General features: G+C 42.9%; 1 protein-coding gene across 1 annotated transcript; it reads left to right on the plus strand.

The window, feature by feature from the left end:
• Nucleotides 1-58,749: 58,749 nt before the first annotated feature.
• Nucleotides 58,750-120,513, plus strand: LOC126458627 (cytochrome P450 9e2-like). The gene is made up of 8 exons (XM_050095795.1): nt 58,750-58,937; nt 63,495-63,876; nt 69,202-69,339; nt 75,049-75,257; nt 75,344-75,536; nt 102,757-102,978; nt 112,116-112,379; nt 117,949-120,513. The coding sequence occupies exons 1-8, from the start codon at nt 58,800-58,802 to the stop codon at nt 118,119-118,121; spliced, it is 1,719 nt and encodes a 572-aa protein (XP_049951752.1). The 5' UTR covers nt 58,750-58,799; the 3' UTR covers nt 118,122-120,513.
• The last annotated feature ends 23,666 nt before the right edge of the window (nt 120,514-144,179 follow it).

The following is a 144,179-nucleotide window of genomic DNA, read 5'->3' on the forward strand; positions in this document are numbered from 1 at the left end:
GGCTCTTACTTTGTTTATCAGGCGACAGTGCGGAACTGTATCGAACGCCTTCCGAAAGTCAAAACAAATAGCATCTACCTGGGAGCCTGTATCTAATATTTTCTGGGTCTCATGAACAAATAAAGCGAGTTGGGTCTCACACGATCGCTGTTTCCGGAATCCATGTTGATTCCTACATAGTAGATTCTGGGTTTCCAAAAACGACATGATACTCGAGCAAAAAGCATGTTCTAAAATTCTACAACAGATCGGAACGTGGAATGTCAGATCCCCTAATCTGGCACGTAGATTCGGAAATTTAAAAACGGAAATGGATAGCTTAAAGTTACATATAGTGGGAATTAGTGCAGTTTGGTGCCGAGAGGAACAGGACTTATGGTGAATACAGGGTTTTGAATACAAAATCAAATAGGGGTAATGCAGGAGTAGGTTTAATAACGAATAAGAAAATAAGAACGCGGATAAGGTGCTATGAACAGCATAGTGAACGTGTTATTGTAGCCAAGATAGACACAAAGCCCACACGCACCACAGTAGTAGAAGTTTATATGCCAACTAGCTCCGCAAATCAGGAGGAGACTGACGAAATGTATGATGTGATAAATAAAATTATTTATTTAATTAAGGAAGAAGAAAATCTAATAGTCATGGGGGCTGGGATAGCAGGAAAAGGAAGAGAAGGAAAAGTAGTATTCTAATATGGAATGGGGAAAGAACTGAAAGAGGAAGTCGCCTGGTAGAATTTTGCACAAAGCAAAATTTAATCATAGCTAACGGTTTAAGAATCATGAGAGAAGGCTGTATACGTGGAGGAGACCTGGAGATACCAGAAGGTTTCAGACTGAATATATAATCGTAAGAAAGAGATTTCGGGACCAATTGTTTAATTGCAAGACATTTCCTGGGGCAGATGTGGACCCTGACCACAATGTATTGGTTATGAACTACAGAGTAAAACTGAAGAAATTGCAAAAAGGCAGGACTTTAAGGAGATGGGACGTGGATAAACTGAAAGAACCAGCGGTTGTAGACAGTTTCAGAGGGAGCATTAGGGAACGATTGACAATAACAGGGGAAAAGAAGAAAGGGAATGGGTAGCTTTGAGAGATGAAATAGTGAAGGCAGCAGTTGATCAAGTAGGTAAAAAGCCGAGGACTAGTAGAAATCCTTGGATACCACAAGAGATATTGAATTTAATCTACGAAAGAAGAAAACATAAAAATGAAATAAATGAAGCAGGTGAAAGGGAATACAAACGTCTCAAAAATGAAATCGACAGGAAGTGCAAAATTACTAAGCTGGAAAGTAACCATGTGGAAGCATGTATCACTAAGGGTAAGACAGACATTGCCTACGGGTCCTTTGGAGAAAAGAGAACCGCCTGTATGAATATAAAGAGTTCAGATGGAAAACTAGTCCTAAGCAAAGAAGGGAAAGCAGAAAGGTGGAAGGAGTATATAGAGGGTTTAACAAGGGAGGTGTACTTAAGGGCACTATTATGGAAGTGGAAGAGGATGTAGATGAGGATGAGAAGGGAGATTCGATACTGCGTGAAGAATTTGACAGAGCACTGAAAGACTGAAGTCCAAACAAGGCCCCGGTGCTAGACAACATTCTGTTTGAGCTACTGACAGCCTTGGGGGAGCCAGCCCTGACGAAACTCCTCCATCTGGTGAGCAAGATGTATGAGACCAGTGAAATATTTACAGACATTAAGAAGAATATAATAATTCCTATTCCAAAGAAAGCAGGTGTTGACAGGTGTGAAAATTACCGAACTCTCAGTTTAATAAATAACAGTTGCAAAATAATAACACGAATTCCTTACAGATGAATGGAAAAAACTGGTAGAAGTTGACCTCGGGGAAGAACAGTTCGGATCCCGGAGAAATGTAGCAACACGCGAGGCAATACTGACCCTACGATTTCTCATAGAAGATGGGTTAAGGAAAGGCAAACGTTGCATGGGGGCTTTATTATATAGATATGAATGCAATGCAAATACTTTTAATTTTTCGTAGCTGTAAGTCCGACTACGAAGCCTCGTAAACGGTTGGCCCTGACTAGTATTTGTATGCAATCTGACTGCATAGAACAACAACAAAGAATGAAACGAAATTTCCGTTAACACAATTAACTAATTAAGTCCCCAGCAGCTATAAAACCAACGCAACAACAAAACACAAGTGTAGCTGTTCTGTGTGTGGAAGTGTGATTCAACGTGCACATCTGGCACGGTTCTTCTTCAATAAGACAAGAAATTTTAAATATCATTTATACTGAAGTAATTAAAAAAAAGACATACTACAATTGCGTAAGGAAACCAGAATCACTCTAATACAAGAACACAAGCCAGGTGCTTTGTTGACTGAACCTGTAATGACGCATTATTTAAGACACTGAAATAATGAAAAAAACAGGGAATATTTTGCCTTCATATATATTGACGAAAAGCACTCTGATCATTACAATATCTCCATTCGAACAACATCTGCTGTCTATCCCATCAAACAACTGCATAAAACATGGAACAAGCACTCTCCACTACGACTTCCCGACAAGAACTTTTCACTACGACATCTGAGCAAGCACTCACTACCACGAGTTCTCGACAAGCACTGCCAGTGGAGGCGGCGGAATAATGCTCTCTGGCGCGGTCTCTGGCGCTGTGGCTCAGTGTAGCCACCTTTCAACGTACGTGTAGAGCATTTGTAGGGTTAGAGGAGGCTTTCGACGATGTTGACTAGAATACTCTCTTTCAAATTATGAAGGTGACAGGGGTGAAACACAGGGAACGAAAGGCTATTTACCAGATGGCAGTAATAAGAGTCGAGGGACATGAAAGAGAAGCAGTGGTTGACAAGGGAGTGAGACAGGGCTATAGCCTATCTACGATGTTATTCAATCTGTGCACCGAGCAAGCAATAAGGGAAGCAAAAGAAAAATTTGGAATAGGAATTAAAATTAATGAGAAGAAATAAAAACATTAGTAACGCCAGTTCACATTCAACCAGAATGATACTTCCTATTTACATATGCAACTCTACGATCCTAACAATTTGAGTGCCGGACCGATACTCGAACTCGGGACCTTTGCCTTTCACGGGAAAGTGCTCTTGGTAGAGCACTTGCCCGCGAAAGGCAAAGGACCCGAGTTCGAGTCCCAGTCTGGCACACAGTTTTAATCTGCCAGGAAGTTTCATATCAGCGCACACACCGCTGCAGAGTGAAAATTTCATTGTGAAAAACTTTGAGGTTTGCCGATGACATTGTAATTCTGTCAGAGACAGCAAAGGACTTTTAAGAGCAGATGAACGGAATGGACAGCGTCTTGGAAGGAGGATATAAGATGAACATAAATTCCAAAACGAGGATAATTAAATGCAATCGATTTAGATTAGGTAATGCTGAAGGAAATAGATCAGGAAAAGAGACACTTATAGTAGTAGATGAGTTTCGCTATTTGGGGAGCATAATAACTGATGATGGTTGATGTAGAGTGGATATAAAATGTAGACTGGCAATGGCAAGGAAAGAGTTTCTGAAGAAGAGAAATTCATCAACATCGAGTATACATTTAAGTGTCACGAAATCGTTTCTGAAAGAATTCGCATGGATTGTAGCGACGTATGGACGTGAAAAATGGACCATAGTTTAGAGGAGAAGAGACTAGAAGCTTTTGAAATGTGGTGCTACAGCAGAAAAGATTAGATGGGTAGATTACGTAACTAATGAGATTTGGTGAATAGAATCGGGGACAAGAGAAATTTGTGGTACAACCTGACTAGAAGAAGGGATCGGTTGGTAGGACGTTCTGTGGGATCACATACTTAGTGTTGGAGGGAAGTGGGGAGCAAAAATCATAGAGGGAGACCAAAAGATGAGTACAGTAAGCAGATTCAGAAGGATGTAGGTTGTAGCAAGTACTGGGAGATGAAGAGCCTTGCACAGGATAGAGTAGCATGGAGAGCTGCATGAAACCAGTGTTTGTACTGAAAAACACAACAACAACATCCTCCTGCGTGCACGACTCAGCAGGACCAGCCATACCTCTGAAGATGTCCAACGTAGCATTGGACGAAACGTTAGGAATAGAAGAATTCCATGGACCACGGCCATATAACCCGGAAGAATCATCAACGACGTCGGCAATCCGCTGGGCGCCTTCGATCTGGGGCCAGCGCGCCTACCCGAGTCCAGAAAGCAACCCATTAGCGCTCTAGGAAACGACAGGAATACACCGAAATATATCACTTAGAAATTATAGAAATAGGATGTGTTCAAAACCAGAGGTAAATCGGCTGCAGGAAAAATGTGAAGGAATCGAGGAGAAACGATCGTTGGAAGGACTGATAAAGTATATAGAAAAGTCAAAACAACCATAGTTGGAATTACAAGTAGGGATGGTAACATTAAGAATGCAGTGGGAACTCCACTGCTAAACGCAAAACAAAGAGCAGATAAGAGGTAAGGCTTCATTAAAGGCCTCTGTGAGGGGAAGGACTTGTCTAAGGATGTGATAGAGCAAGAAACTTGAGTCGATAAGATAGACCTAGGGCATCCAGAATTAGAGGCAGAATGTGAAAGAGTACTGGAAGACTTGAGAACAAATAAAGCAGAATGGATGGATACTATTTCATCGGAATTGTTAAAATCGTTGCGATGTTGTTGTTGTGGTCTTCAGTCCTGAGACTGGTTTGATGCAGCTCTCCATGCTACCCTATCCTGTGCAAGCTTCTTCATCTCCCAGTACTTACTGCAACCTACATCCTTCTGAATCTGCTTAGTGTAATCATCTCTTGGTCTCCCTCTACGATTTTTACCCTCCACGCTGCCCTCCAATGCTAAACTTGTGATCCCTTGATGCCTCAGAACATGTTCTACTAACCGGTATCTTCTTTTTGTCAAGATGTGCCACAAACGCCTCTTCTCCCCAATTCTGTTCAATCCTTCATGATTAGTTATGTGATCTACCCATCTAATCTTCAGCATTCTTCTGTAGCACCACATTTCGAAAGCTTCTATTCTCTTCTTGTCCAAACTATTTATCGTCCATGTTTCACTTCCATACATCGTTGCGATAAGTGGCAACAAAACGACTGTTCACGTTGGTGTGTACATGCTATGTACCATCGGACTTTCGGAAAAATATCATCCACATAATCCCAGAGACAGCAAGCAGAGACCGGTGCGAAAAATTCATGGGACTTGAGAGAACTGTAGAGAGTAAAATGTATAGCTGAAGCAAGATAATGGAATATATCCAGAACATATTTGAGGACGTAGGATGCAAATGCTACTTTGAGATCAAGAGGTTTGCACAAGGGAGGAAATGGTGGCGGGCCAAATCAACCAGTCGGAAGACTGATAACTCAAAATAAAGAAAAAATAAAAATAAAAAAATCAAAGAAAAATTATAGAGCACTAAGAAACCAAAATCTCTTTAATGCAAGTGACCACGTTATTGTTCAGTATTTTATCCATCTTCAGCAACTGTACTTGCGTTTATTGAGATAATCATCAACGAGCTGCAGAAAAAAATTATTTCCCTAATCGGTTTCAGGCATTTAGTGCCCTTCTTCAGAATGTTATTAGCGTCGTATTATATTCAGGTGTCAAAAATAGGATGCATACAGTACATTGCTGTGGTTATGTGGGCCATATTTCCTGTAAAAAATGGTACAGGCATTTTTGTACAGGCACTACGAACCATATGACCACAGCAATGTGCTGTGCGCATCCTATTTTTGACACTTGCAAATTATGCGATGCTTATAACATTCTGAAAAAGGGCACTCAATGCCTGAAACCGATTAAGGAAATAAAATTTCTTTTGTGCAACTGGTTGATGCATGTTTCAATAAAACGATCATGGTAGCAATTTCAGACATCCACTGCTCGGTAGCACTGTTTGAGATTCATCGCATACACAGTATGTCATTGTGGTACTAAGGACAGAAAATAAAAAATAGAAAGAAAAAAAAACATGGTTGAAGGGATTCCGCAAAAGTAGCACATGCAGAGCTTTTGTATTCCGGTTTCATTAAAAATCTTAGTGTTATGGGCTAAACTTACGGAAATGTCTCTGTTGTTATGTATGGCACTTAAAACATGGGTAATTAAACGAATCATGGTGCATTAAATGCTAATCTCTTTTCTGATCATAAAAGAGTAACATGAAGACAAGATAAAATCGAGAGGGGATTAGTTGATGTTAATAGTTATCAGTCTGAAATGCCAAAGGTAACGATGCCCGATATAAGATTATCTTCTTCTAAAGTACTTTACGGATGTCATTAGGTTGATATTGGAGGGGTCGTGTACCAGGGTCTTTCTTATCACGGGATCAATCTGACACTTTTCCTGAATTGAGGTTAGTTGAACAACATTTCTGCCTGTTTTCAAACTTCAGACGTTACATCGGAGCAAAAACTTAAGAACTGATTAACTGCATCCTAGCGAATCATTTACTCTACCATTTTCTGCTGTTATTGACTGTACCACTTTCGAAGAATTCTTGATGAAATGTCAAGGAAAATGTGTTGTTTTGAATATTAGCAAACACTTTCATGGAGTGTTTTGAATTACCCTTTGTTTCAAAGAGTGAATTAATCCACCATTTTTAAGACAAACGAGCATACAAAGCTATACCTGTTTGCTCCTGAATGTCTTCATACTTAGTTCTTTTGTATGGATAGAAAACTAAACTTATTTTTAATTTTATTGCACCTAAGAGGAAGACAGAAAGGCACTAAGAAGTAGGCGCGAAGTGTCATCAGTCAGTTGTGAGACGCGTTTTTGTGTTCTTCACGGCTGTAAAGAAGTAGTTATAAGTTCAAACGCACTGTCCATAACGTGCGATCAGTTTATAGCTGAAGTTTTGTGCAGTTTTACCGTTACACTGACGTGACAAACGTTATGGCATACCTCCGAATATCATACACTACTGGCCATTAAAATCGGTACACCACGAAGATGACGTGCTACAGACGCGAAATTTAACCGACGGGAAGAAGATGCTGTGATATGCAAATGATTAGCTTTTCAGAGCATTCACACAAGGTTGGCGCCGGTGGCGACACCTCAACGTGCTGACATGAGGAAAGTTTATAGCCGATTTCTTATACACAAACAGCAGTTGACCGGCGTTGCCTGGTGAAACGTTGTTGTGATGCCTCGTGTAAGGAGGAGAAATACGTACCATCACGTTTCCGACTTCGATAAAGGTCGGATTGTAGCCTATCGCGATTGCGGTTTAACGTATCCCGACATTGCTGCTCGCGTTGGTCGAGATCCCATGACTGTTAGCAGAATATGGGATCGGTGGGTTCAGGAGGGTAATACGGAACGCCGTGCTGGATCCCAACGGCCTCGTATCACTAGCAGTCGAGATGACAGCCATCTTATCCGCATGGCTGTCACGGATCGTGCAGCCACGTCTCGATCCCAGAGTCAACAGATGGGGACGTTTGCAAGACAACAACCATCTGCACGAACAGTTCGTCTACGTTTGCAGCAGCATGGACTATTAGTTTGGAGACCATGGCTGCGGTTACCCTTGACGCTGCATCACAGACAGGAGCGCCTGCGATAGTGTACTCAACGACGAACCTGGGTGCACGAATGGCAAAACGTCATTTTTTCGGATGAATCCAGGTTCTGTTTACAGCATCATGATGGTCGCATCCGTGTTTGGTGACATCGCGGTGAATGCACATTGGAAACGTGTATTCGTCATCGTCATACTGGTGTATTACCCGGCGTAATGGTATGGGGTGCCATTGGTTACACGTCCCGGTCACCTCTTGTTCGCAGTGACGTCACTTTGAACAGTGGACGTTACATTTCAGATGTGTTACGACCCGTGGCTCTACCCTTCATTCGATCCCTGCAGAACCCTACATTTCAGCAGGATAATGCACGACCGCATGTTGCAGGTCCCGTACGGGCCTTTCTGGATACAGAAAATGTTCGACTGCTGCCTTCGACTGCTGCCCTGGCCAGCACATTCTCCAGATCTCTCACCAATTGAAAACGTCCGGTCAATGGTGGCCGAGTAACTGGCTCGTCACAATACGCCAGTCACTACTCTTGATGAACTGTGGTATCGTGTTGAAGCTGCATGGGCAACTGTACCTGTACACGCGTTCCAAGCTCTGTGTGACTCAATGCCCAGGCGTAACAAGGCCGTAATTACGGCCAGAGGTGGTTGTTTTGGGTACTGATTTCGCAGGATCTATGCACCCAAATTGCGTGAAAATGTAATCACATGTCAGTTCTAGTATAATATATTTGTCCAATGAATACCCGTTCATTTCTTCTTGGTGTAGAAATTTTAATGGTCAGTAGTGTATTTGGGAACATGAAGTCCATGAATGGCTGTAAGTGGTCTCCAAGTAGCCTAACATAACCATTTCCAGTCGACGATCGGTTCGACTGGAGTAGAGAATCCAGTCCATTCCATACAAACACAGGCCACACCAATCTGGAGCCACCACCTGCTGGCGCATTTCCCTGCTGGACAAGCTGGATCCGTGGCTTCGTGGAATCCGCACCACACTCTAAGCCTTATTATCAGCTGCTACCAACTGAAAACGGGACTCATCTGACCAGGCGACGGCTTTCCAGTCGTCTAGGATCCAACCAACGTTCTCAGGTGCCCAGGGGAAAAGTTGCAGGCGATGTCTTGCTGTTACAAAAGCACCCGAGTCGGTCGTCTGCTGCCATAGCCATTTAACGCGTAAATTTCGCCGCACTGTCGTAACGGATACGTCCGTTCTACGCCTACATTACTGCGGTTGTTTGACGCAGTGTTGCTTGTCCGTTAGCACTGACGACTCTACGGAAACGCCGCTGCACTCGGTCGTTAAGTGAATGCCGTCGGCCACAGAGGTGACTGTGGTGAGAGGTACTGGTAACCGACACTGTGCGTCACGGAGTATTGAATTCCCTAACGATTTCCGAAATGGAATGTCCCATGTGTTCAGCTCCAACCTCCATTCCGCGTCCAGAGTCTTTCACTTCCCGTCGCTGACCACAATCACACCAGCAGCTTTTTCACGTGGATCTCCAGACGACACCCGAGAGCGCCGCCAACGCACTTCCCTTTTGTACGCTGTACTACCGCCATCTGTACATGTGCGTATCGCTGTCAAATGGTTCAAATGGCTCTGAGCACTATGGGACTTAACATCTGTGGTCATCAGTCCCTTAGAACTTGGAACTAATTAAACCTAACTAACCTAAGGACATCACACACATCCATGCCCGAGGCAGGATTCGAACCTGCGACCGCAGCAGTCGCGCAGTTCCGGACTGAACGCCTAGAACCGCAAGACCTCCGCGGCCGGCTCGGCGACAAACATCACCATCATCAGTGAGGTTTTTTTAAAATCTTATTTTATTGTATGCTACAGCATGTTTTAAGCCATTATTGTCGCTGTCTGCGACATATTTTCTGTGTATAAAAGCAGCCACATACCATCCAACGAACATGACATGATGTTCGCTAAGCATAAAACGACAACAGAAAAAAAGCGCACAGAAAATACACTCCTGGAAATTGAAATAAGAACACCGTGAATTCATTGTCCCAGGAAGGGGAAACTTTATTGACACATTCCTGGGGTCAGATACATCACATGATCACACTGGCAGAACCACAGGCACATAGACACAGGCAACAGAGCATGCATAATGTCGGCACTAGTACAGTGTATATCCACCTTTCGCAGCAATGCAGGCTGCTATTCTCCCATGGAGACGATCGTAGAGATGCTGGATGTAGTCCTGTGGAACGGCTTGCCATGCCATTTCCACCTGGCGCCTCAGTTGGACCAGCGTTCGTGCTGGACGTGCAGACCGCGTGAGACGACGCTTCATCCAGTCCCAAACATCCTCAATGGGGGACAGATCCGGAGATCTTGCTGGCCAGGGTAGTTGACTTACACCTTCTAGAGCACGTTGGGTGGCACGGGATACATGCGGACGTGCATTGTCCTGTTGGAACAGCAAGTTCCCTTGCCGGTCTAGGAATGGTAGAACGATGGGTTCGATGACGGTTTGGATGTACCGTGCACTATTCAGTGTCCCCTCGACGATCACCAGTGGTGTACGGCCAGTGTAGGAGATCGCTCCCCACACCATGATGCCGGGTGTTGGCCCTGTGTGCCTCGGTCGTATGCAGTCCTGATTGTGGCGCTCACCTGCACGGCGCCAAACACGCATACGACCATCATTGGCACCAAGGCAGAAGCGACTCTCATCGCTGAAGACGACACGTCTCCATTCGTCCCTCCATTCACGCCTGTCGCGACACCACTGGAGGCGGGCTGCACGATGTTGGGGCGTGAGCGGAAGACGGCCTAACGGTGTGCGGGACCGTAGCCCAGCTTCATGGAGACGGTTGCGAATGGTCCTCGCCGATACCCCAGGAGCAACAGTGTCCCTAATTTGCTGGGAAGTGGCGGTGCGGCCCCCTACGGCACTGCGTAGGATCCCACGGTCTTGGCGTGCATCCGTGCGTCGCTGCAGTCCGGTCCCAGGTCGACGGGCACGTGCACCTTCCGCCGACCACTGGCGACAACATCGATGTACTGTGGAGACCTCACGCCCCACGTGTTGAGCAATTCGGCGGTACGTCCACCCGGCCTCCCGCATGCCCACTATACGCCCTCGCTCAAAGTCCGTCAACTGCACGTACGGTTCACGTCCACGCTGTCGCGGCATGCTACCAGTGTTAAAGACTGCGATGGAGCTCCGTATGCCACGGCAAACTGGCTGACACTGACGGCGGCGGTGCACAAGTGCTGCGCAGCTAGCGCCATTCGACGGCCAACACCGCGGTTCCTGGTGTGTCCGCTGTGCCGTGCGTGTGATCATTGCTTGTACAGCCCTCTCGCAGTGTCCGGAGCAAGTATGGTGGGTCTGACACACCGGTGTCAATGTGTTCTTTTTTCCATATCCAGGAGTGTATGTCGTAGACAGTGACAATAATTGCTTGAAACATGCTGTAACATACAATAAAATAAAATTAAAAAAAACCACTGATGATGGTGATATTTGTCGCCGAAGCTAAGTTTGAGAAAATAAAGAAATAAACGAATAACAAGGTGTTTTGCATCAAGGAGGACTCAATTTTCTGATAGTGCAGTTTTTCTGTGCAAACACGGACCAAATGGAAGAGTTCCAAGATAAAATCATTATTCCTTGAGGTTTCATGGCCTTTTTTCTCGGCTCTGTATTGATAACGACAGCGTATACCATCGGGTGAGCCAGTGTGTCGACGCTGTCTGTTCGGCGTTGTGGATTTTTGTGTATCTCGTTGCATGCGCAGCAAGTGCTGGGTTCTTTCGACTACTATCCAGGAAGGATCTGGTTGTCAGCCAGAAAACCTATGGTGTGGCTGCCCAAAGACAAGTTGATTCTCCTAAGGATTTATGAGTGCAAGTGCTTCCAATCCTGCTAATTTGCTGCATTTAAACCTTTGTCGTACTTTCATGAACCACACTTGTGGAAACAAAAGCGGACCAAACGCAATCGTTACGAGTCACACTTGTGGGAACGGAAGTCTGGCCAAACTCCAATCAACACGAACATTATCCAAAAAGCATTACAGGGTCAGAAAAAGATAAGAAGTGTTGATTACCGACTAAATGTAGCAGAGGTAATGTTAAAGAATGTCCAACAGCCGGACTAGGAAAGCGTGAAAAACCACCACTACGCTAAGCACCTCTTCGACTCAAAGTGCAACACTGGGCCCATTTTCTAAAAGATATAGGACCGAAGCAAAAAAGCCGTTTGTTTTTTACATCTAACACAAAACCACGAAGCCGTTTAGGAATCGTAATTTTGAGAGTTGTTGGTATTTTAGATACTTTCCTATTAGAAATTCGTCTAAGGGAAGTATTTCTTCCTGTAATTAAATTTTTTGGTGACAATATCTACATATGTGTGACGTGTTATTACATTCTTTCCCAAGAAGTCACATTCGACGACGCCCACTAAGATTGTAATTTCCATTAATGTATTATTTGTCTAAAAATTTATATTTATATGGAATAACAATAAAATTACTGTTAACTTCTACGAGAGCAGTGTCACTTAAAACAAGTAACCGTGTAAATAAGTAACATTATCGACATGTCGGCTTGTATTGCGAGGTCTCGTTCTTCACGCTGGCCCGTTTTGCACGCGCAATGGCTTCGGCATGGGTTTCGCCGGACTAAATGGTAGGGGAAAGGGTTAGTTGGAGCTCAGTTGTGGGAGAAGTCATGAGCAATATTGTAAAACTTTCATTAACTCTCTTGATAAATGTGGACAGTTACTTGCCCATGTAAAAAATTTGTTATATTTAGATATAATGGAGTTCACTGGACTGTTGTATTTTCCTTGCATGATGTATGACTGGCTAGAAGACTTCTTAGGTAACACAACCGAAAACGGTGTCCTCGAAGGCCAGGGTTAATCGGAGTGAAGAGTAACATCAGGAGTGCCCCAGGTAACAGCGTAGGACCGTTGCCATTTTCTATATAAATAGCTGTAATGGCAGATAGAGTGGACAGCAGTCTGCGGTCGTTCGTTGATGTTGCTGAGGTGTGCAGCAAGGTGTCGAAGATAAGTGACTGTAGGTTGCTGCAAGGTGACGTAGACAAAATTTATACTTGATGTGATGAATGACAACTGGCTATTAATGTGGAAAAATGTTAGTTAATGTGAGTGAGGAGGAACAGCAAACCCGTAGTATTTGGATACAGCACTTCCTTCGTTTAAATCTCTGGGCGTAACGTAGCGAAGTGATGTCAAGTGGGACGAGCATGTGGGTGCAGTAGTAGGGAAGGCGAATGGTCTATTTCGGTTTATCGGGAGAATTTTAGGAGAGTGTGGTTCATCACTAAAGGAGACCGCGCGTAGGCGACCTATTCGTGAGTACTGCTCGGGTGTTTGGGATCCGCAAGAGGTCAGATTGAAAGAAGACATCGAAGCAATTCAGACGCGAGCTGCTAGATTTGTTACCGGTAGGTGCGATCAGCATGCAAGTGTTGCGGGTGTGCTTCTGGAGCTCAGGTTGGAGTCCCTGGATGGTAGAAGACATTCATTTCGAGGAACACTTCCGATAAAATTTAGAGATCCGGCATTTGAAACTGACTGCAGAACGATCTCGCTGCCGCCAACATATATTCCGCGTAGGGACAACGAAGAGAAATTAGGTCTCGTATGGAGGTATACAGGCAGTCTTTTCTCCTTCTCTCTGCCTGTGAGTGAACAGGGAAGGGAAACGACCAGTTGCGGTGCAGGGTACCCTCCGCCACACACCGTATGGTGGCTCATGGGGTATGGCTGTAGATGTAATGAAATGTTTCTCTGGTAAGAAGAGAGATGTTCTGCCTGCTATCCGAATCACTTCAACAAACGACTCAAACCTCCAGACTTCCTGTACTTCGTTCCCTCGACAGCCGACCACACACAGCCTTTTCTGCACGCTCTGTTCAACTAGCAATCCCCGCACCAGTAGTAACAGGACTTAAGATATATAAGCTGAGTAAAATCGGTTTTACAGAATGAACGCTCTGCGCGACCAACATCTAGTTTGCGGTTACACCATCTGCCCTTCCTCTCACGATTTTAACACAGTAATGTACACATATCAAAAAAAGTTTTGCATCACCTCGCTTCCGAGAGTTCCGGAACCTGTACAGCAAACTGCAATAGAGATCATCATAAACATCATTTCCGCCCTTTGTATTGCTCATGAAAACCACACATTGCACGTTGTACCACCATACAGCGAGACCTTCAGAGGTGGTGATCCAGATTGCTGTACACACCGGTACCTCTATTACCCAGTAGCACGTCCTCTTGCATTGATGCATGCCTGTATTCGTCGTGGCATACTATCCACAAGTTTATCAAGGCACTGTTAGTCCAGATTGTCCCACTCCTCAACTGCGATTCGGCGTAGATCGCTCAGAGTGGTTGGTGGGTCAAGTCGTCCATAAACAGCCCTTTTCAATCTATCCTAAGCATGTTCGATAGGATTAATGTCTGGACCACATGCTCGCCACTCTAATCGAGGGATGTCGTTATCCTGAAGGAAGTCATTGACAAGAGGTGCACGATGGGTGCGCGAATTGTCGTCCATGAAGACGAGTGCCTCGGCAATGTGCTATTGATATGGTTACATTATCGGTCGGAGGATGGCATTCACGTATCGTACAGCCGTTACGGCGCCTTCCATGACCACCAGCGGCGTACGTCGGCCCCACATAATGCCGCCCCAATACAGCAGGGAACCTCCAACTTGCTGCACTTGCTGGACAGGGTGTCTAAGGTGTTGAGGGTGACCGGGTTGCCTCCAAACATGTCTCCGAAGATTGTCTGGCGGAAGGGATTTCCGACACTCATCGGTGAAGAGAATGTGACGTCAATCCTGAGCGTCATGTTGTTGGGCCCATCTGTACCGCGCTGCATGATGTGGTTGCGAAGGTGGACCTCGCCATGGACATCGGGAGTGAAGTTGCGCATCATGCAGCCTACTGCGGACAGTTTCAGAGGTAACACGATGTCCTGTGGCTGCACGAAAAGCATTATTAAAGATAGTGCCAATGCTATCATGATTCCTCCGAGCCATAATCCGCATTTAGCGGTCATCTACTGTAGTAGCAGCCCTTGGGCGGCCTGAGCGAGGCGTGTCATAGACAGTTCCTGTCTCTCTGTGTCTCCTCCATGTACGAACGACAACGCTTTGGTTCACTCCGAGACGCCTGGATACTTACCTTGTCTAGAGCCCTTCCTGGCACAAAGTAACAATGCGGACGCGATCGAACCGCGGTATTGACCGTCTAGGCATGGTTGAACTACAGACAACACGAGCCGTGTACCTCCTTCCTGGAGGAATGACTGGAACTGATCGGCTGTCGGACCCCCTCCGTCTAATAGGCACTGCTCATCCATGGTTGTTTACGTCTTTAGGCGGGTTTAGTGACAGCTCTGAACAGTCAAAGGGGCTGTGCCTGTGAAACAATATCCACAGTCAACGTCTGTCTTCACGCCCTCTGGGAACCAGGGTGGTGCAAAACTTTTTTTGATGTGTGTACGAAGAAGAAAACCTCTAATTTTTTTGTGTCATCAGTCTTCTGACTGGTATGATGCGGCCCGTGACGAATTCCCTCTCGTGTGCCAACCTCTTCATATCAGAGTTGCATTTTCAATCAAGTTTCTCAGTTATTTGCTGCTTATATCCCAATTTCTGTCTTCCTCTACAGTTTTTACACTCTACAGCTCTCTCTAGTACCATCGAAGTTATTCTCTGATGTGTCAACAGATGTCCTACCATCTTGACCCTTCTTCTTCTCAGTGTTTCCCAAATATTCCTTTCGCCGCCAGTTCTCCGGAGAACCTCCTCGTTCCTTACCTTATCATTTCACCTAATTTTCCTTCTGAATCACCACACATCAACTGCTTCGATACTCTTCTGTTACGATTTAATTACTGTGCAATGCTGTGCTCCAAACGTACATTCTCAAGAATTTCTTCTTCAATTTAAGGCCTATGTTCGATACTATTGGACTTCTCCTGGCCAGGAACGCCCTTTTTGCCAGTGTTAGTCTGCTTCCTATGTCCTTCTTGCTCCATCCATTATCGGTTATTGCGCTACCACGGTAACTTAATTCCTTCATCTACTTCATGATCACCAATGCTGATGTAAAGTATCTACTACGTGTCGTTACTTTTGCCTTTCTTAGATTTACTCACAGTCCGTATTCTGTACTCATTACGTTGTTGATTCCATTCGGCAGATCTTGTAATTCTTGTTTCAAATGGCTCTGAGCACTTTAGGACTTAACTTCTGAGGTCATCAGTCCCCTAGAACTTAGAACTACTTAAACCTAACTAACCTAAGGACATCAGACACATCCATTCCCGAGGCAGGATTCGAACCTGCGACCATAGCGGTCACGCGGTTCCAGACTGAAGCGTCTAGAACCGCTCGGCCACACCGCTGGGGATGTGTAACGTGTTACCCATTGTGGCAAGCAGGTAGATAAGCACATACGAAAAATAGAGGGGTGTGATGGATTGATTGAATAAACGGTACATCTATTACTAGTTTATTGATAACGGAACAATTTAATTTGATCTCAGCAGCAAGCTACACTTACTGATCTCACGAATACAATAACCCAAAACATAATAGCAACGAAGAGCCAATATTAAGTTTTGAAATTTAGCACTGTGTACAATATTATAGAATAAACCAACCAACCGGTGTAGCGAGCAATTAATTCCATGAATAGCATTACTCGAAATCGAAAGATAACAAGACACTCAAATAATGTTTAGTTAAATTTTAGCACCGTGTTCAGTATGGTAACATAGGACACATACCAGCGTGGCAAGCCATAGAGCCGGCCGGAGTGGCCGTGCGGTTCTAGGCGCTGCAGTCTGGAGCTGAGCGACCGCTACAGTCCCAGGTTCGAATCCTGCCTCGGGCATGGACTATTACAGTCATAATTTAACGCATTAGTAAGTTACGTCACATCTTCCTCTGAAAGCCACTGGCGCATGTACCCCACTGCCAATATCGGTCAGGCAGTCGCATTCCATATGGCGTCATATCAATAGTGTACTGCTAGCACTTTGGTTCAGATAAAGCCGTCACCTCAGTCTTATTTTTCACAGAATGATGACAGAAATAATAACTGGACACGACAAGGCTATTCTCACAGCACAAATCGTGACCAAAACAGACACCATCCGTATGAAAACCATTGGCAGAATAATAGTTACAGAAAAAGATCGCTTTTCCATAGTAATGAATGTGACAGAGACAACCATAGAAACAGACAATATGGGATCCAAAATAATTATTATCAAGGGAGACAGAATAACTTCAAACGCAACGGTCCACCACGCAGTTACTATTCCGGGAGAAATTCTCCACCACATGACCGACAAACAAGAAACTATGTAAACCACCGACAAAACGACAGACCTGAATTCCATCAGAACTGGCGAGCTTCAAACAGGGCAGGGCCCTCTCGTCAAGGTGAATTTGTAGAAGTTAGGTCTCCTAATCCCAATAACGACGCGCGCCAACAAAGGAACAGACAATGACTCGCACCGCAGGCAGCCGCGTGCGCCGGCTGGCTCAGAGAAAAATAACATAGACGCTAACCTTGAGAAAAATTTTAGCATTCCTCACCGACGTATACCGCATGATAATTCCGTTCAAGTTGAACCTCTGCGTACTAGGAAGAGTAAAGGTTTACACCACATTTCACATGTAAAATCGTTTATTGAAAGATAATCTGCTTTTTAACTTTGTCTTTGACATAAAACTTTTCACTTCACATTTCCAGTATGCTTTGTCAGACTTAAGAAATTGTTAACATGCAACAATGTTTGAAATTAAATATACAGTCAAGAACCAAGAAAACTTATTTCAACAGAAATTATGAATGCATTGTTATAGTGAACAGACGACACAATGTTGTTATTTGTACATTCTTGCTTGTTAGTTGCACGATTACGTAACGACTATAAGGCTCACATACTTAGAACATTTACCAGTACTGCTAATGAGATTTTAATGCAACATTTTGGTTTACTTGAAATTTGGTGTATCATGAAGTAAGTACATTGGCTTCTGCAGAACTTAGCTTTCGGAGGACGATAACTACGACACTTCCACAGAGATTATCTTACAGCAAGACGCACATTTAGCGCTACAGGACACGTATTTGAGTGATTAATTTTGTACTTAAATCATTTATTTTTAAAGATATTTGAAGTACAATGATACAAAGGTTTTCCGTGATACATTTCATTCCATTGCTGTAATCTGTAACACCTGAGGGTATAATTACATTAATCCTCTATTTCTCCAACACAGAATTACACAGCTATCTGATTATTTAACAGAGAAATAAAAAAAATTTTTTTATGTCAGTGACACATGTTTACGTAATTACAGTTGCATAACTTCACACTTATGAAATTGTATTTTGTCAGTACTTTGTGAACTCTTCATATTTTTTCAGAACCATTGTGATACTATGAGAGCTTTGAATGATGTATTTGGTATGGGATCATGATTTTTAAAGTACGTTTGAGGCAGATGACACTTTTGACATGAGCAGAGAATTTTTTTTAAGTTTTGAAATTATTGGAGGAAGCTACGACGATTTTGAGAGTTGACTGAGGTGTTATGATGTTATTATTACGATGACTATGTGTATTATGCTCTTGTGGTATGTTTATGATCAGTAAGCTGATGCTATATGAGTTATTTGATTATGCTACATATCTGTTATGATGAAATATTGAAGAAGTGTCGACGAATAAGGTAACGAATAATGACTAGTGGTTAGGGACTCTGGTTTGTGAAAAAGGTTGTTGGAAACCAAGAATCGTACTTTAAGAGTTATGAAATGCATGTAAATGCGTGAATGTATTACAATGCCAACGAAAATTTTTTGGACACTTATATCAATAGGATTTCGTTCCTATGGATTTGTAACACAAATTCTTGCCCTGTGAAATATTTTTATATGAGACTGTCACTGTAGCGGAAACTGCTGTTGTAAATATTTCAGGAAGAAAGGTAGGTCTCTGTAAGCACCCAGCTGCGCGACAGATGCCTGAAAAAAAAAAAAAAAACCATTAGGGTGTGCGCTTCAGAGGCGCAGGTGGAGGAAAAAAAAAGGGAGGCAATTATCCTCGCTACTGACATTCCTTTGTAGAAAGCATCATAAATACGACACGCTCAAACTTGAAAACATGATTACACTGTGGAGTTCTTAATTTATGATATTTACTGAAATGAAATGATGAGAAACATTTCACATCTATTGTCTTGCTAGTTGAAAGATTGTTTACTGCATTATGAAATGCCATATGGCTAGTGAATGATGTTTCACGCCTTACTTCACCTATTTTTTTTAATATCTAGTTTCTAGCTGCATTGCAGCAGTGGTTAAAATAAAATTTTATAGATGTACTAATATAAATATTTTCTGTCTACAGATCGAGTAAATAATAAATTTTTTCAAACAAATGAGGGAGCACAAAAAGACATTTACCTTCACAGGAACTGCATACATAATTTTCTTTTCAAGTACTTGCTAATTTATTTTGTAGAATAAGTAGTGGTGCACCACTTTAATGATATAGATATTAAGATGTGAATAGACATTTCCCTTATCTGCATTGTTGTCTTTAGTGTAATATTTTTTCTTCTTGATCTTTGCCATGCTTAGGTATTAGTTATAGCATTTGCTGCTGCTGTTTGCCATGCATAGTGCTACTGAATATCACTTTGTATTACTCTGTTAAGCTAGTTTTACTACTGATTTATTTTTCTTGTTGCTGCACATTGGCTCATATTAGTGGTAAAGTTGCATTGCTTGGTAATTTAGATTTACTGTAGCTTGCTTTGCCATTTGAATATTTTGTCATTGCTGTTTGTGTTAATTGTTTTGTGCTGCTGCATTGCCTCGTCCCTTAGTTTAGCATCTGAGCTCAGTAGATTTAAGTTAGCTTAAGAGGGGGTAGACTATAAGAAACTAGCTATGATGGATTGGAAGAAATGCATTGAGAAGCTATAAGAAAATGGTTTGGCCAAAAAAAAAAAAAAGGTGGTGTACAGTGGAGAAAAACTATTTTTGAAAGAGGATGTGAATAGAATACAGAAAGCAGGCTTAGATAGGACTTTTTGGGAATAATGATGAACGAAGGGAGATCTCCATGCAAAATACTGCAGTAAAACAAATCCTGTCCTTTCCTTTTGTGTCATCCCTCTATGTGTTATTCCGCTATGTGAATTTGTGTTTTTCCTGTCTTAATGTGTTTAGCTAATAAGAGTTATGTTGTAGAATTTTTCTGATAATAAGTTATTTTCTTTGTAAAGATGTTTAGACATTATTTATTCTGTTCTGTTTTAGTGCTCATGCGTGAAGTTGATGTTTCGAAAGTTATTCTGATCTTTTATGTACGTACTCATGTCATAATTCCTGTAACACTGATGTATATGTTATTTCGATTCTTTTGTAAAGCCTGTACTACAAATGTTATCTGTATTGGTATGTTCTTTAATGATGTATTTTGTACCTTTGTAATTATATTCTTATGTTATAAAACTGTAATTGACACCAGTTCATCATGTTATTAACTTGTAAGTTCCATTTCACTGCACACGTTTCTGTTGGTCATAGTATATGGACAATATGTGTGAAGTAGGGACTGTTAGTGTTTGCACGTGTGTTAATAATTCAGCAAGGGGCTGGATAACAGCATTGCTGGTTCTAAGGACAATTCCAAAAACTTTATGAGTGCACAAGTGGTGGTTATGGACTTGCTATATTGTCCGCAAGACTCTTCGATGGTGATTGTGCACCTGCACAGTCGCAGCAGATGGCTGCTGACCATCTCTACAAGGACTACAGTGGGTCTACACCTTTGATGATCCACCAATACCATTATTTCTACAAGGACTACAGTGGGTCTGCACGTTTGATGGCCCACCAATACCATTATCTCTACAAGGACTATTGCATCTTTGATGGCCCACCAATACCGTAATCTGTCAGGACTACAGTGGGTCTACTCTGTGATGACCTGCCTACCAATATTCTTCAAAACTTTGAATGACTCTGCTGTGGGTTTGCTCTGTTGTGGCCCATTACCTGTCTGCATGTCAAGAGTCAGCACTGTCTTTCCGTTGGAAGGACAACACTACTTCTTCAAGACAGCATGGAAATCCACTACTACTGTGTGCATTTTCTTTTACTGCTCAGACTTTGAGAAAAACACTGCTATTTTACTGTGATGAACAACCAGGACTGTCTTTATGGACTGTGAAAAATTTTTAGCATTTGACCAACATTGTATCAATAAGTGTGTGCATTTGATTTCTCTGTTACTGTAATTGTTGTCTGCCATTGTAGTGTTGGGCAGCTAGATGTTAACAGCGCGTAGCGTTGCGCAGTTGGAGGCGAGCCGCCAGCAGTGGTGGATGTGGGGAAGTGAGATGGCGAATTTTTGACAATGGATAATCTGGAGGGGTGTCCATCAGAAACAGTACATTTGTAAGAATGGATGTCATGAACTGCTATATATATATATATTATGACTACTAAGGTAAGTACATTGTTTGTTCTCTATTAAAATCTTTCATTTGCTAACTATGCCTATCAGTAGTTAGTGCCTTCCGTAGTTTGAATCTTTTATTTAGATGGCAGTAGTGGCGCTCGCTGTATTGCAGTAGTTCGAGTAACGAAGATTTTTGTGAGGTAAGTGATTTGTGAAAGGTATAGGTTAATATTAGTCAGGGCCATTCTTTTGTAGGGATTATTGAAAGTCAGATTGCGTTGCGCTAAAAAATATTGTGTGTCAGTTTAAGCACAGTCACGTGTATAATTGTTCAAAGGGGACGTTTCACTGTGTTCAGTTTTTCAAGGCCTATCCATTGTGCCAACTTATAACTAAATCTGAGGGGGGTGCGATGGGGAGGTTCCCATGTAAGATAAATCGTAGGGTCAGTATTGCCTCACGTGTTCCAGCATTTCTATGGAATCCAAACTGATCTTTCCCGAGGTCGGGTGCTACTAGTTTTTCCATTCGTCTGTAAAGAATTATGAGGAATAAATTCACATGATTTTTTTGTCGTTCCACGCGGAAATTGCAGCTAATCTCGCTTTACACATAGCGATTTATCTGTCCTAGATACCACTGCGGCAATAAGCAAAAGACAAACACTCCACCTCTTCGCTACCCCTGAGGTAACGTGGTCGCCTGTAAAGTAAACGCTCCTTTGACTCCTAGTTCCAGTTTGTCTGAACGACAGATTTTTAGCTGTTCCATTGTAGAGATACAAGTAGGCACATTGAAAATGAACAAGGACATCTTAAGAAAACTTCTCCATGAAAAGAAGTTTCGCTATTTCGTGTATGTAATAGTGTAAGGGAGAAAATCTTACAATACTATATCTTTCCGCTTCTGTCGACAAAATTTGCGGCATTTGTGAAAACACAATTTTGTTTATGAAATGCTGTATTTCCATACTGGTAGAGAATGACACAGGACAGCAAGTAAACACAGACAGTTTGGAAGCCGAAAGTAACTTCTTACTAGTTCATACCAATGTAGGCACACTTGTGTTACAGATACTTTGTTTCATTAGGATAGACTTTCGTCGTAGCGTCACCGTGGTGAGTTGTACGGCCGGACGAGGTGGCCGATCGGTTCTAGGCGCTACAGTCTGGAACCGCGCGACCGCTACGGTCGCAGGTTCGAATCCTGCCTCGGGCATGGATGTGTGTGATGTCCTTAGGTTAGTTAGGTTTAAGTAGTTCTAAGTTCTAGGGGACTGATGACCTCAGAAGTTAAGTCCCATAGTGCTCAGAACCATCTGAACCATTTGAGTTGTATTAGTACAGTGCATATTTTAACAGCTTCCTTCATTACTTTTTTAAACATAACAGTTAACATCAGAGAGAAATTAATCATCAACAACCTATTTTCTTACGTTATATAAAAGTCTGACAATGGCCTGCCTGTTTACAGATTCCACAGATGTGGAAACCTATGGTCCTGAATTAAAGATGTTGTCGAATTAGATTTGAAGTAGATTTTCGTCTAGAAACGAATTTTCTTGACAATTGTTGGATAAGGAGGAGGAAAGGTAAACATCTGAGAGCATAAGATCAGAAGGGTAAGTGCGTGAGGGATGACTTCCCAGTCTCCTGCATGGTTTTGCTTGTGAAAGCTGAATGTGTTATCGTCTAGTAGCAACAAAACAACACGTGATGCGGCTTTGTCGGTCATTTTTGTTACATTGCGACTGAAAGCTGTTGACAACAAATACCAGCTGTGATGGACCCACGCCTGGGGAGGAGTTCCTAGTGCATTACGGCCTTCTTTAGTCAGCAAACGTGAAATATTTTGTACCCATTGACCACTGCTCGAGTATATGCCTTTTTTTAGGGTCCGTCGCTAACTCCTTCGCGAGGTGTTAGCACAATGGCATCATAGCTTATCACCAGTCACAATATTGCATAGGAATGCTCAATGGGTTAACTGACGATGTTCAAGCAAAAATGCAGTAATAGTCACCCTTTTAATTTTTTTGTTTAATTTAATTTTAATAGCATTTCTGTAACCTAACATCTGAACTCTGCCTATTGCATCTAAATGAAACAAAATGTTGAAGCCAAATCGACAATATGTAAAAAATTGTAGACCTTTTTCCACTTGTGACTCTATTTCTTAATGCTTAAGGGGAGCCGGATCGATGAAAATGACAAAATTAACGTTTTTTGGTTTTTTCATTATAAAATTATTTGGGGTTTTCTGAATAAAACAAATCAAATTTCACCTTTCTAAGTGAATTCTAACTGTGTTTTTTATCGCTGCAAAGTTGACGCGCCGCGTAAACGGTTGTGGTGACCCGGCGTGTCACCCCTGTCGGCGCCGCTCGCTGGCTGCAAGCAGGGTGTCTGTGCGGAGTTAGACAGTGTTTTGTTTTCCAAAGTTGTATGGCTTTATCTCCGTGACAAGTGACTGTTCACATCGGTAAACATAAACGCTATATCGTGTGTGTTGACTTGTGGAGTCTGCTTTGGGTTGTTTAGCTGTTCAGTTTTGCGTATTTGACGAATTTTGCTCGTACCTGTTTTACGTATTAGGTTTGTGGATATCAATATGTCCCGTTTCAGCAATCGAGTGTTTAAGAAAAGGCGTAATGAGTGGAAGAACAAATATTTTGTTGTTTTGACGGGAGATGCTGGTCAGACTGCTTCACTGATTACTCCAAATGAATGTGATAGAACTTCTTCCAGCAAGAAACTTTGTGACAGCAAAGAAAAATTTGAAAACTATCAAAGTGACAGTAATGATGTGAATCAAATAATTAAAATTTCCTTGCTCTCTAATCTGTTTGAAACATAATGTATTATGCCAAGTTTGCAAAGAAAGAGAACTGGAATTGAAAATTACATCACACATTGGTTTCGCATGGAAAATGATATTGAAGTGTAACAAATGTGTTGCAGAAGTCTCGTTTTCTAATTCTAACAGTATTCCTCCTAGTGGTAATAGTGGAAAGAAGGTGTATGATATAAATGTTAGGCTAGTGTATGGCTTGCGTTGCATTGGCAAGGGCAGTGCTGCAGAGACAATGTTATGTGGAATTATGAACTTGTCAAAACCACCAACCAAATTTGGATTTTATAATGAATTGGTGGGGTCTTCTGCTGAAGATATCGATTAAGCAACAATGAAGAAAGCAGTTGAAGAAGCTGTGACAGATAATGGGAACTGTAGAGATTTAACTGTTGCTTTAGATGGATCATGGCAACGTAGAGGTCATAAATTTCTAAATGGAGTTGTGACAGCTACCATTGGAGACAGCTGCAAGGTAATTGATATTGCTATCCTCTCAAAACATTGTAGATGTAAGGCAATACCAAAGACAAACATAGTGAAAGCTGTGAAGCAAATTTTCACGGCATGAGTGGAGCGATGAAAGTAGAGGGAGTGAAAGCAATTTTTTCCAGATCACAGGACTGCTATAATGTACGAAACACTATCTAGGAGATGGCGATTCTAAGGGCTACAAAACTGTAAAGGAACTCAAATCTTACGGCAATGAAATTCACATTAAAAAACAGGAGTGCATTGGACATGTGCAGAAGCGCATGGGGGCTCGCTTGCGCAAACTAAAGCAGAAATTAGGATCCCAGAAGCTTAGTGATGGTAAAATCCTTGGAGGAAGAGGAAGACTGACAGACGAAGCAACTGATAGATTGCAGAGGTCTTATGGGTGTGCAGTTAGGCAAAATACAAGAAGCACTGAGCATATGAGGAGAGCTGTATGGCGTTATTTTTTCATACTGCATCAACAAATTAGCACCCACAACATGAACTGTGCCCCACAGGTGAATACTCACGGTGTAAGTACCAATGAGGAAAGGAATATGCCCATAAAAACAGTTTGCCAAATGCTGTAATTGATGTAATTAAGCCCATATTCAGAGATTTATCACAGCCAAGTTTATTGGAAAAATGTTTACACGGGAAAACAAAAACTCTAAATGAAAGTGTAAATAAGTTGATTTGGATTAGGATCCCCAAAACAGTGTTCGTACAGATAACGACATTGCATTTTGGAGTGTATGATGCAGTGGCAACATACAATGAAGGAAACATTATCAAATGCGATGTGCTGAAATGTTTAGGTTTCCAACCAGGACACAACACCATTTCCACAATGCGCCTAATTGATGAAGAGAGACTAAGAGGTGCAGGAAGAAGAGACAAAAGCCTACAACATGCAGCAAAAGGGAAGAAAAGACCAGTGGAAAGGGAACAAACACTGGAAAAAGAAGAGGATGCTGATAATCCATCATATGCGGCAGGAATGTATTAAAAAACTTTGGAAGCCCTTTCCTGTAACTTTAAATTTTCCATCTTTGAGTAATATTTTCTCAAAAACTGCTAATAGTATATCTATGAAATTCATAAACAATATTGTTTACTTCTTTTATTTCATTTTATAACAAATTGTAAAAGATATTGTATACTTCAAGAGTTATAGATGAAAAAGTACAAAATTTTAGAGAAGAAAATAAGCATCTGTTAAAAAAAATTATATAAAAAAGCTATAAATATTTCTTGTATGGCATTGTAGCTTTGTAGATAAATATTCACTGAACATGTAGTCCAATTTTCAGAGCAATATGTTTAATGGGTTTAGAAAAAATGTTCCTTCTATTTGCTAAAATTAACATGGAGGAGATGGATCATTGCAGCTCCCCTTAAACAATGAAGTTTCAAATATGGAAACTGGAAGGTAAACACTAGAAACTCAAATAAGAAAATGGCACTTGATAAACACACTCACAGTGCTGTACCATGGGCACCTGGTTGGACGGCACCTGACGTCAGGCAATGGGCGGTGTGTGGTCGGTGGACAGCCGCCACTGTAGGGCGAGGAAATCTCTGGTATGGACCATTCTGATCTTGACGCATCCATGAGGTATTTTGTGGGATTATTTGTGGAAGTGTTATACTGTTCCACGTGGTTAGAATTGCAGCGAATTATCCATAAAGTTACATCAGCCAGACTTTAGCAGACAGCCAAAATGCCGTTTAAAATCTAAAGAAATAAGTGACTCCAACGTGTGGCATTTTGTCAACATTGTGCGACGTTTTCCACTGGACAATAAGCTGATACAGCTCTGTAATATCTGGAGAATAAGACAATACTTGCTCTAGACACTTGCAGACCCTATAGTGTTACCAAATTAGGCACGTGGCTGGACTTGGAATTCTGAAGGGTGGCTGGTTTTATGGACCACCTTAAGTGAACATTCAGTCTTATGGCGGCCAACTAGTGGCCAAGTTTTATGTCTAAAACCGTACACGGAAAAGGTTGCCATGTTTCCATGTCACAGACATCAGCGTTCCAATATAAGATTCCCTTACTGCAGCTTTGAACATCATACATTAATAACATTTAATTAAATTAACATGCATTCATTTAAAAGACGATACATACCATCTTTCATAATACCACCATTTCTTAAAAAAATAAAAAGTGAGACATAGCGTCAAAGACTAATTTAAATTTTCTAATATTTCCCAAAGAAATAATGTGACAGCAAAGGGAAGAGTATGTCAAGTCATAAGAATGGTACTGATATTTCTATTTCCAGAGCCACAGTCATCAGCAGGGTGTATTTCCGATACTTCACTCATTGTCAAATATCGTTCAACTCAGACCGCGATCGTAACATTTAGTTGTAAGGTCAGGGATAAAATACATATGCGACCTATTTGTTAGGTGGATGATTCTACCTGTGCGTGCTCGGTGTGCAGCGCCAGTGACGGGAATGATTCAAGTTTCCTATTAACGGTAGAAGCTGTCCGAATGGAGAAGCCTGTTGGAGTGTAGGAATGTAGACGACTTAACCATATTGTCCTCTAGAAGACTGAATAGCGAACTAATACTTAGAATGTGTTGGGCAGCTTTCGTGATCAATTGGAAATTTGACAAGATTCAATACGAACATGTGTTTGCGCTGGGCCATTATTCCCTCCAACGTAAATTGTTCGGTTGACTGCATCTTAGCACTTGACTTTATTTAGTTGAGAGAAGACCGATTGTGGTGTATGCATCTAGCAGATGGAAGACAGTTTTGCTGGTTCTTTAGAAATGAGAAATACGTTATTTGACTTTGTAAAGTATAGGGATACCAACACCAGTATTAGCAAGTGGAAATATCAGTTTTCTCTATATTTCTTTTGTCGAGATTTTTCAAGTAAAGGTCTTCTCAGATGGGATAAGCTTCTATTTACTCTACGGATTACAGCACACTCCACCTAGCTAAAGTTTCAGGTTTCTAGAAAAATAATTTCCAGTCTATATCTTCAGAATTATACTGCACAAGTGGTACTGCTATGCAAGCGATATTGATATGTGTTTGATATCGAGAAGTATCGCAAAAATGGTATGATGTTCTAGCAAGCCATGCGAAATTAGATATGATATTGTAATCACAGAGTCTGGAGATGTGTGTAGAAAAGCAAGCAACCAAGCAGGTCCGGACCAGAAACAGGGAAAAACGTGTCAGTCTTTGCACAACAGTTGTGAGAGTGACTTCGATCCACTGAGGGTGCTCTGATCACGCACTGGGCTTGGATGACTGCCCGGCCTCGCAGAAAATATCTGGTGCCACGAGCATACCTACAGTGCATGTGCTTATGCTGTCTTCGTGGTATATGTACGAATGATGTAAAAGGGGTGATTTTTTATGGCGCAGGATACGAATTGTATGTTTACTGCATCGACACGGTAAGCGGTGATATGTTGCTGGGTTGGAGATTGGTTTCATGTTCTAATATTCAACCTCTTTTCCTCAGTCAGCAGTGTAATTGAGTAAGAGTCTTTCCGTATTTGATGATATGCAGGGCACTTTGCACGGTTTAATTGTGGGTGCAATATGGCTATCTGTAAAGAATAGTTTTTTGCAGCTGAAAGTCTCGTCTCCAGAAATAAAAAAAAAAGTGCACGGTTTTTCCACACTACTGGCATCAGTAATTCTGCTGCTAAATTCGATAAGAACCAATCATAATCCCCATTTATTCACAAGACATCCTTTGTGCTGGGGTATAGGAGTATCTACACAGCGATGAAAAAGTTTGTGTGTGTTGAAAGTAGGAAGGGTAAGACGTGATGGACAGGGTGCCAGGTTAGGACCATCAGGAGGAATGCAATCGGAGTTATTCCGCTATTTTCGTGAACAGGTTCTGTTAGGACAAGAACTTCCTTGCGGACAGGCTGAGAGAGCATAAAAGCTCCTACAAAAGCGACCGTTAACTATTTGTGGGGCACTATACAATTTCCGAGAGGTCGACTTGGCTCTTATTTTAAATAGCCATGTGATGTTAGTATAACATTGAGAGCCTTTTAGATGGTGAGTCGCCACGCGGACGTTTCGCAGCGATGCGTCAGTGAAGCTGGGGCAGGTAAGCGTGGCTGGACGCAGCTCTTACGTCCCGTTAGGATCGCTAGGGAGAGAGCAGCCTGTTCTATTCTGGAGCAGATTTCTATAGCGCGAACTGTGACGTCAGCATCCACAGGTATAGCGTCAGCAACAGTAAACACACGTGCTGCCCAGGGGCAGGTCACGTGATGGACGAGTGTGAATCTGCCGTGGAGTTCTGTGCCGAGGTGGACAGGGGTGTGTGCTGTACCGCACCTGATTCGCGAGGACGTGACGGCGGAGGAGGAGATGCTGCGGAATCGGGCTGCTGCGAGCAGCCTGGTAGCTGCAGCCCTAAGGCCGGGAACATGTTTAGCGTTTTTGTCCGACCGGAATACTTACCGTCGCCACTCTAACATTAATGTAGCGTTTACACACTGAGCGGTAAAAATACCGACGCCACATCAGTCGATCACTGACCACCGTGCAACAAGTGTCTATTTGACTGTCGTTTTATCATGTTATAAACAGTGTTGTGTACAACATGAATAGAGAACAACTTTTTACATTATTGTTATATCGTCTATTGAAGAGGAAGCGAAAAAATAGACTTATTTGGGTTCGTCCAATTAATGAAAGGACAGAGGAAGTCGACCCTTCTACACTTTGTTTCCTGATTTAAGAAGCGATGAAGAAAAGTTTTTCAGTTATTTTAGGACGTCAGTCTCGTCATTCGACGAACTGCACAACCTGCTGAAAAATCATATACAATGGAAAAACACTAGACTGAGGAATTGTATTCAACCGGTGGAAATGCTGGCAATAACTTTAAGGTAAGTAAAATTGAGAGTTGGGAATTAATTCACCACACAACTTTTACATTACAAAACCTTATATTTCTGTACAGAATACGCTAAAGCATTTTATTAAATGTTTCGCAATATTTGATCATTACGAATTACAGTTCAGAAAAATCAGTAGTGTTCGTTGAAGATAGTGAAGTTACTAAAGGGCTGGGAGATTGAATATTACATCCCTGGTCATTTCAGAATAATTTTCGTAATGATGAGGAGCAGAATTTATCTGCTGAGGTACGTTTGGAATTGGCTGGAAAATTGTGATTGGAGAGCAGGTCATTTGTTGTAATGGAACTGGACTATTTGTTAACTGCGATGAATGTATGTTATTCCTAAATGCTTGTTGAGGCGTCTGGGGAACACTGAAAGGTTATGTAAACTTAAAATTTGATGCCTAATTAAACTGCTGGATCTGGGAAGTAGATTAGGTGTATACATTATGGGTTTGAGGTATAGAGGGGTATGTGTTTTTAATTTTCGAAATGACTCGAAGAAATTCCATTTGGGATGGAAGCCACTGAGTGTCATCAAACTTGTCTACATGAGGCAACAAACTTTCGAAGAACGACATTTTGCCGTTTTTTTCTCAGGTTCTCTTTTCTATAATGTGTATAAAATTTTTAAGTCGACTTCATCTATTTTTTTTATGTTGCCTTGCAGGTGATTCTGCTTTTGAAGCAAATGTTTCGGCTGTTCCTTCAACTGTAGTCACTGTAGCCGGAGATACTGGTGAAGCACGTAGCTCTTCACTATCCTAGTCTTCATCTCCTTTGTTATACCTTTCTTCTGTTTCTCTTTCGTCGTACATTTTTTGCAGAAACTGTAGCTCATTGTTGAATATGTACTGTTTTTTCTTGGAGGCATGTGAACCAATTCATTTTGACTTTTTGTATTTTTTAGGTGATTTGATAAAAGCATCACGTAAGTGTTTCCACCTTTTCATGACTTCTCTACCTGAAAATAAAATACACTCCTGGAAATGGAAAAAAGAACGCATTGACACCGGTGTGTCAGACCCACCATACTTGCTCCGGACACTGCGAGAGGGCTGTACAAGCAATGATCACACGCACGGCACAGCGGACACACCAGGTACCGCGGTGTTGGCCGTCGAATGGCGCTAGCTGCGCAGCATTTGTGCACCGCCGCCGTCAGTGTCAGCCAGTTTGCCGTGGCATACGGAGCTCCATCGCAGTCTTTAACACTGGTAGCATGCCGCGACAGCGTGGACGTGAACCGTATGTGCAGTTGATGGACTTTGAGCGAGGGCGTATAGTGGGCATGCGGGAGGCCGGGTGGACGTACCGCCGAAGTGCTCAACACGTGGGGCGTGAGGTCTCCACAGTACATCGATGTTGTCGCCAGTGGTCGGCGGAAGGTGCACGTGCCCGTCGACCTGGGACCGGACCGCAGCGACGCACGGATGCACGCCAAGACCGTAGGATCCTACGCAGTGCCGTAGGGGACCGCACCGCCACTTCCCAGCAAATTAGGGACACTGTTGCTCCTGGGGTATCGGCGAGGACCATTCGCAACCGTCTCCATGAAGCTGGGCTACGGTCCCGCACACCGTTAGGCCGTCTTCCGCTCACGCCCCAACATCGTGCAGCCCGCCTCCAGTGGTGTCGCGACAGGCGTGAATGGAGGGACGAATGGAGACGTGTCGTCTTCAGCGATGAGAGTCGCTTCTGCCTTGGTGCCAATGATGGTCGTATGCGTGTTTGGCGCCGTGCGGGTGAGCGCCACAATCAGGACTGCATACGACCGAGGCACACAGGGCCAACACCCGGCATCATGGTGTGGGGAGCGATCTCCTACACTGGCCGTACACCACTGGTGATCGTCGAGGGGACACTGAATAGTGCACGGTACATCCAAACCGTCATCGAACCCATCGTTCTACCATTCCTAGACCGGCAAGGGGACTTGCTGTTCCAACAGGACAATGCACGTCCGCATGTATCCCGTGCCACCCAACGTGCTCTAGAAGGTGTAAGTCAACTACCCTGGCCAGCAAGATCTCCGGATCTGTCCCCCATTGAGCATGTTTGGGACTGGATGAAGCGTCGTCTCACGCGGTCTGCACGTCCAGCACGAACGCTGGTCCAACTGAGGCGCCAGGTGGAAATGGCATGGCAAGCCGTTCCACAGGACTACATCCAGCATCTCTACGATCGTCTCCATGGGAGAATAGCAGCCTGCATTGCTGCGAAAGGTGGATATACACTGTACTAGTGCCGACATTATGCATGCTCTGTTGCCTGTGTCTATGTGCCTGTGGTTCTGTCAGTGTGATCATGTGATGTATCGGACCCCAGGAATGTGTCAATAAAGTTTCCCCTTCCTGGGACAATGAATTCACGGTGTTCTTATTTCAATTTCCAGGAGTGTATTTATAAGGCGAAATAAGGAAGTATATCGAAAAAGTACAAGTTGTTAACTATAATATACGTGTTGCATAAAATAATGTTTTTAATGTGTGTGAAATCCTGTGGGACTTAAATGCTCAAGTCATTAGTCCCTAAGCTTACACACTACTTAACCTAACTTATCCTAAGTACAAACACACACACCCATGCCCGAGGGAGGACTCGAACCTCCGCCGGGACCAGCCACAAAGTCTGTGAGTACAGCACCTAAGACCGCTCGGCTTATTCGCACAGAATTGGAATATCTACAGCAAGATTGATTGTTCAAGGGGTCTCTCAAGCTCTGTGGCTAGTTTTGCAAAGTGAGTGCATACCACCACCCACTAAAGAGATCTGGGAGGAATCAGCAAAGGGATTTGAATAAATAGCAAATTTCCCTCATTGTACAGGTACCATAGATGGAAAGCACATCCGTCTCGTGTGTCCAGCGGGAAGTGGCTCTATGTTCTAATATTATAAAGATTGTTATTCAGTTGTGTTAATGGCTATCACGGACAGTTCGTAGCGATTTACGTTCGTGAACATTGTAAGTTATGGAAAAGACTGTGACTATTCTATTTTCAAAGGCACTGAGCTGTGGAAATCAACTGGAAGACATGTGCCTACCAGCAACAGTAAGCCCGAAAGTACCTTATTTCTTTGTTGCTGACGCTGCATTTGGCTTAGATAAACATTTGTTGAGACCTTAGTCTGGTACTCACTTGACTGTTGAAAAGAGGATATTTAACTACAGACTGCGTAGAACAAGAAGGTACATAGAGTGCGCTTTCGGGATACTCGGAAACAATGGCGAATTTCATCGTCCCTCGAATGTACAACCTGATTTTGCTGTATTGTACTTCACAATTATGTTAGAGATAGAGATGGGTACGTAGCTGAGGATGCTATGTCAATTACAGGACTTGAAAACATCCAAATAGCGTGCTGTTCAAGAGGAGGTTTGAAAGCCAGCAACGTGAGAAACATTCTGTGTCAAGTGTTGGAAGCATTCCCTGGCAGATTTCAAAGATCTGAGGACCAGATACGTGAAACCAGGAAACATAATCATAACTACATACACTGTGGACAGGTTTGACACCGTTTGGCATAAAAAATACCTCCAATCTCACTTGACGACTCTATGGAGTGATGTGTGCACAACGACCATATATGTTAAATTAAAAGGAAAGTCAACAGTTGCCGTAATATTAATGTTTTATTGATGGCAGAATCACATAGTGATCATCTTCAGTGCTGATATGTACAAATTATTATTGTCATCGCTTCTCAGTTTTGGTTATTGATAACCTGATACCAGTGTCTGAGTTTAATTTACACACAATGTGTACGTTGCAATACTACCCTACGCGACACTACTGGTACGGCGGCGACGGTGAAAATTCCGACCGGCCAAAAACGCCAAGTGTGTTCCCGGCCTAACCCGCTAGCCTGAGGGAGATCTGTCCATGGACGTCAGAGGCAGCCGCGGCTGGGGTATAGGGTCGGGGACAGGGGCAGTGGCGGGGGCGGCGGCGGCGTCAGGTGTCGAGTGGCGGGATGCGATTTTCACTAGCGATCATTTGTTTAAACTGTATTACATTGATTTCACCGACCAATAGGATCTACAATTTAAAAAAAACTGCCCCATACATGTGAAAGATGTTGCTGTTGTTGTTGTTGTCTTCAGTCCTGAGACTGGTTTGATGCAGCTCTCCCTGCTACTCTATGCGTGAAGCATATCTATTTCATTAATTTGCATAAATTTTTTATATCAATGTGGTGTTAGCGGTACAATAGTTAAGGGGAGGGTGTGCGTGAGTGGGTGACATGGAGCAGAACAGCAGGATAAGTGCAGAACGCTAGGTTAACTTTCACAATTTTTATGCAAATCGCAGTACAATAGTGTAAGGGGATGGGCGCAAAGAAGAACGCGCCAGAAATGGCGTTTAACAGCATGTGAAATTCGAAAAGTGTACCGTATCAGAAAATGGTGGGAAGACATTACTAATTACTTAATTTGGTATCAAAGGCGGTAGAATAGTTTAAGTAAATGGGGTGACATGGATAACAACTTAACAGAACAATAGGTTAAATGCCGACAAAGGGCCAAACATTAGATTAAGACACCCAGAACACAGTCCCAAACATTAGGTTATGCAACATGTTTGCTCCATATAATTACTTCTTACAGGACCTACATGTTTCCATACAGCAGAGAACGATGAGCAAGAGAAAACAAACACCCACAAACCGATTTGTTTTATAGATAAACAATATAAGGGCAGCATGATACGTCTCTTGTCTCCGAGCTCTTGACCGACACTACTTAGGATCATGCTTCCATGTTTCACCCTCAGATTGTTACTAGTCTCACAACAATGCTTAGAATCGCCCTCCCATGTTTCGCCCTCAGATTGTAACTATCGATAGCTGAGTGATTATTTATCTCCAATCATACACAATGCAAAGAATAGCGTTAAGTTCGCTATATTGTTTTTAATCTGATGGAGAGTTCCGACACACTCCTTACATAGTTAGTTTATTTATGTGAATGTTTTCACTGTGTCTCGTGGTCTGAGTGGTTTCATTTACATACTTTTCAGACTTTTCTATTATCTCTGAACTATGACTGACGTTGCCAAATTTGTTTACAGACGGAAATTGAATAAGTATGTGAATTGTCTTTGTCCTCCCGAAAGAGCATACTTCCCTGACGTTGCTCAGATTGATTACAATTAAATCTTCGTTACTTGAGAGGGTCCCCATGAGAAACGAATAACCTTAGGAGAATGAAACTCCGAGGAAAAATTTGCTGGGACATGCAGAAGAGAAATAACGAATAAACCATCGAAACGAACACATTTTAATCCCCATATGAGAAGGTTCAAATCTGGTGATCTTGGTGGTTATGCAGATTGGAACCAACGGGCAATGGTTGTCCTCAAACTGAAAATCTTTGATCGCCCCTTATACTACCTATCTAAAACGTATGCTCGTGGGTTTAAGAGAGAATGTCCTGCCACCGCTCCCCTGTCACTGCGACTGACTGACTCTGGCGTAGAATTGAAGTTGCATGGAATGACGTACCACTCGTATCTAACACTCACACTCACTTCGACTTGATGCCCAGGGTGGGTTACAGCCGTTATTACTGAGACGATTGATTGTTCCCAATTGTCCCCAAGTTACCTACAAATTTAACAATCTTTTGTTCCATCTCTATACATGGAAGCAGCCTGGAGATACTGACAGGTTTCAGATAGATTATATAATGGTAAGACAGAGTTTAAGAACCAGGTTTTAAATTGTAAGACATTTCCAGCGGCAGATGTGGACTCTGACCCCAATCTGTTGGTTATGAACTATAGATTAAAACTGAAGAAACTACGAAAACGTGGTAATTTAAGGAGATGGGACCTGGATGAACTGACTAAACCAGAGGTTGTACAGAGTTTCAGGGAGAGCATAAGGCAACAATTGACAAGGATGGGGGAAAGAAATGCAGTAGAAGAAGAATGGGTAGCATTTAGGGATGAAGTAGTGAAGTCAGCAGAGGATCAAGTAGGTAAGAAGACGAGGGCTAGTAGAAATCCTAGGGTAACAGAAGAAATATTGAATTTAATTGATGAAAGGAGAAAATACAAAAATGCAGTAAATGAAGCAGGCAAAAAGGAATACAAACATCTCATAAGTGAGATCGACAGGTAGTGCAAAATGGCTAAGCAGGGATGGCTAGAGGACAAATGTAAGGATGTTGAGGCTTATCTCACTAGGGATAAAATAGATACTGCCTACAGGAAAATTAAAGAGACCTTTGGAGAAAAGAGAACCACTTGTATGAATATCAAGAGCTCAGATAGCAACCCAGTTCTAAGCAAAGAAGGGAAAGCTGAAAGGTGGAAGGAGTATATAGTCTATACAAGGGCGATGTACTTGAGGATAATATTTTGGAAATGGAAGAGGATGTAGATGAAGATGAAATGGGAGATATGATACTGCGTGAAGAGTTTGACAGAGCACTGAAAGACCTGAGTCGAAACAAGGCCCCAGAAGTAGACAACATTCTATTAGAACTGCTGACAGCCTTGGGAGAGCCAGTCCTGACAAAACTCTACCATCTGGTGAGCAAGAAGAATATAATACTTCCAATCCCAAAGAAAGCAGGTGTTGACAGATGTGAAAATTACCGAACTATCAGTTTAATAAGTCACAGCTGCAAAATAGTAACGCGAATTCTTTACAGACGAATGGAAAAACTAGTAGAAGCCGACCTCGGGGAAGATCAGTTTGGATTCCGTAGAAATATTGGAACACGTGAGCCAATACTGACCCTACGACTTATCTTAGAAGCTAGATTAAGGAAAGGTAAACCTACGTTTGTAGCATTTGTGGACTTAGAGAAAGCTTTTGACAATGTTGAATGGAATACTCTCTTTCAAATTCTGAAGGTGGCAGGGGTAAAATACAGGGAGCGAAACGCTATTTACAATTTGTACAGAAACCAGATGGCAGTTATAAGAGTCGAGGGACATGAAAGGGAAGCAGTGGTTGGGAAGGGAGTGACACATTGTCGTAGCCTCTCCTCGATGCTATTCAATCTGTATATTGAGCAACCAGTAAAGGAAACAAAGGAAAGTTTGGAGTAGGTATTAAAATCCATGGAGGAGAAATAAAAGTTTTGAGGTTCGCCGATGACACTGTAATTCTGTCAGAGACAGCAAAGGACTTGGAAGAGCAGTTGAACGGAATGGACAATGTCTTCAAAGGAGGGTATAAGATGAACATCAACAAAAGGAAAACGAGGACAATGGAATGTAGTCGAATTAAGTCGGGTGATGCAGATTAGGAAATGAGACACTTAAAGTAGTAAAGGAGTTTTGCTATTTGAGGAGCAAAGTAACTGATGATGGTCGAAGTAGAGAGCATATAAAATGTAGACTGTCAATGGCAAGGAAAGCATTTCTGATGAAGAGAAATTTGTTAACATCGAGTATAGATTTAAGGGTCAGGAAGTCGTTTCTGAAAGTATTTGTATGGAGTGTAGCCGTGTATGTAAGTGAAACATGGACGATAAATAGTTTGGACAAGAAGAGAATAGAAGCTTTCGAAATGTGGTGCTACAGAAGAATGCTGAAGATTAGATGGGTAGATAACATAACTAATGAGGAAGTACTGAATAGGATTGGGGAGAAGAGAAGTTTGTGGCACAACTTGACTAGATGAAGGGATCGGTTGGTAAGACATGTTCTGAGGCATCAAGGGATCACCAATTTGGTATTGGAGGGCAGCGTGGAGGGCAAAAATCGTAGAGGGAGACCAAGAGATGAATACACTAAGCAGATTCAGAAGGATGCAGGTTGCAGTAGGTACTGGGAGATGAAGAAGCTTGCACAGGCTTGAGTAGCATGGAGAGCTCATCAAACCAGTCTCAGGATTGAAGACCACAACAACAACAACAGCTATTCGCTAACATTCTTGGCGCTGCAGTTATAATGTCTAGCAACGTGTTTCCACGCCACATACCTTAGGTCGTCATTACTAGGGTTCTGTTTTTCCAGTTGCCTGAATCGGTAAAAATGAAACCTTACAGGGATCACTCTGCTGTCCGACTGTTAAGACCCTTTTTTCGCAGTGGCGGTTACACGTATTAAGTTGAAATTTATGTCACGTACTATGGACAGCAGTTCCTTGACGGTGTAAAAAAATTAAGATTCTACATCAATGAAATAAAAAGATACGGGCATTTATGTCACATATTGTGATACAAACTGACTTGTCAAAACTTGTGTACTTCCCTTTGACCTAGAATCATGAAATTTGGCAAGACGTAAGGTTTCGCAGTACAACTGAAGGAAATACTTCGATAATTTTTAATTTGTTATTATGTAACACTAAAAAAAATTGTCATTTGTTATCCGTCTCCATGACTGTCTGTCTGTTAAGACATCTTTTTCTCCAAGTGGGTTGACATACCACGTTGAAATTTATGTCACATACTGAGGTCTACGCTGCTTTTGCGGTGTAAAGCATTTAAGCTTCTAAGTCATTACTGTCAAGAGATACGGCCATCTATGTTACAGATTTGGATATCATGTTAGTATCGATGTCGAAAAAAGGTAAAAGTCATCGAAGTTATCGATTACCGGGACGGATGAACTATGTATATACAGTATATAGATAATTAACTGTGTACGGGACTCTTACTGCGCGAACCTCACTCGCACTTACCGGGACCTTTTTTTTTTCTTTTACTTTAGCGTTTTTCTGCCATACTCAGCACAATTGGGTAATCGAGATACCTGTAGTGCAGAAATTTCCGTTTTCCCACAGTTTATCTGTTCTTTATAATGACGCTTACCTTCTTTGTATCTCGACACGCCTCACCGACGAAGACGGGGCAGCCCAGGCGATGATATTCTTCTTCGCCGGATTCGACACCGTGTCCACTGCACTGACGTTTTGCAGCTACCTGCTGGCAGCTCACGAGGACGTCCAACAGCGGCTGCAGAGGGAGGTGGACGAGGTCATGCAGAAGAGCGGGGGGCAGCCCAGCTACGAGCAGGTCATGGGCTGCCAGTACCTCGACATGGTGCTCTCTGGTAAGCTGGAACCCTCTTCATGGAAATAGGAATCTATTGCATTGTCGGGAGTACACACTTTCACTGGCGGTTTTCGTATGTGAGGTGTTCCATGTTCTACGTATGTTACTGAAGCCAAGAACCAGTAGTTATATTTCTCCAACGTGCGTCAAAGGTTAAAGCAGCTACGCAAAGGAATCCTGTATGATCAGTCTCCATTGTCGGGTTTGACAGTGATCCACCTCGATAGCAGGGTGTGTTAAAGCGCTAATTTCAGGACATGGAAGTCGGTCGGCCCCAAATCGAATCCAGACGGTAAATTAACGAGAGGGTCGGTCTGCCACACAGCCTGGGTATGGTTTTCAGACGTTTCCCACACTCCACTATCTCAGTACCGGGCTGGTATCCAGTAACTCAACTCATTCCACAATTATATAACTTTCCCACTTTCCCACAAACAACATTGTACACAGTTAGGGTAAACCCATTCCGCTCTAGGGGAAGGGGACAGAGGGGGGCTCAAGGTAATGGTATTTGACAGTAAAGACATCCACCCACCCCTTAGATTAATCGTGCCACATCCGTTAATAACCATACTGACCCTGTGCAGATGTGGACAGAAGTCCAGGAAAAATAAGAATAAGGATTGTTGACAGTGACTGCTTGAATGCCTGCCATATTTTGCCCAGTCCCATGTACACTGACATGTGCCACATGATTAACATTATTGTATTCTGTTCTTATTCCCCTACTGTATTTCTACCATACCCTAAACAACTGTGTAAACGAGGCTACTCATTACGCCGGCCGGAGTGGACGAGAGAGGTTCTACCCGCTACAGTCTGGAACCGCGCGACCGCTACGGTTGCAGGTTGGAATCCTGCCTCGGGCATGGATGTGTGTGATGTCCTTATGTTACTTAGGTTTAAGTAGTTCTAAATTCTAGGGGACTGATGACCTCAGCAGTTAATTCCCATAGTGCTCGGAGCCATTTGAACCATATGAACCTACTCATTACAAAGACATGAATGGCTTATCGAGCTCACACTATACTCCAATTCTGAAACAACAGACTGAAGATATGATCTCCTTTTTAAAGCTAGGGTATATGAAAGAATGAAATGATTCTTTTTTTCTTGAGATAAATGTGTTCAGTACCGGTAGTCATTTAGACTGCTGCAGTTCGTCCACAGTCCTGCAGACCTGAAAAGACGTTTTTCTTTAAACAACTCCAGTTAAGTCACACAAAAGCAGTCAATCTCAAAGTACACTCCATGATTAATGATGTACTATTCCTCATGAATGTGATGTTTCGTTATAGATAAACAACCAAGGTGCAGAAGGATCCATTAACAGATACCTGGTTTTATCGAATGACCATATATTTGATTATACTGCGGGTGTTTGTTGGTATCTGTATCAGTGCCATGTGGAGGCACCAGTATGCTATGAGGATGGCGATGTGGACCTGTCGAATGTCTTTCGGCACCGCGCGGAGTGGCCGCGCAGTTTGAGGCGCTATGTCATGGATTGCGCTGCCCCTTCCGCTGGAGGTTCGAGTCCTCCCTCGGGCATGGGTGAGTGTGTGTTATCCTAAACGTAATTTAGTTGAAGTTAGTTCAAGTCGTGGGTAAGTCTAGGGACGGATGACCTCAGCAGTTTGGTCCCTTAAGAATTCACGCCTATTTGAACTCTTGAATGTCTTTTGGCGCTAATAGGATGCCATTAGCATACAAACATATATTGGTTCAGATTTAAAGTTGAACGTCTTTTCATCAGCCGCAGCTGACACTTTGTACCAGTGACATGGGGGAATTCACCATGCTACTGTTTTCAGCACTGCTCGGCTGCTACTCCAGCAGTTTGGCATAAGTCTTGCAACCTGCCATCTGCCAGTTTGCAGGCGAAACCGCTGTGTGAGAATCTGACCACACTTTTACAGTATCCACAATCCCACTCTGGATTATGACCATTACCCAAAATTACCCGTTGAGATGTAAGGCACTGCTGGAAGCCATGTAGCCGGCCGCGGTGGCCGAGCGGTTCTAGACGCTTTAGTCCGGAACCGTGCGACTGCAATGGTCGCAGGTTCTAATCCTGCCTCGGACATGGATTTGTGTGATGTCCTTAGGTTAGTTAGGTTTAAGTACTTCTAAGTTCTAGGGGACTGATGACCTCAGATGTTAAGTCCCGTAGCCGGCCGAAGTGGCCGTGCGGTTAAAGGCGCTGCAGTCTGGAACCGCAAGACCGCTACGGTCGCAGGTTCGAATCCTGCCTCGGGCATGGATGTTTGTGATGTCCTTAGGTTAGTTAGGTTTAACTAGTTCTAAGTTCTAGGGGACTAATGACCTCAGCAGTTGAGTCCCATAGTGCTCAGAGCCATTTTTTTTTGTTAAGTCCCGTAGTGCTCAGAGCCATTTGAACTATTTTTTTTAATTGGATGATTCTGGCTTCATCTGACAGTTAGAGACTAGCAGCTGGAAGTGCCTGCAGGGAGACACCAAAAGTGAACAAACACAAATATCTCAGCTAGTGTCCTATCAGCATTTTTTTCGTTTGAGATCACTTACTGCCAGTGAGAACACTCACCCTTCGTCATTACGCTGTTCACAGAGACACTGTACATGTATCCAACGCTCTCTGCTTTGGACCGACAGTGCATGCGTCCCTACCAAACTGCCAGCGACTGAGACCCTGGCGGGGAATCGACCTCCGACCTGGAGACGTCATATGGCTAGCCATCCATTGCCACCCGAAATACTACATAGAACCGGAGCGTTTCCACCCGGAACGCTTCAACCCAGAGAACAAACACCTCATCAAACCTTTGACGTGCTGCCCATTTGGATCTGGGCCTGGCATTTGCATCGGTAGGTATTTATCCTAATTTCCTCGTATTATGTAGCTTTTCTTTTTTATTCCTCTCACAAGATCGAACTTTGTTGTTCATTACATGCATTACTACAATGGTGCATAAAATTTAAGGATGAAAGTAGTTTTCTTATGATGTGTCAGTTCCAAGTAGCATAGCTGGATGACACTTGGACCATACATCGCAAAAATCTGCAACAGCATAGTACGCAAGCTAACTGAAAGTTAAACACAATGAGACGAACAGAAACACAAGTTGTATTCAAAGACAGTAATTACACTGTAGCCAGAAAGACTGATGATGGTCGCCTGGATATTATAAAAGCCGGGACACGGGTGTGTGACCACCACGGACGGCAGTGCATGCTCAGCAAGGCACTGCCGAGCTCGCCACAACATTGGTAAAGAGTTCTTGCTGTGAGGTGCAGCATTCCTCCACCAGCGTCGTTGGCGTTCACTGGATGGTCGCCGGTGCATGTGGGCGCTTGCTGGGCCGAGCGGTTCTAGGCGCTTCAGTCCGGAACCGCGCTGCTGCTACGGTCGCATGTTCGAATCATGCCTCGGGCATGGATGTGTGTGATGTCCTTAGGTTAAGCAGGGTTAAGTAGTTTCTAAATCTAGGGGACTGATGTCCTCAGATGTTGAGTCCCATAGTGCACAGAGTCATTTGAACCATTTTTGGGCGTGCTGGAATACGCTTCCCCGACGTATCAAACACGTGCTCGATGGGATTTAGGTCGGTGTGATGGCCAGGCCATTCCATTCGCTGAAAAGCCTCTCATTGCAAGAAGAGTTCCACCATCTCCACTGTTCTCGGTCACTGTCATCCACAATAATGAGGTCAGGGCCGAATGCATTTCTGGCACGTCGGAAACTAAGACAGTGTGGCAATAAAGTTGACTGGTGAGTGTAACATGTTCAAAGGTTTGGAGGTCAGTAAGCCCGTGCAGCATTATACATTCCCACACTCCAACACCTGGAGCACCCAGCCGGTCATGGTCCACGACGCTTGGCGTGCCCTCATAACCCCATATGGCGAGAGGGGGGAACGGGTAGCACGTAGGAACTCTTCAAAAAAATCACTTGCCGAACACAGGCACATTAACAGCATGAGTCAAGAAACATTTTGCAGTTTGTTCCGCATTTTAAAATCTTGGTTCAGTCATCTCTCCCGAGCAGTCCTTACAGTGTATTCTGGCTTGCAGTTCACCAGCGTCTTTTGTGTTCTAGACTTGTAAAATCATGTTAGATGTTAGTTTCTTTCGTTCCAATATTTCATTATCTCCTCTTTCCGAGTAAACATCTTTCGCCTTTGTCTAACATCTTATTTCTCTTTCAAACTTGAGGTGTATTTTTAGGCACTCTTCTAAGGAATGTCGTCTATATGATCTCGAAAAAATTCTGTTGTGTTGCTGTTCAATAGTCACAAAAATGAAATGAGCGTGTGGCACTGCTGGCCGGGAGGCCCCCGTTCGAAGAAGTTCGGCCGCCAAGTGCGAGTCTTACTTCAGTCGACGCCACACTGGGCGACTTGTGCGCCGGTGATGAGTTTGAAATGATTATGAGGACAATACAACACCCAGTCCACCAGCAGAGAAAATCTCCAACCCGGCTGGAAATCGAAGCCGGGCCCGCTTGCATAGGTGCTAATAGCTTCGCTGACGAGAACCATAAACCAAATCCATCGACTCACTAACATACAATGTTAGGTCTTCCAGTAAAATAAAATTTGCCACCGATTCTTTACGAAGATTTTCATCACACGTTCAAGCCTACTTTCAAAAAATGTTCAAATGTGTCTGAAATCTTATGGGACATAGCTGCTAAGGGCATCAGTCCATGAGCTTACACACTACTTAACCTAAATTATCCTAAGGACAAACACACACACCCATGCCGTACCTTACTTTCCAAGTTACACCCGTTCAGTTCGTTAAGCAAGTTTGAATTTAGATCAAGAACGATTCTTTTTCTGTTAGTGGAGCTTGAAATTTACGGAAGTTCTGCTGTTCCAGGCCAGAGGTTCGCGCTCATGGAGCTGAAGGTGCTGTTAGTGTACCCCCTGTCCCGCTTCAGTTTCCAGATGGTCACTAAGACACCGATGCCCCTCGAGATCAAATCCGACAGCATCTTCCCCACTATCAATGGTGAGTCCTGGCTTACAGTTCCGACACAAGTTCTGAACCTATTCTACAGCGCTGGAGGAACTATCAAGAAGAGATGTGCCAACTTCGAGCAGTTGTGGAAACTGACAGACAAATTTGTCCTCGAAGTGAATAACAGAAATGTATTACGATGTACTGTAGCAAAGATGAAATTAAGCACTTCTACTCCTTCGTACACTGAGTATGACATAATGACTACTACAGCCTTAATTAAGCACTACATAGTGTCTGGGAGATTGATTCGATGTGTCTATTTTTAAATTGTTCGTTGCTGCTTATTGATATTAATGGCTCTCTATAAGCCCTCCACAAATAGTATGCTACTGGGAGATGAAGCCCTAAGTCTTTAGGAGAGGGCGCTTTACATTTATGACGTGTTTAGTTGTGGCACTTACGGATATCTGGAGGATGGTTATTTTTCGCAGACACAGATGGCAGTAAGAGACATGGGATAGGCGAGATTGCTAGGATGATAGAGAGTCCTGAAATACGTGTATTTTAATAGCGATGTTACTTTAGCTTGTTTTAGTTTACGCACAATTATCGAACAATTTAAGAGGCTGTGGTCTTGATGTCCTGCGACGTCTTGAAACATTAGCCAATTACATGGTGATATTCCACCTAAGACGATTGTTATCTTGTGTACAATTTCGTTGTTTCACGTGACATACCGTTCAGTCTTTTATTATTAGCTTACCGGTATGTTAACCGTGACTGTAAGTAGTCAGTTGCATTTTGTCTCTCATCATCTTTTACGTAGTAGTTACAGAAATGGTTTTTTCATCGTTTTCTGTTATGCATATCAATTGGGTGTCCTAGCAGTCTTAAAATTTGCTACATGAGAGCCCGTTAGACGATACAGAATAGTGTTAGACGCTAGCTATAAAGCTGCACTGCCGTTTTGACATTTAAGAAAAACTGACCTAGTCAAGGACACACCTTGTTTGACAAGCATCCCAAGGGAAACGTGACTGTTCAAAAGGAAGCAGTAAGATGAAGCTGCTGCTTCATGTCGGCAACAAGAAAGACTGCTGTGTCATGCTACGTCATTTACTTGCATAAATCAGTCCTCGCAACACGGCAAACTGTGTCCCGACCTGTGAACGGTGATTTGTTTCATTTTGTTGCCGCCTGTTACATTAGAAGCGGAAACGAATGCTGTACAAAAAAAAAAAAAAAAATAAAATAAAGCCAGGAGCAGATGTCGCTGCAAAGTTACAACAGAGCCCAGCGCCTAGGGTTTTCGCAGTATCCTTGCAATCTCTTTTACAGAGAAGACAATAGTGTTCTGTCGCTTTATGTAGTCGGTTCTTTATTTTTCAACTTCGGTAATGCATTAAAATTAGAGCATTATAAAGTCGGCATTCAATTATCGTTCCAAGTAAATCGTCCATACCAGATCATATGTTGCTTATTCTTCACATTGCCTTTAACGTGATGTTTGCGTCTTTTCATATAATTCCTGTGTTGTAAGTCTCCAGAACTGCTTAAATACGTTACCTTGTTTATGACAATAATAATCTTACTTTAGACAGTTAAGAACGCAATCCATTGCAGTTTGCCCCGATGTGAATGTAATGTGCAGTAGTTCAGTTACACTCAGTAAAAAAGTGTGACTATATTTGGAGACCAGTTAATTACTGTTGCCTCAAAGAGAGTGTTCGCGCAGTGGTTCTGCTTGTTGTTTATTGGAGAACATGATCTCCGACACATCGATTGTGGTGTTACTTTCAGATCTCCCGAAAGTATCTAATTGTTTTAAGTGCTTTGTTGAAAGCAGAATATACTAATGAGTTAAATCACTGTTGACATACGTTTCAACAGACTTATCCTGAAAGTCATCAGTAACTTCACCTGTACGTGGAACTTTTGAACCTATGAACATTCATGTATTTTTGCTTATGATTTAAAGATATACTGATGACTTATTTCTTAGATACTATTTTTTTTAATGAAATGTTCTTGTAATATTTTGTACATGAATCTTCTGAACATCTCTTTACTATTGGTATCAGTTCTACAATACATTTGCTCTGGTAGTGTTACGTCTCCAACGACTGATGTTAAGGTTTCTACTGTATTATCTGGCTCCTTTTTTATAACACAATGTGTGGACTACGTCTTTTCTTACTAAATTATGGCAGCATTTCCTTCAAGATGAAGGTGTCTTTGTATGAACTTTCTGATTCTCGGAAGGTAGTTTGTCACGCTCTGCAGTGGATACCAGCACATCACTGTCACAAACTACATAGATGTAGTCAGGGCCTAGGAATGAGTGATAACTAATACGCATACTTATGAGGACTGGTATGCGATTCATACATTCACCATTGGATAATAACCTGGAGAACTGCATCCAATCTCTTTCAAACAGATGAAGGGCAAAGTGCAAACCGTCTGCCTTTGTCGTAGATGGATTTGGTTTTGGACAAAAATACTGCACTTGTTGTCAATTGGATCGAGTTCCAGTAAATGTATGGAGTTGACTGTGTGGCAGTCGTATACTATCCCCATTTACACTAAAGTGCTTACTGGCCAGCTCTGTAGCGTTTTGCTCATTTCTATTCGCCTACTACAGACGGTTGTCATTGTGCGTCAGTAATGTTTGTATTTCTTTAGAGTACAGTTCGGTAATCAGAGTGGTGTCAGAGTATAACGTTCCAAGGTTCGGTGTTCAAATTTCAGTGAGTCTGTAACGCCGGAAATGCATATCCTCCTATTTCCATCTATTGTACTATAAAATTTTTCCTTATTTTGTTATCTGAAGATATAACATTTCTGTGTCTTTGTATATTGTAATTGTTTTACTATTTGTATGTATATATATATATATATATATATATATATATATATATATATATATATATATATGCATTTATGTCGATGTATAATTGGTTTGTTTGGTGAATATTATTTGTATTTATACGCTGGGTCTGGCCTAGGGAAAACTATGCTATCGAACGAATACATCGATAGGTCGTGTGGAGAACGAAAGTGTTTAGGATCTTTGGTAGTGTTAACTCTGTCGCGTGGAGCGCGGGCTGAGCAGAAGGGGGTCTGACTGGGGTGGTGCAGTGGAGCAGGTGTGTTGTGTGAAGCTCCCGCGAGTTGCCGCGCTTTCGGGGTTGGGCAGCATGTAATTGCGCTCGACTTGCTATGATAGTTTCTGACACGGTGTCGCGGACGGGAAGCATTAGCTGGCGCACATCAAGAGCCCGTTTCGCCTGGTGACCGTGTCGAGAAGAAGGCGCGCCAACATCCAGCTTCTGCAACAGCGACGGCCGACAATGAGTGACTGTCGCCACCTCCTCGATCGACGACTTCAAACCTTCAATCAGCCAACAAGGAAGACTGGAAGCACGTAAAGTTTTAGAACTGTATGGCAGACCTCAGCTTTTCAAACTTTTAAAATTGTTGCATCACAAAATTACAGCAACTTAGCATGAACCTTTGTTGCTCATTGACCCAATTGCATTGCCAAGCAGGGTCCCTTCCTTTTCCGAAATGAACCCGAGTGTCGTTGAAATTCAAACGCCAGCATTAAAGTAATATGATTAGATTTCACTGCTTTAATTTCAAAGTTCAGTTAAAGTATTCATAGCTGGCTACAATATTTAGATTACACAAGCACAAATTAAGAGTGCTTCAGAAACAAAGTTCACTGTTAATTTCAGTCACTAAATTAACTTTCAATTTTCCCGTTTTATTAATTCTTTTGCTAAATTAAGTCAGAGTGTAGCGAAATTTATTACTTCTGACAAACTTTCAGTTTTCACACTATACGTGTCAACCTTCAGTTGCCACGCTTCTAGTGCTAATTATATGTGTAATAACCTTTCTTTTTCAGTTACTGTAGTAATTGTCCTTAGGACTGGCGACCGTGATTTCCCCCAAATCTCAAATATCTAATTACCGCTAGTTAATTGTTGACGTAACGGCCCCACATTTACTTTCTTTATTAAATTTACCCCTTTTCGAAATTAATTTCCACCAGTTTCATTTGCATTTTTCCTTTCATTTAGATGTAACTCTTTCCTCCCTCTTTACCGACAGATTAACTTCGGTGAAGATTGCTTTTCACAAATTTCCATTAGGTACACGCCGTTTAATTTTTCACTGTCATTAAGGTCGATAAGCGAGGGGGAGGTTACAAGTCCTGGGGTTTTTTTCTGCCACTTACCGACTCCTCTCAGGTTTTTGTCAACCACTCTGTTTTCAGGTGGCTGGTGGTAAGTTCTTACGGGCCCAAACTGCTGAGGTCATCGGTCCCTAGCCTTACATACTACATTAAAAAAAAATCTTTATTAATACAATGCAACAATGATGATACAAAATAAATACAAATACAGTAGACGATAAAATACAGTACAACACAGTACAATTCTGTAAGATGATACACAATAACCCACCACCTAATTAATTAGTAGGTCTTTTTATTATACATAAACCAAAAGCAGTTTGTACTTAATTGACTGGCACAAAGCTATGAGCAAAGTTAATCTAATCCATTAATCTACTCTAATGCTAATCTACTCTACAGCGTTACAGTTGTGCCAGACGATCGACAAACATACTTTTGTGGCCTGCTCACCGAGCTAACCCCAGTGAGCGTGCCCCGGGCACTGGGCTGGCCGAATTACTTAAAAACCGATGCAGTCCTTACCCGTGCTAGTGGCGTTAGTGTTCTGAGTTCTACCTACAGCTATTAGTAACTACTACCTAACTGGAAGTGGAGATGTCTCTTTTGGGAATTGATACACCTGCCTGCCTGATCCCGGCGGTTCCCGGTCGTGAGAACGACCGGTCAGTCCCACACCCGGCGGTATTGGGCGGGTGCACCTCAGTCTTCGTTGGTTCCTGTGTTGTTACCCATTTTGGTTTCTAATAAAATCCCCCGTTATCTTTTGTGATACCCTGTTTGCCAAACTGTTGAGGGCATTAAAGGTGTCAGCTCGTCGTATTAGTGCATATGTGTCGCTATTCTGTAACCGCATTCTTAATTCATGCGCCACCTCATCATATAACGGGCAGTAGATGACGTGTTCGGGTGTACCATCCAGACCGCCACAGTCACACGCCGGCGTCTCCAGTTTGCCAAATCGACATACCTAGGTATGTCAGACGTGGTCCACGTCCTGTGAGGAAGTGCAGCAGGCCCCTGCTAGGCTCAAAATAGCTCATCCCTAATCTCTCCTTGACGTTGGGCAGCTATTGGAATGCCCTTCTCCCCATTTCCTCATTTTCCCACAATTGTTGCCATAACTCTTCCCCCCTTCTTCTGACAGCAAATTTATCCCCTAACTGTACCCCCATGGTTTCCCTAGTCCTTTCTATCTTCCCCTTGTTGAACCAGTACCACGCTGCCTGCTGCCTTATCTTTATGTCTAATGGACACAGCCCCATTATTACCAGTAAAGCCCCCCGGGAGTCGATCGGTATGCTCCAGAGGAACGCAATAACATGTTCCGCTGCGCCCTTCTCACACTCATGGCAGGCACCACCCTCGTGAGCCTGTGTGCCCAGAACCCGCACGCATATCCTACTATTGACATGAGAAAGTTGTTATGATAAAGTTTGATTAAATTGGGTGGTAAATGGAATCTTTTGTGGCGTATATTTATAAGATTATTTAGGACTTCTCGGGCTCATTGTGGTATGGTGTCTATATGTGCGGTGCAGCTCCATTTCTCGTCAATTGCCACTCCTAGGTATCTTACCTCGCGGCGCCGAATTACTGGAGTTTCTTCTATTCTAACTGTTGGGTTTCTGGTTAGACTACCTTTTAACAATAGGTATGTACATTTATATGGTGCAACCTTCATTTTCGCTCCTTGGCACCACGCAACAAGTGATGTTATTGCTCGTTCCATTTGTGGCTCAAGGTCTTCACGGCTACGGCCGCCAACCAACAGGAGGAGGTCGTCAGTGTAGGCTATCACGTCTAGCACGCCCTCGCAAAGTTGTAATCTCTCCTATAGTGGTTCCATGTTTACATCCCAATAGAGTGGCCCCAGAACAGATCCCTGGGGGCACCCCTTTGTGATGGTTTTACATATCTTCCCGCTAGGGGATGATAACCAGACCTCTCTGTCCATGCAATACCTCCCGAGACAGCCATAGAGGGGTCCTGGGCACTCCTTCTCACCCAAGCAAGAGAAGAGCGAGGACCGCCACAGGTTGTCAAAGGCACCACTGATGTCCACCATGATGCCTACCACATACCTGTGCGGGACTGAGCTGCAGACCTCAGCCGCCAGGACAATTGCGTCTGACGCCGATCGCCCCAGCCGGAAGCCGAACTGCCTGGAGCTCATCCCGCGCACTATCCTGCGTGCTGTCAGTCCAGCCGGAAGTCGAACTGCCTGGCCGGAAGCCGAACTGCCTGGAGCTCATCCCGCGCACTATCCTGCGTGCTGTCAGTTCAGCCGGAAGTCGAACTGCCTGGCCGGAAGCCGAACTGCCTGGAGCTCATCCCGCGCACTATCCTGCGTGCTGTCAGTCTGTCACCCAATAGCTTCTCTAATAATTTCCCCAAGATACCCAGGAGACATACTGGCCTGTATGACTTGGGTTCCGTAGGGTCCTTGTCTTTTCCCTTCTTTATAATGACCACGTTCGCCCTTTTCCAAATATTTGGGAGTTTTTCAATCCTAAGGCATTCATTGAATAGCCCCGTAAGAGGTGCTATCAGCTGAGTGACGAGGAACAGTACAACCGCCGCTACTATACCGTCTGGTCCTGGTGCCTTTCCCCTTTTGAGTGATTTTATGTGTGCATCAACTTCTTCCTCTGACAAGGGGTACACCATGGTGTCATTGGTGTACTCTTCCTGATCTTCCCTATTGATTTGCTGTTGGAGTTCATTTTCCCCGTTTTCCTCGTCATCTGACAACAGGGTGCGCAGGAGGACTTCAACAGTCTCCTGCCAGGACTCTGTCATTCGGCCACCATCTCTGACTGCTGAGAGGACCGCAGGAGCTCTTATCTTCTCTCTGACCAGCTTGTATAGGACTCCCCAAGGGTCAGTGGTTAGCTGATTGAGTACGTACCTCTCCCAGCTGTTCACTTTGACTCCCTTCAATTCTTTTCGAAAGATTTCTCTCGCTTATTTGCATTGCTGCAACCAATTCGGTTTTTCTCGCCAGACGGCACTTCGCTGGTAGTGTTTCCACGCCCGTCTCACGGACTGGCGCATACGTTCTAGGTTGGCAGTCCATGGTGATGATGGTGATGGAGAGGCCGCAACAGCCCTTCTCCTGATTGGCACAGCAGCTTTTACCAGTTCTTTGGCGTACCTCTCAACGTCTAAGTCACCCTCAGACAACAGAGGAAAGTCACACTCTCGACCTAGGCATTCCCAATCTGTATTATTGAAATTGTACTGGGTTTCCCACCCCAGGTCCCATCGGCACTCCATGTCATGAAAAACGATCAGATTATGATCTCTTGTAGTGGCATGATGTAAGACTTGCCAGTTTTTGATATGGCTGATGGCACTGGGTGTCGCCAAGGTGACATCTACGTTAGTCCCTGGTCCACCTCCTCCTGTGTAGCTGGGGGGTTACCTGGTTTGTTTGCCCCTGCGAGCTGGGAGGCCATAATTAATTCTTCGGCCTTCTCGCCGTTCGCGTCCCTGGTGCCGCTGTACCACGGGTGGGATTTGGCATTCGTATCGCCCGTGATAATAAACTTTCGCCTTCTCAACGCCGTGGTGACTCGTGTGAGGCGGTCCAGGAAATCCTCGAAATTTCCTCCATATTTTAAGTACATGTTTATGATGTATACTGTTCCCACAGGGGATTGTAACTCCACGACGTTGCAATGACTATTTGGTAACTGCATTATTGTGGTGGCCCGCGCCGGCCGGGGTGGCCAAGCGGTTCTAGGAACTACAATCTGGAACCGCGCGACCGCTACAGTCGCAGGTTCGAATCCTGCCTCGGGCATGGATGTGTTTGATGTCCTTAGGTTAGTTAGGTTTAAGTAGTTCTAAGTTTTAGGGGACTGATGACCTCAGAAATTAAGTCCCATGGTACGCAGAACCATTTCAACCATTTTTTTGGTGACCCACAGGGCATTGTTTGCTACAATTATGACTGCCTTGGACTCTTCTCCAGTGGAGATTACCTGCCAGGTGGTGGACATGAAAGAAATTTGCCCAGCTTGAGAGTATGGCTCGTGCAGGCAGATTGCATCCAGTCTCCACTCCTCCACTACCTTCCGGAGCTCCTGCATGACTAGCCAACTGTTATGGGTGTTGATTTGTCCAATCATTATTTCAGTTGTCATTATGAAGAATGCGAGTGAAAGTAGTGAGAGTGTGAAAGTTGTGGATGTTGACCTATAAAATCTTGTTTTAATTGTTATTATGGGAAGTAGGTGTGGAATTTGCAATCAGGCAGGGTTTTATTCCAGTCTGACGCAATTCGTCCACTTGCAGCGACAGACTGTACATAAATTTCCTCCATATTGAAACTTTCTCCATTTCTCTCAAAGACCTTTTTAAGCAAGCCACAAGAACAGGAAACTTAGCGTTTAAAGCCTCGTCGATGATGATGTGGGTGGACACACAGCACAGATTTGGATTGGAGGCTGCGTACAAAATGACATCGGCCATATATATCCTGCTATTTGCTATTAGCGATTTACATAAACTACAGCAAAACCAGATCTGGATGATCGGAACTGGATTAAAACCGACGTCCTTCCGAAGGCGAGTCTAGACACGAAAATCACTGCGGCACGTCACTCCGCTCTGTAATTTACCCACCTGCGCCAAACGACCTTCACAGCACAAATAAAATCTTCGTTACGTATATTGGTACAGATAAGGAATTGTACCTGGCATATTTGCGTTAGGCCATTTGTTAGTACTGCCCTTGGAAACTCTTACCTTGTGGACATCATGAACTAAACGGTATGTAGTAAGGCGTACCAAAGCTATTAATGTCGTCAGTCACTGCAAAAGCAAAAGTTGAAACATAGATCATAAGTGTGAGTTACAAGCAATCGGCAACTGGGCTGATGCCTATTTCCAAACAAGATTAACTTTACCGCAAGTAGTGATGGGGAGTTCGTGAATGAGTCGTTGAAATGAACGCTTCACTCCAGTTAAGTGTGAACTAACCACTCAATTTCAATGAACTGGTACTTCAAACTCTTCAAATGGTTCAAATCGCTCTGAGCACTATGGGACTTACCATCTGTGGTCATCAGTCCCCTAGAACTTAGAACTACTTAAACCTAACTAACGTAAGGACATCACACACATCCATGCCCGAGGCAGGATTCGAACCTGCGAACGTAGCAGTCGCGCGGTTCCGGACTGAGCGCCTAGAACCGCTAGACCACCGCGGCCGGCCTTCAAACTCTTCACAGATAGCACACTCCACACTTTTATCTACTTCACTCACTCTCTTACCCCTTCCCTTTCTCACTACATCGGCGCTACGTCACTCTTCTCCCTTCACTTCAGTCCTCCCTCTACTGCCTGTCGACGAATCGCGCGGTGTTTGTGGGGAGCGACAGGTTTACGAGGGGTTATGGTGGTGAGGGGGCGAGGGGAAGGCAGCGTCAGCTGCTTCCTGCAGTGCTGACATCATTACCCGTGACTATTTGTGCAGTTATACTTCGCGTCTGCGGGTAAGCTACCGTTGGCAGCGCTTGCAGACAAATGAATATTAAAGATACAAACGAAGAGGCTGGCTGTGTGAGCACGCACAGCCAACACGAAAATAAAATGCTTACCTTGTGAGTCTGGAACTGAAGCATGCGTGGAATCCACGCTTGAAAGATAATCGTTCATGTAGGAATATTTATCTCGTACACATTATTGAAATAATTAAACTGAATGTCAATTTCAGTATTGTCCTAATTAAATTTAAAAAATACATATGTATTTATGAATAAACATCAACGGATTTGGCGAATGTTCAGAGATTTCCGTCTAAAAACATGATTTGTTCCACTTTTTTCCTGTCAGGCGATTTCTTCTGTCAGTTACAAGGTGTCCCGCCTTCGAGAAAACTCTTTCACACGGCGTGGAGGTTGCAACAATACACAGTCGTATTTTCTCAAGTTCAAAGAGCGAGGGGTATGCTGACAGCCGTTCAGACCACCACTGAAGTGGACTGCCTTGTCTCTGTAGCAGGGGCTCCTGTAAGTATTTGTCCACTTCCACTGTTGCAGCAGCTGGCGGGTGTGGATTACTCTGCAGCCTGGAAAACACTTCATCAAATTTGAGCCAGAGACTAGAAGTGGATTCAGTGGTTGGAACTGAGACTGTTGCAGTAGCAGTGGATGCGTTCGTCACAAATTTCTCACAGTGCCTGATCAGGTTTAATTTCACCTTCTCAGCAGAATTTTTATCAGAAAAACCGTGTAATGTGAATCGGGGATCCAGTGAAGTTTCTTCTGCGAAAATGTAATTTTCCTCTGTATTTCGAAATCGTCGTTTTAGGTCTTCAGCTACCTTTTGACCATCTGTTGCACGTCTACATAAATTTCACTGTTATTAACAAACCTGCAACACCATTTTTTCAACGAGCGACTGAAGAGTACAATTTTAGAAGCAGTGACAACATTTTCACTTGACGTTTCCTCGGTGCAGTCTTTGAAAACTTTCAACAGGTCACAGGCTTGTGTTACACTTGCAATGTCCTCTGCGGTCAGATTTGGAAGATCCGGATAATTCAGAGTGATAACTGTCATTAGGGAATCCATAACCTCGATTATTCTTCGCAGCTATCATAGGTTGAATTCCATCTTGTAACAGTGTCCGGTTTTAGTGTCAGAACTGGCTCTTTTAATTGTTCCTGCATATTTTTCAGTTTCGTGCATGCCTGCGAACTTCTTTTAAAAAATTCAACTTTTTTTTTTTACTTTATTCAGAATGGGTAGAATGTGCGGAAGCCCATTGTGAACAATTAAATCGAATATGTGTGCAAAGCAGGGGATGTGTTTCCAGGCTGTGAGTCTTATAGGTGCCACAATATTAGGAGCATTGTCGCTAACAACACACACGACTTGTTTTTGAATGCCCCATTCCCTTATGACACGTCGCAGTTCTTCGGAGAGTTTTTCTGACATGTGCCTTTCATCGTATTTAAAGCACTCCAGGAGGGAAGACGCCAGCTCCGGGTCTTTAACGTATTGCGCTGTCACCGACATCGTTTGCCGGCCGCGGTGGACGTGCGGTTCTAGGCGCTCCAGTCCGGAGCCGCGCTGCTGCTGCGGTCGCAGGTTCGAATCCTGCATCGGGCGTGGGTGTCTGTGATGTCCTTAGGTTAGTTAGGTTTAAGTAGTTCTAAGTTCTAGGGGACTGATGGCCACAGATGTTAAGTCCCGTAGTGCTCAGAGCCATTTGAAGCATTTTTTTTGTCACTGACAAATAACTCTCATTTGTGGTTGAGGTCCACCAATCCATTGTCAGCACAACCGCTTCCGCAGAATTAATTTTGACTCTCACAATTTCTTTCATCATGGCGTACTGTTATTGTAGAAGTGTATTGGAAATGGTCTTCCGAGCTGGCATTCTGTAAGCACCATTCAGTTTGCCTACAAAACTTTGGAAACGTTTGCTTTTCACTATGTTGCAGGGCAAATAATTCTTTACAACAGTGACCGGAAGTGCGAAATCTATCCCCTGATTTCTTTTGTTCGGAAGAGGTTTCGGAAAATACATAGGTGATGTTCCGTGATATTGATGTCTGCTGCCTGGCAATGAAGTGATACTGTTATTTTCTGGCACCGACTGCTGTTCGCTTCTGGCAATTGCTGATGTTGGTTCCGGATTGTCCGGGTTATTTGTCCAAGAAATATTGGAAGATGCTGGAGCAGGGGGCGCTAAGCGCCTGACTGACAATGACAGTGTTGGATGCAGCACTCGAACATGACGCGCTAGATTAAATGTTTTCCTCCTTTATATGCAATACACTTACAACAACAATTTCACTTTGCTTTCCCATTACCTAAATCGGGGAAGAAACCCCAAATTTCACTACTTTTACGCGATCGCGAGTTACTAGCCATTGTATAAGAGTGAACAGACACAAAACCGCTTTCCGAATAAAATAAAGAGGGATTTTACCTGAAATCGTACCAATGACTACAGGTGACAGTTTACGGTTTGAATTTGGAGGGTTATAATTCTCAACGAAAATAAAAGCTACCGGAAAACTTCTGAATAATTACTTAACATAGGTATATAGACTTTGTGACAGTGGTAAACATATTTACGCAATTTTGGATTAAATTTTAAAAGAAACATAAAACTGGACTGCATTTCGTTGGTAGCCCTAGTTTTCAGTCCATGAATACAACAAATAGGGTTTCACTTAGCAGATAAAGACTTTTTTGGGCGCTTCATGAGAAGATGTCGAGCAAAATTAAATGTAATACCCTCTTTACATGTGACAGGCTTCTCTGTTTATCTTTCCTTTGTCCACTTCGACCATGCTCTAGTTAAATTAACTCAGACGCTGGGGCTAAGAAATGAAAGAGGAAGCCGCCTGGTAGAATTTTGCACAGAGCACAACATAATCATAGCTAACACTTGGTTCAAGAATCATGAAAGAAGGTTGTATACATGGAAGAACCCTGGAGATACTAAAAGGTTTCAGATAGATTGTATAATGGTAAGACAGAGATTTAGGAACCAGGTTTTAAACTGTAAGACATTTCCAGGGGCAGATGTGGACTCTGACCACAATCTATTGGTTATGACCTGTAGATTAAAACTGAAGAAACTGCAAAAAGGTTGGAATTTAAGGAGATGGGACCTGGATAAACTGACTAAACCAGAGGTTGTACAGAGTTTCAGGGAGAGCATAAGGCAACAATTGACAGGAATGGGGGAAAGACAGTAGAAGAGGAATGGGTAGCTTTGAGGGATGAAGTAGCGAAGGCAGCAGAGGATCAAGTAGGTAAAAAGACGAGGGCTAGTAGAAATGCTTGGGTAACACAAAAAATATTGAATTTAATTGATGAAAGGAGAAAATATAAAAATGCAGTAAATGAAGCAGGCAAAAAGGAATACAAACGTCTCAAAAATGAGATCGACAGGAAGTGCAAAATGGCTAAGCAGGGATGGCTAGAGGACAAATGTAAGGATGTAGAGGCCTATCTCACTAGGGGTAAGATAGATACTGCCTACAGGAAAATTAAAGAGACCTTTGGAGATAAGAGAACGACTTGTATGAATATCAAGAGCTCAGATGGAAACCCAGTTCTAAGCAAAGAAGGGAAACCAGAAAGGTGGAAGGAGTATATAGAGGATCTATACAAGGGCGATGTACTTGAGGACAATATTATGGAAATGGAAGAGGATGTAGATGAAGATGAAATGGGAGATATGATACTGCGTGAAGAGTTTGACAGAGCACTGAAAGACCTGAGTCCAAACAAGGCCCCCGGAGTAGACAACATTCCATTGGAACTACTGACGGCCTTGGGAGAGCCAGTCCTGACAAAACTCTACCATCTGGTGAGCAAGATGAACAAGACAGGCGAAATACCCTCAGACTTCAAGAAGAATATAATAATTCCAATCCCAAAGAAAGCAGGTGTTGACAGATGTGAAAATTACCGAACTATCAGTTTAATAAGTCACAGCTGCAAAATACTAACACGAATTCTTTACAGACGAATGGAAAAACTAGTAGAAGCCAACCTTGGGGAAGATCAGTTTGGATTCCGTAGGAACACTGGAACACGTGAGGCAATACTGACCTTACGACTTACCTTAGAAGAAAGATTAAGGAAAGGCAAACCTACGTTTCTAGCATTTGTAGACTTAGAGAAAGCTTTTGACAATGTTGAGTGGAATATTCTCTTTCAAATTCTAAAGGTGGCAGGGGTAAAATACAGGGAGCGAAAGGCTATTTACAATTTGTACAGAAACCAGATGGCAGTTATAAGAGTCGAGGGACATGAAAGGGAAGCAGTGATTGGGAACGGAGTAAGACAGGGTTGTAGCCTCTCCCCGATGTTGTTCAATCTGTATATTGAGCAACCAGTAAAGGAAACAAAACTAAAATTCGGAGTAGTAGTTATTACAATTAATGGAGAAGAAATAAAAACTTTGAGGTTCACCGATGACATTGTAATTCTGTCAGAGACAGCAAAGGACTTGGAAGAGCAGTTGAATGGAATGGACAGTGTCTTGAAAGGAGGATATAAGATGAACATCAACAAAAGCAAAACGAGGATAATGGAATGTAGTCGAATTAAGTCGGGTGATGCTGAGGGTATTAGATTAGGAAATGATACACTTAAAGTAGTAAAGGAGTTTTGCTATTTGGGGAGCAAAATAACTGATGATGGTTGAAGTAGAGAAGATATAAAACGTAGACTGGCAATGGCAAGGAAAGTGTTTCTGAAGAAGAGAAATTTGTTAACATCGAGTATAGATTTAAGTGTCAGGAAGTCATTTCTGAAAGTATTTGTATGGAGTGTAGCCATGTATGGAAGTGAAACATGGACGATAAATAGTTTGGACAAGAAGAGAATAGAAGCTTTCGAAATGTGGTGCTACAGAAGAATGCTGAAGATTAGATGGGTAGATCACATAACTAATGAGGCAGTATTGAATAGGATTGGGGAGAAGAGAAGTTTGTGGCACAACTTGACCAGAAGGGATCGGTTGGTAGGACATGTTCTGAGGCATCAAGGGATCACTATTTTAGTACTGGAGGGCAGCGTGGAGGGTAAAAATCGTTGAGGGAGACCAAGAGATGAATACACTAAGCAGATTCAGAATGATGTAGGTTGCAGTAGGTACTGGGAGATGAAAAATTTGCACAGGATAGAGTAGCATGGAGAGCTGCATCAAACCAGTCTCAGGACTGAAGACCACAACAACAACAACAGACGCTGTAAGAGCATAAAACGTTGCGTGCACGTTACTGCATAGTTCGGCCATCTGTTGGTAAAAGTATAAAGTATTACGAAGCTTTATTGTACGAGCGAGGCGAAGCGAGCGTAGCCGCGGCTCAGCGGCGAACTGGGCAACTTCGCCAGGCTTCCGTACTTCATGAATCAACTACTTCATTTGAACGCTTGAAGTAGTTCACGGAAATAAACGAGTTCGACCCATCTCTAACCGCAAGGCCTTTCGCGTGTCTTCGCGAATACACTAGCCAGTTAACCTGGCTTAGCTGTAGTATTTTGTTACAATATTTTTCTATCGCTAAGAAGTTAAGATCTTTTTATGTGAAAATTATGACCGCAGGTGATGCGTGAGAGCACCGACGTGAAAGCATATTTCCTGACGTACGGCAAAGGATTTTATCAACTATCACTCTTTAGGAAGTGTTGGTGGTTAATTAAAGGTTGTAAAGCGCAAAGAATTATAGATCACCCGTAGAGAATGTGTTGGATGTGGAACAGGAATGTGTGAGAGCTAGTGCCGTTCTCTGGCGCACAGTGCAGCGCTGTGATGCGTCAGAGAATTTGGAGCGGCCTTGGCGTGACGTCAGCTCCTTCCCCCTCCACGCGGGCAGCAGCAGCGGGCGGCCCGCGACAACAGAAGCCCTTTCCAAGCCAGGCCGCTGGTTTGCACACTGTTCCCAACAAGGTGAGTGACCGCTAACCTGCTCATATCCTTGTTACTGAATGAATGAACTACAATTTTTCGTCGACTGTTACGTTCGCCATTTCATCTGAAAATGTTTACTGTGTTTTCGCATTGAGACGCTCACGCCGTTGTCCTTGACAGTAGTCAGTAGCTGTTTATCGTCTAAAGGGGCTTATCTGTGCACTGTCTGCGTCTCACTGGGCCAGGCAAAAGAGCGCAGAAGATGTAATCCTTGACGAAAAATTAAGGAATTTACGTCGCCTCTGCGATGGGATAGTTCGGTACGTCAAGTGACAAGGCTGTCATCAGAACTTCCACTGGAAACCAGTATGATGGCGCCCGCGGGCTGAGGAAGATGCTCGATATTGGTGAATTTGATCACAATCACACTATGCCTGGAATATGCGTATGACATTTTTGCCCGCAAATCTCCTTCTGGGGAGTTCGACCACCTGTTGCAAGTCAAGTCCTTTTAGTTGACGCCACTTGCCGACTTCAGCGTCCAAGATGATGACAACACCCACGCCCAGAAAATCGCCAACCACGCTGGGAATCGAAACCGGAGTTTCGTGATCAATATTCAGCAATGCTAACCACAAAGTCACAAGGTGGTCACACATTTTGATTGTCTTATGCATTGAACACTTCGACTCTGAGGTCACAGAGGCACCGACGTTTTCACATACCGCCACGTCAAAGGCTGTTCGTAAGTGGATCAGTCCGGAGAAATCAGCCGCAGAAAGTGTTGTGGACAGGGCTGGGCTGGTCGTCGACAGTCTAGGATCGTTACAGACGTGTTTCGCAAGAAGACCACTCAGTACTACGATTTTTGTAATTTTTTATGTTTGTGTTGCATGAAGCACTATTCAAATGCCAGTTTACCAATTCTCAAACATTGTGGAGAAAATCGGCTTTGAAGTTTCCCGAGCATCTTTAATTTGCTAAATCTAGTTCGGTTTTTCAATGGGTCACGTGATCCTGTAATAGACCGATCGCCTGTCATGGCGGTGGACCGGGTTCCCTTTCTGGTTGATGCAAACTTTTAAAGAAAGTTGCGTGTTCTACGAGCATTTGCATGAATAATTCCCCAATACAAAAAGCGGGAAAACATTAATTTTATTTCAGTTTAAAAAATCTTTACTAACAATATTTTATAAAAGATAAGTACTTAATATAAAGATAAAACTGGAATGAGGTGTGCAGTGTGTAATTAGAAATAATAATACGCATTATTCATAGCAAATTAGGATAACATATTTCTGTTAATTGATATGTATTTCTTAAATTTTATATTTAAATGGTGTAGTTATTCGAACTGAAAGGAAAAAAGCGAAAAATATTATCAGCAAAAAAAGACTCGCTCTAGCGAATAGCACTCTCGAGCGCTGCCGATTGTTTCATCCTTACGTATTTCGTGCTTCACGGAAATGTTCGTAGGAGATGTACCTTTCTTGAAAACATTGCATCAGCCATGAATCAAACCGGGGCTGCTCATATGGCAGGGGAAATCCCACAACGTAACCGGGTCATCCAACGAGGGAAAAAAAACCTTCTAGCTTTTGCCTTTAGGGAACTAAAGATGCTCGGAAAACTTCAAAGTCGTTTTCGTCGAGGAGTTTTGAGAGTTGCGTTGAACAGTTTCGCTGACTGATATTTGAGCTGTGAGCTTCACGTGACAAAAAAATCACAAAAATCTGAGTGCCATCTACTCTCGTTGTCAGTGCAGAAAGTCGCTTGCAAACTCGTTGCAAACAACTTCTGAGGAGTCATTCTAGTCGGACGCCGCGGCTCCACGGCCATATCTCTACTCACCTCGTAGCACAAGGCGTAGAGATCACCAGGAACGCAAGAATACCGCTACTGGACGCTCAGACGATGATAACATCTCGCCCGGATGCGGTACACGCCCATACGAGGTGTCTAAGCCGAAAGTCGCAATATGGCGATGCCTCATGTTTGTCAAAAAATTACAATTCAGGCAAGGAGAGTGGTATTCTTAAGTAGGGGTAACTGACCAACATATCCAATACTTGTTTGTGGGTATATATGCATGACATTGTCTTCTGATGGAGAGTGGCATACACAGCTGTACAACAAGGCTGTCTCTCCAACCAGATAATAGCTGTACCAATCACACTCATTTGTGACTGACAATGAAGGCATTCTATAGTAAGTCTTACATAGTTGTTGAATGGAATACGCAATTTAGTCAGCGTATGTGTTTGATTACAAGTGCATGCGAGACTGGTAGGGGAAAAATAATAACGAGTTGAATAGCGAAATTTGAGGAAACTTTTAGAGGCAGATATCAGAAGGCGGTTGCCTCAAATGATTAAATCGCTATCCAAAGACACGAAATTAAGATTGGGCAGAGATGTGTGAAGAAAAGGGATGTATATGGAGAACAGCGAGGGGTGCTAAAAAGGAAAGACCGAAGGGTAACCGTGTACGGATGCGCAAACAATCAAATTTAAAAAATAGATAATCGTGTATTCTACCTGCACTAACGAGGAGACTATCACATGGTAAGAAGGAAAAGGGGAAGACACATAAGGAAAGACTGGTAACTAAAAACATACAAAATATCTGTTCACTCTGTAAAACAATTTGTACCATACAGTGATATAATGGAAACGGACATGGAACCATTACATTATCTTCGTTCACCAGAACGTATCGTTGTGTGGCGAGCAATTCCTGGAGTTTGTTTGTCTTCAATTAGTCCCACTTGCGCCAGTTGCGAGACGGACTTTACGTCTCTCTGGAACTGTGACCTCTGAGGTGATGTCCATGAGACTGAGTTAAGTTCATGAGAAATGTGCAGTTAAAAACTACGGAAGCTGTACAAATTGAGCTAAAGGAAAATCTATGCATTTAACTTATGTTGTGCAAATGGAGGTGTAAGGGGAGTTACACATATAACTCATGTACGTAGCTTCCTTTATAGCGTATTTGCGCAACTTCCGTAGTTTTAACTGAATCTGCTGACGACCTGCTCTTGCCAGTAATTAGGTTGATGATGTTTCATTTTTTTGATTCTGTAGTCCCACGTTTTGTATTTCTTACGTCACATTGCGATCAGATCTGTATTAGTGCACCTCTTTCTGTTCTTTCATTAGATCTCTGGATCTCAGGACAACCCGTAACAAAGGTGGAATCCGGTTAAAACATGCAAGTTGTCCCAGACGGTATATTTATTCATTACAGGTACGGAATTGATCTTGAAGCTCACTATTCGATGTGAGGGATCAGATTCATTTATGAAACGTCAAGAAATGGTACGTTTCGTAACGAAACGAAGCACTGTGACTGACTAGCTTTCCAGCCAGACCTTTGTACCCGAGGTCAGTAATACACGCTTTTGCGGTGGTGCTCTGCAAATGTAGACGGCTCAAATACCGCTGGTAAAGAAGAGCTGGCGTAGTGAAAGGCACTGAATTTCTGATCTTCAGAGTTAGCACTAATGTTTGGGATTAAATTCCTAGCCTCTCTGCAGTATCTCAAACAGCGAGTGTATGTGACACTGACGTCGCTGATTCGTAAGTCGGATGGCGGCGTTACATTCGGTGGCCTTGTTGGTGCAGTTCCAGAGGAACAAGCTCCTTGCTGGCAGCCTTGTCTCTCTCACTGCTATCAACAGCACAGGCACGTCACTAGATCTCCACACACACTCAGTCACGTAGACTAAACTGATACGTTTAAAACGTAACGCTCACCTCAGGCGTAGGAAAAGAATCTTTCCATTACGTCGCTGACCACATCCCTTGGGATAACAATGTGGCACGTATTTACAAGCTGAAATAAACAACATTATTTTTTAAATTAATTCGCTGAATGCGAATTTATCGACTCCAGTTATGTCGAGTGTAGATCTACTACCCAGAGTAACATACCAAAGTGTTCTCGGCCGGGAGTCGAACCCGGATGTCCTGCTAATTCCGAGCGATCGCCTTCATAGCTTCGGCTATTCGTCCACGCTCCTCTCACCGACCCGGGCTCGACATGTCACAGTCTCCATATTTTTATATAGTAGCCATCTGAAGTCATAACCTAAAGCTCGCATCATTACCTGGATTCGCACAACAGGGAAAATGAGACAACGAGGAATCGAGGCAATCTTGTTATGGTTAACAGTGTATGAACTTCAGACATGCACGTTTTGCAACCCTATGCAGGCACGCGGCACTAACAAGGATCACAAACAACGCGAATGAAACTGTTCAAAATGGTTCAAATGGCTCTGAACACTATGGGACTTAACATCTGACGTCATCAGTCCCCTACAACTTAGAACTACTTAAACGTAACTAAGCTAAGGACATCACACACATCCATGCTCGAGGCAGGATTCGAGCCTGCGACCGTAGCACTCACGCGATTCCAGACTGTAGCGCCTAGAACCGCTCGGCCACTCAGGCCGGCAATGAAACTGTAATATAACCACATACGACAGTGACTCCCAACCAGACACGACATTTGACGTTACTGCAGTTAGTACACTGGTTGTGCTACTTCAGTTCCACCTTGACCGCCGGAGTATCCCTTCGATGTCCTCAGATGGCTGTCGACTGGTGGACGCTGCTGGTGTCCCTGGCTGTGGGCGCCGCCGTCGCGGTCGCCCTTTGGTGGCGCCGCTACTCCACGCACTTTGCCCGCCGCGGCCTGCCCTCCATCACCCCGCTGCCACTAGTGGGCAACATGCTGGACCTGGTGCTCAGGAGGAAGTCCATGGCCGACACTCTCACCGAACTCTATCGCAAGTTCGAGCCGCATCCGTACGCTGGCGTCTACTTCACGATGCCATTTGTGATGGTGAGAGATCCCGATATCATCCGTGCCATCACTGTCAAGGACTTTGACCACTTTACCGACCACATGGAGTTCTTCAACGCTGACAAGTCGAACACCCTGACACAAAGGATGCTTACCGGTTTGAAAGGTAAGTTGTCTGTTTAAATTTTTATTTACCAGTCAGCGTTACTTCTTATGCCCACTGTGACAGCGTAATACTTTTCTGTCATCGTGCACGATTCAGTTTAACTGTAAGAACTGACCAGGTGCGAGTGGCAGTCGCACATGAGGGTTCCTTAAAAGCTTAATTATGTATACAGGCAGTTCATCCATACTGGGAATCGAGAACCTCGATCACTTTTGCCCGTTATCGACACTGATACTGGCAAGATATCGTCCCAGGGAGTACAAGATTTTCGAAAAGTTTGAATTTAAATGATATAAATCCCAAATAAAGTCATGCAGGCGGCTGAAGACCATTATTGCAACAAATGAGTCTGATTGGGTCTCAATGGCAAATGTCAAATGTCAGGCCAGGAATGACAATGTTGCTTATATGCCGCGTTTCGGAATTTATCCGTCATCAGATATCCAGGAGCGACATCTGATGATGGATAAATTCCGAAACGCGTCATATGAGCAATAAAGTCATTCCTTGTCTGATACTTGACATTTACCATTCCGACCCAACCAGCCTGAATCCACAACTACTGACTGTTTTAATTTCAAGTTTCACATTGGATAACAAATGACAATTTTTTTTTCATGTGAAATAATTACATATTAACAATTTTCGGATTCTTTCCTTTACCTATACTGAGAAACCTAGTTTCTTTACAAGTTTCTTTATTCTAGGTCAACGGTAAGTACCCTATAGGCTTTGGTGAATGGATTTGCTAGTATGAAAATATGTGACATAGAAGGTCATACCTTTTGATTGCATTGACTTATAAGCTTCAATGTTTTTCACCGTCAAGAGACCGTAGACGTCAGTATGTGACATATTTCTGCTTAATATGTCCACCCGTTCGTGAGAAAAAGGGTTTTTAATAGTCTGACAGGTCGACAGACAGATAGATAGGACTACAACGATTCCGTTTTCGTCGATTCAGGTACTAAACCCTAAGAATGACCTACCTGGGCTCCTCCGTTTACTGCGAAGAATGAAGATTTGCTTACGGTTATGTCAATGGGGTAATGATACTGGTGTGCGACATGAAAGAAAATAATCTACCAGGTGGATATAATTAAACTTTCCATATTTAACACGTTATAACACGGAAACTGATAACCGTACGAGTACCAAACTCGGCAGCATTAATGTCAGGGAAATGGGGAGGAGAAATAATTCAATTCAATTGAAACACTTTTAATTTGCTGCTATGGTACACAATGCCATTACATTCCGGTACCATTACTACTACAAAAGGAGGTCAATATGGCAGAGCAGAACAATGCATGCGCGTAGGTATGCTGGTCACCTCTCTTGGCATGATGCGCTTCAGATGAGCACACGTGTGAACGTTCCCTTGGTAAACCCTGTCCTTCAGGTACCCCCACAACCAGAAATCACAGGGAGTGAGACCAGGTGATCCTGCCGACCGAGCATTTGGAAACTATCGGCTTGTAATTAGATCGTTTCCAAATGTGTTTCGGAGAAGCAAGTGAACTCCACGAGCGATGTGCGTTGGGGCCCCATCTTGCATGAAAACTGTTGAGTTGAATGCGTCTCTCTCCTGTAGTGCTTGTGTGACCTGCTGGCGAGGCACATCGCAGTGACGCTGGCCAGCCGCTCTGCACGTCTTTGGTCCTTGAGCGCCAAACGGTTTTTTAGAACGGGCCAATGGTGAACGCAGCCGTGAAGCCACACCACACTGTGACACGTTCACCATACAGAGGAACTTCATGCACAGCGACTGGAGGTGAAGATCCCCACACTCGGCAATTCTGCGTATTCACCTCACCAGTCAGAGAAAAATGAGCTGCGTCTGTCCATAGGATGGTCCAGGGCCAGGTCTCAACTTCAATCCTTGCGAGAAAGCTGCTGTACGATAGGGATCTTGTGTGGATACCATTCGAGAATGGTTCGAAGCACGTTCCGTACAGTGGACCACGGGATGTTCACCTCTCGTGACAAAACACGCGCACTGCCTGACGACTGCCAATTGCGCGCAGCATTGTCTGCCATAGCAACAGCGATTTCATCAACCACCTGTGCTGCAACCGGCCGTCGGCCTTTTCCTGGAGCGACCCACATTTCTCCAGTTGATTCGAACTTCTTCAATCCGCACAGCAAGTGGAGAAAGAGGATCCTTCCGTAATCCTTTCAGCCGGCGACATTCTCGAAGTGCAGCTGCAGCGTTACCGTTGTTTTCACAATAGAACATCACCAACAGTGCCCTACTGCTTTTGTCCAAGCTCATCTTGACACGTAAACAAGTGCGCTGCGACTGGTAAGGTGTGTGAGACTGTGAATCACAGCACCTGGTGGCCACAGCTGGAACTGGACGTTGGCGCTGTGACACATGAAAATCATGCACCCCATACTCTGGACATTAATGCTACCAAGTCTGGTACTCGTACGGTAACAAGTTTCCGTGTTATAACGTGTTAAATAGGGAAAGTTTAATTATAACCACCCAGTACATAATTTCAGTGACAAGTAGTGCTTCGAGTTGCAAAGAAATTACCTCGAGGTGAATACACAGATGGATGTCCGATTAGGTCCAATCTGGCCTGTTTTATCGATGAGACATGGTCCGTCATACTGTTTATGTGTTCCTAGGTCTTGATTACGCGAACCAGCGCAGCGTCGTACTTGCTGGATCAACATGAGTCGGATTCTTGCGGAGAAAACACATTTTCTCGGAGATAAATGTTCTTTCTCAAAGGCTCCAAATAACATTCTTCCCCAAGAAAAATATTTAAATTTAAGTCGGTTGAATGGACGATAATAACTTTCTTCTCGGCATCTGTTGATTTCATCACTTAACACACAGAACTGCGTATAGATGTAACGTATTACGTATTTATATTTCAGACGCGCCCGACAGCCTTGCGTGCTTAAGCGCTACTTCTGGAACTGGGAGAAATTTAGAATTTTATATGTGAAACGTCCCCTTTGAACAATTTATACATGACTGTGCTTAAACTGACATAAAATATTTTGTTAGCGCAACGCAATCTGACTTTCAAAATTCCCTACAAAAGAATGGCCCTGACTAACATTAAACTATACCTTTCACAAATCACTTACCTCACAAAAATCTTCGCTGCTCAAGCTACTGCAATACAGCAAGCGCCACTACTGCCAGCTAAATAAAAGATTCAAACTATGGAAGGCACTAACTACTGATAGGGATAGATAGCAAATGAAAGATATTAATGGAGAACAAACAATGTATTTACCTTGATATCATCATATATAAATATAGCAGTTCATGACAAATTACAAATCTCCGCCATCTGTCTCCCCACATCCACCACTGCTGGCGGCTCACCTCCAACTGCGCAACGCTACGCGCTGTTCACATCCAGCTGCCTAACACTACAATGGCGAGAATTACAACAATGCAAAGCAGCCACAGACTGCACACAGCACAGCCAGTGATTTTCATATTGAGCGCTACGTAACGTTGCCAATAAGAAAACATAAACAGCCTACTTACATAGAGAAAACATAAACAGCCTACTTACATATGTAGTTCTTCACATTTTAAAGATTTCAGTTTTTCTTATAACTCCCGAAAATTAACCATTTTTTTTGGCATTTTGGCTGTCATCACATGCTTGTATGTTTCAAAATACTTACTTTCTGCCTCGACGCCCAGGACGGTATTACGATGCTCTTAAATCTGATTTGCAGAGTATGCATGTAGATGTAGATGTTTAGCTTACAACATCATTGAAGCTAAACACACAGGTCCTTTCGTTTACTCGGGTAACCTGTCAGCTTACATGCTACATCCGTAGGTGAATTCCAATGTTGTTTGGCTGTCAGGAGAAGGAGAATGGACCTCTCCAAGCTGTACTGCCGAGCAAGGGCATACTAGCAAAGACGCGTCCCTTGTGTTATTTCTGCACAATAGGCTACCTGCTAAAACAGTTATTCGCCTTTTCCTTACTGCATGAACATGACACTATATTCTACAAGCATCATCTTCAAAAATCATGTAACTTCATTTAAGGAAGACTTCTTGGAGTGAAAGACATAATAATTACAAAGAAAAACAATCTTGCAGTTTAGCTGGATGAGCTTATCTCTTGGGAAATACCAAAAAAAGAAGAAAGGAAAAGAATCCCATACGACATCGTTGTTTCTTCAGACACTATTCTCGAAAAGAAAAAAAAAAAGTAACCGATTAATACAACTCCAGGGAAAGTAATGGCAAAATTAGCTTAGCTCAAGCGCTTCAGCAATTCCACAGTACGGACTCATGTGACTTTTCTATGAAGACCGCACACCAGTCTCACAGTAATAGCGATATTCATAAAAACAGTTGAAGGAAAGCAATCAGCGTCTTTTCCTGGAGAAGCTAACATTCTCTAAGAAAATCGTGCTGTATAAAGCTCTAAAGGCCATGATAACCTACCTACAAAAGAAATTTCTTACACAACGAAAGAGTTTAAATGAAAACTGAAATTGTTCCCCCTTCATAGATACAATTATACTTTGCACAAACATAAGTATTTATCAGCTTTCCAATGATGATCACGTAGTGATTCAATAGGGTTGTAGCAGAACTGAAAAATTACAATGATAACGTCCAGAGTTTGAACTGTAAGGCTGCCTTATGGTATGCGCCTTTTATACTGTTCCTCAAAGTAGTTAGGAGCCATTCGGGTTGATGTTACTTATTTGTATTTAATACTGCTATTTTTAGTGTTCTATTCATTTTAAATTTCTATCCTTTTTCTGTGTCAGTGTTCTATGTATCGCGTAGTGACTTCATGAACTGTGTATTACGTGATCCCAAAAATCCAGAAAAAAATTCATTAAACGTTGTGGTATGAGCACTCCTATAATTAAAATGCAAAACTACTGCAATTAGTATGTATTTTCCATATATTATTTATTGCTTTACAATCTATAAAACAAGTAACTTACTGATTAACTATCTAACTTGTGCAGTAAGTTTTATTCATCTTAAAAATCATTGATGACGCATCAAAACATTCCAGCAATTAAGAAGCGCTGTCGCTAATAATTTGCAATGCTTAGCGATACGTTCTACCCTAATTATAGTGTGCTTCAGTTACGAATGTTATCTCATGGTTTGAATGTTTCCTGAATCAGCCACTTGAACCTGGATTCCCATGTACTGGTCGCAAATATTTTAGGAAAGTACGTCATAGTTTTCATCCTCGAAAAGTAAAAATTTACTGCCTGAAAAGTGACTGAAACATAGCTGTTAAAACAGTTCTTTCAACTGCATGTCAGTTACGCAAAACTTAGACTGCTCCCTCTCCTTAGGAAAGGAGTGGCACGGTATGCGGACCACACTCAGCCCGGCTTTCACTACAATGAAGATGAAGGACATGTTCACCTTGATGACAGAGATCGCTCACCAGGCAGCAGACTATCTGGCTATGAAAGCTGCTGATTACGAGGGTGAGTATTTACTCCACACTGACAGTCCCTTGTTCATCGACTGTAAGCTAAAACATCTTCCTGGTGTTATACAATTTACTGTCTTACTTGTAGCTAAGTAGCTAATTGCGCTGATGTCATTTCTTTCCAGTCATCAGTCTTCTGACTGGTTTGATGCGGCCCGCCACGTATTTCTCTCCTGTGCCAATATCTTCATCTCAGAGTTGCACTTGCAACCTACGTCCTCACTTTTTACTCTCTAAAGCCCCCTCTACTACCGCGGAAGTCATTCCCTGATATCTTAACAGATGTCCAATCATCCTGTTCCTTCTTCTTGTCAGCGTTTTTCTCAGCCGTTCTGCGGAGAACCTCTTCATTCCTTACCTTGTGAATCCACCTAATTTTCAACATTCCTGTTTAGTACCACATCGCAACTGCTTCGATTCTCTTCTCTTCCGGTTTTCCCACAGGACTTGTTTCACTAGCACACGATGCTGCTGTGCTCCAACCGTACTTTCTCAGAAATTTCTACCTGAAATTGATGCCTATGTTTGATACTAGTAGACTTCTCTCGGCCAGTAATGCCTTTTTTGCAAGCGATAGTCTAGTTTTTATATCCTTACTCCGTCCATCATGGGTTATTTTGCTTCCCAGATTGCAAAATTCCTTAACTTCCTGTACTTCATGATCACCAATTCTAATATTGAGTTTCTCGCTGTGCATTTCTTTTACTTTTCATTACTTTCGTCTTTCTTCGGTTTACATTAAATTCACATTCTGTACTCATTACACTGTTCATCCATTCAACGGATACAGTAATATTCTTCTTCAATTTCGCTGAAGATGGCAATGTCAACAGCCAATCTTATCGCTGATTTTCTTTCACCATGAGTTTTAATCCTACTCTTGAATCTTTGTCTTATTTCCGTCGTTGCTTCTTTGAGGTACAGATTGAACGGTAGGCGCGTAAGACTATATCGCTGTCTTACGCCTTTTTAGTGCGAGCGCTTGGTTCTCTGTCTTGTGGTCTTAGTGTTCCGCCTTGGTGCTTGTACATACCGTATATTATCCACCTTTCCTTATAGCTTATCCCTGTTTTTCTCAGAATTCCGACCATCTTGGGCCTTTTTACACTGTCGAGCGCTTTTTCCAGGTCGACAAATCCCATGAACATGTGTCGTTATTTCTGTTCACTCTGCTTTCATTATCGACCGTACAAAGTGAGGACTGCCTGTCTGGCGCCTTTACCTTTGCTAAAGTCAATCTGATCGTCATCTGACACATCCTCAATTTTCTTTTCCATTCTTCTGTAAATTATTCTTGTCAGGCTATTAAGCTAATTGTGGCATAGTTCTCGCACATATCTGCTCTTGCTGTCTTCAGAAATGTGTGGCAGATTTTCCAGGAAGTCTGATGTTGTATCGCCAGTGTCACATATTCTATACATCGAAGTGCTTGGTCGTTTTGTTGCCACTTCCCCCAGTGATTTTAGAAAGTCATCTGGGCTGTTATCTGTCCTTTCCGCCTTATCTGAATTTCGGTCCTTCAAAGCTCTTCTGAGTTCTGAGTCTAATACTGGATCTCCCGTCTCTTCCCTATGGATTCCTGTTTTTTCTTCTACCACAGAGGCCTTCAGTGTGCTCTTCCCACGTGTCCACTCTCTCCTCTGTATTTAAGAGTGAAATCCCAAATGGATTGTTGATGTTACCTCCCTTGCGTTTAACTTTACCGAAGTTCGTTTTGACTTTTTTGTATACTGCCTCAATGTTCCTGACAACCGCGTCTACTTCGATTTCTTCATATTTCTCATGCAGTCATTTCACTTTAACGTCTCTGCACTTCCTAGTTCTGTCGTTCCTAAGTGACTTGTATTTATGTACTTCCTTCTTTCGACGATCAATTGAAGTATTGGTTCTGATAAACTTGGTTTCTTCGCAGCTACCTTCATGGCATAAAAAGGTTTTCTTTCCAGCTTTTGCTGTTGCCTTTTTTGTACATGCCCACTCCTCTTCAACAGAGGGGCCTACTGAGCTATTCACTATCGCAGTATCTACGGCTTATTTGCGCATTGATCGTTCCTGTCTAGTCTCTTGAACTTCGGCCTAACCTTATCACTATAGCAACTACAAAATTGTGATCTGAGTCCATATTTCCACCTTGGTTCAGTATCTGATTCGGGAAGCCCTGCCTGACCATGATGTAATCCAGCTGAAACTTTCCTGCACCTCCCAGCCTTTCCCAAGTACACTTTTTCCTCTTGTGATTCTTGAACGCAGTATTCGCAACTAAAAGGTGAAATATATTGCAGAACTCAATTAGTCTTTCTCCTCTACCATTCCTAATACCAAGCCTATATTCTGCTTTAATCCTGCCTTCTATGCCTTCCTCTACAAACACTACATTTTGTGGCATCGTAATGACACCAAATGTAATGAGTATCCCAAATTAAAGTTTCTCTGCAAGTACCTGGAATGCACACACACCAGTTGTCACTAGGAATATTACGTCTGTAGAAAAAAAAAATGTTTTGTGAATTTTCTAATGCTGTAAATTTTCTGAGGTGGCTTCTGTGTCTGGCGAGTCTTTATTTTATGCCACCTCCGATCTGGATCTTGTAATGTAGCCATGTTGTTGCACATATATAAATAGCATTGTCTGTAGTGTGTGTCTTTCATGAACAAAATTCTGTATTCAGTTATTTGTCGTGTTAAATCCGCAACAGAGCGTCAACCAGAACATGGTTCTAACGTTTTAGATGCTGTATTTCGAAACAACGCTGAGGCGATATAAGTCATGAGACAGCGATTGGCATCTGTACAGAGGGCGGTAGTGTCGCGTACACAAGGTGTGAACGGCAGAATGTTGGCCCAGCTGTCTTTTGCACTCAAGAGAATAATGTGACAATGTTTCCGACGAGATTATGGTCGCACGGCGAAATAACAGACTCTGAATGCGGAATGGTAGTGGAGCTATACACAGTGGACATTCTATTTCGGAAATGTCAGGGAATTCAATGTTCCGAGACATACAATGTCAAGAGTGTGCCGAGAATACAAAATTTTGTGCGTACCTCTCACCACGACCGAGAATAGCGACTTCTGCGTAGAGATGTCACTGCTAACAGACAAGCAACAGTGAATGACATAACCGCAGGAATCAGTGTGGGACGCACGATGGACGTATCTGTAAGGACAGTGTGGTGAAATATCCCGATAACGGGCTGTGGCAGCAGACGACCGTCGCGAGTGCGTTTGCTAACAGAAACCGCAACGTATGCAGCGGCTCTCATGGGCTCGTAACCACACCGGTTGGACGCTAGACGACCGGAAAACCGTGGCCTGGGCAGGTGAGTCTCGATTCCATTCGGTAAGAGCTGATGGTAAGGCTCGAGTGTGGAGCAGACACCACGGAGCCATGGGGACCCAAATTGTCTGCAAGGCGCTGTGCAAGCTGCTGGTGGTTCCATAAAGGTGTGGGCTGTGTCTACATAGAATGGACTTGGTCCGAAACGTCTGTGTTCTCCTACTTGCAGAAAATTTGCAGCCATTCGAGGATTTCATGTTCCCATGACAATGCTCCATGTCATCCGGCCACAATTGTTCTTGACTGGCTTGAAGAAAATTCTGGACAGTTGGAGTGAATGATTTGTCCACACAGATAGCCCGACATGATTTCCATCGAACATTAATGGGACGTTCGCGTACAAAATCCTGCACTGGCTGTACTTTCGCAATTATGGACTGCGGCTCTAGAGACAGCATGGCTAAATGAAACTTCCTGGCAGATTAAAACTGTGTGCCGGACCGAGACTCGAACTCGGGACCTTTACCTTTCGCGGGCAAGTGCTCTACCAACTGAGCTACCCCAGCACGCCTCACGCCCCGTCATGACAGCTTTAATTCCGTCAGTTCCTCGTCTCCTACTTTCCAAACTTCACAGAGGCTCTCCTGTGAACCTTGCAGAACTAGCACTCCTGGAAGAAAGGATATTGCGGAGACATGGCTTAGCCACGGCCTGGGGAATGTTTCTAGAATGAGATTTTCACTCTGCAGCGGAGTGTGCGCTGATATGAAACGTGCTGGCAGTTAAAACTGTGTGTCGGACCGCTAATCCATGCAACATCCAAGAACATCACCGCCCAGAGAAGTATATTGTATATGCAAACCTTGACAGACGAAGTGACACTGCATACTTTTGTATAAAATGTAATCCACCTTTAGGTTTGAATTATTGTTTCGTAAGATAACACACTTTGAAGTTATCGTAATCTAATAACCCACATAGTTTTTTCTTCCAATACAGAAAATTTTTTTAAAAAAAGTATTCCTCTATAAAGCTTAAAAAAGAGACAATTTAACACGATAACACTGCATTTGGCGTCTTAATTTTTTTCTCAACAATAACGATGGACTGCTACACTCGTGTGTGTGTATGTACACGCACCACTGAAAATTACGCGCACGTGGCAGGCGGCCGCTCGCACTAAATATGAGAGGGATTAAAGGACTCCCTTACTTGCTTCTACGAGAGTGGCATTAAAGCGATTACATGTCGTTAGGGGAAGTGCGAAATTGATTTTGTGCTTATTTTTATCATTAAAATTCTCTTCCTGATGGTGATATTTTCAATACAAACCAACATTCTAAGTGAAACAGTACAATAGCATAACGAACTTTTGCGGTCGGAGTGAAAAGAAACGTTTTTACCAATCGTAATCTACCAGTAATCATGTTTTGAATTCTGCATGAATCACTGTTTTTGTTCAAAATTAATTTTACCATAACTTCTTTGATTCGTCGAGAGGACGTTATATAATACAATCCAGTTTTCTGCGACGGTTTTGCAATTTACTAGTCGTTTGCGTCTATCCATTGTCAGTCAACAAAAAAAAAAAAAAAAAAAAATGGTTCAAATGGCTCTGAGCACTATGGGACTTAACATCTTCGGTCATCAGTCCCCTAGAACTTAGAACTACTTAAACCTAACTAACCTAAGGACATCACACAACACCCAGCCATCACGAGGCAGAGAAAATCCCTGACCCCGCCGGGAATCGAACCCGGGAACCCGGGCGTGGGATGCGAGAACGCTACCGCACGACCACAAGATGCGGGCGTCAGTCAACAAGTCACCATGCAGTGATCTGGATAATTTGTTCACAAAATGATTTGCTGCTTTTTAGAAGAAAGGTATTTCTTCATCTAACGTGAAAACGATGAGGAGTATTTTGAGACGGAAGTACAGAAATGAAACTTCAAATTTATACATGTTCCTAAATTTGCGAATGCAAGCTTTAAGGTTTGTTTTCGATTACAATAATATGAACAGCTCAGATAATGAAATGAGTACATCGAAACATCGTGTTTAAAGTAACAGAAACACTTCATCGCGTACACTAATACTTTCCGTTCACTGTTGCCTCACGTATTGGCTACGTTCTTTCGGTGTACAGCTACGAAAGAGGGAAACCAACCTATGAAGGAGACTCCAACGGCGAAATGTTGGTTCAAGTTATAAAGGAAGGCGACACTTCGTAATAGCCCAGTAAAGTTCGACAGGCAGAGGACTACTATAAACCGAATATCGCATATTATAATTTCCGTAAATGTAGCAGAACACTGGATTTAATTGCACAACGTCCTCTCCAAGAATGAAGGGAAATGAAGGACGTATGTGGCCGTCAATTTCCACAGAACAAGAAGTTCATCAGTATTGTGTATTTTCTTTAAGCTTCTTCTGGCGACAAGGATTTGCTGACTTTGGAGATGAAGGACTTTTTCACCCGTATCACCAATGACGTCATTGCGACTACGGCATTCGGTGTGAAGGTGGACTCCCTGTCAGAACCGGACAACACCTTCTACCGCATGGGCCGTGACGTCACCAACATCGGAGCGCTCGTCGCCGGCGGCTTCATGATATCCCCTAAGCTCATGCAGGTGAGCGCCTCACATCAACCTGTTACCTGATCGTTGTGTGCTACCTCCATTCTCGAAACGTGTCCTAATTTCCATGTCTATCTCAGCTGCTGGGCATATCATTCTTCGACCGGAAGGCGATGGAGTTCTTCAAATCCATGGTGTACGAGACTATTCGTACGCGAGAGAAGCACGGAATTGTTCGCCCCGATGTGATCCATCTACTGATGCAGGCAAGCCGTGGAGAGCTGGTTTCCGAGGAATGCAAGAAAGACGGGACCACCGGCTCCAGAGAGAGATGTAAATACAGTTCAAAGATCTTTGCCGCTCTTATCCAGAAGCCAGTGTACAAATTCTGACCGTAGTTTAATTCTACACTAATGGCCATTAAAATTGCTACACCAACAAGAATTGCACATGATAAACGGGTATTCATTGGACAAATATATTATACTAGAACTGACATGTGATTATATTTTCACGCAATTTGGGTGCATAGATCCTGAGAGAGCAGTACCCAGAACAACCACCTCTGGCCATAATAACGGCCTTGATACGCCTGGGAATTGAGTCAAACAGAGCTTGGATGACGTGTACAGGTACAGCTGCCCATGCAGCTTCAACACGATACCACAGTTCATCAAGAGTAGTGACTGGCGTATTGTGACGAGCCAGTTACTCGGCCACCATTGACCAGACATTTTCAGTTGGTGAGAGATCTGGAGAATGTGCTGGCCAGGGCAGCAGTCGAACATTTTCTGTATCCAGAAAGGCCCGTACAGGACCTGCAACATGCGGTCGTGCATTATCCTGCTGAAATACAGGGTTTCGCAGGGATCGAATGAAGGGTAGAGCCACGGACAACTGAAATGTAACGTTTATTGTTCAAAGTGCCGTCAATGCGAACAAGAGGTGACAGAGACGTGTAACCAATGGCACCTCAAACCATCACGCCGGGTGATACGCCAGTATGGCGATGACGAATACACGATTCCAACGTGCGTTCACTGCGATGTCGCCAAACACGGATGCGACCATCATGATGCTGTAAACAGAACCTGGATTCATCCGAAAAAATTACGTTTTGCCGTTCGTGCACCCAGGTTCGTCGTTGAGTACACCATCGCAGGCGCTCCTGTCTGCGATGCAGCGTCAAGGGTAACCGCAGCCATGGTCTCCGAGCTGATAGGCCATGCTGCTGAAGACGTCGTCGAACTGTTCGTGCAGATGGTTGTTGTCTTGCAAACGTCCCCATCTGTTGACTCAGGGATCGAGACGTGGCTGCACGATCCGTTACAGCCATGCGGATAAGATGCCTGTCATCTCGACTGCTAGTGGTACGAGGCCGTTGGGATCCAGCACGGCGTTCAGTCATTGGATATCGACCAACGCGAGCAGCAATGTCGCGATACGATAAACCGCAATCGCTTTAGGCTACAATCCGACCTTTATCAAAGTCGGAAACGTGATGGTACGCATTTCTCCTCCTTACACGAGGCATCACAACAACGTTTCACCAGGCAACGCCGCTCAACTGCTGTTTGTGTATGAGAAATCGGTTGCAAACTTTCGTCATGTCAGCACGTTGTAGATGTCGTCACCGGCGCCAACCTTGTGTGAATGCTCTGAAAAGCTAATCATTTGCATGTCACAGCATCTTCTTCCTGTCGGTTAAATTTCGCGTCTGTAGCACGTCATCTGCGTGGTGTAGCAATTTTAATGGCCAGTAGTGTATTATTTTCCCGTCTTCTTATTAGTAACCATTATCATGACGTATCCCTTTCACCAAACACGCTAATGGGCGTGGAAGACGTTACATTCATTAGGAGCTACCTACACTGCCACTCATGACCGTGTGTCACATCAAAGGAAAATATAATTAATGGAAAGAACTTGATAGTCGTAAAATTGTGTAACGTAAACACAGATCGCAATGCACAAATTCAGTGAGAAGTAGCATCCCCGCCCGTTAACGGAGATGCTGGCGACATTCGATAAGACAATCCATGTCACAGTTTTACACTGCGCTCCTCAGGTACACTTGAGCCAGCAACATGGGTGAATAGTTCTGGTTCAAATGGCTCTGAGCACTATGGGACTTAACATCTATGGTCATCAGTCTCCTAGAACTTAGAACTACTTAAACCTAACTAACTTAAGGACATCACAAAGCAGCCAGTCATCACGAGGCAGAGAAAATCCCTGACCCCGCCGGGAATCGAACCCGGGAACCCGGGCGCGGGAAGCGGAATAGTTCTGGCCCGAGTCAAGACTGACAGTGGAACAAACGACTTATAAATTCTGGATATTAAACGCCCTTAAGGAATTCTTTCTGTTCACCTTTGAGCTTCATAAATGCACCTGCATGTGTGGAGGCGTGCATTATAATGCTGCACAGCACTGGTGGGCAGCAGCAAGCAGTGGGGTTCAGAGTCTCTACGAACCACCTCTGTGACCGTAAGAAACACCAGACTCTGTCAACTGCCGTGAACGATGCTCGTCCAGTTGGACGTACAATCAACGGATTGCTGCGCCTTCCAACTTACGTCACTGCGGCCACCTTTGTCTATATACATGTTAAGTGTCCTGGCTGCAGTACCTTTACGAAGCTCTATGCGATCTCTCGATGAAGGGGCCTCATACCTCTTGACGCTTCGAACGGCCTTCAGACGCAGAAATGTCATTCTCCATCTGCATCTGTTTGGGCCTTAGTAGCAGTGTGGACGGTCACCATTTTGGTCCCGTTATTGTCGGTGGAGTGAAAAGTATCTGCGGTACAATTCTGTTTAGAAAGAGGCTTCGATGAACGTAGCGATTTTCATGTTTATCAGTGTACCACGTCTCTACATTCAAAGGAGGAGTAATCTATAATTCTGTTTATGTTTTCTGTCCATTCCAAATAAATGCTTTAAATGTGTTCCATTGATGACATATCTAAGACATTAAAACGAATCTATTTTCTGAAATTTTTTAGTCATGACATATGTCATACAAAAAAGAACATATTTAGTCTACATCGCTTTCATTCATATCTCGTAGACATTTTACGTCCATATGCAGAGTGTAAACGGTAAAGGCTGCCAAAATTATACACACGGTATATCTCAGTGGGCTAGACAAAAAAGGTCTAATACAATAACGTTGTATTGTGTTCTCTATTTTTGTATTCGTAAAAGACAGATATTTGTAGAAGTGATAGCACACGCATTTCTGTTTACGGTGTCAACTGACAGTGCACGATCTTGCTTGTATGTTACCGCCATCGATGGGTAGGCCAGAGGAAGGTAACGGACGATCCGCAGAAGCGCAAAGATTCGACGCTTACAGCGAGGCGTCGCAGTGGTCAAGTGCTACCCAAACAAGCAGTGTAAACAGTCATTTGGGTTGTCAAAAAGGTGTAATTCGTTTTACGTAAACAATTAACTACAACCAGGCGTTTTGTCTATTACAACATTACCATAGCGAAAGTCGTGGTAGTAAAAAAAAAGCTGAATTGAATAAAACGTGTTTCTCGTGAAAAAAAAATAAACCAATCACTACGTAATTCGTTGTGATTAAATATAATGAACTGTGCCCTCTTGTTACAACATTAGCATAACGAAAATTGAATTCAGATTATTTTCTTTTTGCACAAAAGTACCGTCCTCACTGAGGATGACACGGTGGTCGGATGGTCCCGATAGGCCACTCGTGGCCTGAAGACGGAGTGCTTTATTACAATGGTACCGTAAGGAAAATCAAACTCACATTACTTTGTTTCCTCTTACACCCATACTACAATGAGTGTTCAAAATGCCCAAAATTCGCTTCGATGCATGCTTCATTATGTGGAACCCAGTTTCGTCGCACTCGTTCACACACATCCACATTTGCCTTCCTTGTATTAGCAGCATCGAAAAACTTTTGCGTAAGTTCTTCCACATTACCAGCTGAGCGTAAACAAGTTCCTTCATATTGCCTCAAAAGTAAAAAACCAGCGGATTTAAATCAGGAAGGCGTGCTTGCGATCGACGTGGCTCAAAACGTTCTGTTCATCGTCCTGGAAATCGTCTATTAAAAAATCTTCGTAGCATTATGTTGGAGGAACCATGTATTATTACGCACGGCTAACGGAACATCTTCTAATCAGATTGGTAGCAATGTTTCCTTTAGAGAGGTTCGGTAACTGTTACCAGTCAACTGGGCAGGTAAAACATAAGGATCAATAATGTAATCATCCAATACACCCTCCCACACATTTACGGAAAAGGAGCGTTGAAAATTTGTTCCTACTACTTGGCGCGGATTGTGTACACTCTACGTGTGCATGTTATGGAAGTCAGTTATTCCGTCGCGATTGGAAACACGCTTCATCTGTGACGAGTACTTTGCTTACAAAATCATGCTGATCACTTTGTTACAAAAACCACTCTTACAGTTCTAATCGCGGAGGGAAGTACTTCTCTTCCAGCGTCTGGACGCGTTGAATGTGCTAAGGCCGCAGACGCCTGCTTCTCTGTCTCAAAGTGTGACGAACGACAGTGTGCGACACACCCACCCGTTTGGTGATGCTTTCAGTATTCTGAGCAGGAGTTTCGTGGACGGACCAGAATTTGTTCCTCAGCTTCCAGTGTACATTCTTGATGTTGTTCGCCTCTGACTTCAACGCGGGGCAGGAAAGTGACAGCATCTCTCGGTCTATGCAACTTAAATACGTACTCGTAAGTCGTATTCTGTCATGATTTATTTAATAATGAAACGGAAACAAATCAGAACAAACAAGTTTCACATACAGAATTAAATGTAAAAAGGTAAAGATAGCTACTATATTTTGTTACCAATGAACAGCAGAAAAATCGATTAGAAGTAGAGAACTATGATATAATTGTTTGGTGAACAGGAACAAATGTCGTTCGCGCAGAAAGTCTTCGTTGTGGGAAGCGTTTTCGAAAAATTCGTACAGCTGCTCTATCAACACCTTTTGCCTTCCCGTAAATTAAATGAATATCGCGTAGTTCGGCGATAGTAGATTCCCCTCCCATTCTAACGTTTAACAAAGCTGCAGTAACGTCTGCGCGGGTAACCGAAGACAGTCGCCGACTGGCGTACTACAATGACTCAATCACGCAGGCCATAGTCAGTACGCACAGCGGTAGATAACACGAACCGACTGCTTACATAAATGCACCGGTGTTGGGGGACGGGGTGGGGCAGGCACCCCATATTGTTTCCATCTTGTTTAATGAATTCTCCCAGTCTACTGTGCATAATGTTTACACAGGTCGCGTCTAACCCGCGCACACTGCCCAGTGTCTACTGGTACAAAACATTGTCCCGCGGTAAAATGCTTCTTTTTTTCTGAGACAGCCAAAGGAAATGGACAAACGTGTTACTGGACGTTTTAAATCAACAGTTACTTGCATTTTACTAATAGGATTTTTTTGGCAGCTTATTCCGTTTGTAACACGCCCGGGTGTACGAATGGGTGGAGATGGGGGGTGGGGGACCTTTTAAATTGACTTCTCGTTTCGTGACCGTGCGCCCTGTCCACACCACGTACCTGGTAATTCCGCGACGGTCGTACTGTTCTGCTCCACACTGCTGCTGTCTTGCCTGAAATTATCTGTCGAAATATGCGAGCGGGTTTAGGGGAGCCACTCAACGACGTTAAAAGCACAACACTGTCATACGTCTGGTATGAACATCTATATTCTCAGACGATATGGAAACCACAGGTTGCACTGTTTACACTCTAAATCGTAAATTTTTATCCCAATTAACAATCTTGATGATTAACAGTCCAAAATATAATTCAGACGAGCGTATGCGTAACCGACACGACGCGGGTGATTGTTGATGATGCGGAAGCCGAATGATCGAACGACAGTTCTTACGCTCGTCACACATACAGATACCTGGTAATAGTCCTCCTTGTCACTAGTAATGATATAACACTGGTCGTATAGTTAATTTTTCACTTCTCAGTTCTCACTCGTACGAGCGTGCGCGTAACCGTCGCGGCGCGGCTGATTGTTGATAACGCGGAAACGCGATGATTGAACGCACGTTCTCACGCTCGCTACAAATCACTGGCACTTGACTGCACTCTTTTATGGTAACTAATTTTTATTGATTCACATCAGTTCATTCTGGGAGACCGAACACGGCGCGGATGATCGATGCTATGCGACACGCAACGAGAGGAAACACAAATACGTTATTAACGCCACCGCTCATTTTCAATTACTTTTTGACGCACTTACCTCTGAACCATTTCCATATGTCATCACTTTACTGTAATAGCACTTGTACCAACACTTCAACCTGAACACTAAAAATGCTTCTTGCATGCAAAGCTACACACTACACAACATAACAGTTTCGTGTCCCGTTCTCGACTCTCTACAGACACGGCTGCTCGCAAAGATACTCCACAACTAAGCCAGCGATATGACAATACGCTTACACTTTTACACCCCATACAAACGACTAAAGCTTTGCGAAAGTTGTAAACAATTTTTATAAAACAAAAATAGTATTAGAGGAACCATATAATATTTTCAAATGAAACTATATGATTCCACCCACCTTTTCAAGTCTCAGACATCTATGATGCTTATAAGCAGGCTGAAACCAGAAATGAAAATTTACACCGAGGACAGAATTCGAACCTGCGTCTGCTGCTCTACTCACTAGGCAGATGTGCTAACCACTACGCCATTCTGGCACAGTGGCTTTGGACAACTGCACGGGCTAACCTAGCACGCCTCTGTCCTCAGTCCAAAGTCCCATTCATGCCTCAGGCTCTCCCGTCTCGTTCATGGCTGAGGTGCGTTTCCAATACAGTTGGAGAGACTCTGCAGTGCAATGCAGTGCTGTTCCAGTTTAAGGGGATACGAAGCAGGCTGAGGGGCGAATGGGAATTTAGTATGAGGAGGGAGGCGTGCTACAGCAGTCCGTGCAGCGCACCTGCCTTGTGAGCGGAAGAACCAGGTTCGAATCCTGGGCTTTGTGCAAATTTTCATTCGTCGCTTCAATCTGCAACATTTTTATGTTTTACGACTGTCCAAATCTTCAAACCGTATCGTTCCTGAAATCCCTGGTTGCGTGCAGCTTACGCTTTCCCATCAACCCACAGAAGAAAGTTGTGGGAGCCGAGAAGATATTGACCGGTGAACTTGGTTTCATCTTTGAAAAGGATCCGCCGTGGGAAATCGGAACCGTCCACACCATGGTGCAAGAACCATCTGCAGAAGAGACTTCATGACGCAAAATCTCTTGTCTGCATTGCCTGTACTTCTGACAGAGAGGGTGGGGGGGGGGGGGGGGAGGGTGGTACTGACGCAGCTGTTGCTCATGCAGAACACTCCAGACTATTTGGTGAACCACATTAGACCACCCGCTATGTTTCTGATACTCGTCGTTGCATTCTCTTCCACTGCACGCAGTACAGACTCTTCAAATTCGGTGTCTGCTGCCTCAGTCGAGGAGAACAGTCGGCTCTGCTGATGATGACTGTATTCCCTCCGAAACGCGCTGGTACACTGTAGCAAATACGGAGTGGCGCTAGGGAAGACGCTGCACATACAGCTGACGAGCAGCATCCCCACTGCGCCGAGATTCTCCGTGCAGTATCATCATGAGAACGTATTCCGCAAGCGTCATAGCCAACAGCAACATTTTAAAAATGCAGCAGTGAATGACTCCCATCGTACAGTAGAGTGGTACAGGAAACACAGACCACAGGCACAAAAGCAAGGACAAATCTCTCTGGACCTGTTCAGTAGTACAGTATGAACAAAGACCACAAGAATAGTAGCAGGTACTAACCTCTTTAGGGCAGATCACACACTCAGGTGTATGAACTTCAAAATTTTGAAATGGTTGTCTGTATTTTTGTTATTCCAATACGTCTTACACATTTCCACACTACACCATTCTCAAAGGAAAATACCTAATGTTGTTACATAGAGTAGAAAAGCGTTAGTATTGGAACAGTAAAATTTTGGTCAATACACCTCAATGTGTTCAAATGCATCCAATGGCTCTTTTATCTCACAATGATTTTATGCAAATTATAGCTCAACTTAGCTTAGTTTTAATTTACATCCGCTTTTACTTCTTACTTACTTTTATAACGGTTGTTACAGCGTTCTGTTTCGTGCGTCTACCCTGGCATTCCTGCTGTGTACAACAGTTTTATTCTGACTAAGCTTTTTCTGTTAAGATCTTGTTTTGACTGTTAAAGGCGAGGCCAGACATGGTTACCGATATCGGAGGTTGCATTTTCATTCTTGCATCCCTCAGCTGTCGTCGTCTTAGTGCTCAATTTTTTGATATTGTTTTGCACCCTATCAGTACCCAAGATTTCGTTGCCTTTTTCTTTTTTTTTTTTCTTTTTTACTGTCATACTTTTTGTCATTTTGACTTTTAGGCATTTGCTGAGAAAACTGATTTTTTTGGAGTACTGTATTCATTGGCATAAAAAGGTAACACTCTCGTGTATCTAAAACAGTTTACTTCATTTCGTTTCAACAACTCAGTCATTGCATTAATCCTATTGTAGTCCAACTACAGGGATTCCATACACGACACATAGGCCTAATTTCTTCACTCGCTGTCGCTAGTCCAACTTCATGGCTCGTCTTGCCTTGTCGCATGTTTTTATTACGTCTGGTACTGTGTGGGTGCCGAGTACTATCTTATACGTGCCCGCCCGGTTAGTCGAGCGGTCCAACGCTCGGCTTTCCGGAGTGGGAAGGAGCGCCTGGTCCCCGGCACTAATCCGCCCGGCGACCTCGTGTCGAGGTCCTGTGAGCCGGCCAGCCTGTGGATGGTTTTTAGGCGGTTTCCCATCTGCCTCGGCGAATGCGGGCTGGTTCCCCTTATTCCGCCTCAGCTACACTATGTTGGCGATTGCTGCGCAAACAAGTTCTCCACGCACGCGCACACCACCATTACCCTACCACGCAAACATAGGGGTTACACTCGTCTGGTGTGAGACGTTCTCTGGGGGGTCCACCGGGGGCCGAACCGCACAATAACCCTGCGTTCGGTGTGGGGCGGTGGAAGGGTGAAGTGGACTGCGGTAGTCGTCGTGGGGTTGTGGACCACTGCGGCTGCGGCGGGGACGGAGCCTCTCGGTCGTTTATAGGTTCCCGGTTAACATACAACATACAACTGTCTTATACGTGTACATCGCTATTCCGTTTGCGTTTATCATTTTAATCCTAACCAAGCGTCTTACACTAACATGTTTTTGCTGTTTAAAACGATCTATACATGAGTACCGATCCAAACAGTTCGCATCATTCTCGCGCCACGCCTCACCTCTTGTTGTCTTATTGTTCAATTGTAGACATATTTTAACAAATCGTCGGTACCTATTGTTTTAGTTGTATTTTTTTCTTATAGCTCTTTAATCTGATGTATTCTATCGCGCTGGCCTATAGTCATTTTTGCGATTTCTCATATTTGTACGTTACTATACACTGAAGAGCCAAAGAAACGGGTACACATGCGTCATATAGTGTAGGGCCCCAGCCAGGTCGCAGAAGTGCCGCAACACGACGTGGCATGGACTAGACTAATGCCTGAAGTAGTGCTGGAGGGAGCTGACACCATGAATCCTGCAGGGCTGTCCGTAAATCCGTAACAGTACGAGTGGAAGGAGATCTCTTCTGAACAGCACGTTATAAGGCAACACAAATATGCTCAATAAGGTTCATGTCTGGGGAGTCTGGTGGCCAGCGGACGTGTTTAAACTCAGAAGTGCGTTCCTGGAGCCATTCTGTAGCAATTCTAGACGTGTGGGGTGTCGCATTCTCCTGCTGGAATTTTCCAAATCCCTCGGAATGCACAATGGAGGTGAATGGATGCAGGTAATCAGACAGAACGCTTACGTACGAGTCGTCTGTAAGAGTCGTATCTAGAGGTATCAGGGGTCGCATATCACTCCAACTGCACACACCTCAAACCATTACAGAGGCTCCTCCACCTTGAACAGTCCGCTGCTGACATGCAGGATCCATGGATTCATGAGGTGGTCTTCATACCCGTTCACGTCCATCCGCTCGATACAATTTGAAACGAGACTCTTCCGACCAGGCAACGTAATCCGAGTCATCAATAGTACAATGTCGCTCTTGACGGGCCCAGTCGGGGCGTAAAGCTTTGTGTCATGCAGTAATCAAGGGTACACGAGTGGACCTTCGGCTCCGAAAGCCCACATCGATGTTGTTTCGTAGAATGATTTACACCCTGACTCTTGCTGATGGCCCACCATTGAAATCTGCAGCAGTTTGCGGAAGGGTTGCTCTTCTGTCACGTTGAACGATTCTCTTCAGCCGTCGTTGGTCCCGTTCTTGCAGGATCTTTTTCCAGCCGCAGCGATGTCAGAGATATGATCTTTTATCAGATTCCTGATATTCATGGCACACCCGTGAAATGGTTGTACGGGAAAAGCCCACTTCAACGCGACCTCGGAGATGCTGTATCCCATCGCTCGTGCGCCGGCTATAACACCACGTTCAAACTCACTTAAATCTTGATAACCTTCCATTGTAACAGCAGTAACCGATCTAACAACTGGACTATGATGCCGACAACAGGTATTTTCGTTGAGAGATCTTAACTTTGTCTGCCATGCATATGTATACGATATGGTGTTTTTTAGTGCATTTACCAGACAAAGACCAAAGATCACTAGATTGGATTGCCCAATACGGTGCCACAGCCAGAAGCCACTTAAAAATTTAGCAGTCTGGGGAAATGGTTATCGGCAGCGGCCCGCCAGAAGGGAGCTTGGCCCCACACCCACTTCAGAGCAGGATTACATGCTTGGGCATTGTTTTTATGCATGACAGTTGATGGACGGCACTCCTTACTTGTCTCTTACAAAGCATATCTATGGATGTCCATAGCAACTTGCTGCAATCTTCGAATGTGGTCTAGCAAGTGGCTTAAGTCAACGTCTATCTGGTTCAGGATGCCGATGCTGATGACAACATCATACACTTTGGTTACTTCATCAGTGTGGGTATGATCATCAAAGTGCAATAAGTTACACTCACTCTCCCTACCACATAGGGTGGTCTCAGAATGGTCAGTGTGCGGGTTAGAGCAGCTGCTCTACATGCCATCATCATGATGGAGATCTAGACTCGCCACCAGTGCAGCTTCTCGGTAACTCTGACTGAAGAACTGACCCCCACGTCTCACGAACCACGAGTCGCAGTGGCGCATATTTCCCCAACACTGTCTCACCTTAAGGAGTTTTTTTGTGGACTTCAGTTTTGTCGAAGCTGACCTGCCAAGTGAGCGGCTGGAGACGGTACACGATGTTTACTGCAGGATGATGTGAGGTCATCCCCAAAATCCAACGAAAAGCCAGTCGGTGGCCTGGCGTTCAGTGCACAGTGCTTTTCTCGATTGCCTAGTATTTCGTGATCAACGACAAATATATGAATCGCCAGATTCCATTCCATACTATGACAGATTTTCCATTGTGTCCCCTGGCCACCTACCTATATGGATGGTCTGGAATGTGAGTCTGACGTGGTGGGTGGAGGTTGATGGATCTGATGTTGGCACCGACCGTAACATCAGTGACTACGACGTCCCTTCTTCTACATCTACATCTACATCTACATCCATACTCCGCAAGCCACCTGACGGTGTGTGGCGGAGGGTACCTTGAGTACCTCTATCGGTTCTCCCTTCTATTCCAGTCTCGTATTGTTCGTGGAAAGAAAGATTGTCGGTATGCCTCTGTGTGGGCTCTAATATCTCTGATTTTGTCCTCATGGTCTCTTCGCGAGATATACGTAGGAGGGAGCAATATACTGCTTGACTCTTCGGTGAAGGTATGTTCTCGAAACTTCAACAGAAGCCCATTCCAAGCTACTGAGCGTCCGTCCTGCAGAGTCTTCCACTGGAGTTTATCTATCATCTCCGTAACACTTACCCCAGATATGTATTTTATCCATGTACTAAGATGAATGTAGTGATTTGGATAAAGGGTTTGACTACACGGTATCTTCACTGGGATGGTGACAAACGCTTGATCGATTCTTGCTCCTTCTTATTGGAAGGATTCACTCGTCTGTAACACCACCTGCGCTACCTCCGATACTCTGCTAATAGCTGCATAGTGTCTTCTTGGGTCCCCCACACAGTTGACATGTGCCAGGTATGAGAAGTCAACTTTACATGCACGTACATTTTGGGAAACGGACCGGAACAAGTGACAGAACCATCTGGACCCCTCCATTGTGAATACGTACCGGGCCTCAGTGGCGGGTTGGAGGAGTCTACGGCCGTGTTGCCCGATGGCAGCGGCGGGTGTCGTGTCTGAGGGTGCGCACAGGAAGAGTGTGGGTTCCCTGCGCAGGGGGGCCCTGTGCGAGGTGGCCTGATCCAGCGCCCAAAATATCCCCCGTGGCAGACGGCTGGCGACGAGCCGGAATGGACTTTCCTTACTTGCTTTTGGCGTCACGGTTGACGACCCTTTGGTGAGAGAATCGAGGCGCACGGTCTGCAATCTTTCTCAATTGTTTTTCGGAAAATAATCGTTGAAAATTGATTTTCACGGCACATATAACTTTATATGTCAGCTTCACGGAGAAATGCTCACAAATTGGATAATATTCTTAATTAAAGTGATATTCACACCCAAGTACGACACTGCGCAAAATTCGGGAAGCTTGCAATGAAAAATAGAGGGAGCTAGGATTTTGCGTTTGGTACATATTACACCATATGTTGCTGTAACTGAAATGTAGCTGATATTTAATTTTTCTTTAGACGTCGCAGAAGCTCTGTATTTGTGTCCAGTCTCGAGAAAACGCAATTTATATAGCACGTTCACTTCCGCAGCACGCGTGCGAGGATGAAATATTCATAACATCCCTTATATCTTCGAAACCGTTCGAGTTATTGAGACGAGATTTTGGTGACTGATGGCACACAACGACGAGAAGAGTATTTTGTCGCTTATTTAACATACGGAACATTCTTATCTACGTCGCTATAGCCGAAGGTACAGACATTGTTTAATTTTTTTTTCAATTCAGTACTGTAATTTCTTAACTCTTTGGAGCACGGTGGTATACATAGTATACCACCTTTTGAAAATTTTCTTGGCTCTTTGCACAGTGGTTTAACTGCACGACCACCACTCTAATATGCTCACCTAGTTCTCTACTTATCAGACAGATGGCACTCACTGCCTATAAGGAATCAGTTCCCGCCAAGAATTGCATAGATTACAACTGTGAAAGCTGCGTGCTGAGTTGTGCATGGTTTTTGCGTGTGAATAGTGGTTTATAACGAATTTCTTGTTGCGCCTGTGTTTTTTCCATATCTTGGACGTCACAGCTACGGTATGAACCCATGTATACATTCATATGCACAATCTTCCGTTATTTATATACAATTTATTTTGGTGGTATATTATTTGTACCACCGTGCATGTAGCAGTATTCTATTGCATTTCGTTTCCTAGTATAAAATTCGAAATCCTCCGCTACAAAGTTTAGTTTTTAATTGTGTTGTGACTTATTTTAGCTCTTTCTCCATTTTGTTTTGCTTACGTATTCTTTACTTGGATTCAGGCTGTTGTTTGAAAATGAAAATGTCAAGAAGAGGCTTACGAGATGAAGAAATCGAACGATTATTGTGTGAAATTCCATCAGACGAGGATTCCACTGTTGACACCACAGATGACGAATCTGATTATGAAGCAAGCATTGTTGCGGAGGCTATTGTGTCGTCTGAAGGCGAAGTTTCAGAGAGCGAGGAAGAAAGTGAGTCCACTCCGCCAAAACGCGCTGCTGACACAGCGCCAACTTGGGGACAACAATTCAATGCTACCTCAGGAATGCAGTTCGACAGTGAATCAGGACCAAGTGCTTTTATTAGGGACATTGATGATCCAGAACCTATCGATATATTCGAAAAAATATTTCCAAAAGAGCTAGTTGAGCTAATCGTTTTCCAAACAAATTTATATGCGACGCAATCTGGCAAGTCTTTCACTCCAACAACTGACAATGAAATACGAACTTTCCTGGGAATCAACATTTTGATGGGTATAAAGCGTATGCCAGCATACAGAGACTACTGGTCTAGTGCCCCAGAACTTCATGATCGTTATATTGCATCTCTGATGGCAGTAAATCGGTTTGGATGGTTACTGAGGAACATTCATCTGAATGATAACACATTGCATCCAGAAAAAGGACACCCAGGTTATGACAAACTGTACAAGCTGCGACCAGTGATCAAGATACTATCTGAATCTTTTTCCAAGTGTTACCAACCCAGCAAACACCTAGCAATTGATGAGTCAATGATCAAATTCAAAGGCCGCAACAGTATGAAACAATACATGAGAGATAAACCCATAAAGCGTGGTTACAAAGTGTGGATGCTGTGTGACAAGACCTCTTACAACTTGAAATTTGATATTTACACCGGAAAAGTAGGTGACACAGTGCAAACAGGCCTTGGGGAGCATGTAGTGCTGAGTTTGTCCTCTGAACTCGTAAATAAAGGCCATTATCTTTATTTCGACAACTATTTCAATAGCTATAACTTGTTGGCTGGTTTACAGCAGAGAAACATATATGCCTGTGGGACAGTTCAACCAACAAGGAAACATTTACCCAAATTAAAAACAGACAAAGAATTAAGCAGAGGTGAATTTGACTGGAGGGTCAGCAACTGTGGCATCCTCTACTTGAAGTGGAAAGATAAGAGAGCTGTTCATCTCCTTTCAAATTTTCACAGTCCTGAAGTTACTACAGTGACTCGCCGTGAAAGAGATGGTTCACGCATAGAGCTACCTTGTCCTCAAGCAGTGATGGATTACAATGCACACATGAACAATGTCGACAAGTTCGACCAACTGAAAAAATCATATGAAATAAGCCGGAGAAGTAAAAAGTGGTGGCACCGAATATTCTTTCACCTGCTTGATGTCAGTATCGTCAACAGCTATATAATTTGGAAGGAACTAGGCGATAGAGAAAAAATGACTGCCAAAGTCTTCAGGATGAGTATCCTGCAAAGCTTAGTAACCCAGAAAACACCATTGAGGCCATCTAGACTTCATGAGAGTCAAGTCCACGTAAAGAAAAACAAGCCATATGTTTCCTCACGCCAGCGTCTCGACAATTCATCCCACCAGCCAGAGCGTACTACCGCCAGACGTTGTGCGAAATGCAGTACAAAAAAGAAGCAAGTGCGCACTTTCTGGATGTGCGCTGAATGCAAAGTGCCTTTGTGCCTTAGCAAAACAAAAAGGTGCTTTCAAGATTTTCACAAAAAGGAATAAGAAACATATTTTATTTGTAAGGTTTGTAATTTGATTTTGTATTGTAAATGACCAATTGCCAGAAATAAAATTATTTTACATTAATTATACTAATTATTACTGCTTAGAGTAGAATTTAAAGGTGAGTTACAAGCACAAACCAAGATATCTCAAAAACTTTAGGTACGGCCCTAAGTGGCATGGTGGTATATTATATATACCACCATCTAAAACCAAAATCAATACAATAAAAAATTTTAATTCATGTTTTCCTTTATTAGCAACCCCACCAGACATAGAAAATGCATGTTTTATTAAAAAATTAATTAAACATAAAATCTGTGCATCAAAGAGTTAAAAGTCATTCATAGATAGTGAAAAGTGAATTTGCTAATACGAAAATAAACGCAGTTCCTTCTCGCATGTTGAAGCAAACGGACACAATGAAGTTTTCCGCAAGGTGTCGAGCTCTCTGGTCGCCTATTGCTTGGTTAGGAAAACACTCCATTTCAATATTATTTCGCAATAGCAAGGTTAGTTTGTGCAGTATATGTTGCGTTTCGGCAAAAAAACAAAATTTAACGTGGCTGATGATACGTATCTGAACAAAAAAGTTTAAGAACTCAGATGAAAACAACCAACCAATTGTACGAGGTGCATTCACGTTCTAGGGCGTCCGATTTTTTTTCTAATTAACTACTCACCCGAAATCGATGAAACTGGCGTCACTTCTCGACGTAATCGCCCTGCAGACGTACACATTTTTCACAACGCTGACGCCACGATTCCATGGCAGCGGCGAAGGCTTCTTTAGGAGTCTGTTTTGACCACTGGAAAATCGCTGAGGCAATAGCAGCACGGCTGGTGAATGTGCGGCCACGGAGAGTGTCTTTCATTGTTGGAAAAAGCCAAAAGTCACTAGGAGTCAGGTCAGGTGAGTAGGGAGCATGAGGAATCACTTCAAAGTTGTTATCACGAAGAAACTGTTGCGTAACGTTAGCTCGATGTGCGGGTGCGTTGTCTCGGTGAAACAGCACACGCGCAGCCCTTCCTGGACGTTTTTGTTGCAGTGCAGCAAGGAATTTGTTCTTCAAAACATTTTCGTAGGATGCACCTGTTACCGTAGTGCCCTTCGGAACGCAATGGGTAAAGATTACGCCCTCGCTGTCCCAGAACATAGACACCATCATTTTTTCAGCACTGGCGGTTACCCGAAATTTTTTTGGTGGCGGTGAATCTGTGTGCTTCCATGGAGCTGACTGGCGCTTTGTTTCTGGATTGAAAAATGGCATCCATGTCTCATCCATTGTCACAACCGACGAAAAGAAAGTCCCATTCGTTCTGTCATTGCACGTCAACATTGCTTTGCCACACGGGCAGCCGTGTGGTCGTCTGTCAGCATTCGTGGCACCCACCTGGATGACACTTTTTGCATTTTCAGGTCATCATGCAGGACTGTGTGCACAGAACCCACAGAATTGCCAACTCTGGAGGCGATCTGTTCAACAGTCATTCGGCGATCCCCCAAAACAATTCTCTCCACTTTCTCGATCATGTCGTCAGACCGGCTTGTGCGAGCCCGAGGTTGTTTGGGTTTGTTGTCACACGATGTTCTGCCTTCATTAAACTGTCGCACCCACGAACGCACTTTCGACACATCCATAACTCCATCACCACAGGTCTCCTTCAACTGTCGATGAATTTCAATTGGTTTCACACCACGCAAATTCAGAAAACGAATGATTGCACACTGTTCAAGTAAGGAAAACGTCGCCATTCTAAGTATTTAAAACAGTTCTCATTCTCGCCGCTGGCGGTAAAATTCCATCTGCCGTACGGTGCTGCCATCTCTGGGACGTATTGACAATGAACGCGGCCTCATTTTAAAACAATGCGCATGTTTCTATCTCTTTCCAGTCCGGAGAAAAAAAATCGGAGGCCTTAGAACTTAAATGCACCTCGTATTACAGCTTCAGGGAAATCTTGCAACCCAGTGTATCTTTAAGAATGAACAGCTGGGAATGAAACTCACCAAACGATTTTCTTTCTGCACTTCACTTATATTTCACATATGAAAAAGCACAGCAAATAGTGTACCATCTATCCATTCCTGTCTCTGTGCGGAGTGAGGGAGAGAGTTTTCTTACCACACAAGTGAGACGGACTTTGACGAATAACTGACTAGGTTCTTTCAAGTCGTCAATGTGATCACAGCTTCAGAGCGATGAAAGAGTTTTATTCGGTCAATTCTTCTCTCAAGGAAAAATGCATCATTGTTCTATTAGAAATGACAAATCTGGTGCCTATGTAATTGGGGATAACTAGGTTACAAAAATATGATAATCGTTACTTTAATAACCGGCTGAGACTATTCCTTAAGGTTAAAATAGATTACAAATTTATTTAATCCACAGCTAACACATCAAAAGACAATTAAGGTAAAGAACATCACCACTTCAGTCTGAATGGGGATGGAACTAAAAAAAAAAGATGGGGTACGCTATTTGCTGCCAATTATTTCCCTATTTCTCAGATGAAGAACAAGGAGAAAACCGTTTTCGTAAGTTTCTATTGCCAGAATTGCAACAGAAGTGACGAGTTATCTTTGTGATCATTGTGAACCTTTTCTCATTTCAAAAGAATCATCAGTTATGAGTAACGGCTACCTTTCTCTTACTGGTAGGTTTAATTTTGCTTCTTTTACCACGATACAGAATAATTTGGACAGACTTGTCTTGTAGTAGCTTCTGCAGCATAATCTTGAAATGGAGTGTCTTGTTAAACAAGGAATTGGTGATTAGAGAGGTCAATACCTTACGGAAAACCTCATTGTGTCCGTTTGCTGTAACATACAAGAAACACTTGCCCGTTTATTTTCATAGTAGCAGATTCTCTTTTCACTAGCTGTCAATGACCTTTACGAAAACTACACTACTAGATTGAAAAAAATATTAAATAAAAACATTAGCTTCGGCTATATAGATGTAGATATGGAAAAATACTCTCCTCGTCGAGTGCTATTATTTACCAAAATCTCTTTTCGATATCTCGAATGGTTTAGGAGATATGAGGATGTCATTCATATTTTATTCTCGCACCGATGCAGTGAGCAGCGAGACCGTAGACATAGACTTCTTCCCCAGTCGAAAGAATAATTCAATGTCTTAGATAAATTTGCAAAGTCATAGCGACCCATATTTTTCATTGCAAACGTTTTCGAATTCGGTGAAGCGCCGTACTTAAATGCAATAATCACAATAATTATGACCATTAGCAAGATGATGGGCACATCACCCCGAAGCAGACATGTAAAGCTATACGTAAAGTAAAAATAAAAATTTCAGGTCAATAGTTCCTCTAACAGCGTATGAGAAAGACTGCAGAACTAACGGAGGGCGCATGACGTTCTGCCTGTAACGGCACTGGTGCACGACGAACCAGCGTTCTCTGTGTACACCCGTAGGCGCCTGTAGCCGCTCTGGATATCGTAGCGAGTCGGCACGCTGACTGCCGGCTTCCTTTCTGTTCTTACACTAACCCTGTTCCACCGGAAGGCCGGTCTTTACATTATATTTATACCTTAATATTTTTGCTGTTTTGTTATTTTCTTTACCCATAGAACGCCACCGTTGTACGAATAAAGCTGTTTCATTTAGCCCACCTTCCTGTTAAAAGAAAAGAAAAAGAAAAGAAAAAAAGTGGTGCAGGAGCATCGCATTAGCTTTATATTATAGTTTTATACTGACGTGGAATCGAGTCTCTCCACTGACAACTTTTTTTTATTTTCGTTCGTTAATTTTATATAATATGTCTGTGATATTTTTGTATTTTACCTACTGTGTAGCACTGTTAAGCCTAGAAAGACAGATTAATGCATTACCTGAATAAATAAAATCTTTTAAGCAAATCACAGTTTGGTTTCCGAAGTGGCAAAAATACGGAGTCAGCCATAGTAGAATTCACGGAACAAATGCGTAAAATCAAGACACAATTTCAAACTCCAGAAAAGAGCCATAAGAATAGTAGTCGAGCTCATTGCAAGGAGCTGTTCAAAACAAATTGGGATTTTAACTGCTCCGTGCGAATACATTTAGCAGTCAGTTGTACACATCAAAAATAGCATCGGTAATTACTGCACAAACAGCTCTGTCCATGACCATGGAACAAGAGCTAGACTCAACTTACATTTACCAAGAAAAAATAAACATGACACTCAAAACAGCATTTTCTACCAGTAAATAATACTGAACAATAAATTACCAAAAGAGATTAAAGAAATTGCAAAAATACACTTATTTAAAAAGGCAGCTAAAAAGTATCTATTATGCAATACATTTTATACATTGAAGGATTACTTAGATAAAACAGAGTAGGGGTTTGGTAAAAGAATGTTATACAAATAAATAATAATAACGATTACACAACATCCAATATTGCACATAACACCTTCACATTACGTTTTTTTTTTCCTTTTGTAGAAAAACTTACCCCCAAGCTATGCAAAGCACAGTACTAGCACCTCTTCCTATTTCTGAGCTCAACATCTCACTCATTATAGACGAATGCTGACTCAGTTCTTCAGGATAGCAAATGGGAAGTTGCGGTACCGAAAATGGCCCAGAGATCACCAGTGTGTGTGCGTGTTTGGTGTGTAGTGAGTGAATTATTATGAAACGATGTGTGTATAGTGTGTGCAGTGACTGATAGTGAGATATGAGTGAACGGTGTGGCATTACATTATTTAATAAGTTATTTGTAAAAAAAGTATTGCGTACCATGAGTAAATATAATGATTGTCTCTAACTAGGAATCTGTAAATGTATGTATATACGAATTAGCTTATTCTAAATTGGTTAATACTTTGACATGTCCTATTGGCTTGTAAAAGGAGATGTACGGATGGATGAAGCTACTACTACTACTACTACTACTGCTATATGAAAGACACATGTTGCTAGGTCAGGCGAATAAGGTGGGTCGGCTGACACTAGAGTGCTCTAGCCCACTAGAAACCTGTACGAGCCAGTGCGCATCTTGATGCAGAACCTGTGAGTTGTTCTTCAACAGTTTGGGCCTTTTTCGTTCTTATTTGCTCATGGAGTTGGGCAAGAACCTCAAGATAATTATATTGGTTAATACTTTGACCTTCGGGAACCAAGTGATGATACACAACTCCATGATTGAATCTTGGTTTGCTAATTCGAGCTTTTTTGCTCTCGGTGAAGCTGGACGGTCCCAGTATATGAATTGGCGCTTAGTTTCTACATCATAAGTGATACGCCAACATTCGTCACCTGTTATTAAACTTTCCAAAAAATTAAAATAATTTTAAGTGGTGTTCAAAGTACGAATCGCAGTGCCCGTGTTGTTAAGAAGAACGATGCTATGCTCCTTCGGACACGCATTCATGTTCGAGGGAAAGTTGCATCGTTCTCCTTAACAACACAGCCACTGTAGTCTTGTACGTATGCGCCGATACCAGGCAGCTACTTTCAGTTAAAAATGTACTGCACTGCATGGAAATTAAACTACTGGCCATTAAAATTACTACACCACGGAGATGACGTGCTATAGACACGAAATTTAACCGACAGGAAGAAGATGCTCTAATATGCAAATTATTAGCTTTTCAGAGCATTCACACAAAGTTGGCGCCGGTGGCGACACCTACAACGTGCTGACATGAGGAAAGTTTCCAACCGATTTCTCATAAACAAACAGCAGTTGACCGGTGTTGCCTGGTGAAACGTTGTCGTGATGTCTCGTGTAAGGAGGAGAAATGCGTACCATCACGTTTCCGACTTTGATAAAGGTCGGATTGTAGCCTATCGCGATTGCGGTTTATCGTATCGCGACATTGCTGCTCCCGTTGGTCGAGATCCAATGACTGTTAGCAGAATATGGAATCGGTGTGTTCACGAGGGTAATACGGAACGCCGTGCTGGATCCCAACAGCCTCGTATCACCAGCAGTCGAGATGACAGGCATCTTATCCGCATGGCTGTAACGGATCGTGCAGCCACGTCTCGATCCCTGAGTCAGCTGATGTGGACGTTTTCAAGGCAACAACCACCTGTACGAACAGTTCCACGACATTTGCAGCAGCATGAACTATCAGCTCGGAGACCATGGCTGCGGTTACCCTTCACGCTGCATCACAAACAGGAGCGCCTACGATGGTGTACTCAACGACGAACCTGGGTGCACGAATGGCAAAACGTCATTTTTTTGGATGAATCCGGGTTCTGTTTACAGCATCATGATGGTCGTATCCGTGTTTGGCGACATCGCGATGAACGCACATTGGAAGCGTGTATTCGTCATCGCCATACTGGCGTAACAGCCGGCGTGATGGTATGGGGTGCCATTGGTTACACGTCTCGGTCACCTGTTGTTCGCATTGACGGCACTTTGAACAGTGGACGTTACATTTCAGATGTATTACGACCCGTGGCTCTACCCTTCATTCGATCCCTGCGAAACGCTACATTTCAGCATGATAATGCACTACCGCATGTTGCAGGTCCTGTACGGGCCTTTCTGGATGCAGAAAATGTTCGACTGCTGCCCTGGCCAACACATTCTCCAGATCTCTCACCAATTGAAAACGTCTGGTCAATGGTGACCGAGCAACTGACTCGTCGCAATACGCCAGTCACTATTCTTGATGAACTGTGGTATCGTGTTGAAGCTGCATGGGCAGCTGTACCTGTACACGCCATCCAGGTTCTGTTTGACTCAATGTCCAGACGTATCAAGGCCGTTATTACGGCCAGAGGTGGTTGTTCTGGGTACTGGTTTCTCAGGATCTATGCACCCAAAATGCGTGAAAATGTAATCACTTGTCAGTTCTAGTATAACATATTTCTCCAATGAATACCCGTTTATCATCTGCATTTCTTCTTGGTGTAGCAATTTTAATGGCCAGTACTGTACTACATAACGTTTGAAGGTGTACAGGGTGTGACGCAGGATCTAGGAAGTGTGGAAGTTTAGGTACAAAGCAGATAACACGACCGCTCGCGTAAAGTGGGGAATCCGGGTTCGAGTCCCGATACGGAACAAATTTTCACTATCGTCATTGCCTCATACATGCCAGGGCTGTTCGTTCGGGCAACTATGAGTACATTTCAGGTATTCAGTACAGTGTCAGTACAAACATTTTCACGAGCTTCTGTCTGTTAGATTGTGAGAATTTTCCACAACAATTCGCATTCACTTTTTTCACGTTAAACTGACTATGTACAATTTGCTAACGCATTCTTTGTCTATTCTTATAGTTTCACCCATCGATCGAATACTCAGTCGTCGGTCGAATCGAATGAGATCACCAACTTTGTAGATATTTTCATCAGTTTCTGATGTTGAACGTCGTCCCGGGCGTGAGTCGTCCTCAATGTCTTCTCGGCCGTCTTGGAAAGTCTTGAACCACTCAGAGACCCGCGTACGTTATAAACATTTGTTCGACCAAAAGACAGCTTTCAGTAGCTGTTTTTTCGAGATTCTTATGAAACTTAACGACAATTTGTTGCTGTATCATTATACTTACCGTTTTTTCTACAAAAAATAACAACTTTTAAACAAATGAAGGCTACGGCAACACTGATTGCTCTACAGACATCAGAGATAGCACATTCGACTGAGAAGGCTTTACGCTTCACAGCTATTGGTCGTTCATGTTTGGTGCATGCGTACTTACTCTGTGACAGCATCTGTTTCGTTATTTTATAGCCATACTTCGTATTCACCTCGCCCACACACCTTTTCTTGCACTTCCGAGCCAATGATTGTAAACAAGCGGCACTAAAGAAGTTACTGAACTCAGATCGGACCTTCTTCAGCTGCACATCTCTTCCTTCTTCCGCAGAAAACCACAGCCCACACTAGCTGTCTTCGACATCCTGTCACAATTAACAAATCCTTAAATATGTCACATGCTTAAAACAAACAGTTACTCAGAAAATGTGTAGTCTATGACTTACATCTACCTGTCTGTTCCACAGACCACTTGACGATGCTAACCGGATAGTATTTCTGGCACTGCTGTCGTTTTCCATTTCTGTGTTGCATCCGTGATAAACTTCCGTATCAGTTCTAATCTGTCTGCTTTTCTCGACCTCCTCATTTCGCAGACGCCTGTCTTGTAGCGACCCCCACAGGAGCTTATCGAACATTTCCGTAACGCTGTCGCGGTGACTAAAGGACCCCGTGACGAAACGCGCTGCTCTTCGTTGCATCTTCCCTCTCTCTTCTGTTAATCCTTAATCCAACCTAGCAAGTGTCCCAGCCTGATGAACAGCACTCAAGACCCAGTCTTAGACGTCTTCTGTGAGTCATTTCTTTTGATTAGATTGGTTGGTTGGTTTGGGGAAGGAGACCAGACAGCGTGGTCATCGGTCTCATCGGATTAGGGAAGGATTGGGAAGGAAGGCGGCCGTGCCCTTTCAGAGGAACCATCCCGGCATTTGCCTGGAGTGATTTAGGGAAATCACGGAAAACCTAAATCAGGATGGCCGGACGCGGGATTGAACCGTCGTCCTCCCGAATGCGAGTCCAGTGTCTAACCACTGCGCCACCCCGCTCGGTTTTTGATTAGATTAGATTAGATTAGATTAATACTAGTTCCATGGATCATGAATACGATATTTCGTAATGATGTGGAACGAGTCGAATTTTCCAGTACATGACATAATTAGGTTAATTTAACAACATACTTAAGTTAATATAACAACTTTACTTTTTGTGTTTTTTGTTTTTCTTTATTTTTTATTTTTATTTATTTTTTTAATATTTTTCTTTTTTTTCTTTTTTTTCTTAATTTATATCTAAAAATTCCTCTGTGGAGTAGAAGGAGTTGTCATTCAGAAATTCTTTTAATTTCTTCTTAAATACTTGTTGGTTATCTGTCAGACTTTTGATACTATTTGGTAAGTGACCAAAGACTTTAGTGCCAGTATAATTCACCCCTTTCTGTGCCAAAGTTAGATTTAATCTTGAATAGTGAAGATCGTCCTTTCTCCTAGTATTGTAGTTATGCACACTACTATTACTTTTGAATTGGGTTTGGTTGTTAATAACAAATTTCATAAGAGAGTATATATACTGAGAAGCTACTGTCTGCAGGATGATCTTGGGTGGACTCCAGCTATTATTCTGATTACACGCTTTTGTGCAATAAATACTTTATTCCTCAGTGATGAATTACCCCAAAATATGATGCCATATGAAAGCAATGAGTGAAAATAGGAGTAGTAAGCTAATTTACTAAGATGTTTATCACCAAAATTTGCAATGACCCTTATTGCATAAGTAGCTGAACTCAAACGTTTCAGCAGATCATCAATGTGTTTCTTCCAATTTAATCTCTCATCAACGGACATACCTAAAAATTTGGAATATTCTACCTTAGCTATATGCTTCTGATTAAGGTCTATATTTATCAATGGCGTCATACCATTCACTGTACGGAACTGTATGTACTGTGTCTTATCAAAATTCAGTGAGAGTCCGTTTACAAGGAACCACTTAGTAATTTTCTGAAAGACAGTATTGACAATTTCATCAGTTAATTCTTGTTTCTCAGGTGTGATTACTATACTTGTATCATCAGCAAAGAGAACTAACTTTGCCTCTTCATGAATATAGAATGGCAAGTCATTAATATATAATAAGAACAACAAAGGACCCAAGAACAACTACGTTTATTTGAGATTCTGTCATTTGATTACAGACTGGCGTTTGCTTTTCCTAGCGTTTTTTGGTGTGCTCATTCCACTTTACGTTGCTTCGGATGGTTATTCCCAAATACTTTACTATAGTGGATGTATCCAGTGTTTTTTCAGTAGTATTGTAATCCGAATAGTAGTGAATCTCCTCACCTAGTTGTGCACAGTACGTTAAATTTATTTACGGTCAACTGTCAGTCTCTACTGCACTCCTGAAGTTGTCTTTACGCCCGTCGATTCCGTCTTGTGAAGAACAACGTATTGAGTTCTACATGCTAGAAGGTGACAAATATTGTTAGATTATCGAACAGTGTCGAATCCCTTCCGGAAGTCAAGGAACACAGCGTCAATCTGAAGACGTTTGTACGCAGCGCTCTGAACTTCATGGAAGTGCTGAGCGGGCTGCGTTTCGTAAGATCTCTCTTTATGGAATCCATGTCGATTTTTATAGTTGAGGCCTTCGATCTCTAGAAAGGTTACAATGCGTGAGCATAGAATATATTCCACAACTAAACATCAGTGATATAAACCTATAAATATGAGCAATCTCAGCGAGGATCGGTCTCGAAAAAGAAAATGACTTCACTTTTACCAATCGCGATCTTGGATAAACTACTGTTAGAAGAGCGTAATCTCTTTAGGATCTCACAAATATCTGTTTACATCCAGATATCTTCCACTTTGGAGCGGTTTTAGTTGTAAGCCAATTACTTATGTAATCTCCAGTGCCACACGGCAGGTACAAATGTGTGCAGCTTGCAGTTTTCAGCAACTATGCGAAAATTTTTATGTCATAGTAGAGAGATAATGAAGGTTGTGTATATCAGTATATGTCGTTCATCTTTGAAATGCAGAGAATCAAAGATTTTTTATGTACCTTGGAAATCCACTCTAAGGCAAAAAAAAAAAAATGCTCATCACGAAGGAATTATCCGAATGAGACGAAAATCGGTAGATAGGACGCACATGTAAAGACAAACAAATAATTACCAGTTCAGAAAAATTTCTTGATTTATTTAGGAGAAAGAGCTTTAAAATTCGTCAAGTCAATAACGCATTGGTCCACCTGTGGCCCTCATTCAAGCAGTTATTAGGCTTTGCATTGATTGATTGATGTTGGATGTCCCCCCGTGAGACAGCGTGTCAAATTCTGTCCAATGAGCGAGTTAGATCGTCAATATCGCAAGCTGGCGGGAGGTCGCTCCCCTTAATGCTCCAAGAGTCCCCAATTGGGAAGAGATTTGCCAGTCTTGCTGCCCGAAGTAGGGCACGAAGACTAACAGCACAAACTCTTGCCGTGTGCGAATGGGTGTTGTCTTCCTGAAATGTAAGTCCAGGATGGCTTGGCATGAGGGGCAACAAAACGGAGCGTAAAGTATGATCTACGTACTGCTGCGCCGCAAGTCCGCCGCGGGTGACGACAAGTGGAGCTCTGCTGTGAAAAGAAGTGCCGTCCCAGACCACCACTACCTGGAGGGCGACAGTCACGTCGCTCTGCCGCTGATGTCTGGGGCGTCTTTGCTGGTCATTGGGGGCTCAGTTCGGACAGGGACTCACCACTGAAGGCGATTCTCCGCCAGTCAATGAAATTACAGGCCGGATGTGTAGACACCACTCTAAATGGGGCATACTGGTGTACAGAGGTCAATGGTAGCCGGCGCAAGGGGCGCCGAGGCCTCAGCGCCCTCCTGTGAGCCGCTCATTAGCAGTCCTTGCCGTCACTCAAGCACCAGTTGCACGTCGGATCGATGACAGTGATGAATCCGTGGCTATGAGTACTTCTTTGACGTTCCTCTGTCCTCTCGTTCTGTCTTTTCTCTAGCTCGGCCGGTTCCTTGTTGACGTTATGTTCGGCCACAGTGCACTCATTCCAGCCAGTGTCCAGCCAGTGGCATAGCTCTCACTCAAATGTCGAGCGATCCGCTGATAACGCGAACCGGCTTCTTTGAGCCCAGTTACAAGTCCTCCTCTCTCAAACGCAGACATCAGCGTACACTGTTAACGCGCCAGTCTCCGAGACACAGTTACTGCCCAACTCATTACGCGGAATGAAATTCGCAAACGCTTTATATCCTGGTATCTCATGTCCCCTGCCTACTGTCCCAGGCAGCTGGCCGGTGGAATTCTTCAGCTGCATCACGCTTTCAGCAATCGGCGACCGAAATTCACAATTTTGCATTTACCGTCGATACCTGTGTGAATATCAATTTGGGACCAATTCATGCAACTCCTTCGTGATGCGCGACTTTTTATTTCGTACAGTGTTTTTGCTGTTCAAAGTAAACGGGCCAGTTGTGGCGTTAAGCGTTTGCAATGTAGGAATAAGCGTTTGCTATAGAACTGAATACCACTTCGTCACATATTTAATTTATTTTTGCCAGAGTGCCTAAGTTTGAGAGTATTTACGAGATTGGTACGGAAGCTAAGGGGGCATCGACATTTTGAGGGGCCGGCATTTATTTCCGAATGCTTTAATATGAAACATTCTTCCCTGACGCAGGTCTCAGCGAAGAGGACGTGGCGGCACAGGCCATACTCTTCTTCTTCGCCGGATTCGAGTCAGTAGCGACGCTGCTGACGTTCTGCAGCTACCTGCTGGCCACGCACGAGGACGTGCAGAAGCGGCTGCAGAAGGAGGTGGACGAGCTGATGCAGAAGAGTGGGGGGCAGCCCAGCTACGAGCAGGTCACGGGCTGCCAGTACCTCGACATGGTGCTCTCTGGTGCGTGCTCTCACGTTCTTGGATATATGAAAGTTTTTGCCAGAAATGCTCTGCTTAACACTTTTCGGAAAACAAAGAATTTCGCATCCGTCGATACTATCTGATTGTTATTACTGCCCTTGGTAATCACTAGCGTCCCACTGTTGCGCAAAAGCCTCTCCGAATTCCTACCATTGGTCTCTCCTGTCCTCCATAGGTGTTCAGCCCATCTGTCTTCCCCTCCTTCTTTTCCCTTCTATAGGAGTCCATGCTGTCGTTATTCTGCTCCATTTGTCACCCTGTTTGATTGACCTCTCCACTTCCTTTTGTCTGGTTCAGGTCAAGGAGTCTTTCATACCGCTTTTATTTTGCATGAATTTATTTTACGAATCTACCTTTTATTTTTACACTCGGCCTACTGATTGCTGTCCCCGTGCGTGTCACTCTGATTTTGTTTTCTATTTGTGTGTAATCCCAAGGTCTTTTATACAAAACCACAATCGCCGGCGCCTTCTCTAAAGCCAGGCTCCAAAACTGATATGAATAACTTTGGTAAAGCTACATTCTGTGTTTGACTCCTCTTTACTTGTTAATTCCCTTGCCTATGCTCTGTTCATCAAAAGAATAAACCTGATGTAAACATTACGTCATGTATTCTTATGCACTTGCTCGAATCTCATTGGATTTCGCTTCACTTGAAGCGGAATCCAAGCTGTGACCAGTACAGGCCAGTAGGACCATAAGGATTCGTTTTATGCTGTGTTACACGCACATAGGCCGAGCGATAATGCGGCACAATCAGCTTTACCGTCGCATTAAAGTTGGACACCACTCGCCAGCCAGAGGTCCAAATAACCTGCCATGATATGAGCAGTTGCAGTTCAGACGTAAAAATAGAAGAGCAGAGAAGCAGTGTAGCTTCGAATGTCACTTAACTTTTAAAGAGAATGAAATTGTATTCCCAGAAACTCCAGCACTACAGCGCGCTTCTCAGGTGACCAGACGGAAAGCATAAAATGCACTCGTTCTCACCTGCCATAGTATTCTAATTACAAACAAGAGTGATGAAAATTTCCAACTTCAACATAGGGCAATTTTTCTGAGAGAGGTGTGTTTAATGCAAAAGCATACTGCAGGGATTTCACCGTGCTGCCCAATACTGAAGCCATTGAAGTTTTAATTACAGTCAGTCGTCTGACAATCTCTTATCTCCTTCCTTATCCGAATCCGAGCATTACATTTCAGTTCTGGAAGTGTCACCTGCTACGTTGATAACGAGCCACGAAGCCAACCAGGCGCCGCATTTTCTCTGCTTCTTCTATAGAGAGCCGTTCTATATCCAGCCAGCGTTCGGCGTTGACACGTGAAAAAGCTGCCGTGCGTCAGTCAGTCAGTCAGTTCTAGTACATCTGGCAGTTTAACAGTCTTGTTACAACTCGGGCCAGATCCCGCAACTTAGCTTCAGATGAGTTCCATTGGGTTCATAATGTAATGGTACAGTAGAAAATTTAAGAAATGCAGCATCTGAATGACGTGCACTATGCTGTGAAAATGATAGTTTCTCATGTGATGTGTCTACGAGTACGATAGTTATCTACCTCTGTGGCATAAAACGATGGAAAAAATCCAAATAAAGAGGATTTGGTTTTTCATTTTAGCCTTAAAAACTGTTACGTTTTCCTAACTTAAGCAACTGTTATGAACAGTCTTTCGTAAAACATCTATAATTAAGAATTTGTATTTGAAATGAAAACAGGAATTTCGCGGGCAATATGTAATTGGGAACAAGAAGATGTGCTTTATTCATAAAAAATGGTGATGAGTTTTATAAGTACAAGATGTAGGTGTTTCAAATTGAACGAGGAAAAAAAAAGATACTGGAGATATTTGAAGCAACGAACCATTATCTGGTTACTATTCTACTACGCTACTGACTGCTTTTTCTACGTACGATGTGTGTTTGTGTGTCAACTGTATTACATACAGTCGCTGGGAAATTTTCAAAGCCGATTATCTCAGTAAATTCATGAAAATCATTAAAAACAGCCAATTTCTCGGCGCTTTTTAACCGTACTCCACAGACGTGTTTCACTGCGGAACAGAAACCAGCCTCAGGCAGTTTCATACCAGGCATTAACAAATCAGAGCACAGCGTTGCTGAGGCTATGACTGTATGCGATTTTTGAAATAAAAACTACGCAGCTAAAGCTTGATGGCTGTTAATACGTTTGAATATCTTAAAGTTTCATTTAAGGTAACTTAGTAATAAGATATCTAATACATAAGTAGGACCTACTTCCAAGAGCGCAACAACGCCAGTGTACGTGTGCTACGACCAATTATCGCGTTTGTGTTTCTTTACATCGGGTTTATTCTTATGATGAAAGGATTATAGTTGTTCCTGCACTGTGATGCTGGAGTACACATACTTTATTACACTAATACACTGAAGAGACGAAAGTCATGGCATAGCAATATCCACATACACAGATGGCAGTAACATCGCGTACACAAGTTATGAGACGGCAGTGGATTGGCCGGACTATCATTTATACTCACATGATTCATATGAAAAGATCTCCGACGTAATTCTTTCCGAGATCCGTAGTGTGCCGTGAAAACCAAATTTCAGGCGTCACCTCTCACCGCGGACAACGAAGTGGCCGACGACCTTCACGTAACGACCGAGAGCAGCGGCATTTGCGCAGAGTTGTCAGTGCTAACAGACAAGTAACACTGCGCGAAGTAACCGCAGAAATCAGTGTGGGGCGTACGACGACCGTGTCTGTTAGGCCAGTGCGGCGAAGTTTGTCGTTAACGGGCTGTGGCAGCAGGCGGCCGAGGAGAGTGCCTTTTCTTACAGCACGACGTCGCCTCTCCTGGGCTGTTGACCGTATCGGTTGGACCCTAGACGCACGGAAGAGCGTGGCCTGGTCAGGAGAGTCGCAGTTTCTGCTGACGGTAGGCTTCGAGTTTGGCGCAGACCCCACGAAACCGCTGAACCAAGTTGTCAACGAGCCACTCCATAGTGGTGCAGCCCAAGTTTGCATGGAATAGACTGCGTCCTCTGGTCCAAGTGAACCGATCATTGACTGGAAATGGTAATATTTAGCTACTTGAGGACCATTTGCAGCCATTCATGGACTTCATGTTCCCAAAAAAGCATGTAATTTTTATGGACGAAAATTCGCCATGGTACCAGGCAAGAGTTGCTCGCGATTGTTTTGAAGAATATTCTACACAGTTCGGGCGAATGATTTGGCCTCCCAGACCGCCCCAGATGAATCCCATCCAACATTTATGGGACAAAAGTGGGAGGTCAGTTCGAGAAAAAATCCCGTACTGCCAACACGGCTATAGAAGGATCATGGCTCAATATTTCTGCAGGGGACTTCCAACGACTTGTAGAGCCTATGCGACGTCGGGCTGTTCCACTACGCCGGACAAGAAGGTGGTCCGACACGATATTAGGAGGTATCCCATGACTTTCTCACCTCAGTTTATAACCTACAGCTATATTTGTTGAGACTTCTAGTACATTTTTATGGTACAGAGAAGTGAATTCCTTTGTAATACCAAAAAAATGGGTAAACATAGCGTTATACGGTCGACGGGACTCTGTTACTTTGCAAGTTTCATATTTAATAGTATTTTCGTGCTCTGACGAGCACCGGCGTAGTATTTAGTTAATTCCTCTGCTATAAGAAGCACTACCTGCAGATGATCAGTTAGAGAAGAACCATTCCTGAAAAGCACATGTTCTGTGATCGATGTTGTTGTAGATTTACTAAAATACTCTTCTGGATTAGTTTGATTAATAGTTGATAATTCTGCTATGCCAACCAATTGGGTGGTTGTTATTAATTCCAGTTTTGCGCCTTCTCTGTATTTGGTGTACAGGAGTTTCTGAAAGTACAGTATTTTTGTCTTTTGTATCTTGTTTAGTACTTTGATGTGGTCAGGTAGTGCAGTATGACCCATTTTCATTATCCTAGATGTTATTCCCCCCGGGTCAGGACTTTCACTCTTCTTTATTTTCTTCATTGCATACTGAATACCTTCACTTGCTATAGGCTTAGGTAATTGCGAACAGACTCAGTTTCTTTCTCACCATTGCTGTAGCTAAAAAGACAGATCTTTACTGAATGTTATGGATTCGTTCAAAATGTTACTGTTTCCCTCCATACGTCCCATCCACTCAATTACTGTTTTCGCCTTGCGTATACTCCGAGCTGTTTTGAGCAGCAATTTCATTTTATGGGTTCTACAGCTACGTTTACATTCTTCTGCCATAAGAAGTTTCTTGCACTTCTTGTACTCAACTTATCCACGTACCTACACAAAAGCGGCGAAAAAAATAGTCTCACTCTTTTACTGGTGCAAGTCTTCCGATTTCCAGGAAAATCTCCATGGTATTCACTTCTCTTACAGTTTAACTATACAACTCTTTCTTACATTCACAAATGGCACTAACGGACCACTAATAATTCTGGACAAGAACTGTAGAAAACATTCGTGAGCAAACCGTTAAAGAGCAAGCAAAGATACGCCGAAGTCTAGGATTTATCTTCGGCGGCCCTCTGTTATTGTATGCAGTAATCACAAACCAGTTTTGTGAATCGCCACTTTAAATGAAATTGTGAATGAAGTCGGCTAGTCAAAGTTTTGTAAATTTTCAGATTTGTTTAAAATATAACATAATTAAACACCCGATTGTACGGACCAGGAGCAATCACAGAGCAGCAGAGCAAACAAAGTTTGAATCTAAACTTCAGCTTTCGCCCGAAGCGATATAGGCGATATGTTGGAAACCTACTTGGATCTGTCTGGGAAAAGATTTCAACTTTCTCCTGTCAAATACAAGTCCAACGTCTCAGTCAGTGCACCAACTGGCTTTGTCCATTCCAAGGTACGTTTCATATACCTTCAAACATCATTCAATCAAACATAACAACAAAAAATCCTCCTAACAAGTATGGACTCTGTCTGAGATCAAAACAAACGAAAACTATTCGCTGCGGATAAGTTTCCCCATACATTGCAAGAAATTGGGTATTTCGTGGATGTAAGATGTATCGATAATCATTGTTAATAAAGTAATCTAAATCGCCTAATATACATATCTACTTACAACCAAGTTTCGGCTACTGTCATCATCAGAACAAAACTAATAATTTCTAAAAAATGTTCAGTATCAGTTGCAATAAAAGCTATTCCTAAGCGCGGCCGCATAAACGTCTTTGTAAATAAAGAATTATATTAAGCAATATAGACGGCTTGATTCGGAAAAATCAGATTAATTTAGGAAATTTATTTCAATTATTAATATGTATCTATAATGTTAAGTGACACTATTGTACTTTTGTGGGCGTGACGACATCCTCATTTAGGCATCCGTGTTTTCCGTGAGGCACTGTAACGCCCTTCGGAGAGGGCTCACACTGCTCGGTTCTCCTCCCATCCTGATCCACCAAAAGCTGCTGCTATCATCCTACACTGCTGGGGGAAAAAATTCCACATCCACTCAGAGCTTTCCAACTTACTCTATCTACATCTACATCCACATTTATACTCCGCAAGCCACCCAACGGTGTGTGGTGGAGGGCACTTTACGTGCCACTGCCATTACCTCCCTTTCCTGTTCCAGTCGCGTATGGTTCGTGGGAGGAACGACCGCCGGATAGCCTCCGTGCGCGCTCGAATCTCTCTAATTTTACATTCGTGATCTCCTCAGGAGGTATAAGTAGGGGAAAGCAATATATTCGATACCTCATCCAGAAACGCACCCTCTCGAAACCTGGATAGCAAGCTACACCGCGACGCAGAGCGCCTCTCTTGCAGAGTCTGCCACTTGAGTTTGCTAAACATCTCCGTAACACTATCACGCTTACCAAATAACCCTGTGACGAAACGCGCCGCTCTTCTTTGGATCTTCTCTACCTCCTCCGTCAACCCGACCTGGTACGGATCCCACACTGATGAGCAATACTCAAGCATAGGTCGAACGAGTGTTTTGTAAGCCATCTCCTTTGTTGATGGACTACATTTTCTAAGGACTCTCCCAAAGAATCTCAACCTGGTACTCGCCTTACCAACAATTAATTTTATATGATCATTCCACTTCAAATCGTTCCGTACGCATACTCCCAGATATTTTACAGAAGTAACTGCTACCAGTGTTTGTTCCGCTATCATATAATCATACAATAAAGTATCCTTCTTTCTATGTATTCGCAATACATTACATTTGTCTATGTTAAGGGTCAGTTGGCACTCCCTGCACCAAGTGCGTATCCGCTGCAGATCTTCCTGCATTTCGCTGCAATTTTCTAATGCTGCAACTTCTCTGTATACTACAGCATCATCCGCGAAAAGTCGCATGGAACTTCCGACACTATCTACTTGGTCATTTATATATATTGTGAAAAGCAATGGTCCCATAACACTCCCCTGTGGCACGCCAGAGGTTACTTTAACGTCTGTAGACGTCTCTCCATTGATAACAACATGCTGTGTTCTGTTTGCTAAAAACTCTTCAATCCAGCCACACAGCTGGTCTGATATTCCGTAGGCTTTTACTTCGTTTATCAAGCGACGGGGCGGAACTGTATCGAACGCCTTCCGGAAGTCAAGGAAAATGGCATCTACCTGGGAGCCTGTATCTAATATTTTCTGGGTCTGATGAACAAATAAAGCGAGTTGGGTCTCACACAATCGCTGTTTCCGGAATCCATGTTGATTCCTACAGAGTAGATTCTGGGTTTCCAGAAATGACATGATACGCGAGCAAAGAACATGTTCTAAAATTCTACAACAGATCGATGTCAGAGATATAGGCATATAGTTTTGCGCATCTGCTCGACGACCCTTCTTGAAAACTGGAACTACCTGTGCTCTTTTCCAATCGTTTGGAACCTTCCGTTCCTCTAGAGACTTGCGGTACACGGCTGTTAGAATGGGGGCAAGTTCTTTCGCGTACTATGTGTAGAATCGATTTGGTATCCCGTCAGGTCCAGTGGACTTTCCTCTGTTGAGATTCGAGTTGCTTTTCTATTCCTTGGACACTTATTTCGATGTCAGCCATTTTCTCGTTCGTGCAAGGATTTAGAGAAGGAACTGCAGTGCGGTCTTCCTCTGTGAAACAGCTTTGGAAAAAGGTGTTTAGTATTTCAGCTTTACGCGTGTCATCCTCTGTTTCAATGCCATTATCATCCCAGAGTGTCTGGATATGATGTTTCGATCCACTTACTGATTTAACGTAAGACCAAAACCACGGTGGGTTTTTCCCGTCCCTCACAGTTTTACTCGGCACGTACCTGTCTAGAACGCATTTTACGATTGCCTTGAACTTTTTCCATAAACACTCAACATTGTCAGTGTCGGAACAGAAATTTTCATTTTGCTCTGTTAGTAGTCTGAAGTCTGCCTCTTATTACTCCTGCTAAACAGATAAACCTTGCTCCCTTTTTTAATATTCATATTTACTTCCATATTCAGGGATGCTGCAACGGCCTTACGATCACTGATTACCTGTTCTGCGCTTACAGAGTCGAAAAGTTCGGGTCTGTTTGTTATCAGTAGGTCCAAGATGTTATCTCCACGAGTCAGTTCTCTGTTTAATTGCTCGAGGTAATTTTCGGATAGTGCACTCAGTATAATGTCACTCGATGCTCTGTCCCTGCCACCCGTCCTGAACATCTGAGTGTCCCAGTCTATCTCAAGGCTCGTTATTAGAACATTGTGTAGGAGTACGTGATATGATTACATTTACAGATCAATGGCACGAGCAGTTCCGAGGTACCAGGAATCGACCTATGCTGAAGCACTCGTATCAGTATGGACGACGTTGGCACCCAGTCGATCGTACAGAAGGCGAATACTCTCCTGGGACACGTTACGCAACGCCTGCTCTACCTGTTCACGGAGTTCTGTGAGAGCTGCTGTAGCACGAGCCACTTCTCGTCCCATCATACCCCACACGTGCTCTATTGGAGATCGCCTCGGCCAGGACAGTCGCTGCACGTCTTGCAGAGCACTTTGTGTTTCACGGGCAGTGTGTAGACTAGCGTAATAGTGTTGGAACAACTCATCGCCTTCCTGTCGCGAGAACGGCAAAAAAACGAGTTAACAACATTCTGCACGTACCGAGAGCAGGTTAGTGTCCGCTCCAGAAACGCCAAAGGTGAACGACAGCTGTAGCTCATCGCAACCTAAACCTTAGGGCCCGGGGTGGGGTCAGTATGTCTCGGACGAATGCACTGTACGAGGCAGCCCTCACCACTCCTACATCGTTCGCGCAAACGACCATCACTTACACGCCGGCAGAATCTGCGATCATAGCTGAAGATGACGTCGCGCCATTGACCCTCTGACTGCAAGAGTCGATCGGTGTCCGGCGTTGCTGTGACGCTGCTGGAAGACGCGCTGGAGATGTGCGTGCCCGGAGTCTCACTACTAAAAACCGGTCCACAACAGTTCGTGTTGACGCGTCTCGGCTCACAAGTCCTGTTAACTGTGCCGTAGGATCTGCCACTGCCGCCCTTACAATACGATTCTGTTGGGCGTATGTACTGCGTGGACATCCAGCACCTCGTCTACGGGTGTGAGAATGTTCACGTGACCACTGGTACCAACATCGTTGCACGTCTGACGCAGCACGTACAACCCGTGTGGCAATTTTCCGAAATGACCATCCCGCCACTCGGAAGGTCACAATTTGACGCCTTTCAAACTCGCTCGGTTGGCTGTAGGAAGAGTGAGTGCGTCCCCGCGGCACGGTTTCCCGCTTGCTTCAAACACTTGCCCCACACTGAGATTTCTGGCTGTGAGCTCTCCCTATTAAAGGATAGTCAAAGGTGGCGCTCTGGTAGCTACGCCACTAAGACATCTGTTGGCGGGCGACACTGAAACCATTTTCAGTGCATCTACTATCCCCCAGGTCGCATAGGGTGTCATCAGATCAAAATTTTCATCGGCTTTCCAGGTGTACTAATTATTTTATTCCGACGGTGTATTAACAATGATATCGACAGGACGTCTAACCCAAAACTTCCTTCCTTCTTCGTACGTTGACAGTGAATTATCGAGAAATTTACCTTTTTCCACCACACTTTAAGTTGTGTTTTCTGCAATTAACAGAGTTCCTTTTACGTCCACAGAAACACTGAGGATATACGTGCCCGGCACAGCCTTGGACCGCGTGTGCGTGCGCTCCTACCAGCTGCCAGCCGCAGACGGCGGCCCTGGCGTCTGGCTGCACCCTGGTGACGTCATCTGGGTGCCCGTGCACGCCATCCACCGCGACCCCAAGTACTTTCCGGAGCCCGAGCGTTTCGACCCGGAGAGGTTCAGTCCAGAGAACAAGCACCTCATCAAGCCATTCACTTACTTTCCGTTCGGGTCTGGACCTCGCATCTGTATTGGTAAGAAATCTGCAGTATAATTACCTTTTTAATATTTTTATCATGTTACTTGCCATCATGGCAGAAAAAGAAGTCGCATTACCGTGACGATATGACACGACGGCGGTAGCCGGCGCAAATCACACTGACGCTGAAGATTTAGCCTCCGGATTTGGCCAAGAGGAGCAGAAGTAGTAACCTGAACATTCACACCGTGTTTCAAAATGCTCTTTACAACTTTGATGACGTATGTTTCAGAAAGGGGGATAGATATAAAGATATGGTTTCCGGCATATTGTCCACACACACATAAAATTTTGTTTGATTTTTGTTTCTGCAGCACAGTTATTGACGAGAATGATCACTCCCCATCATATGGTACAGTGTCGGGAGTATTTGATAGAGACCAAACCTGACACCCAGGCTCAGCGGAAATTCCGGAAGCACATCACCATCACTTCCGACCATAAGACAGTGGTACTCGAGGTTGAAGGAAGCCGGAAGTGGTGTGCAAAGGATGAGTTTTGGGCGTGCTAAGGACGAGCGAAGCAGATGTGGCGCGGGAGCAACAGGCATTTTTCTGCAACCCAACCAAGTCAGTCTGTCAATTATCTCAACAGCTGCAGCTACGGCCAACCACGGCGCGCTACACAAGGGGCTGAACCTTCATGCCTACGAGTTGCAGCAGCTGCCTGCGCTTCAACCTGATGGCAGGCCAAAGCGCAAAGTGTTTGAAACTGGGATACCGAGTCGCATCGACAACGACCCAGACTATCTGAGAAAGGTTATGTTCTCGGAACAAGCCTGCTTTCATGTATCCAGGATGGTCAGCTGACACAATTTGAAGGTGTGGGACTATGAAATCCCACTTTACGTGAAAACTGTGCGCGACAGTCCAAAGGTAAACTTCCCCGTCGGATGTTCGAGTCCTCCCTCGGGTATGGGTGCGTGTGTGTTGTGCTTATCGTAAGTTAGTTTAAGTTAAATTAAGTATTGTATAAGCGTAGGAACCGATGACCTGAGCAGTTTGGTCCCACAGGATCTTATTACAAATTTCCAAAATTTCCAAAGGTAAACGTGTGGTGTGATCTGCTTCACAGTCGTGTGATGGGACCGTTTTTCTTTCCACATAAGTCAATAACCGCTGCTGAACATGTTGGAACAGTTTAAATTTTCAGAGGTCGAAGAACTGCAACCTGATCCCGTGCTGCAGCGAGATGGTGCCCCTTCTCACTAGGGCTCTATCGTTGGGAAGGCTTTCAACACATTTCCGTGTCGCTGGCTTGGCAGAGGAGGGCCTATCTCCTGGCCCCCCAAAGCCTTCAGACACAAAGCCATTAGATTTTTTTCCTTTGTGGCTTTGTGAGGGATGCTGTCTACCAGATCGCGATGCAGCACCTCCTGGATCTGCAAGGTTGCATCAGAACGGCAGCGACACACGCCTTAATGACATGCTAGCCTGGCCGTGGGAGGGACTAGAGTATCGGCTAGATTTCCTGCGTACCATAGATGGCGCACGTGTTGGACTCTGTTATAAGGCCACTAAATCTTTCGGTGGGTGTCAACTTTATGCTGCATTACGACACGCTGTGTGGCCGCACGGTTTAAGGCGCAATGTCAAGGATTGCTCGGCCTCTCCCTTCGGAGGTTCGGGTCCTCGGTCGGGCATGGGTGCGCGTGTTGTCCTTAGCATATGTTAGTTTAAGTAGTGCGTAAGTGTAGGGACCGATGACCTCAGAAGTTTGGTCCCTTAGGAATTCACACTCGTCTGAACATTTTATGCTGCAATACGCACCTTTCTGCTTATCCCCATTTCTGAAATAACAAAAAAGGCGTAAAGATGATTTTGGAACACCCTAAATTTTCGATAAATGTATGATGTACCATCCCCATGGACCAACTACAAACCTCTTCTCAGTGTTTACAGGCCCAATTGACGGAGGCTACATAGGATGGAGGATAGTCTGCCGCTTAGGGTGGTTTACATTTGCGACACCTGTCACGATTTTCGGCAAGATTTTATGCCAAGTAATAGTTGCTCCTATCTGCAAGGTAAACCGCACTGATGAACTAACTGTGGAAGATTACTGCAAATACTAACGATATAGGAGATATGAAAATTACAGGATGAACAATTATCAAACAAAAGTACAACCATTGTTTTCGTAACCCCATTGCTGGTGACTTTCCGATTTCCATTCATACAGTGGCTGTAAATAAATACATAATTTCCTCTGTGAATAGCTTACGCAGTAATTTTGACTTCGACTTCGAGAGTACTTCATGCAAATGAAACATAGAAATACAAATAGGAATTAGACTCTTATTTGAATAACTAACATACAATTGATACGTCATATCAACAGACACACTGGCAAACCCGGTAAGGGCTAACGCTAGCACCTAGATAACGCTTCCTATCTTCGCACACGAACTGCCTAAGAGATTGTATGACAACAGGTTTAACGTTTGACGAACGTGTTTCTTTACAGAAGGTTATTGTTAGGTTTACTTATCAACATTCATTTTTCAGGGAATTTATGTAGATAGAATATGTATCTGAGATTTACAACACTGGCGACAAACTCTTATCACTGCCTCCATTTATAACCAATAAGAGAAGCTACAGTTCCCATGGGTGACGTCTTTTCTCTACGCTTCTTAGGGCACTCACCGGGGCAGCATTAGCCAGACGATTGTAGTTTTACCAAATTTAGCACACATCTGTAGAAGTCTGCAGGAAATTTTCAGTTTGTGCTGTTACCGAGCGAGTACACTCGTTGATATCACGATGTATGCTGCCGTATATCGCTTTCACCAGGAACTTTCTTGTAATGGTTTGTTAAGTGTTAAGTAGTAAGGAACTATCTTCCTTACTATATACAGCGAACAAAGAAAGAAAACTTAGACTTGATGTCGATGAACATTAGGCGCAAAAGTCTCACCAGGTTCTGAATGAGCAGATGCAAATGAGAACATCCTCTCTCACAACGTTCACGTGAACCAGCTATCTAGCCACACACACACACACACACACACACACACACACACCATTCTTCATTTAATTTTGTGGTAGTGCTATACTGTTCCTCCTATTGGAATGCCGAGACCTCCATCATTAGAATTTTGTTTTCATACATTCTGTAGATTTTGATAATGTTGGAACTAGAACACACACATTCTCGGCAGCGTAATTGACTCATCTTGTACTCTTCCTTTCTACAACAACCTCTCGACTTTCTACATGCTATTTCCATACAAGCTGCGTCCTTTAATTCAGTGAATATTCACCTTGTACCTGTGTCTCCCCAGTGCAAAACCATTCTAACTTTGTCTAAGTTTGTAAGTTGTATTAGAAATTAACGACCATGTCATATTTACTTTGAAAATTGTGTCGCCTGTAATGGCCTGTATTTACTTTGTAATTTATGAACATTCACAACCTTCCTCTATGCAATTGTTCAGTACGGTAAGATAAAGGCATAAATTATTGTAAAAGTGTGGCACGCAAGGGCTGATTTACACGTTTCACGCTTAATGCCTCATGTCATGATCAAATATTTCGAACAGTTTCTAGCATCCATATAATGCAAAGTTTAAATCGTTACCTTATGATGGCCTAATAAATCGAAAACATTTTAGTAACAATCAAATATTAGTGTAAAATACGCAAGTTGTTTGCTTTTAATTCTTGAGTGTGAAATGTTTCTACTGACAAGGGAGACTCCCCATCGCTCCCCTGTCAGAGTTCATGGTAAGATGGGCAAGTAGGCAACCCGACAAAAACTGAACACAGATCAAGCATGAAAGCAGGAAGAAGGTGTACTGAAGTGTGAAAAATAAAAAGCAAAATAGAAACAGTGAACAGCCCAAGAACGAGAAGTTTAATAAAGAGTAGCGTGAGATCAGCAATGGTGTCGTGATTAATTGATTATGGTGTTGGACTACCGTGCGGGCCAGCTGTGTTCAAAGCTGCCTCGTGCTTTTTTTTTACAACATTACGAACTGTCGTCTGGTCATTGGAATGTTTATTCTCTTTCTGTATTCTCTGCAGTGTCATACTATACACTGGTTATAGAATATGAATCATGTGGTAAGAATACGTTCCCGTCGCAAGTAAATGTTGTGAACAATGGGAGCAGACCACATAGACGTCTCACAGAAATGAAAACAACGAGTAAACGGGTGTGAACTATGTTACAACAAAGGAACTCAAGGGTCAAGACTTCCAAAACGAAAAGGAACTTCGAAAACGTTAAAGACATATGCTTTGACAGAGCAAAGACAAAATGTGTGATTGTGAAACTGCTGCGTTCATTTGTTGCAGCTTATGTGACAAGCTATTATGTTTTCATCATTTCCTAGGGACTGAGCACACCTGTGTCGCACAAGGAGGCATATCTCACTCACTTACCAGTCGTACAAATTAGGTGCGTCGATAGGAGATTCCTGTGGTATCGATAGTAACGGTGCCACATAGTTTCAAAGGTTGGCACTACCACAAGACACCGACGGCAGAGCCCTCTAGCTGGTGCTGTGCAGCTCTACGAGCTCCGCTACAGATTCTGGCCCATTTCATCAGGTGCAGACAACCAGGACACTTCGCTTCAGCTTTGCTCTACATACAACGGGTCCAAGACTTCGCATCTGTACAAAGTTATGTATTCTTTCTTGCACTAGTAAACCATTTTTACTCACGGCAGTACCGACGTAATTTTCCTGTTCCTGTTCCTTACCCACGCGCCGCCTCCCAGGCGGGATACAAAAATCCCTGTCACATGACAAACGTACTGTCACTAATGCCGTGGCTGACACAGCAGTAAGCCTGATTAGCTCAGTGGTAACGTATTTGGTTCCCCCGCAGCGGGCACGGGTTCGATTCCTGGTCGCGTTGGAGATTTTCTCCGCTCGTGGACGGGCTGATGTGTTATCCTCATCATCGGCACGGAAGTCGTCCAATGTGGCGCCGACTGAAATAAGACCTGTACTTGGCGGCCGAACCCGAATGGGACCTCCTGGCCAACAACGCCATACGATCATTTCATTTATTTTTTGATACAGCAGACGTGTTTTCCGGTGGACGATTCGGTTGACTTGTCGCCTTGTCATCAAATGTTTGCGGTTCCCATTCAAAGGCCTTTCGGCTGTTAATAGAGTAGTTGGGCAGAATCAACTATCATTATAGATCCCTACCTTACACCTCGCCCTCGCAGACTGACGTTACACCACGTCACGGACACAAATTGGAATAAAGGGCACAGCGAAAAAGGGAAAAAGCAAATTGCCACAAGGGGGGTTTCAACACGGCTATAGCGCGTTGCAGTCCAACACCGCAACCACTTAACAACGTCGCTCTTTCTCTACCCGACTGCTCTATATTGCACTTCTTGCTCTTCGACCGTTCACAGTTTCTGTTTTGCTTTTTTTTCCAGAGTCCAGTACACTTTCTTCAGCTTCTGACAGGCTGTCCGCTGGGCCCTGTTACCACTTAATCTGAGGGCGATGCGACGGGGGGAGCTTCCCTTGTACGAAGTGAAGGAAGAAGCAATTAACACGATCATGTGTTTACCTCAGAGTTCTCTTGTTTCAGGCCAGAGGTTCGCGCTGATGGAAGCGAAGGTGGTGCTGGTGCACCTGCTGTCCAGGTTCAGCCTCCAGGTGGTCGAGAAGACGCCGGTGCCGCTCAAGATCCAGCCCAGCAGCGTCACCCTCTCTATCCAGGGGGGCGCCTGGCTCGGCGTACGGCGCAGGGCGGCTCTGTAGGAGACAGAGCAGTCGTAGGAGCCGCTGTTGAGTCTAGCACTGGGCAAATCTATCACGTCGAAAGATAATGTAATCCGTTTGCATCTGCAGCAAGCTGTACAACGCACCAAACCCGCTCGGGATCGATATACTTGATAACCAACCGTTAGGCAACAAGGCAAAGACATCTAAGTCTTCCACTCACCTAACCCATAACAGATTTTACGTTTTCGTTGTTCCGCATCATATCGCTTCTTAGAACTACTCCCAAATATTTAAACAATGTATCATCTACAATATGTTCGCCACTAATCTTGTAGTCAAATACTGTCGGATTCTTTCTCTCTGCTACAGGCATTATGTTGCATTATTAAGACACATTTTAGAGAGTTACCATTCATTATTCCTAGCGTTCAGTATTGACAGACTCTACCCAAATACATCGTCCATCACACTAAAACGGTCCTAACTTCTCCTTGGTACTGCTTTTCGGTTAAGACAGTCTATGAAAAGTTGCAGCCACTCTCGCTCGGCTGTGTGATCTGTAACGATATCCACAATGTCCTACAAGCAAATACTCAGCTAATACCTTCCCTCACCTTGTCAATTAACTTGTAAGATTTCAAAGAGCCTTCTTGTACGTAACACGTAAAGTTTCTGTAATAAGACGTTCACCAAAACACCTCGTGAAATGTTGTGCTTAAAACGTCACACACCTGTTCATGTAATCCAACTCTTAAGCAGACTGCTTCTGTCCCGAACTAGCCTAATATTTCTAATCATCTGTTAGGTCTAGGTCTGTCTCTAAGAATGACTGGCTGAGATACCAGATATGGAACACATACACATTTCAATCACACACAATATAAATACATGTTAGTGGGACATAAAAACAGATAAAATACTATTTAGCAAGAGCTACTGTAACGATAAACAACTCTGAAAATGTATGTAGGCAGTGCCAGTTCGTTATACGGAAATGTCCTTTCATCAAAGTAAATAATTTGGTGCGTATGGACTTATTAATGCTGGCAATTTAGATCTTTTAAATTTCAGAATATCTTTGGTGAGAAATTTTAATTACTGATACAGTAACAAACAAACAAATAAATGATCCCAGATTGCAATAAAGCTAATGTCAGCATTAGAGAATAGCCGTACTTAACTGATCGTAAACGCTTAGGCATAAAAATTACCTTAACACACTTCTTTATGAGCCAACTAGGTAAAATTCTGGCATTTGAAATAGCCTTTTACTACAGAGAAGTTTAATCTGAGGTGTTATTCGACAAGAACTGTTGAACGCTAAACTGGGAACGGACTTGAATTTACTAATGCACTTCAGTAATGTTAATCGATGGGAATCATACTGACGGCTCGCAGTAATGCACTGTCGGTTGACAATCGGCAATACGATTACAGACATGTGCGTACACCTGCTTCATACCTGAGACGACTTCTGTAGGATCTGTGACGTCGATGCTACGTTACCTCGTTGTTCGCTGTCCCACCGAAATACTCCATACAAAACTTTTGTGTTTCAGGACGGGACAGGCCAATCGAGTAAATTCGATATTAAGAACACAGTAGTGGACGGCTGGCCCTTACGTGCAGCCTGAACGTTTATTTTTCAGAAGGCCAAAATTAAATTGTTTAGGATCTCGTCGCTGACATAAATTTGAGAAACAGTTGTGAGCATGAAGAACCTGATAATACACAGTTCACCGCCTGAAATGACGCCATTCCATCTCACTCGTACTGCTAAGCTTTGCTCGTAATCGTAAAATACTATCACTCACTGCCGCTCCTCAACTGTCTCTCTGCGGCACTCTCCACAGATATTAATCTTCCAAGCGGGCCGAAGCTTCTCGAATTACAACGAAATTAACTATTATATGGGAACAAAATTACATTATAAATAACAATATTAGTTCTAAATAATACTTTACGTCGCATCTGTGTATATAAAATCATTATAATCCAATACAAGCAACGTTGAAACACAAAACTACGGATAAAAATTACATACAGACTTCATTAATGTTCCAGAACGACAAAGATCAGTAGAATTAGCTGCAACATATAAGGACGTAAGCCAAGTAAGTCCTTTACAACTCTCTCAACGTGTTACCTCTAACATTTTTTAAATAAAATGGTAGTGGTAAACAAGATCAAGTCAGATAGATAACAAAAAGAAATTAAAGGCGCTATTCATAATGGTTTAGGACTGCCTTTCTTGCTGCATTATCTTCACATACAGAATGAGAAAGGAGATAAAGTTTAGTTAGATGTAGTTTTTACAGGCCAACTGCTTTTGCGCGTATGCTAATAACTATTGCTAAGAATTTGTATTTTCCTTTCTATAACATATGCTCTACTGTTTACCAATAAAGTATATTTTGTTCGTAATAAACGAGTGTCTGCTTGTGACACGCCCATCACATCTGTGACTGGTTATTTGTCTCCCTGAGTCTTAGCACAACAATATGAGCACTTTCAGAGTTCCTGTGTTCAAACAGTGCTCAAAGGAAAGTTCCTCATCGAGCAGTTTACGGCTTTTGTCGTGTATGCAATGAGCCATCATCCTGATGCGTTTACTCAGTGATTTAAATTAGACATGGAAGTACCTGGAATGCTTTCAAAATGTCAGCTGTGTTTTTCAGATTACAGGGAACTAATTTTACGTATGGTAATTATAAAACTTTAATTCGTTATAGATGTGGAAAAGTGTGACTGTGATGACCAAACTTTTCGGAAATAACTCTAACTAGTCACGTTTTGTGATGGTTCAGTTTTTGTCACACCATGACCGGTTTGTAATCGTCTAGCGACGCGTCTTCAGGTGGTACACCTTTTTTGTGGTTATTCGTTAGCATTGGGGGAGAGGTCGAGGAGTCGTGTAACAGTGGCGCGTGCCGGTCATAGTGTAATAAAAACTGAAACATCATAAAATGTGACTGATTGCGTTATTTCTGAAAACTTGTATGGTAAATATTGTTATTAGTACGATTAATATAATTTTCCAAGGAGAATTATAACTGAAAATATTAATTACATACCACAATTCCTTTTTTTGTTTCGTGTGACACTAGTTATCAGTTTTTTGGGTCCTTACTGGAGGATTAGTCACATGCTTCTTATTAATTACTGCTCGGTTGGCTGTAGTACCGTATCAATGTGAATCAGTAAGAATGCTTTATTTAACTGTGCCAGGACTATTTTGAGCCCATGGAGATTGCTTTAGTAGCTTTTGCCTGCATCTACATGATTACTCTGCAATTCATAACTGAGTGTCTGGCAGAGGGTTCATTGAACCAACTTTAAGCTACTTCTGTACAGTTCCACTGTCGAAAAGCGCAGAGGTAAACGAACACTTAAATCTTTCCGTGCGAGCTCTGTTTTCTCGTAGTTAATTATGACGATCATTTCCGCGTATGAAGGTCGCCCATAACAAAATATTTTCACATTTTTGGGAGAAAGTTGGCGATTGCAGTTTTATAAGAAGGTCCTGCCTCAGCGAAAACGCCTTTGTTGTGATGACTGCGACACCAATTCGTGTTTTATATCTTGGCTCTCTCTCTCTCCACTTGAGTTGTACCGGTGCGCACTGACTAATCGATCGCGGTAACGGAGTACGATCTTTGATGGCTCCGTGGCTTTGAACGGCATGAAAGTTGACAGCTGGAATTTGCCCTGCGATCTGGAAGGAGTTCCTGCAGGGCGCGAGGCCGGTTTACCTCCGCTGTGGAGAGGCGATAGTAAACGGATTTTGCGGAACACAGACCTCATCCCGGGAAGACGGTGTTCCAGGTTGGCTGTGGTGGTGACGAGACTCTGTAAATTTGCCTGTGCCGAGCGTGTGGGGATACTGAGCGGCACTTCGCTATCGATTCAAGTATTTTGGTGGGACTCTTTCTGTGGCTTCTGGGCCTTGTTTTGTGAAAGTAGTAGGGCTGTGCCTAGTTTCTCCCTCCCAGAAGGTCTGGTGTGTTTGCTATTTATGGAGGTTCGCTCCGAAAGAACTGAAGTTTTCCTTAACGGAAGCAGATACTGTGTTTCATTACAGACTTCAATAGCAGCTGTTTGTGAAGTGCGTAAAAGATGCGTCGTCTGTGTTACAGAGTTAGTGGAGTTAAGCTGCCTGTTTAAATTGGTCATATTTCGAGTGGCTTACTGTGGACCATGTTGAGAGCGTAAGTGTGGTTGTCCTTCCTTTTAAATACCGTGGAGTTTCACTTAATCAGAGTGCCTTTTCACTTTAACCTTTTATAAGTGAAGCGTTTGCAAGACACGTCAGTGGAGTTAGCGTAATTTAATCATAGTTGCCTTTTCATTGTAATCATTTCAATTAAGCATTTGTAAAACATTGAATTGGGGTAAGTCTAATTTAATCAGTGTGTCTTTTCACTGCAAACATTTTAGTTAAGTATTTGTAAAATATTTTGGTAAGATTGTTAGTTGACCCACCCTGATTTTTTTCAGTGGAAAATGCTGCTAAAATACGAATGTACTTTTCCACTGCAGTAGTTGCGGACAGCCTAATAAACCAGGTTTGACGTCTGGGATTGGGTTGCTTAGCTATTTCAAATAGTGGAGTTTACGTTACTAAGAACTGTCCGATACGTTACTTATGGTTAGTGTCTTACTGCAAAACATGTTGGAAGTCAGTGGGTTTGAATTTTGTTCCATTTCAAAATAATGTTTAATGATTGGTCGTGCCTTATAATTAGTGCAAGCAATTAATTGTGGGGGCACATAAATCTTATTGGTTTTCTCATTCCTGTAATTAGAGCGCTACCCAGCTGTTAAGTGCTTCGTTGCTTATCACCATATTCGCTGACTAGTAGATGTTTGATTTTTGTTTAGTTACGTTTGGCTCCTAAATGGGTGATATGAAATACACGTCGCCCATTGTAAAGCGGTGCACTGTTACTGGTTTCCTGAGGTTAGTTCTCGGTCTGTTGTGGGTCCATGTTGCACGGGAACTGCCCCGTCCACCCGAACACGTGCGGGTGGCGAGACCATATGGTCGTCGGTTCACCCACCCTCCTGGCGCGGAGCTGAGTTGCACTTGTATAACCTCTCCTGGTTCTAAACTTATGTCACCAACGGACGTGACGTACCACTTGTGACGCTACTGTTAATTGTTACCAAATATGCTGCAATCTTTTACGATATTATATTTAAAAGCCAATTGAAAATTTTTGTAAATAATAAGGTTTTGAATATTAGCATGCGGTGCTGGCTTCAGATAAAACGTTGGGCAAATTGCGTAGTTTCTTAATTGTTTAAAAGGTCCTTCGATGATGTCAATTGCTAATCTCATTTTCTCGTTAATATTCGACAAGCTGTTATCTTTCTTACTTGTTTTTAGAAGCTATTTTATTGACGTAACAAGGTTGTTGACTTTTATTTAAATAGAAAGTTATGCATGTTTTCCGCCGTGAACGCTGCTGTCTTGCTTTCCGTCTCAGCAGCGAATTCAAATGCTTTAGGCTAACTACAGCCACTTCACCACTATTTCACCATAATACAAGACGAGCTACACTCCTTTGAACTTTCTCGACGTCTTACGTCAGTTCTATCTGATGCGGACCCCACTGCAGTATTTCAGAAGAGGGCGGACAACCGCAGTGTAAGCAGTCTCTTTAGTAAACCTATCAGATTGTGTAAGTGTTCTGCCGCTAAATCGCAGTTTGCGGTTTGATTTCTCCACGACACTGTCTATGTGATCGTTCCAGCTAAAGTTATTCGTAGCTGTAATCGCTAATTATTTAGCTGAGTTTACAGATTTGTGTGAGTTATCGTGTAGGTGAGATGTGGCGGATTCGTTTTAGTGGTCATTTGACTGACTTCACACTTTTCATTATTTAGAGTTACTTGACAATTTTCGCACCATACATATACCCTCTCTAAATCATTTTGCAATTCGGTTTGATCATCTGATGACTTTACGTGACGGTAATATTTTTAATCCTGTCGTGCAGTAAAACTTAAAATGACCCCAAAATGTCAGTCAGACCTTTAAAACTAGTTAAAAGGTAAGGAATAAATAAGGTATCGTCACATTCACAATAAAAGCTGGGCTGGGCTCAAATAATGGGTGCCGTAATATCATAATAAGGCTGGTTTCTGTTAACCAGTTGGTCATTCTTAAAATGTGTTTCCCTGTACCGGAGTGTTTCACAATTTGGATATCCTATAAAAGATTTAGCCTTTTCCACTTGCTGGCCGTATGGAGTACATGTAAATTGCCCAACGTCGGGGAGCGATGCGCACTAGATTTTACGTGCTCTGCAATGCCCGAATTCTGATTAATTTTCTCATACTTGTTAAGCGAATATTCACTAAAACTGGTTCAAAATTTTCTACTAGTCTGGCCCACGTGTGAAGCTTCACACTCGATGCACTCTATTTCGTAAACACCTCCTACAGCGTATTTGTCTTTAGTAGATATTTCATTATGGATGTACTGATGCTCTACTTTGTCAAAATGGTTCAAATGGTTCAAATGGCTCTGAGCACTACGGGACTTAACTTCTGTGGTCATCAGTCCCCTAGAACTTAGAACTACTTAAACCTAACTAACCTAAGGACATCACACACAACCACGCCCGAGGCAGGATTCGAACCTGCGACCGTAGGCGTCGCGCGGTTCCGGACTGAGCGCCTTAACCGCGAGACCACCGCGGCCGGCTCTACTTTGTCGACGAAAAGGCGACGACGTCCACATCGTATTTTCTAAATAGATTTGCAAGGCCATACGATTCGGTGCGTACAAAGAGGATTTTAACAAATGTAGTATTCTTGCTTAACAGACGTAATGCGAGTTTAGATGCATCAGGATAAGTTTTTTGTTGATCCAAATCATTTGTACTGAAGCGCCAAACAAACTGGTATAGGCATGCGTATTCAAATACAGAGATACGCAAAGACGCAGAATATGGCTCTACGGTCGGCAACGCCTGTAAGACAGCAAGTGTCTGGCGCGGTTACTGCTGCTACAATGGCTGGTTATCAAGACTGAAGTGAGTTTGAAGGTGGTGTTGTAGTCGGCGCACGAGCGATGTGACGCAGCATCTCCGAGGTACCGATGAAGTGGGGATTTTCCCGTACGACCATTTCACGAGTGTACTGCACGCAACAAGCGGCTACACGGGTAGCAGGGGTTGTGTGGCATTGGCTGGGCGGTTTTTTAGGTTAGATGGCCTTGGGCAAGTACAGAAAGGGCAACAGCCTCAACGGGTGCGGGGCAAAGTCAGGACATGCGGGGACCAAGCAGCAATCGGTATTGTAATTGTCAACTGTCGAAGCTGCGTTGGTAAAGTACCAGAACTTCAAGCGCTGATAGAAAGCACCGAAGCTGAAATCGTTATAGGTACAGAAAGCTGGCTTAAGCCAGAGATAAATTCTGCCGAAATTTTTACAAAGGTACAGACGGTGTTTAGAAAGGATAGATTGCATGCAACCGGTGGTGGAGTGTTCGTCGCTGTTAATAGTAGTTTATCCTGTAGTGAAGTAGAAGTGGATAGTTCCTGTGAATTATTATGGGTGGAGGTTACACTCAACAACCGAACTAGGTTAATAATTGGCTCCTTTTACCGACCTCCCGACTCAGCAGCATTAGTGGCAGAACAACTGAGAGAAAATTTGGAATACATTTCACATAAATTTTCTCAGCATGTTATAGTCTTAGGTGGAGATTTCAATTTACCAGATATAGACTGGGACACTCAGATGTTTAGGACGGGTGGTAGGGACAGAGCATCGAGTGACATTATACTGAGTGCACTATCCGAAAATTACCTCGAGCAATTAAACAGAGAACCGACTCGTGGAGATAACATCTTGGACCTACTGATAACAAACAGACCCGAACTTTTCGACTCTGTATGTACAGAACAGGGAATCAGTGATCATAAGGCCGTTGCAGCATCCCTGAATATGGAAGTTAATAGGAATATAAAAAAAGGGAGGAAGGTTTATCTGTTTAGCAAGAGTAATAGAAGGCAGATTTCAGACTACATAACATATCAAAACGAAAATTTCTGTCCGACACTGACAATGTTGAGTGTTTATGGAAAAAGTTCAAGGCAATCGCAAAATGCGTTTTAGACAGGTACGTGCCGAGTAAAACTGTGAGGGACGGGAAAAACCCACCGTGGTACAACAAAAAAGTTAGGAAACTACTGCGAAAGCAAAGAGAGCTCCACTCCAAGTTTAAACGCAGCCAAAACCTCTCAGACAAACAGAAGCTAAACGATGTCAAAGTTAGCGTAAGGAGGGCTATGCGTGAAGCGTTCAGTGAATTCGAAAGTAAAATTCTATGTACCGACTTGATAGAAAATCCTAGGAAGTTCTGGTCTTACGTTAAATCAGTAAGTGTCTCGAAACAGCATATCCATACACTACGGGATGATGATGGCATTCAAACAGAGGATGACACGCGTAAAGCTGAAGTACTAAACACCTTTTTCCAAAGCTGTTTCACGGAGGAAGACCGCACTGCAATTCCTTCTCTAAATCCTCGCACAAACGAAAAAATGGCTGACAACGAAATAAGTGTCCAAGGAATAGAAAAGCAACTGGAATCACTCAATAGAGGAAAGTCCACTGGACCTGACGGGATACCAATTCGATTCTACACAGAGTACGCGAAAGAACTTGCCCCCCTTCTAACAGCCGTGTACCGCAAGTCTCTAGAGGAACGGAGGGTTCCAAATGATTGGAAAAGAGCACAGATAGTCCCAGTCTTCAAGAAGGGTCGTCGAGCAGATGCGCAACACTATAGACCTATATCTCTGACGTCGATCTGTTGTAGAATTTTAGAACATGTTTTTTGCTCGAGTATCATGTCGTTTTTGGAAACCCAGAATCTACTATGTAGGAATCAACATGGATTCCGGAAACAGCGATCGTGTGAGACCCAACTCGCTTTATTTGTTCATGAGACCCAGAAAATATTAGATACAGGCTCCCAGGTATATGCTATTTTTCTTGACTTCCGGAAGGCGTTCGATACAGTTCCGCACTGTCGCCTGATAAACAAAGTAAGAGCCTACGGAATATCAGACCAGCTGTGTGGCTGGATTGAAGAGTTTTTAGCAAACAGAACACAGCATGTTGTTATCAATGGAGAGACGTCTACAGACGTTAAAGTAACCTCTGGCGTGCCACAGGGGAGTGTTATGGGACCATTGCTTTTCACAATATATATAAATGACCTAGTAGATAGTGTCGGAAGTTCCATGCGGCTTTTCGCGGATGATGCTGTAGTATACAGAGAAGTTGCAGCATTAGAAAATTATAGCGAAATGCAGGAAGATCTGCAGCGGATAGGCACTTGGTGCAGGGAGTGCCAACTGACCCTTAACATAGACAAATGTAATCTATTGCGATACATAGAAAGAAGGATCCATTATTGTATGATTATATGATAGCGGAACAAACACTGGTAGCAGTTACTTCTGTAAAATATCTGGGAGTATGCGTGCGGAACGATTTGAAGTGGAATGATCATATAAAATTAATTGTTGGTAAGGCGGGTACCAGGTTGAGATTCATTGGGAGAGTGCTTAGAAAATGTAGTCCATCAACAAAGGAGGTGGCTTACAAAACACTCGTTCGACCTATACTTGAGTATTGCTCATCAGTGTGGGATCCGTACCAGATCGGTCTGACGGAGGAGATAGAGAAGATCCAAAGAAGAGCGGCGCGTTTCGTCACAGGGTTATTTGGTAACCGTGATAGCGTTACGGAGATGTTTAATAAACTCAAGTGGCAGACTCTGCAAGAGAGGCGCTCTGCATCGCGGTGTAGCTTGCTCGCCAGGTTTCGAGAGGGTGCGTTTCTGGATAAGGTATCGAATATATTGCTTCCCCCTACTTATACCTCCCGAGGAGATCACGAATGTAAAATTAGAGAGATTAGAGCGCGCACGGAGGCTTTCAGACAGTCGTTCTTCCCGCGAACCATACGCGACTGGAACAGGAAAGGGAGGTAATGACAGTGGCACGTAAAGTGCCCTCCGCCACACACCGTTGGGTGGCTTGCGGAGTATAAATGTAGATGTAGATGTACCTTGAATATCAGGAATACGGTAAAACATCAAATCTCCGACATCGGTGCTGCCGGAAAAAGATCCGCAAGAACGGGAGAACGAGGAGAACGACGACTCAAGAGACTCGTTCAGCGTGACAGAAGTGCAACCCTTCCGCAGAATATTTCTTCAGATGTCAATGATGCACCACCAACAAGTGTCAGCGTGAGAACCATACAACGAAACAACATCGATATGGGCTTTCGGAACCGATGGCTCACTCGTGTACCCTTGATGACTGCACGACACAAAGCTTTACGCCTCGCCTGGGCTCGTCAACACCGATGTTGGACTGTTGATGACTGGAAACATGTTGCCTGGTCATTTCAATTTATATCGAGCGGATGGAAGTGTACGCGTATGGAGACTACCTCATGAATCTATGGACCCTGCATGTCAGCAGGGGATTGTTCATGTTGGCGGAGGCTCTGTAATGGTGTGGGGTGTGTGCGGTTGGAGCGATTAGGACCCCTGTTACGTCTAGATATACCTCTGACTAGTGACTAGTAAGTAAGCATCCTGTCTGATCAACTGCATCCATTCATGTCCATTATACATTCCGACGGACTTGGGTAGTTCCAGCAGGACAATGCACACCCCACACGTTCAGAATTTCAACAGAGTAGCACCACGAACACTTTTCTGAGTGTAAACACTTCGCTGGCCACCACACTCCCCAGACATGAACATTATTTTGGGCATATCTGGGATGCCTTGCAACGTGTTGTTCAGAAGAGATCTCCAGCCCCTCGTACTCTCGCAGATTTATGGATATCCCTGCAGGATTCATGGTGTTAATTCGCTCCAGCACTACTTCAGACATTGGTCGTGTCCATGGCACGTCTTGCTGCTGCACTTGTAGGTGCCCTACACGATATTAGGCAGGTGTACCAGGTTTTTGGCTCTTCAGCGTATAGTATTAGTTGTAGGAACCTAACTCAGCTGGTCATGGCGCTGGAGTCGGCATCGCTCCATAAACCCGTCTGGATCATCCAGAACCTCACCAACTCTCTCCCTGCACATCTCGCAACGGCCCGTGCTGCAACAAATGTTTGTTCACGCTTCTGACAGATGGTCACTTCAAAGTGTATTTTGCAGAATATTAGGATGTGTTTTCCTTTTTATTTTTCTCATTTGTTCTGAACTGTTAGCCGTGGTGCGCTCAGCTACAGCTCAAGAATCACAGCGATTGCTTTGCAATAGCACTTCTATTCGCCTTTCTCTTTCCGCAGCTTGCTGAGATTAAGAGGAGGGGGAAGGTATCAGGCCTAAGGAGGTTCTTCCTATTCTCACTAAGACTGATCTCTTCGCTCGTACCAGAATGAAGCTGAGGTTCGTCGTGATGCGTCTCATTGTCACAATGTGGGGCTCTCTCCAATTTGTCTCTCGACAATACCAGCTAGCAGTTCGTAGCCTGATGTTCTGCCCATCATTGTGTTTGGATTGCACCACCGATTCTCATTCCCAGTTGTACTGCAGATTATTATCAGATGCTCTTTACACCTTCCCATTAACGTCTTGTCTACTGGCACAGTCACAGATTAATATGGCGAGTTGTGCACTTTTAGTAAGTGGGTTACGGCCCATGTCCCGTCAGGTAGCGGATTACTCACTTCACAATTGTGAAGACATTGTTGGTCTTCCCTTTTATATTGTTTCTGCTCTCACATTTCATGTCATTCTATGTATATATACTCATTTTCTTCTTTGATGTGACTCTGTCAATATGTCTTACTAACTTTCCATATTTTCTCGCACTCCCACTGCTAGATCTAAAGGTCGTATGTCTGATACGACTAGAAATACTTCAGTCAGCGTAGTTCAGTTCACGCCCTTGAGGTGCTCGTGTGTACCCTTTGGTGCTTGCCCAAGGGCGCGTGTAGTCTTTAGCTTTCTGGTTCTGTGAGGCCATACTCCCACCCCATAACCCACAAAAAACGATGAGTATTTTTATGGTTCTAACGTATCTTTGGCAAACGATTCATTAAATTTCAGATTTTCGTCTAAGTTTATTCTGTACGCTTTTGACTTCATGCCTCGCCAATTATTCAGGTTGTGGATTTATTCGTTTTACTTTTAGCAACGTATAAACTGTTATGTGTGCTGTTATGGTTAGGCGTTTTGAGTACTTTCTCTCAAGCTGACAGCCAGTGTTACTCGCAGATCATCTGCAGCCTCTGGTGTTTCACGTATCGTGAAATTGGGCCACACAGTGCGCCCTGTGGGCAGCCCCTGATGATTTCATTTCTCCGTAATTTCCTTGTGTGGAGCCATTACATCTCAACTATTATGCCTACACCATATTTATGATATGTGTGAACAGCCTCAGTCTACCTACTCACGTGGTGTATGCTGTGTGCATGCGGAACATTACGACAGACGTCGTCATGGTGGCTGGCGGTGCTACTGCAAGGCACTGCCTCCATCTGGTGGAAGGAATGTGAACGTTACACCTTGAGAGGGCAACCAGAGGCCTAACGGGACATCACGTGGACACACCGTGCGTCACTACCACAGCAGAGATCTACTGCATGCGGGGGCGGGACGTGTGCTCGGTCCTATACACGATCCTCTGCCTCGACAACTAATATGCTCAGACGTCCTACAACTCTTTATAATTATCTGTGAGTGCATTGTACCTAGGGGGCTGATAAAATTTGAAAACAAGCAGTGATATAACAGCTTGTTATTGTTTATTACAATGAATGTTCTCGGAAAATAAAGTAATGAACCAGGCAACAGTATCTTTTTCTACCACAATGCAATACTTTCTAACAAGAAAATTGGACTAAACAGCAAATAACTGAGTTTTCACTCCGGCTTTCTGCTGAAATCAACGAATATTACGAATATTGTACCGGCAACACTGAACTCTACGTTCAAAACAGTGAATACAGTATGGAAATCAACGAAAACTTTTTGCTAAATAAATCTCAAGTCCAACGCTAGGTATCGTTTTATGCTTTTAAAATGAATATTGTACCATCAACACTGAATTTTACGTTTAAATCATCATGAATATTGTACCATCAAGACTGAATTTTGCGTTTAAATCATCAGATTTACTATCGAACTAATAAATTTTTCATGTATATCAGAGAATTTCCACATCAAATCCATCTCCCTACCACTGAAAATATACTTTGGAGAATCAAGTGATGTTACCCACTCACAAAACAGCAATCACATAACAGAATTTCGCATCTAACTAACGGATCCTACCTCACGATGTGTCTCAAGTTGCACTCATAACATCGAATGTCTCCATAGGATATCTAAGTGCAGACATTTTACATAGAGAAAAACGTTGAATGTGCTTGGAAATTGGTCAGCTGTGTCCTGAAGTCAATGAAACTGGCAACTAGAGAATTAAATTTGCTTCTTACCGCTACACTTTCGGCTGAGAAACACATAACTGTTGTGGTCCTAGCAGGATATCTCCGATTCCGCTCGATATCTTTGGTCATGCGCTCTGGAACTGTTAACACTACCATCCTCCATTACAGTACATGTCACGTTCAGAGAACCATTCCAACAAATCTAACTCTTCCATCGACTACTTCCATACTTTACGGTGTTAAAGAACGATTCAAGTTAGCCACTGTGCAGCTATCTCTGATGCAACTCCTGATACATCAGAGCCGGACACGGTATTGTTTGAACGTCTTGTGCTCCATCTATATCCAGTTGCTGCACCACTCATCAAGGTTAAATCAGTAACTAGCGGACTGAAGCGTTTAGCAGCTGAAGTAGACTTCGAAGTTATTGTAGAAACAAAGAATATCTGGCGGGGAACTAGGGTGATTTTCAGCGACATGGAGAGGGTTTAACTGTCCAGCAAACTGAAATACATCGAGGATTGCATGACAGCCGTGTACAGTCCTTTCCCTTGAGACATCAGTATCTTTTGCACCAACAGTGCATTCACTGACAACATGTTTAAGGGTGATATGATGAAGGTAACCTCTCAGGAACCAACAAAGAGTGTATATTTAAAGTGTCCATGTGTGACTAACATGCTTATCTTATATAGTGCAATATGTCTCGCCCTGAAGTGATTGGTATGTTAAGGCAGTCTTCGATCATCTGTCTATCATAACATGGAGTTTCTGAGGAGGAGTTAAGTGTGTGTTTGTGTGCGATACGTATGTCTGCTAACAATACTCCCACAAACAGATGTTCCACGCAAGACGAGTTTACACATGGCATTCCCTGGTCTTAGTGCTCAAATTGATTTGTGTGAAACATATTCTCAATTTAAAGTGTACAAAAACGGTTATTTGGAAAGTATTGCCGGCACGGTAGCTCAGCGTGTTCGGTCAGAGAGCTGGTTGGCCTCTGTAATAAAAAACTGAGTGGAAGGATCAACAAACGAACTTGACTAGATGTCCTGTGACGTCCGCAACGATCAACCACAACGATCAACAACGGAAAAAAAGATGGTAGAGCACTTGCCCACTAAAGGCAAAGGTTCCGAGTTCGAGTCTTGGTCCAGCACACAGTTTTAATCTGCCAGGAAGTTTGACATCACCGCACACTCCGCTGCAGAGTGAAAATCTCATTCTATATAATACTTATTTTACAAGTTGTAGTATGTTTTATTCCTTCAAACACGAATACCATGAGACTTAACAGTTCCAATGTTGAAGAGAGAGCTTCAATAGTTCATGCATTTGCAATGTCAGAGACATCATAGTTCAGCTGCTGCCATATGGAAGAGACTTAACACATTTACCACCTTCACAGTCATATACTGTTCAGATGTTTTGGGACTCACGTCTATTACCGATTTCCGATATTTGCTATTAGCTCCATCTCTTGCTGTAATTAACATATGTTTGTTTCGAAATACAGTACCAACAAAAAATCTTTTTCAAGAAATTTACTCCATATGGCTTCTATGGCATTCAACAAGAGCAGGTGGTATGATTTTACTGAAGTCTTTCGATACGTCTGTGGATGTGACTATGGCCACGGGCTGCCTGTTCCCATGGACCAGTGCTTGCAAAACGATAGGCGAAATCCCATGCAATTAATGTGTGAACTGACTCTCATTCCTCTTCTTCTGCAAACTACTCTTTCTTCTTCTTCTTCTTTCTGTTATTATTATTATTATTAGACAAATACAAATATGTACTCATTGTTAAAGCTTCTTACACATAGTCCAAACGCAAAGATAGCACCCATGATGGCAGATGGTTGATCCAATGTATACACAACTGATGTATGCCCAATACCATGTGATACAATAAATCACAATCGTGTATAGGCCTAATTGGGAATTACATGTTTGAACAGACTCGAATTAAAGTATTAATTGGTGTATCACATAAGGTGTTTGTGAGAGGGAATGAAAGTATCCCTCATGAGAGTCTTCTGCAAAATAAATGTCTGTTCCACTCGTGAGCATGCAACATACAACTGATCATGAGAAGGTCATGTAATTTCCAGATCCACACACGTGAAACGGTTTAATTTGTGCCTTTTGATGGCTACAGAGAATGCAATGCAAGCGGGAAATTGCAGTCGGCTGAAATAAAATTGTATGGCAATTGGAATGACTGGAATATGTGAAATCAGCACATCTTGTCTCTCCTTTTGACGTGCCATACAGAAACGTTGCCTTGATTGGATCGGTTTTTGTTGGCGAGCGAGGTTCCATTGCTCAACTGAGGTGGATTAATATTGTGCAACAGATTGATGTCAAACATTTTCCATGTCATTAGTCTAACCCCTACCTCCATCCCTATAGGTCGCAGAGGTTCCCTGCCCCACAGTATTTTTATGCAAATAGTGAATTATATATACACAAAAGTTGAATGAAATTGCTCTAGGCATTCCTGAGTTATATAACTGTCACACTTTCTCGCCTCTCCCTCAGCCATGGGGCTGCTTGGAGTGTCTGACACAGTAATTAGTTCCATGTAGCAAGTGATGTCTGTGCGAAGTTTGGTAGAAATGGCCTCATGCGTCACAGAGATATGCCACTGTCATAATCTTCTTTAATCCCCCCCTAACCCAATCTCCCGCCCCTCTTGCAGTGGAACACTATCGGGGCTGTCACCAATGATCCTAGCGTCCCCGAAAACTACAGATTCAATTGTAAAATCGGCCGCTACCGAATATTTTTTCATATAATTGGTTCTCGTACTGAGCCCACCCCACATTTAGACTGGCGACAGGAGTACGTTAGTACTAGTTCAGAAACCTTCGCGTGCACGCAACACAGTTCATCCAAGTTGCATTGTAATTGGATGAATAGTACAGGAACGCTCAGAAGACGAACAAAGAAACAAATAAATATTAATTTCTTTAAATATTAGAGTACTGCAGTCACTTTGTTCCACAATATCCACTATGGATACGTTTAAGTTAGTGAAAAATGTAGGAGAAGCAGAGGAAGTGAAACATGATGGCTTGCTTTCTAACATAATTAGGATTGCATAGCGACGTGTAACTGCAGATTGCAGGCCGGTGGTTCATCTCCCGACCTTTCGACATCAAAATCTGTAATAGAGCCTGTTAAAGTGCCTGTGACAGTGTGAGATCTTACTACAAAACTCTCTGCAACAAGGCACCTAGCATGACGTCTGTCGTGGTGGAAACAAACAACCCCACGCAAACGTTAAATAATCACTTCTTACGTTTATAAAAAGAACTACGTTGCTCTTAAAACTGGGATTTCACTGAACGTAGAAATCTGTTAGACCGTCATTACGTTATGGTCCTAAGTGCCAAATTCCTCTCAAAAGAAAGATTACTGTTCCTTAATCTATGAACGAAGGATTTAGTAACACTGTCCACCCCATGCTAACCAGTACTCTTAAGGTCAAATTCTCATGATTTTTTTTTTAAAGCGGTCATATGTAAAATATGAGAAACAGTAGAGTTGTCCGCTAGCTCTTTGTACATTTTAAGCCACAACAGATCTAATACACGAAGCTTCTTACGATAGTGGGATATTTTATACGTGCGTAAATTCCATCAAGAAATCGTAACAACACAAGAAATTTGTTTCTGGCAACAATGGCTAGGAAAAATAATAATAGCTATTTGCAAGATTTTTTCTTCTATAATTACCCTTAAAACTTGACAGTTATATTGGAATATTCACATTTTTGTTTCATTTTTGGGTACAGATCCAGGTAAGATTTAGTGAAGCTGTTGTAATTGTTTGGAAAAGGTCGACAGGCTGCTTGAGACACCCTATACAGTTTTATGTTTGTACAGGTTAATGTATACAAATCAGAGACAAAGGCAAGAGACAAATTGAAGTCCTATAAGGCAAAAACTGAGCGAAAGCTATTAAATCATTATGATGACAGGTAACTAGGCACAAGGGAAATGAGAAAAAAGGCAAGTGGCAATGAAACAGAGCTGCTAACGAAACGATACAAATATTAATTTGCTTATTTCATTTATTGATTGATTTATTTAGCCTGTTAAGCAATGGACATGCGAGAGTGGGTGGAAGAGGAAGGGGAAGGGGAATGTGACAAAGCAGATTTAATGAAGGATAAAAGAAGTGGCGCCCATGGTGCCCTTCATACAAAGAAACATATGTAATAATCACAACAATATTGGTCTCAGTTATTGCAGTCAAAACCATGATACTAGTCTCTGCTCCTAACGAATAACACGATCTAATTCTCGTCTACCTGTCACCTTCTTTCTCTCTCTCTCTCTCTCTCTCTCTCTCTCTCTGTCTTTCTCTCTCTCTGTCTGTCTCTCTCTCTCTCTCTCTATGTTCAACCCCTCCTTGTTGACATTGACCTTGTCCGTTGTTAGTACCATAATCTGATCTAAGTTAATTGGTGAAGTACTTAAATTTCATGTCTGAGTTATCTTGTTTTAAAATATTCATTGACTCATTCAATATCATTTCCTTTTCCTTAATTTTATATCCTTTTGTTTCAAGGAGATCTTGTAATTCAGTGTTTGGGAAACTGAACCAAAGTTTCTCAGGATATACGCTCATATGCCCTGCAATACCATAAGATTTCCAGGTGTCGAATGTTTGGTGGCTGGAATACCATTAGTTATCAATATCTTCTTTTCAATCTTTTCAGGGTCCAGGTTCAAATGGCTCTGAGCACTATGCGACTTAACTTACGAGGTCATCAGTCGCCTAGAACTTAGAACTAATTAAATGTAAGTAACCTAAGGACAGCACACTCATCCATGCCCGAGGCTCGATTCGAACCTGCGACTGTAGCGGGCGCTCGGCTTCAGACTGCAGCGCCCAGAGCCGCACAGCCACTCCGGCCAGAGTCCAGGTTCCTGGAACCTGTATGAGTAGTTATGCCATAATGGAATAAAATTTAAAAATTTGCAGGGTAAAAACCTTTGTCGTTTGGAATCATTTTTATACTACCTCAGTTTCATGAAGTGACAGATAAATCACTGGCAGTTAAAGAAACCATAGGTCTTCGCCCAGTCTTATACTGCAGCAAAGGTTTAGTACATTGTTAACCAATTTTTCTTGTGTGTAATGATTCAGAATATTACAATAATTACAATACAAATAATGCACATATTTTCTCTGTTTCTCTGGTACAAGTTGGAGGTGCACTCATAGTAAAGTCTTAACACTTCTTAAAAATCTGGATGTATATCTCTAATACTGTTCAACTGATTTTGAAAATTTCTCCTTTTTACTCTGACGTAATAAATAAACTCAAAGTTATCATCGAATAATTTTACAAGAATGAAGTTTGGTCTTAATTTCTGAATAATTTCTGGAGGAACAATATATGGAGCGATTTCTTCAATTATATTACTTCTTCATATTAACGATTCTGTAGCTAAATCAAATCTTTCATCTGATTCTTGTACATGATAGTCCTTAATTTTATTCAGATCTTTTAAGTGATTAACTTGAATTTCATACTTTCTTCTATGTGATCTATTAGACCTTCATAGAGTTTCTTTACATTATCATTTGTTTTACATTCACCATGTTTTCGAATTGAAGACAAAATTTGGTATGTAACCAATTTCCTGAAAAGACTAGCTTCATCCTTTTGTCATTTTAAAATTAAAGAAAGTAAGTCTGGTTAATGAATTTTCATTCCCCTTGATCCCAAGGAATCCTTGGGAATTAAATTCTTAAATATTTTTTGTCTTCTGCCTCAACATGTTTTCTTATTCTATAGTCACTATCTTTATGTTTCAGTATTTCATCAAAATCTTTTAGGTTTAAACCATTGATTAATCTTTTCATCATTTATCACTACAGATTGTTTACGATCATATGCATGCATATTGTTGACAAACCAGCTACTGAAGCAGGACACACTATGGAGAATCCTACACCAGTTGTTGCCTTTAGGCTGTGACAGATCCGTGATTGCCACCATTTAATATATAAGACTTCTCTGGAGAATGTTTTCGTAATTTCATTAAATTTTGAATGTAATAAATGAACTGCTGTTGCTTTCTTCATTCATATGTTGATAAAATACTTGTAATTTGATGTCTGTGTTATCACTAATGCTGTTTCACATCTTTACTGAACTCTATTATAATGAACAAATGATGGCAAATGAAAGTAGATTATGAATAACAAAATTAAATGACTTCAAATTACCTGAAGCTATTGCATAATGATAAATTCTATTTATATATCATTTGTAAGGTTCAATATTTATTGGTTGATCATTTTCTAAATTTTTTGATTTACACAATTTTGATTCAATTAGAAAATCATAAACAGTTTTACCACAACAAAGGAATTTATCATATCCTTTTCGCAACATTTAATGTTTTTAATATTGCTTGTTGTTGTCTTGGTAAATATTTAATAAAATTACAATTTGAGTTTTCCAAATTCTCACTTGAAATGTTTTAGTAGTACACTTTTTCAGATTATGCAACAACAGTTCCAACATGGTTTGTGGTGCTATTGTGTGTACCACATAATTTATTTATACATAATAAAAACTGTTTCTATTAAAAAAGAAGCGCTCTAGTCCAAGACGCATAAAAATTGTGATGAAGAGAAGTTGACTGATAACTGATTCACATAAATATACTGAGAATAAGCATTCATATATTTGTGAAGAATGTTATCAGATACCATAAAAGAAGTATAATAAAATGATGTGATTCTTCAACTTCTCCCGGCGTATTTCTTGCTCGAACAGTCCACAGGTGTACTACCAGTCCATAGTGTCCAAAGGGCACAATAAACAGAACCTGGATTCATCCGAAAAAATGACATTTTGCCATTCGTGCACCCAAGTTCGTCGTTGAGTACACCATCGCATGCGCTCCTGTCTGTGATGCAGCGTCAAGGATAACTGCAGCCATGGTATTCGAGCTGATAGTCCATGCTGCTGCAAACGTCGTCAAACTGTTCGTGCAGGTGGTTGTTGTCTTGCAAACGTCCCCATCTGCTGACTCAGGGATAGAGACGTGGCTGCACGATCCGTGACAGCCATGCGGATAAGATGCCTGTCATCTCGACTGTTAGTGATCCGAGGCCGTTGGGATCCAGCACGGCGTTCCGTATTACCCTCCTCAACACACCGATTCCATATTCTGCTAACAGTCATTGGATCTCGACCAACGCGAACAGCAATGTCGCGATACGATAAACTGCAATCGCGACGGGCTACAATCCGACCTTTATCAAAGTCGGAAACGTGATGGTACGCATTTCTTCTCCTTACACGAGGCAGCACAACAACGTTTCACCAGGCAACGCCGATCAACTGCTGTTTGTGTATGAGAAATCGGTTGGAAACTTTCCTCGTGTCAGCACGTTGTAGGTGTCGCCACCGGCGCCAACCTTGTGTGAAACCTCTGAAAAGCTAATCATTTGCAAATCACAGCATCTTCTTCCTGTCGGTTAAATTTCGTGTCTGTAGCACGTCATCTTCGTGGTGAAGCAATTTTAATGGCCAGTAGTGTATACAGGGTGAGTCACCTAACATTACCGCTGGATATATTTCGTAAACCACATCAAATACTGACGAATCGATTCCACAGACCGAACGTGAGGAGAGGGGCTAGTGTAACTGGTTGATACAAACCATAAAAAAATGCACGAAAGTATGTTTTTTGACACAAACCTACGATTTTTTAAATGCAACCCCGTTAGTTTTGTTAGCACATCTGAACATATAAACAAATACGTAATCAGTGCCGTTTGTTGCATTGTAAAATGTTAATTACATCCGGAGATATTGTAACCTAAAGTTGACGCTTGAAACCTCCGACGTTCAGTTGCGTGTTGTAACAAACACGGGCCACGGTCGGCGAGCAGCATCTACAGGGACATGTTTACGATGACGACCGTGTTTACGAGTGTGGCTGTAGTGCACTGTTGTGGTTTGGTCTAGCTGTCGCAGTGTCCGCACGTAGCGCTTGCTGCTATTGTTATTCTGCATTCGTCTCCGCATGCAGACCAACTGTAGTACACCGTGTTACCAGACGTCTGTGATAGTGTAGTGTTGTAGGAACTGTGACCATGGTGTATTCGAACTCTGAAAAGGCGGAGATGATACTCATCTATGGCGAGTGTCGACGAAATGCAGCTGAAGCTTGCAGGGTGTATGCAGGACGGTACCCGGACAGAGAGCATCCAACGTGCCGCACATTGCAAAACATCTACCGCCAACTGTATGCAACAGGTGTGGTCGTAGCACGCAAACGGGTCCGTAACAGGCCCGTCACAGGAGAAGCGGGTGCAGTTGGTGTGTTAGCTGCTGTTGCCATGAACCCACACATGAGTACACGGGACATTGCGAGAGCCGGTTGACTGAGTCAAAGTAGTGTCATGCGCATACTGCATCGTCACCGCTTTCACCCGTTTCATGTGTGATGACTTTAATCATCTAGTGCAATTCTGTCAATGGGCATTAACAGAGAATGCACTGCAGTTCTACCTGTTTACCGATGAAGCGGGTTTCACAAACCACGGGGCAGTGAATCTACGGAACATGCATTAATGGTCCGTGGACAATCCTCGCTGGCTCAGACAGGTAGAGCGACAGCGACCGTGGACTGTAAATGTATGGTGCGGAATCATTGGCGACCACCTCATTGGTCCTCACTTCATTGCAGGGGCCCAAACAGCTGCTACATACATCGCGTTTCTACAGAATGATCTGCCAACGTTGCTTGAAAATGTCCCACTGGAAACGCGTCGACGTATGTGGTATCAGCATGATGGTGCACCTGCACATTCCGCAATTAACACTAGGCTGACCCTTGACAGGATGTTCGACGGGCATTTCATAGGACGTAGAGGACGCATAAATTGGCCAGCCCGTTCTCCTGATCTCACACCTCTGGACTTCTTTCTGTGGGGTACGTTAAAGGAGAATGTGTACCGTGACGTGCCTACAACCATAGAGGATATGAAACAACGTATTGTGGCAGCCTGCGGCGACATTACACCAGATGTACAGCGGCGTGTACGACATTCATTACGCCAGAGATTGCAATTGTGTGCAGAAAATGATGGCCACCACATTGAACATCTATTGGCCTGACATGTCGGGACACACTCTATTCCACTCCGTAATTGAAAACGGAAACCACGTGTGTACGTGTACCTCACCCCTCATGGTAATGTACATGTGCGTCAGTGAAAAAGACTAATAAAAAGGTGTTAGCATGTGGACGTAATGTGCTGTTCCAGTCTCTTCTGTACCTAAGGTCCATCACCGTTCCCTTTGGATCCCTAGGTAATTTGGTGCTCTCCGATACACACGATCGAACAGCGGAGGAGTGGTACTCAAGCGTCAACTTTATGTTACAATATCTCTGGATGTAATTAACATTTTACAATGCAACAAACGGCACTGATTACGTATTTGTTTATATGTTCAGATGTGCTAACAAAACTAACGGGGTTGCATTAAAAAAAACGTAGGTTTGTGTTAAAAAACATACTTCCGTGCATTTTTTTATGGTTTGTATTAACCAATTACACTAGCCCCTCTCCTCACGTTCGGTCTGTGGAATCGATTCGTCAGTACTTGATGTGGTTTACGAAATATATCCAGCGGTAACGTTAGGTGACTCACCCTGTATACGATGCACAACCTACCAAATGATACCTAATTGTGTTTGTAGATTGTGGCAAAGTATGTGGATGAGTGCTCGTAAGGTGCGATATTATAGCCGCCTTACGATATGTTGGAATTTATTTTAGTGCAAGTGGATATATACTGTTAAATTTGTTTTTAATATTAAATTGTCTGTTGGATGCTAAGCTGTTGGCTACCCACTTTGAACTGTGCTCCTACCAGACTTTAAAGTTCATAGCTTGAGTGACATTAACTATTGGTGACAAAATTCAGTTGCAAGAATGTGTAGAGAAGTATAGCATATCTCCTTAAATACATAATTCATAAATCCACAAAATCATCAACTTATGTTATCCTATAATCATTATAAATTCATAATTTCTTCCCTCAAAAAGTTCATATGACGTTTTACCTACGGTTCTTACTTGGTATTACTGTGTTCAGGGAGCTATGCTGAAAATAAGAAACCTCTTCTGATTAGTAATGAAAGCTGTCAAATCCTGCCAAAAATTCTCTGTATGTTCCACAGTTCTGTACTGTACAACATTTGCCAAATACCATCCAAATGTTGCATAATTCGATGTGTCAGCCTGCATGAAATATTCCATTGCTTTACACAGTACCCAATGTTGTCATCCAACATGCATAGTATTCTGCCATCACACATTTCTACACGATTAAAGTAGCTGCTTCTTTTTTGCAATGTAGTTCTGCCAGAATCTTTGTGTGACATTTACTATTATAATGTTTCGTTATTAGTGACATTGTAATCTACATTCTGTAACAGTTAATTACATAATATTAACAAAAATCCATTAAGTATAAAGAATATACAAAGAACTGGTGAACCTCTTCTATCTTATATGAGGGAAAAAAATTACGATCTACACATACATAGGATGAAATGGCTCATCACTTAAATTCTACATATTTACAACAATCCACTCGTCAATGAGAAAATCACATGACTACACTAAGAAATATGCGAGAAAAATGCCAAAGAATTACTCTACGAAATGTTTTACATTGGAAATGTGGTGTAGACCACAAGATGTTTTTGCTTACAATGTTTCGACTTCAAACACATTCAGATGAGGTTCATTGTAGAGTAAGAACTTTCGGCACTCGTTCTTTGATTTGTATGATAATTGGTGAGAGCAAAATACAACCTTTTTTTTACCTACTTTGAATTCTTTCTTGTTGCATCTCCTCTTCTGTAGCCTTTTTCTCTTCTCTGATGACTGTCTGTTTTAAGTGCTATTTCAGTGACTTAATTATGTCTTAAGTATTGTCACATTAATTTTTCAGTACAAAATGTGGAGAGAGTAAAGTGGGATTGTAGGTAAAGAATTTATGACATCCTGGAAGATTTGAATACACCTATCCCATTCTGCGCACTATTTGTGACAATGTAGTCTACATAATTTTTCTATTTCTCTCATGATTCTTCCAGAGGACCTGGAAGAAGCAAGATACCAGGAAATGAGAATTGGTGAAAATTTTCTAATTCAGCATATGTATGCCAAAGGCGATCGAAATTGAGGTTAACTGTCAGAGATACCTTTTTCGACATGTCCAATTCCTATTAAAAACTCCTTGGTAAATGCTGCAAAAACAGTTCTCGCAGTAGCTTTACGAAGTGGTATAAAGGAGACAAATTTTGATATGAGTTCTGTTTCTATAAAATTTTACGATAAACCATGGCCGCTCATTGGAACAGGCCCGTACTAGTCCATGGCTGCTAAATGACATAATGTAACTGGAATGATGTGAAACAGCTGAGGAAAACGTAAAGTGGTGAGTACATGTATTAGTCTTATGAAAGAGTTTACATTTTGTTGGAACATGTCTGATACATTTTTCCATGTTGAGAAAGTAAGAGGATGACGAAGTATGTAAAAGCCTTTTCTCGCTCCATAGTGCACATAACTAAAATGTATGTGCTAGACTAGTTTGTTGGCCAAACCATGTGGAATGCAAACAAGACTGTATCGCTGTAAGGTTTCAAACATTTGAAGAGAATGTTGTTCCTCATCATAATTTAATAATGCATAACTGTCGCATTGTTTGTTTCTCTTCACAACTTTTTTGTGTTCTTCCATATGGGATCTTTATCTTGTTCTTTCTCAATGTCCTTTAAAGCAAAAGAAACGTATTTTTCGAAAGCAGCCTGTTGTATGTACAGGAGACTGAAATTGGACTAGCTGAATTTTGTGGATGAACAAGTTTATGAGTCACCAAGAGACGGTGAAAAGGCGTCGGCAACAATATTCTCTTTTCCAGTAATGTGTATAACAGCGAAATTAAATTTCTGCAAATATAATGACCATCTATCCTAGCGATCATGAGAAAGTTTGACGGTCATAAGAAATTGTAATGAACGGTGGTTGTCATACCAAAATAGTGGAAGTTTTCGAAACATTTATTATGTGTTACCGATTTTATATGTGGTAGACATGCACAAAAGATGTGTGACAGGTTATGACATGTATCAGATGTACTCGTATCGTTACAGAATTTCGATCTCAGAAGTTTGCTCACCCATCTTCGACAATAACGTCGTGGACCGAGTTCATATTTGTACTCAGTTGAAAGTTATGAAATAGCGAGAACTAAGGGTATGTGAATTGTAGCTTGGTATTGGGTATAAAAATGGTATTATTTTTCTGACATGTGAACAGACGCTGTAAAAGTCATTGTCCTGTTAGATTAGATTAGATTAGTACTAGTTCCATGGGTCATGAATACGATATTTCGTAATGATGTGAAACGAGTGAAATTTTCCAATACATGACATAATTAAGTTAATTTAACAACATAATTAAGTTAATATAACAACTTTTTTATTTTTATTTTTTTAATTTTAATTTTTTAATAACTTTTTGTTTGGTTTTTTCTTTTTTTCTTAAATTATATCTAAAAATTCCTCTATGGAGTAGA

This window comes from Schistocerca serialis, chromosome 2 (genome assembly GCF_023864345.2).
Source record: "Schistocerca serialis cubense isolate TAMUIC-IGC-003099 chromosome 2, iqSchSeri2.2, whole genome shotgun sequence".
Lineage (NCBI taxonomy): Eukaryota > Metazoa > Arthropoda > Insecta > Orthoptera > Acrididae > Schistocerca > Schistocerca serialis.

What these genes read in the sequence shown, in the direction of transcription:
- LOC126458627 (XM_050095795.1), top strand. Translation starts at nt 58,800, where the DNA reads ATGCGTCAGAGAATTTGGAGCGGCCTTGGCGTGACGTCAGCTCCTTCC. An exon ending in GATGCTTACCGGTTTGAAAG is followed by an intron (nt 63,877 to 69,201) that starts GTAAGTTGTCTG and finishes CCCTCTCCTTAG; the next exon opens with GAAAGGAGTGGCACGGTATG. An exon ending in GAAAGCTGCTGATTACGAGG is followed by an intron (nt 69,340 to 75,048) that starts GTGAGTATTTAC and finishes ATTTTCTTTAAG; the next exon opens with CTTCTTCTGGCGACAAGGAT.